The sequence below is a fragment of the Cryptomeria japonica genome, chromosome 11 (assembly GCF_030272615.1).
Source record: "Cryptomeria japonica chromosome 11, Sugi_1.0, whole genome shotgun sequence".
Lineage (NCBI taxonomy): Eukaryota > Viridiplantae > Streptophyta > Pinopsida > Cupressales > Cupressaceae > Cryptomeria > Cryptomeria japonica.
This window is the reverse complement of record NC_081415.1, coordinates 733,840,132-733,984,310: the sequence shown is the minus strand read 5'-3', so window position 1 is coordinate 733,984,310 and position 144,179 is coordinate 733,840,132. Positions and strand designations below refer to the sequence as shown.

The 144,179-nt window shown below is 36.5% G+C and overlaps 1 protein-coding gene across 3 annotated transcripts; it reads right to left on the bottom strand.

Moving 5' to 3' along the window:
* Window positions 1-48,440: 48,440 nt before the first annotated feature.
* Window positions 48,441-116,767, bottom strand: LOC131053266 (1-aminocyclopropane-1-carboxylate synthase 6). Of its 3 annotated transcripts, XM_057987876.2 has the most exons (5): window positions 116,127-116,767; window positions 113,186-113,323; window positions 50,096-50,250; window positions 49,049-49,900; window positions 48,441-48,789 (listed from the first exon to the last, which is right to left on the bottom strand). In XM_057987876.2, the coding sequence occupies exons 1-4, from the start codon at window positions 116,562-116,564 to the stop codon at window positions 49,051-49,053; spliced, it is 1,581 nt and encodes a 526-aa protein (XP_057843859.2). In that variant the 5' UTR covers window positions 116,565-116,767; the 3' UTR covers window positions 48,441-48,789; window positions 49,049-49,050. The 3 variants fall into 3 exon arrangements, with proteins under 3 accessions (XP_057843859.2, XP_057843858.2, XP_057843860.2); XM_057987875.2 differs by lacking the exon at window positions 48,441-48,789 and having other exon boundaries at window positions 48,971-49,900; XM_057987877.2 differs by lacking the exons at window positions 48,441-48,789; window positions 113,186-113,323 and having other exon boundaries at window positions 48,971-49,900.
* Between the last annotated feature and the right edge of the window lie 27,412 nt (window positions 116,768-144,179).

Sequence of the window (144,179 nt, the reverse complement as noted above, 5' to 3'; positions counted from 1 at the left end):
GACAAATAATTTGATCAAAGTCATTCTATTCTTTTTTACTATTTATTCAAAATTATCCAAACAAACTGCATTTGAATACTATTTATAGTTCTATGTATCTATTTATTAATATAAATTCAAATTTTGTTTGAAAATCTTCTATTTTTTGTAATGTCTAAATGATCTATTCAATCATTTCACTTCAAACTTACTAATAAAAACTATTATTATTTAAAAATATTTTTTTTATTTTTTTTCAATAAAAGTGGATTATTCCACTAAACTTTTTTATTAATATTTTTATTTTTTACACAGGATCCAAAGAGCATACCAGAGGAAAGAACCCTGGGAAGAAAACCTTTGGTCACAGCTTATAAAATAAACCTATAGTATCTAACAAATCAATTTATACACCCCACCCAAAACCACATACAAAATGCGGTCACAACACATATAATATCAGTTTTGCATAGAGCCCATATGACAATTTGCCAAAAAAATCCATCGGATGATTTTCAAATGTAGACTCCATAGCTGCTATCAATGGAAGAAGACAAAATTTTCCAAAGCCCTGTGCCAAATCCCATGAGCCAAAAACCTTCTTGCCAAAAAAGAAAGTATCAAAAAACCTTTGGAAAAACACTATTATATCAAATACCATGAGCTTGAACTCTTCTCTAGACAACAAACATGAATACTTGAAATGAAAGGGGAAAGCGTGAATAATTATCATCATAAAATTTTACATCGACGTTACTCAAGAAAATCATATGACTATTGATGCACACCTTTCCATACCCTGGAAGGAATTTCCTCAATACCCACCTCTCGCTAATTAGCATTGCTATCAATGGCTAAATTTTCCAAATAATTTGCAATCTTATTAACTTCTCTGTAACAATCGGATACCAAGAAAGATTCAAACAATTCTAATTTTTGTAAAATGGGATCAAGCATATACTGCAAATTCCAACAATTCAATTTCTTTTTCATAACACATTGAATAACCACCATAGAATCACCTTCAATTATTAAGTCCTTAATTCCCAAAGAGATTGCCATATCCAATCCAAAAGACAAAGCATGAAATTCCGCATAATTGTTAGTTTAAAAACCAATAGCATGACACTTAGCTCAAATAAAATTTGCATTGTGATCATAAATTACCATGCCTACCCCAGCCAGCCCAGGGTTACCATGAGAGGCCCCATCAAAATCTAGGTTAAAGTGCCTCTGCAGAGGAGGTTTCCATCTAGCAGAGCATCTCTTACCTATTGCATCATTCTTTTTTAAAATTGAACCATGAGAGGGCAAAACTGACAGCAGCTTTCAAACTCTAGTAACTCTACTATCCCAGTGTGAAAAAGAAGTAAGATTTTCCAAATTCTTATAAATAAATGACAAAGCAACCTCAGGGATTGAAGACTCAATTTTTAATAGAACCTCAGACACAGGAGACCTTGTTTTTTTAAATATCTTGTTGTTTCTCTCTAGCCAAACATTCCAAATCACAATAGATGGAGATATGATCCAAAGGCATGCATAAAAAGATGAGGCAAACATAAAGGGCCAAGATCTAAAATGGGAAATGATATCCTTACCAATAACAAAGGATATATTTAACTTCTCAAACAACCACTGCCAACATTCATAAGCATAATCACAATGTAGGAACGGTTGTGAAGAAGATTCCAAATTTTTGTTACAAAGGACACAAGGGAAAACAATAGTAATACCAAGCCTATCTAGTCTCATACCTGTAAGGACTCTGTCCTGAACTGCCAACGAAGCAAAGGCTCCAACTTTGGGAAGACAAGCCGAATACCAAAACAACTTATAAGGCCAAGAAGATAAATCTTTAGCAACCATAAGAGAGTTGTAACCATCTTTAACAATGTACTTACCAGAAATATTCTTTGTCCAAATAAGTTCATCCTCAGAATCAGAAAGAAATACAATTCTATCCCCCAAAATCTTTTCAAAATCTAATTTAATGCTTTGATCAACATCTAAGAAATCAATCGACTTCCATCTAGCTAGCTTAAGGGGTCCACTAGTCACAATTTCAAAATAATCTGCTACAAAAACACCCCAAAGGGAGGAAAGAACAGTGATCAGAGGAGACCAATCCCTAATATTCACCAAAGGTGTGTGTCCATTCCATACTTCATCCCAAAATCTGACCTTTCTACCATTATGAACAATCCACGAGAGATGAGGCAAAATAATTGATCTACATTTATAAAGGAAATTCCAAATAGCAGAACCCGAAGGCAAATTTGAAACTTTAAAAATGTACTCTCTCGGTCCATTATTTAAATATTTGGCAAACATAATCTATGCCCATAAGGAGCTAGGCTTGTCATATAATTTCCAAACCAACTTAGCACCTAAGGCTAAATTCTGATTCTCTAGACTCTGAATTCCTATTCCCCCAAGTTCCTTAGGCAAACATACCTTATCCCATGCAACTAAAGGGAGTTTCTTCTTGCCATCTTTATTATTGTTCCAAATAAAATATCTAAGAGTATCATGTAAACTAACAATGGCTTCTTTTGGAGACTTCAAAACAAACATGAGATATATGGGAACAGCATTCAAAACAGACTTGATGAGAACAATTTTACCCGCCAAAGTTAGCCATCTATGGTTCCATGAGATAATTCTTTTAGAAATGACCAAAATAATCTCATCCCAAAAACCAATCTTATCCTGTTTAACAAAGAAAGGAATCCCAAGGTAAGTACATGGAATATTTCCAGTCTCAAATCCCAAAAAAAATTGCAACCTATGCTGAACCATTTGTGATGTATTAAGGAAAAAAATCTTTGATTTATCACCATTCACTTTCTGACCAGAAAATGATGCATAATTTTGTATTATTCCTTTAATCACTTTTGCCTCAACTAATGAAGCATGTCCAAATAATAGAGTATCATCTGCAAAGAGACAATGAGAAATACTTTGGGGAATATTCTGAATCCTTATACCTTTCCAAAGCCCCCCCACTTTAGCAACCCTAATAGCCCAACTAAAGGTTTCAGCTAGGAGAATAAACAAAAAGGGAGAAAGGGGATCTCCCTGTCTCAAATCCCTAGAGGAAGTGAAAAACCCACAAGGAGAACCATGAATTAAAACCAAGAATCTTGGAGAAGAAATACATGCATGAATCCATTTGACCCAGGCCTTGGAAAAATCTAACTTCTCAAGAACAACACATAAAGCCCCCCACTCTACTCTATCATAAGCCTTCATAATGTCTAGTTTAAGTATCATGGTCGGGGTTCTTTGGGTGGAAATAGAATGCAGCACCTCATGTGCTACAATTGCACCCTATGTCGTCTCCCTTCCGGGAACAAAACCACCTTGCTCCAATGAAATGATCCTAGGTAAAAATTTTGCCAACCTAAGGGAAATTACCTTTGTAAATATCTTATACAAAGTGTTACATAAAGCAATGGGGCAGAAGTTAGCAAAAGTCTTAGTATCCTCTTTTTTAAGGAATAATTGCAATCATTGTAGTATTAAGTTATTTTAAAATGGACCTATTTCTCCTAGATTCCTCAAGAGCCAATAAAACATCATTTCCCACAAAATCCCAACATTTCTTAAAAAAAAAAGGAGTAAAACCATCTGGTCTCAAGGGCTTTATCTAGATTCATGGCAAAGACAGCACTCTTAACTTCTTCTAAGGAAAAGGGAGACATCAACATCTTATTGTCTTCCAAAGATACTAAAGGAGGAATATTAGATATAATATCATTGCTGAGATTTCCATTTTCCGAAGATAATAATGACTTAAAAAACCTAACTGCCTCTAAAGCAATGTCCTCTGGCTCTGTCAATAAATTCCCATTCTGACACTGAATACAAGATATCCTATTCTTACATCTTTTAATCTTAGTTGAAGAATGAAAAAATTTTGTGTTCCTGTCACCATCTGAAAGCCATAACTCTCTAGATTTTTGTCTCTAATAGATTTCCTCTCTAGCTAACACCTCCTCAAGCTATAATTTTAATGACTTCAATTCATCAAAAACTTGTGGCACCATACCATGTTGAAGCACATGAGTATTAAAACACTCAATTGTATCTTGAATCCTTTGTTTCTCCTGAAAAATGTTCTTAAAATGCGAGATATTCCATTCCCTAATATTCAATTTCAAATAACTTAACTTCTTAGCAATCTGAAACATACGGGACCCAGAACAAAAAGGAGCAGGATTCCACCACTTCATAAGCAGAGGCAAAAAGGAAGAATCCCTAAACCACATGGGCTCAAATTTAAATGGAGACTTAAAAGAAGCCCTATCCTCAATAACTGAAAGGGAAATTGGAAAATGATCAGAACCCGAGACCGGTAGAATAGAGGAAAAGAATTCAAAATCTAAATCAATCCAATTCTCAGATAACAAAAACCGATCTAATCTCTCAGCAATCTAAGAAAAATCCCTTCTCATGTTTGTCCATGTGAAAACCCCATTCTGAGACTTACAATCAAAAAGGCTCATATCAGAAATGAAATCCCCAAAGTCATCCATAATCCTTTTATTAGGGAAAACACCTCCTCTTTTCTCATCTAAATCAGTGATAGCATTAAAATCACCCCCGAAGATAATAAAGGAACCATGTTTTAAGGGAGAAGAAATCCTCTTTAATTCACCCCATAACTTACTCTTCCCTTGAATTCTTGACGGGGCATAAATGTTAAAAAGCCAGAATTTAACCTTCGAAATCTTGCTTATAACTAAAGCCAACATCCAATTTGTAGCAGATGCCACTAACTGTACCTCAATATTATAATTATTCCAAAGCAGTGCCAAACCTCCTGAAGCACCACAAGCCGGAGAAGAAAGAAAATTCCACCTTCTCCAAGATGAAAAAACCAAATCAGTAGACTCCTTTAACAACTTTGTTTCTTGCAACATAAAAATATCACACTTAATTTGATATCTCTCGGCATATGTTACTTAAAAAAAAAAATTAATATAGGTATGCTAGTTTAGATATATTTATATTTTATTTTATTTAAATAATGTGAATCAAATCCTTATACTTATATTTTCAAACATTTTGTTAATATATATACAAAAAAATCACTTTATTTACAAGATTATTAAAAAAATGAAAAAAGCTATTTAAAATAGACATTTATTTTTTTAATATTATTTTATTTTTTTTAAACCTATAAAATTTATATAACATCAAAAAAAAATTCAATAGATAAATAATTTATAATTTAAAAATATAAATCTGAATTTTATAAAAATCAAATTTTATCTTAAGTAATAATCACTTTTGATTGGTGAAAATAGTGAATACAATAGTATTGCCTACAATAAGTAAACACTATTTTGAAAAAATTGTTTAAATATATATATTAAATTATAAAAGCAAGAACCTTCACTGTAAAATTTGTCAATTACCCCGTTTGGTACACAAAACCAAGAGCCAAGTGTGAACATATACTCTAAAATGAACACGTGGCAAAAAAATTCTCGATCCAAAGATATTATGCATCTAATTAAATTCAAAGAGAAGTCTTGTGATTTTTCATGTAAAAGTAATTGAGAATCCATCAATAAATTTATACATTCAAATCTTAACTCTTAAGTTACCATCATCATCCAAATGCATGTGCATGTGCATGTGGGGACTTTATAATTTACAAAATAATATAATAGAATAGAATATCAATGTTATGAAGAAGCTCATCGAATAAATTTGAGTTTGAGATGATAAAAAAATTTGTATGCCCCATTTTAAAGGCCGACACTTTTTTTTTTCTTTCATTTTCACATAAAAACTACATTTTTGTGTATGTAAAAGTAGACTCTTGTTGTTCATTGCCAAAGGGAATATATCCTCTAATATCTTTTCTTCACTTCATTGTATTTGATTTTCACTTTTTCCTATATTAATTAAGTAAATTTCTGTATAGAAATTAATAATCAATTATTGAAAAGTTATAGTTTGATTAATAAGAATGATGATGATTGATTTTTCTATTGCGTTATTTATCGAAATTTAAAATTTTAATCAGATTTCATGTTTAATTTAAACATATACATACCCATCATACTTATAAACAAATAAAATATTAATTATATAATTTACTTTTTATTTAAAAAGTAATTCAATAAATGAATCATATGAAGAATATATTTTAAGTTCCAAAGTTCTAGAAGAAAATAGTTATTCTAGGAATATAGTGGTATATATTGTCTTCCTTACTTATGAAGAAAGTAGACATTTATTAATTTCTCAATAATTCAAAGGAAGGCGATGAGAATAAGCATTTTATTGCATGGATCTTTTTTAGGCTTTCTTTATTTTATTCTCTTAATCTTGAAAAAATAAGAGAAAAATTGATATTCTCTCTTCTAATGACTTGGTATAGACATTTATTGTCCATCATATGCTTTCTAAATGATCATCACGTGAATGAGGATAACACTACATTAGCATGTAGTTTTTAGTATTCAAAAAGAAAATAAGGTTTCTTTCTTTAATATAAGTCAATTATAATAAAGTAAGTAGTTATAAAAGTTTGGAGAATCAAAATTTTGAAATATGATTATATACATGTATCTATATAAAAAATAAGAATATAAGGGAGACAATTATTAGATATCATATTTTTATAACAATTATATAGATTATATCAAGATATTGTATAATTTGTTAATTTATTTGAAGCTAATTGATGTATAATTTGAATATTTTGATTAGTAGGCAATATTTTTGTTTGTCTTTCATATTACATATAGTTGAGAAATTAGTGACACAGTTTAAAGTACATTAAAAAGGAGACGTCTATTCTCTATACAAAACAACATCTAATCAGAACCACAAAATCTACAAATCACAATGGATTTTTAGGCAATTTCTACTCGTTCGATCCTCTTAATCTACCTTCTCAATACTGTAAAAATCAAAAAAATTGCTGAAAAATAATTGTATTATGCAAATTTGTGGTTCTGATCAAATGTTGTTTTATATGAAAAATGGACCATACTTTAAAATAAAATTTTCAAATTATAATTTCCAAAAACCTTTGTTGTAAAATCTGTCAAACTTAAAAACTTACCCAAAACCAAGAGCCAACTGCGGACACATGCTCTGAAATGAACACGTGGCCAAACAAGATATGATGGATCTAATTGAATTCAAAGGGAAGTCTTGTGATTTTTCATATAAAACTAAAATTAATTGAGAATCTATCCATAAATTTATACATTCGAATCTTAACTCTTAAGTTACCATGATCTGAATGCATGTGCATGTGGGGGCTTTATAATTTACATACTAATATAATAATAGAATGTCAATGTTACGAAAAAGCTCCTCGAATAAAAATGAGTTTGAGATGATAAAAAAATCTATATGCCCCATTTTAAAGGTACAACACTTTTCTTTCATTTTGGCATAAAAACTACATTTTTCAATATGTAAAAGTAGACTCTTGTTCTTCACTCCCAAAGGGAATATATCCTCTACTATCTTGTCTTCACTTCATTTTATTTGATTTCCTCAATGTCAAAACACAAAGATTATAAAAAGTAGTAGTTAAGTAAATTCGTGTATAGAAGAAAGATTATAGCTTGATTGATAACAATGATGATATATTTTTCGATTTATCTTACTTAAAAATTCAAATTTTTAAATCAGATTTTATGTTTAATTTAAATATATATGTATTCATTATATTTAAAAAATGGTTAAAATACAATTTATATAACCTAATTATTTTAATTTAAAAAGTAATTAAAGGAATGAATCATAGGAGGAGTATAGTATAAGTTTCAAAGTTACAGAAAAAAAAAATGGTTATTCTTGGAAGATGCATCCACTTTGAATAATGAGAGATTCGGATGTATATTGTCTTCCTTACTTATGAAGAAAGTAGACATTTATCACTTTCTCAATAATTCAAAGCTTTTGTGGAAGGTGATGAGAATAAGCATTTCATTTCATGGATCTTTTGGAGGCTTTCTTTCTTTATTTGATTCTCAATCTTTGAAAAAGAGAAGAGAAGAATTGGTATTCTCTCTTCTAATGACTTGGTATAGGCATTTATTGTCCATCATATGTTTTCTAAAAGACCATCACGTCAATGGAAAAACTATATATAAATTCCCCCAATCTCCATGTCAAAGGAGAGCATATACTTACTAGTTACTATGTGGTGGAATTAAACATAAGCTTGCCCTATAGATTTTACTATTCAAAAAGAAATCAACAAGGTCTCTTTCTTTAAGTTAATTGAATTATAATAAAGTAGTTATAAAAGTTGTGAAGAATCAAAGTTTTAAATATGATTATATACATGTATCTATATACAAAATAATAATATAAGTGAGACAATGATTAGACATCATATTTTTTATAAAAATTATATAGATTATGTCAAGATATTGTATAATTTTTGTATTTATGTTGTGTTGATTTATTTGAAGTTGATTGATTTATATTTGAATATTTTGATTAGTAGGCAATATTTTTGTTTGTCTTTCATATTACATTCAGTTGAGAAGTTGGTGACACAATTTGGAAGAGTATGTTAGAGTAAAGCCTTGAAATTATAGCTTCCAAATAAATATAACTTAGGCAAGTCTAATAAGGGATTTGTGAGGAAGGAACAACATTAGACTAAGTTCCTGAATTTTGAAAATGCCTCTCGTCGTTGTCCCGCCAGTTGATCCTGCTCGATCCTCTGCTACCATTCTCCCTGTCGGATTTGCTACCCAATCTATTGCAGTGGCTGTTAGTCCCTCCTGGGCGACGGTGGTAGCAGATACCCCTCGCATTGGCATTGCTCGGGAGCCATCAACAAATTTTTGCAGAGGGGGGGAAGGGGGTTTATCCACATCTCCTGTGCGGCCTCTATTAATGTGAACAAGGATTCAGATAGGGAAATAGAGAATAATGTGAAGGTTTTTATGGAGCATGGTGTTATCTACAGATTCAAGGGTTTTTGGCCCAACCTCCCGAAGTTGCATGAATGGATCCCCCTTCACTGGGAACCACTCATTTCTGGTATTGTTCATATATACCCTATGGCTAAAGGTTTCTTTGTAGATAAATTTGAAGATGCTAAGGATAGAAGAAAAATTATGTGTGAAATTTTTTTCTATGAGAAAGATTGCTTTTGGCCAAACCCTGGCACTCTGATTTTAACCCCCTTTCTGAGCAATTCAACAAATCTTGGTTTGGGTTCGACTTCCTTATCTTCCTATCCATTTGTGGGCTGATTCTCTCTTTGAGGAAATTGGAGTTGCTATTGGGAGTTTCATCTTGGTGGATAACAAATCCTTTGAGCTTTACCACACTACTTTCACTCGCATTCTGGTGGAGCTAGATGTGTCTAAGGGACTTCCAGCTGAGATTGTCATCAACTCCTCTTTTGGCAGTTGGGTCCAAACTTTGGATTACGAAGGTATTTCATTCAAGTGTCGTAAATGCTTCACAACTAGCCATGCGGCTAGGAATTGTGGGCTCGAGAAGAAAAATCTTGTGGCTTCATGGTGGTTTGGGGCCTCTTACCTACATTATTTTGTTATGAAATCTTTGGACTCTTCTAATGAATCGTTGGATGTTGGGATTTCAAAGGTTAGTTCAGATTCTTTAATGGAGAAGAATGTTTCTTTGGATGCCACTAAGGATGGCTCGGTGATTAAAATTGTTGGAATTCAGGATGTTGTTGTCTCTTCTACTGAAAATGGTTTTGATTAGTAGGCAATATTTTTGTTTGTCTTTCATATAACATTCGATTGAGAAGTTGGTGACACAATTTGGAAGAGTATGTTAGAGTAAAGCCTTGAAATTATAGCTTCCAAATAAATATAACTTAGACAAGTCTAATAAGGGATTTGTGAGGAAGGAACAACATTAGACCAAGTTCCTGAATTTTGAAAATGCCTCTCACCGATGTCCTGCCTGTTGATCCTGCCCGATCCCCTACTACCGTTCTCCCTGTTGGATCCGCGACCCAGTCTGTTGCAGTGGCTATTGGTCCCTCCTGGGCGATGATGGTAATAGATACCCCTTGCATCGGCATTGCTCGGGAGTCATCAACAAATTTCGCAGAGGGGGGGGGGGGAGGGGGTTTATCCACGTCTCTTGTGTGGCCTCTATTAATGTGAACAAGAATTCAGATAGGGAAATAGAGAATAATGTGAAGGTTTTTACGAAGCATGGTGTTATCTACAGATTCCAGGATTTTTGGCCCAGCTTCCTGAAGCTGCATAAATGGATCTCTCTTCATTGGGAACCACTCATTTCAGGTACTGTTCATATATACCCTGTGGCTAAAGGTTTCTTTGTAGCTAAATTTGAAGATGCTAAGGATAGAAGAAAATTCAGTGTGAAAGTTTTTTCTATGAGAAAGATAAAATGTTTCTTTTGGCCAAACCCTAGCACTCTGATTTTAACCCTCTTTCTGAGTAGTTCAACAAAATCCCAGTTTGGGTTCGACTTCCTTATCTTCCTATCCATTTGTGGATTGATTCTCTCTTTGAGGAAATTGGGGTTCCTATTGGGAGTTTCATCTTGGTGGATAACGAACCCTTTGAGCTTTACCACACTACTTTCGCTCGCATTTTGGTGGAGCTAGATGTGTCTAAGGGACTTCCAACTGAGATTGTCATCAACTCCTCTTTTGGTAGCTGGGTCCAAGCTTTGGATTATGAAGGTATTTCGTTCAGGTGTCGTAAATGCTTCAAAACCGGCCATGCGGCTGGGAATTGTGGGCTCGACAAGAAAAATCTTACGGCTTCATGGTGGTCAGGGGCCTCTTACCTGCATTATTCTGTTATGAAATCTTTGGACTCTTCCAATGAATCGTTGGATGCTGGGATTTTGAAGGTTGGTTCGGATTCTTTAATGGAGAATAATGTTTCTTCGGATGCCACTAAGGATGGCTCAGTGATTAAAAGTATTGGAATTCAGGATGTTGTTGTCTCTTCTGCTGAAAAATGGTTTGTTGTCTCTTACCCCGCCAACTGCTTCACCGTGTGATGTTACCTCTTATGCCCTTTCTGTTGAAGTTGGTTTTGTGCCTACGATGGTTGTAGCTCCCTCTACTATAGCTCCTTCTCCCAATCCAGATAGATTGGGGCTGGGCTCTTTGGATTGGTCTGTTGCGGCAGCTAAAGTTGAAGAGGGTTGGATTAATGTTAAAGGGAAGCATTCAAAGACGTCCAAGCCTTCTTTTGATATGACTCTTCGTTCCCACAAGGCCAGTTGTAAATCTTGAGGGCCCTCATCGTGGGTTGCTCTGCCTTTTGGTTGTGACTCTCTCCTCTTTGTTGAGCAATCAAGTTCTTTCCCTGGTTTGATTTGTAAAGGGTTTCAGGTCCCTTCAAAACCTGTTTTCCCTTAATCAAAAACTTAGGCAAGTCTAATAAAATGCATGTGAATACGTCTAAACCAACCTATATTCAATCAAGTGATATTGATGGCTAGATAATTGGATACTCTAAAGATTCTATAAAATTGAATGTGAAGTAGGGTGGTCTCTAGCTCGATAACTAAAGAAATAATATCAAATGAATGTGATTCTAGAATCTATCTAATTTAAAATTTGAAAATAGTGCCTCTTTTCCAATGAATTACTCAAAATTATACATTGCATCTTGCTCTATCAAAGGATAGGTTCATGGTTCTAGGACAAATTTGTTGTCATAATAATGTACTTGAACTCTAGACTCATCTTGACAATCAATGGAGTTCTTCTTTGTAATTTTACCTAATGTTTGACTTTATATGGTCTACTCTTCTTGAATATCTAGGGACTTAGTCCTATTTAAAAATAAGTTACTTTGGTTTTGAATTAATCATAGGAAGGAAAGTTCCATAGATCAACACCCAAAAATTTTAAACAATTTACCAAAATAATAGACAAGTATATAAGTATGCAAATCTTTTAATCCTTTTACTACATCAAATGAAAATGTGTCATTATTAATTTATCTCTTGAATGTTTGATTTGGATATGAACACTTGATCATACTTTATTATTAGAATGAATTAATTAAATACCCTTAAATACTTACCATCAAATTACACCAAACATGTATTTAGTTGACTCAAGGTGGAAGAGTGAATGGGGATATTTGACTCAAATTCAATGAGACATTAGTGAAATTATGCTAAGCAGAGATTTTTTTTTCTAAATGACTACTTGTTAAATATAAGCAAATGAGTTTGACTCAAAAAGTATTTAGTTGAATCTTAAATAAAAAATCATAATTTGACACTCTACAAATCTCTCTCTCTCTCTCTCTCTCTCTCTCTCTCTCTCTCTCTCTCTCTCTCTCTCTCTCTCTCTCTCTCTCTCTCTCTCTCTAGAGGTGAGAGAGTTAAAACCTAGGGAGAGAGGGGTGAGAAACCTGTTGGCAACAATAATGAATGAAAATTGAGAGGGGGGGATAAGTTTTCACCAGATTAACAAACTTAACCACACATGCCAATATGATAAACTGCAGCAACAAAAAAGATAAGCAAATAGATAGCACAAAACACAACACCAATATTTTGACGTGGAAAAACTGATTAAGGGAAAAACCATAGTGGGAACCTACCCACAATAAGATGATACTGTACAATAGTATGTGTAAATATTACAATGGATAATGCACCTACATTCAGGCTCACTACTCAAAATATAATGACCCGGAAAGCTACAATCCTCAAGGAAGCCTCACTGACTTACAACAAGATTCGGACTGTAATCCGAAAGGAATGAACTGCAATGATAGCATCTGCTAATGCCTGATGACAATTTTGGTTAAGCACATATGCCTGCTCTGCACCACTCCAAAACTCTGCTCAATCACATTGAAGGATGAATTCCCTGTTCGCACCTTTTCCACTCTCAGATAATGCAAACATCACACCCATACATAAATCACATGAATATGGCACCTATTTATACAATTCATCAACCTTGACAACAAGGTCGGCTAAACCCTCAACTCACAATTACAACATTATATTACACGATACAAAGATCGACCATTGAACCAATATATTGACATAACATGGACCTAAATCAAATCTCCAAATATGCAACACCACTAGAAATCGCATCAAGATCAACTACAACATGCTACACCACCAAGAATACCGCATAACACGAAGAACATCACAGGACCAGCAAAATCACCAATACCGTGCATAATTATTAATTCGGACTACCAAAAGAAATAGGACATAATTAGGAAACACCAGCAAGCATGTTAGAATCATCAGTAACAGTTCTACCAACACCAATTATCAAATCTTCATCGATCAACATCTGAACCTCAAGAATACTCAAATAGCAGCAACTGTCACACAGAAAGATAACTAGCGAAGCAACAAATCCTGAACCATCTGAAAATTAAGATATACAAGAACATCCCAAGCAATCTCCCAAAGTCTCATCTCAAGATCTGATCAAACTGGAATATACCGGAGGAAATACCGAACTCTGCAAAGAACTGATCAGAAAACACAATCATATGATATGATCAATTAAGCTTCTCAGATCATTGAAACCAATACAACAAGATGCATTGATACTAGAAATACTCCAAAAACCAAACTAAGATCCCAATAAACCAATCTACAATCACCGGAGCAATGAATCATAGGAATATGTTGACATTAATGACAACAACATATCCTAGCAGCAACAATGACCAACAAAACTTGGGGACAGAGACAGAGGGGGAGAAAGGTGCTTAATGAGACAATGAGGAAGAGGTAGAGAGGTATAGACATAGGGAGTGAAATACATAGGTATGTGGAGAGAGAGGGGGGGATGTAATGGAGAGGTAGCATTCGAGATAATGTAGAGTGAGTGGAGATAAACAATAAGAGAGGGAGAGGGAAGAGGGAAGGGGCAAGGATAAACATGGGGGTAAGGAGGGAAGGCAAGCTAGAGAAGGAGACAGGGTGGGAGAGACCTAAAGAGTGGAGAGTTAGAGAGGTGTGTGTGTGTGTGTGAGAGAGAGAGAGAGAGAGAGGATCACAAATAGAGAAAGAGGGGTAAGTATATAGGGAGAGATGTGGAGAGAGGGGTAAAGAACTAGAGAGGGGGGAGATATAGATGTGAGAGACCTAGATCCTAGGGAGAGAGGGGTGAGAGACATAGGGGGGAAGATAGAGATGAGAGAGATAGAGAGGGAAATAGAGGTGGGTAATGAGATAGGGAGTGAGAGGTAGAGAGGTAAAGATAGAGGGGAGGAGATACCTACGGATGGGGAGAGACAAAGGGTGGGAGGGAGAGGTAGTGATCGAGAGAATGAAGAGAGGGGAGATAGAAACAATAAGAGAGGGAGAGAGAATAAGAGAGGGAGTGACGGAGGAATAGAGATGGGGGTAATGATAGAAGGTGAAGTAAAAAGGGAGATAAGGTGGGACAGATCTAGACAAAAAGAGGTAGTGAGGGATTGAAGGGGAGGTATGTAAAGGGAGAGAGGAAACATATAGTAAATAGTGAAGGGTAAGAGAGAGAAGTATAGAGGTAGTGCTAGATCTTGGGGGGGGAGGAGAGAGAGAGAGATAAAGAAAGGTAGAAAGAGGGAAAAGGAAGAGTGGTAGAAAGATATCTACAGGTCTAGAGTTTGGGGGAGATAAAGATAGTGAGATAGAGAGAGTTAGAAAATGTTGATTATTAAAATTTGACTATCTAAAATTTTTAAATAATCTTCTAAAACCTAGAATCTACATTATACCTCCTAGAGATTTAAAACCACTCTCAAACATCTTTCCAATATATACATGAAATATAACTAAAATTTTAAGAAATGAAAAAGACATTGAAATATGACGTATGTACTTAAATGTTATAGTTCATGTATCTATTCTTGTTGGGAGAGAGAGAGAGAGAGAATAAAAGAGAAAGACAATTTGTCAATGCAAACCATTCAACAAGCAAGAAAGAGAGACATAATATAATAAGGCTAGCACCAAATTTGGTGCTCACCAAAAGGAAATGTACTTTCAAAAGTGCATTTCCATTTGGCAAGCACCAAATGTGGTGCTTGCCAAATATGGCACTTGTCTTATTTGGCACTTGCCAAATATGGCACTCCCCAAATAGGTTTGGTGTGACCAAACCTTAGGCTTAACACGCCAAACCTATTTGGTGCACACCAAATATGGCAAGTACTCCATTTGGCACATGCCAATTGGCCTCATTTGGGGAAAAAAAAATTGGCATCTTTTTGTTCCCCCATCTTAGTGCGCATGGCTCCATAGGAGTAGCCATTTCAACTTCTAACCTTAGGGTTTGCAAAAAATACTATAAAATACCTAGAAATTCAATGGCTAGGGTTTGCACAATAGCACTCTCTGGAACTCTCCTTCGCTTCTTAACTCTTCAATACTTTGAATGCGTAAAGTGAGATAAAAATGATCAAGTATTGCATAAATACCTCTCCTATATGTTGCATTAAATCTTCATTAGGTTTTAGCATTTTTTTACTCTTCTACTATAATAGGTATCTATCAAACACTTCACAATCCTCTGTAAGAAAATATTGTGCTCCAAAAATCTAACCAAATGACTCAGTATCACTATATCAACATGTTTGTATTATCTTTAACCAATATGCTAAAGATTTTAGCATTTGTGCACTACAAGGGGTTTTGAAGAGTCTACAAATATAACTCCCCCTAAACTAATACCTTTTCCATTTAGTTTCCAAAGGTACACATCATCATTGTCTTTCTTTTTTCTAACTTCTTGAGCACCACCTTGAGGTACAAATCAATCCTTCACATCATTGTCTTTCTTTTTTTCTAACTTCTTGACCCATATGTTTTCCATCTCCTTCTTCATTTGAATCAGATCAACCTTCTTTTGACCTATAGAAGATTTGACATTCTTCACCTTGCAAAACCTAGTAATATGTCCTTACTTGTTGCAGTTATAATATGTCACATAATTCTACAGATTATTTTCACTCCTCACATTGAATCTATAGTCAACAACCTTATGGCCAAATGATGCAGGAGCATCCTCGGTTCACAACAATTTTGCATCAACCAAAAACATTGTCCTTTATGTTTTGCTTTTTGTTTGCAGTTTCAGTTTTCCTTTCTGTGTGTCCCAATTTTGGCTCACCGGATCCTAAGGATTTGGATTTTACTTGAAGACTTGAACATCTTTCTTGTTTCCAAACCACATCGCATTTGGATCACTTTCCAGCAAGATATTGCTACCGGTTTCCATGACAATTTCCTATTACCGGTTGACAGTCCTTTGTTACCGGTTGCCTGGACCTATTTTGGTGATCTACTGGAACCCCTTCTGAAGCTTGTGGAGCCTTGGGCATTGATTCTAATGTTCCTTGGCATGTGGCCGACCTTTTCCCGCAATATATGTTTCATCCTTTGGATTTTTTGAAGGAATCTCTTGGCGGAGGCCGACCTTGTTTATTTTGCACGTTAGGTCTTGTTCTTCGGGTTTTGATCCCTTTTGGGCCGACTGGATTCTTTGGATCGATATATATAATTGTAATTACACATTAGAATGTAATAAGTTAGAGAATCAAGTAGCTAGAATGTGCGTAGAAGATAGATCTCATGATTCAAGGTCTCAGTTGTGACCTATTCTGTATGTTCTACTAGGCCTGTGAGTTAGTATATTGTAACCTGGTTGTTACCGATTGGATGTAATCAGTTTTCATGCAATAAAACAATATGTTCTGTATTGCCTCCATTATATCTTTGTGTTTTCGTTGTGTTTACTCTTGTTGACCGGTCTGATTGATCTCTTTGAGGTCCCTCCTCATCGGTGAATGCTTCACCAAACTTGTTGCATGTGTAGCAATAACCATTCAAAGGTTGAGTGTTTCTAGCATTGTTCATATTCATGAGACCATTCCTCGTCATTCTACTTCTTCATTCATCAACTTTATGACCAAATATGTTGCAAGCATAGTACTGATAGCTAAATATTTGAGGCTTTGTGGGTCTATATGAATTCATGTTCATTCTACTCCTATATTCAGTAGCCTTATGTCCAATCTTATTGTAGGAAAAATAATTACCATTAAAAGATCAAGAGTGCCTAGTTTGAGGGGTTTGATTTTGAGTTGACCTTTTTTAATTCTTTATGTCTTTCCTTGATGTTGTGGAAACTCGTATGCTCAATGTCCTTCTCCACATTGGAAATAGGTTTCATGAAAGCCTCCTCATCTAGATCATCCTCTTCCTCTTTGGTCACCATTATTTTGGTCACAAGGGAAGTATGTGTTATCTCCTTTCTAGTTCTAACTGCTAATAACTTATCCATTCTTTGTTTGGTCTTCATTTCATCCTCCATATGATCGTTCACTAGTCCTTCCACCATGACCTTTTCTCCTCTACTTGCTTTCAAAAATTCTATTTAGCTTATAATAAAGACGAAAATCTCAAACAAACAAGTTTCTTAAATGTATATATTGATGTTTAAGCATTATTTTCTATGCTCGGAATTGAAACATTTCTATAATGAATGGTTCTTGTAGTTCCTTGATACTCTAGGATGATATTTTATTCTAAGATAATTATAAAATGTGTTTAAAAGTACAAAATGAAGTCTTTAAATTTCATAACATTACAAATAGTTGAATTAACATATGTCAAGTTGGCTCCCAATGGTTAGTAGAAAAAAGTGAGAGTTGATAGATTGATTTTTAAGTTTTTCACTTTTGGATCAACCTATAAGACTTAAGGTTGAACTCATGGTATGGGATAGGTCTAGGATATGGAAATAGAGAACTATAAACAAGAAATATATGGAAGCAATTGTGAAAATAGATGCAATAAATAGTTAGCAATAGTGAATGTTTAGGAATAAATCTAAATAAAGATATGATAAAGACACTTGAATATATAAAATATGTGTGAATGAGATGGATGTCTAAATCTAGAATTGATATGTGGGCAATCTCCAACTCTGTAATATATTGCTTATTACTATATAATTTTTTGAAACATTTTTACAAAAATTAGCAAAAATAAATGGGTTCTGGAATACTAATTTCATCATCACAACTATCCATCGACTAAAATCTTTAATAAAAATTAAGGTTGCATGTATGGTGAGTTGGTGAGTTGAATGGAAGAATGACTTTCCTAGAGCCATACATTCTCCATACAAAACAGCATCTTATCAAAAATACAAAATCTGTAAATCACAATGAATTTTTATACAAATTCTACTGGTTTGATCCTCTTAGTTTGTCTTTCCAATGCTGTAAAAATGTTAAAAATCCTCTGAAAAATAATTGTATTATGAAAAATTCCTCAACAAAAATTGCAACAAGCAAAACAAAGAAAGAAAGAAACAAAATAAGACAGTGGACTGAAAGAGAAAAATAGTTCGGTACTGTTGGATTGAAGATAAACTTACACAAGCACCGTTAGAGATGGTGGAACGTGGACAAGGAGGCGCCGCCCATTGAATTTTTCTACGTCCTGCATACTGTGATCATCTTTAAGTGACGTGAGAGTGAAGTGTGATTGACACAAGTAGAATATGAAGGTTTTTCTTTCACAAAGCATTACTCTCTCCCTCCCACGACACCTACTCTCAAAAAAGTCTATGGCTTCATTTCAATCAATCCATCTATGTACTTTTTTCAAAACCTCTTTTCTCAGATTGATTGATAAACTTGGCCTTCTGTCTATGCAACTTTTCTCTATTTTCATACGTACAGTTTAATGAATAATCTGCTCAAATCATGCTTATGAACAATAAGACAGTAAGGTGGTGTAAGATATTCAATTATATGAGATGTTATAATCATGACTACATTCAAGTTAAGATATCATTTTCTAAATTTTGATTTGTTTACGTGATTTATTTGAAATTATATTAGTATTTGTATTCAAATGAGTTGCAATGGTTACGTCGATAGCAAGATCTTCAAGTTTAAATATCATACTCTAAATTTTGATTTGTTTATGGAATTCATTTGAAATTACACTAACACTTGTATTCAAACGAGGTGCAATGGTTACGCCGATAGCAAGATCTTCAAGTTTAAATATCACACTCTAAACTTTGATTTGTTTATGTGATTCATTTGAAATTACACTAGCACTTGTATTCAAATGAGGTGCAATGGTTACGCCAATAGCAAGATCTTGAAATGTGAAAAAAATTGAATATGACCTTCGATGCAACTTATTTTAATCTGACAAATTGTACAAAATATTTTTACAATATATGAAAACGATTAACTTAATAATACAGCTTAATTTAATCCATCAAATTGTGCAAAATGTTTTTACAATATGTGAAGACAATTAACTTAAGAAATTGATTACATTGAGTACTTTTTGTGGAAAATGTAGGGACTTTTAGAGTAGTTTTTGAATAAATATTCATATTAAATATTATAATAACATCAAAGAGTAAAATATTTGGAAATAGCTAAGTTTGGGAAAAAAAAAATGCAAATAACTTTAGAGTAGATTTTAGCTATTACGAGTTTTTCTAATTCAGAGTTGAATGAATACAGCAAAAATGGTTGCAGATCCTTAGTTAGAGAGCTAACCAGTAATTTATGTAAAATAGAAAAAATGAAAAGAAATGTGCTAACTATAATTGAGCATGGCACTCTCGTGACAGCTTTGATAACATGATGACCAAAGAAAAACTATAATTATATTGTAAAAAACTAAACCCTTGCCCTCTATGCTTTCCTCCCTTACCTCTTCTACACAACACCTCCTTATTTCTAGAAAGATTGAACCCGCATCTGGAATCCTTCTCTTTTGTAAGGAGTCTCGCCTTATCAAAGAGTCGGAGCAATCTGAAGGAAACAAAATGAACAAAACAAATTGCTCTCAAAAAGTATAGAAGTATCTTAATAACTCACCTACAAAAGAGTCTCTAACATGACCTTCTTAACATGACATTAAACATTTCAAAATGGCCTCCTACTCTCCTGCCCCCAACGGCTCTCTCGCCCCCTCTGGTTTGAATTCTTCCCTTCCCTCCTCGTTTGGTCCACACCCTCCTACTTCGGTGGCTATGGTGGGTGCTTCCCTCCTCTCAGGGGATCCCACTCTAGTCGCCTCTCTTGGCGCTATTGCGACTCTCGTGAACCCCATGGGCTCAATGGCCTTTGCTCTGGCCCATGGTGTTGCGACTATGTCTAGTAAACACACATCAGATGTTGCTCCTTTTCCCCCGCCTATGGGGAAACATAGCTTCACTCACGTTGCTCGATCTACGGCTCCCCCCTCCAATGGTGTTGGTCCTCTCCCCTGTGCCAAGACATCCCAGGTTGTGATTGTCTGTGGGCATGATGTGGTGGATAATATTGGATTTTATCAACACTATGCCTTGGTGTGCAGATTCTCTGGGCTTTGGCCATCCCTATCGGATCTTCACCGCTGGGTAAGTGACTCTTAGAAACCCTTGGTTGCTTACAACATTGAACTGTTTCCTTGTGCTAAAGGATTTTTCATTGCTTCCTTTACCTCCTCAAAGGATAGGGATTTTATTCTGGATAAGGTGTGGACCTAGGATTCCCACCCTCTTTCAATTAAACCTTGGACTATTCCTTTCAACTCTCTCACTGAACCACTCAATGTGTCTCCAGTATGGATCTACCTTCTGAAACTCCCCCTTCAATTTTTGGGAGCAATCTTGCTACAAGGCCACTGGCAACTCTATTGGTCGCTTCTTGATGGTGGACGATGACACCTCCTCTATGGGCCATTCCACATTCGCTCGTATCTTGGTTGACATTGATATTGATATTGCTTCACCACTCCCTGGTGATGTGGTCATCATGATTGAGGATTGGCCATGGATGCAACCGCTCAATTTTGAGGGCATCTCCTTCCATTACTAAAAATGCTTCGACACTGGCCACCTGGCCTCGGACTACTCATTTTCTCATCGACGAGGGGTCTCCACCTAGTGGAAGGATGCTACTCTGGACAATTTAACAGTTTATGCTTTGGAGGGGCCCTCTGACAGTTCGAGTGAGAGGTCACCACTTGATCCTTGTGCCCCACCAAAGATTCATGTGGCTCTCTTGCATCCTGTGCAATCTTCGAATGCTACTAGAGTCCCACCTGATGTAGCTCCTATTCAATCTATTGTGGCCTCCTTGCAACCCACGGATACTCTTATAAGTCTGCCTTATGTCGATCCCCTTCCAAAAGATCTCCAACTTGAGGACCCTAATGTTTCTATTTCTTGGATAGTGGTTCGTAGACGACAAAAGGGGAGGTCCTCCCTCCCTCCTAGTCTCTCCCCCAAACTTAGCCTGAATGTCTCTATCCCCCCTTAATTTGGGTTGGGTTTGTGTTGTTTCTACAAGTATTCTTCGCCTGCCTAGTTAGTTTTATATTTTGTTTTGTGGATTGTCCTGGACTATGTAAAGGGTCGGCAACCCTTTGATGTCAATCATGTTATATTTTGTTTCAGAGGAGATGGTTATTGTAGATAGGATGCACTATGTTGTCATTCATGTCAACCCTTTGATGTCAATCATGTTATACTAACACATTAATATATCTAATGTGGAAGATTGTTATAGTATGTTTTCATTGTTGTCAACTTATAGTATGACTGAGAGATGGATTGGTGCATATGTAAATATAGTGAGATGAGTTGGTATAGATGGTTTGATTGAGTCAAGATGTTTGGTGATAACAATAAGGCAATCTGGAAGAAGTGGATAGTCAATTTTTGGGTGTCTAAAGTATGATGCAGAGATGGGAACACATGATTGGGTATGATTTCAAGTTGCCCACAATAATATATTGTCAGTCTTATCTACCGCATTTTATGATATGATCTAAGAATTTGTTCAAGGCATGCAATAAGTATATTCTAAGGCAGGGACACAATCTTTGGGTCTACATTCCTCCTCATTGCAAGATATCACCTTGTGATTTTGAAGATGATTTGGTTGAATTGGAAACCAAATATATTAAATTCTTATGTGGTAACTCTCTCCACATATAAAGTCACAATGCAAACTAGTTAATAGGGCAAGGTGAAATGCTCTGCATCTCATCATATAAAAAGACTTTCTCATGTAGTTTTGAGGATATGTTCTCTAATGTCCAAATGATGTTATTCTAGAGTTCAATTATTTTGAATTTTGTAGGTAATGTTTCCAAGGTGCTAAGTTGATGCAATGAACTGGCATGCTTATTTCTAGTGACTTGGTGTTGCTGGAAGCTTAAAATAGTGTGGAATGGTAAAAGAAAAAACTAGAGATGTTTAGAAAGTCCTATATCACTCATGTCACAATCTAAATGGTGTTATTTATTTCCCCCTAGTACTAAAATCAATTGTTTGTAGTTGTATGTTCTTAAAGGGACGACTTGGCTTGATTGTTGGGTTTGTGGGTGATGAATGGAACTTGCACTAAGAAGTATGATATGTGCTGACACGATAAGATGGTTTTGGGATAAATTAAGCCCTTTGCATGGTCTGTTGTGACCAATTTGCCTTGTTCTTATGTTTTGGAGCCGACTTGTGTGGTATCACATGTTTCATCCAAAGGATACCTTCTAGCTAACCTAGTTGATGATTTCATGTGTTGTGGAGGATATATATAGAAGATCAAATCATTTTGGAAGTGTGTGGATGTAAGAGAGGATGTGTAGATGTTGAGGACAGCAAGTCAAAAGCAGTTAATGTTGCAGAAAATGAATTATTATTGAATGATTAGTGGGTTAAGCCATCAATTGTAATCTTCAAGGATTTTTTACTTCCTTGGGTTGTAGCCTTAAATCAATTTTGTAAACTTGTTTCTAGTTGTGAGGCTGGATTTAGCCAATAAATTCAAGCAACTTTTCTCACTATGGTTTTTCTCTTGTGGGGTATTCCATTTAAATCTTGTGTTATGGTTATGTGCTTTAGCTTCTCTCTTTCCTTACTATTTAATTATAGATGTTGAATTAATAATGAAATAGAAGTGAAATAATTTTGTTAAGATTGATTCACCTAACCCCCGACCCCCCGCCCCTACCTCTTAGTGTTTAGGTGTGTTCAATTTAATGGTTAACAAATTGTAATTAAAGAGAAGGATACAATCACATCCATGTCGGATTGCATGGTTGCAAAAGGACCATAAAGATTTTGTTAAAGATAAATATTTAGTGAAACTCAAGATTGGTAACTACCATGATGAGGTATTATGTGACTTCATCTCTATAGCTGCTAGTTATGTATTATTGGGGAAGTCGTGGCATTTTGATTGATGTGTAGTACATGATGGACATTCCAACACTTATTCCCTAACAAAGGATTGAATTATTCCCAGTTTGAAGCCCCTAAAGGAAGTGGAAGAAAAGGTATGTAGTAATGCAAGAACTTTAGAATACATTTTTTATTGTCGAGGATGGATGATCTTATGGATTGTTTTAGTGGAGCCAAGTACTTTATAAATATTGACATAAATTGTGGGTATTATCAGATCCATGAAAGATAAGGAGATGAGCGGAAGACAACTAGGTGATCCCACAATAAAAGCTTACACTTTTTGGTCAAACTTGACATTGAAATCAACATTTCGCACCAGATCTTCACTTTCTAACACTTATAGCAACTAAACCATCAAGAATTAGAAGATGAAGCAAACTAATGATTTGTGAGATTTTTTGTGTAGATTCTAAATATTTTTTTCTAATTAAAAATAAATTGTTCATATTTTAATGTAACTTTTAATAACTTGTTTTTTTATAGTAATCCACATTTTTCAAAAGTGACGTTTATGTCATCATGCATAACATTTTTTCTAGAAAGAATAAAATTCTAATTTTTTAAAATATAGAGTTGTCATGCCAATAAAATTCTAATTTTTAAAATATAGATTTTTATTGGTTGGGAGATATTAATGTTTCAAGGTTCAAAAATCCTATAAAAAATATTCAACTTGAGTTTTGGACCTTTAAATGATTGAATGGGACCTTAATAGATGTTTGATCAATTGATGATCTAGGGAAAGCATGGTGTTGTTTGCTCTAAGATCTTCAACTTAAAAAAAAATGGGCTCAATCAGGGTCCTAGATCAAAATATATGCCCTCCAAAAGTTGTGCTACTTTAGGAGGAAAAATTAAAACAAAATACTCCAATGGGCACCAAAACCCATTTTGGGCATATTCTCGGCATATTCTAATGTTGGGAAAAAGAAGGGAAAAGTGATTGACCTTAAAAAAGGGGGGGTTACACTTTCAAGAACATTCTAGGGTGGTTATACTTCCCAAGATAAAGAAGGCAAATATGGGTTACAAATGACACAATTTTGATGGTACAAATTGTGGCTCTAGCTTTTATATTATTGTGATGAGAAATCCCATGTGGCTATAGCATGTTATTTTCTAAATGTTGTTGTTTCATTTCATTAGGATAATTAAAAAAAACAAGTGTTTCTTTATTGCATTTTTTTTGTTTATTTCTCAATTGTTGTTGTGTGTTTGGGTTTGTAAGGGGAGTACCCTTCATCAGGTATTATTGTCTATCATTTTATTTTATGCACAAATCTTAGACTTTATTGAGTAAGGGAGTGAGTTTGGATCTTCAATTGCATTATTACATTTCATTTTTAGTCACATTTTCAACCTTCACGATACTTAATCAACTAAGTCCTACAATGTTAGAATCTCATGGTGGCAAATTACAATCCATTCATAATTAGAATCAATAAAAATCATATTATTATTTTTCTATTTCAATTGAGTAGGTCATTGTATATGTTGTTTCACTTTTCTACATGGTTGGATAATCTTTAACTGGATCCTTTGCCCATGATTGAATCACTAATCAATTCATAGAAAGAGATCTCAAACTTCCAAAGAATTAAAGTGAGATGGTAATTTATATCCATTACCTTTTTCTCCACATGCCTTTCATTGGCCATGCACATGTATATGTTCTACACACTCAAGATGAAACATCAAATCCAAAAATGAAAATTATAGCCAAAGCACAATAAGGCCAATGTGTCAATATGTTCATCAACATGAGTGTAAGATATAGTTAACATCCCAAAACATGATAATCGCAAATCATCTCTAATCTATAGAATCTCAATTATTGAATAGCACAAACTCTAGACACAACTAACTACTCAAGTGATATACAAGTGATAGTATAATTGAACTCATACAACTCCTAAAAAATTCATCTTCTAATAATCCCTAAAGACATGGTCCAAAACATAAGAATTAATAAGAAATTCATTACATGGTAGGAATCACACAAGGGTGGGCCTTACAATATGCCCTCAGTAATTCATTTGTCGCCTTTTTATAATGAATCTTGATGTTGTAAGGTAACACTAAGTGGTAAAGTGTACCATGCACAAAGGATAAGGATCATGGGTCTAATTTATTATATGATTTTACTTTGTAGTTGCATGAAATGCTATGAAATACGTAAGTGACCCCTTTTCTTAAGTGCGGCAAGATGTAAAACTATATATTTAATGTGGATCAAAGGTACATAACCCATAAGGTTTTCATTAAGTTTGGCAAAATATAATGCATAATAATGCATGAAATATAAACTTAAGTATGTGGAAATTTTAGGACACCTTATGGTGCTATGGTTATACCACCAAGATGTTATGATGAACTAGTGATAACACACAACTATATAATAGTCTAATAGATTTTTCCACTATGTGATGATTGCAATAAGAAAATATAATTATGACAAGAATGAGATGATTACAATAAACAACAAAACCTAGAAAACACAAAACAATTTTTTTTTGTTGATTAAGATTGCTTATGATGTTATGATACTCCTACATATTAATGAAGTTGTTGATTCAAATAATATTATATTAAACGAATGGTAAACAGGAATATGTAGATATGGAATGTGTTATATTATTGAACATTATTTGATAATTGTTTTCATAATTATTTGACCATGAGTACTAATGACTTGGGATTTCTTACATACACACGATTATAGATGCTCGACTCAATTTTTTTGGGCACCCAAGATAACAAGAAATTATGAATTTTGAAAGAGTTGGTTTAGATAGTGAGAAAATTGGGTTTCAAAAAGGACTAAACCATAGCACATACAAATAAGGGGGACAAGTCACATGTGTGGTTTAATCCAATGTAAATGAAATAACATAGGGAGGGTTAGTCAAAACTATTAGAGACAAGGTCAAGCTCAAGAGGTAATCTAGAGTTAAAGAGAGGTTGTGGTGAGGGTTATTGGATCCGATTATTGAGGAGAGGGGCACACCCACTATTTAATCCACTATTAAAGATAGGTTATAGTGAGGGTTGGTACAAAGCATTAAGAATAAACAAAAGTGGATTGATTAATAAATTCAAAGATGAGATCATTTTGTATTCAAAACAATTAAATTTGAATACTATAACATTATATCTACAATAAGATTTTAAACATAATAAAGTGCCTTGAATTTCTAGAATTGATGTGCCCCTCCATACCTACTTTATAATTTGTCGTTGATTTGATAAACAAAATTACCTTTTGTAAGGAAAAAACTATTCTTGATTATAGGAAAAATTTTGACCAACCTATTTGTAGAAGAAAGAAAAGTAATGAAGAGTAAGTGGAATCTTGTCCGTGCTTAATGGTGTTTAGACAGAATCAGATTCGTTAGAGCACTAGAATGAAGATCAAACTAGTAGGGGACCATTTTTCATGAGAGTGAGATACAGATAAAGTTTGAACCCCTCTTTTAACCACACGCATAAACATCTTCAAAAGTAAAATCCATTTACTTGTATTTCTTATTCGCAATGTGTTAGTAATAGTGTGCCACGTAGTGAATTTGCAGACAAAAGGGGAAGCATGTTGCTTTCTCTTGTGAAGAAAAGCCAAAGACCATGCTATGTTTTGTGAGTGAAATCATATGATTGATTGAGGATGATGGATGAAATGATTTCAACCCATTGCTTTGGGAGGAAAGTAAACCCTAGATAGATTCATTCATAGTTGCATAAGGATTATGGTTACATGTCCTTTTGTATAAGATGGTTCTATTTAGAGCATCACAAGGAGCTTATAAAGTGGGGAGACAACCACCTAAGTGGCCTTCAAAGTATAGTACCTTTGATGCAATTTGGATTGAAAGTGTAGTACTTTTGATGCAATTTGGATAGAGAGTGAAAGATTAGGGGTTTGATTTTTTCACAAGTTTTTTAATATAATTATTATTTATATGTATATAGATTAATTGAATTTGTTGTGAGGGTTCTATTCTGTCTTCTTAACATTGTAAACATTGTCAGATTTTTTTCTAAAGGCAATTGTATATGTTTTTAGAACCGACAGTTGTCTCTAAAAGCATACATAGTTGTTTCCAAAAACAAATCTTACAATACTACATGGATTGTAGAAAACTCATGCCTGCTATTGTAAAAACTTTTATTTGATTGGGTGATGGTGGCATGAGGAGCATTAGCTCAATCTTCTATATTTTTCTTCCCTGTTAAGAGTTTATTAGGTGTATGTGTTTGTTCTTGCACTTGTTGGATGTGTTGATTTTTTTTTCATATGTTGTTCCAATATTAAACCTACTTAACTTAACTTATAGGCATTTTAAGCAAGTATTTTAGTTTACCATGAATGCTCATGCATTTAACATTGTGAGAGTTGTGAAATATGATGCATCTAAAGTCAATTAGTTGTTAGAAAGTGTTTTGTGGAGTTCACAAGTAATATTTGTTATTAGTGATTGTTAGGATAGTGTCTCCAATATTTCTTAATAAAGTGCTATCATATTAGGGTTTCAATAGCCTTGCAAAAGTGTGATTAATATAACAATACTTTGTATTAGATACACCATCTACAAGGTCATGTGGAAGTGAGCATTTGGCTCTTTTTGAGTGTGAGATTACCAAAAGGAAGTGGAATAGACCAATTTGGAAATAGTGGGAAACAAAATGGACAACGAAAAAGACCATGAAAATGATGCATAATTTAGAAGGGTAGAAAATAATTTTCTTATATTTCTCACTCAATTTAGACATTGCTATGTATTATGCCTCCTTTCTATGCTTAGTTCTACTAGCTTTGGGGATAATAACAATTCATTCCCTACCTCATTACTATGATCCTTGTACACGCATATTGACTCTATGCCTATCGATCCCTTTGTGTGCTTCATGTGATGTTGCTTTGTTCCATGTGACATTTAGGTATTCAATGTGATGTCATTCCATGAGCACAATGTCAAATTTTTCATGCTTGCAACATCCTCTTTGATGTAATCATAGTTTAGCCAAATAATAATTTCTAAAGGTAATTAACTCTTAATTCCTTTGAAGAACTTCAATCTCATACTTATATATTATTTTATTATTTATTCTTTTTTTTATGATTATTTCAAGAGGTGTTTATCCCTCACAACAATGGAGTTTTATAATTTGTGTTCACAAAATAAAAATAAAAAAGTGTTAAAATTGTCTTGCTTTTATAATAATATGATAATAATATAAGATAAGCTAATAAGATAACAATATAATAACAATATTCCAGGTCCCTTCAAAACCTGTTTTTCTCTTAATAAAAAACAATATGATAATAATATAATAATAAAATCAAAAATTGATGATAATATAATATCATATAAAAATAAAATAATATTAATATAATAATAAAATATAATTATCAATATAATTTTATAATATAGTATAATAATTATATACCAAATATTTATGCGGGCTTTGTCAATTGAGACTTCTCGTATGTTTACCCAGGTCTTCTTTGTATAGGGATATATTCGGGTTTGAAGGGCTCTAAATGGGTTTCCTTTTTTCTCCATGGGGATTTTGCTTCAATTCAACCCCCTATTCGAGATGTAAACTATTATTTCTATAAAATAAAATTTAGTAGCTCTGCGACTTTTTTTATTTAAATAATACTCTTAAGTATACACCTCAAAAATAATCTCTTAGCATCTTCTTCACAAATTTCTCTAGATATAGAGGTATTGCAAGTTTAAAAAATAGATCAAGTTTTTAGTAGATTGTTATTATTTTTGGATTCAATTGTATGATAGTTTTTGCATCAACATTTTAGATCACACTCCATGATCCATCATCAACATTATGATTCATCATTGGGATGAAAGAGTGCATAAGGAGAATACAAATGGTTAGTTGTAGGCCTAAACTAACTAGATTGCATAATTTATTAATTTATAAATGCATTATCTCTATTTTGTATCGAACATGGCTAATCTATTTGTACATTTAAAAAATAATGTATTTGATTTTAGATGACCCTCAAACCATATTGCATTATATATCAAACAATTATATTATGTATCACAAAGATTAATTCTAGCATTATAAATAGATTAGAGGGTCTTAATCCATTTTTAATGAGATTTTAAAAATAGTTCTAACTTAGATGAGATGTAATGTTTCTTTTAAATCTCTATCATCTATTGTCCAAAAATTGTGCCAAGTTATCAAACAATAATGCTTCCTCTACTATATAGGAAATTCTAATGTGAAGGGATATCAAGTCACCAAGTGCATGTGCCTGTATATGGCACCATGGATATATACTAGATATATAGCTTAGCATGGTCATTATTTGAATAGAGGTTGAATTCTATTATATTTTGTACACCATTTGTATGCTAAGATTCACCTAGGACTCAACATCAACTATTTAGATTTATCAAATTATGTGAGATAGGGGAATGACAAATTATATGATAGAGACATATATCACCATCCAAATCAATAGGATCCTTATCTTAGATACTTGATTGGTCAAATAATACCCATCTTTACTCTAAGCTTCAACTTTATCGGTGTAACTATGGTTAACAATTCTCAAATGGAATCAATTGATGGACTTGCTAAGGTTGTTATCCATGCCAAAACCCTCTCTTTAGATTGGGTGGGTTAGTACTGTAAAGCAGATCCATATTGGTTGTCTATGTTTCTTGGACCATCATAATTGTAGTGTGATCCATACCATTTTTCTATCTTCCCATTTCTAAAGGATCTTTGATCATATCACTAATGATATTCAAGCACGTCATTAAAAGAACATAATGAATGCATATAAGGTGATAACTTCATAATTGGACACTTCTCTCTCATATTTTAGTGCATATGTGGATTTCATCATCACCAAATTAGACAATCTAGTGTGTTCACATCCTATAGATGTAGACCAATGTATATCCTCTTATGTGAACAACAATCATGATGTTCAATACTAGCTATATTTATGACTATTCAATGTCTTTTGTGTGTCATAGTGTAATGATTTGGTGAAGAAATGTTTTTCACATAGATGATGTCTTCAAGTTTCATACATTTACTTCCTCCTAGAATTCATCATTCATTTTCTATTATAAAATAATAGCCTTCAATAGTTCACATTCCAAAGTCCTTTTTCATAGAGGACTAAATTGTGTGGCATTACCTTGTCCACAAAATTCAAATTTATCATTTCACACTACAAATCATTACCTCTTCATAAAATTAGTTGCTACCTAATTAACCCACATGCTAGATAGTTCAAATTAATTACTAGACATGCATTTGAGGACATCAACTCGATTATTCAAAATAATAATTGAGCATAAAGGAATAAACCAATGTTTTTTTATTATCAAAGATCATTCAAATCTATCATTTTATATTTATCCTTTGCACTAGTTTACTAGAGTACTTTAGATTTTGTATTTTCATAGTGTGCCTAGCAAGTATGTGAATCATTTTTCTTTTCTAGAGGTTTGAATTCCATTTTTACAAGAAAATGACCTTCCTTTCATGTTAAATCAATTTCCACTATGCTCTTAAGAATTAGCATACTTTAAAAATAAAAAAAGGGACAAAAGAACAAAAGTGATGGTGGAAAACTTCAAAGAATCGTGCTAGAAGATTTGCGCCACTTGAAACAAACTACACAAGGTGGCCTAGTCAAGGACCAAATTATATAGTGCAAGCTAGTCTACTACATAATGAATTTTAACACAATCTATAATATATTGATCATATATATGCATATAGATTCTACTTTCAATCATATGTCAAATCATTCTAGCAAGTAAATATCAAGTCCAATCCTCTAGCAAGACAAATCAAATAAGCACCTACGTTTTCTCTAATTACTTTGATTAAGAGAATCATTTTCTAGAAAAAAATTATTTTTTATTAGCTTTAATTATTATATTATATCTTTGATTGATGTAGGAAATATTAAATACACTTATTCACCTTACAAGTACCTTAAGTTTTCCAAAACTCATCCATAATAATGTTACTCTTCTTAATGTGTTTAGTTATGTATAGCACGCCATACTATATTAGAGTATTCCACACTCAAAATTAGATGTAATAATCTAGTCAATTCAACATCAATTTTTGTATATTTATTTTCAATATTTGATCATAGCTTTTTACTATAAAAAATAAATACATTTATCAATTGATGATATCTACTTTAACACAAAATATGTATATTAGATTGAGAAGACTTGAAAATTGATCTAAAATGTTATTATCATATTTTATTAAATATTAAATTTCAATATACTCTATTTTTAATTCCATTTTCTTATCACCTCAAACAAACTAAATACTACATCTAATAAAATCAATCTAACCATTTTAACAATTAATTTAAATTTGATTTAATGGGTGTGGGTCTTCTAAGACTCTTGAACATTTACATTTCAAATGTTATATACACATTTTGTATACCTAAGGTCTATGAAAACCAACACCTATACTTATATACTAAAAGTTACAAGTCTTATACAATCTCTAATTAACTATTAAAAAGCAATCAATTTACATTTAAACCACTTAATATAAAAAGATGAATATGGTTGTGCAATATCTTAGATTCTTACAATTACAATTGTCCACGTGTGTTGAATAGATGATATGAGATGCTTACATTAGAACAAAATAAATTCCCCACAAAACTACAAGGGAGGCTTTTTCCCATTGATTGGGGCAATGTAAATGTAAGATGTTTCTTAGCAGCCAAGTCTAGGTTTGGGCACTTTATTGACTTTGATATGTGATAAATGTTCGCTAGAGCACTAAGTGCGCTGGCTAAGAAGTAGCACACGTTGAAAAGAGTAAAGGGAGGACCACCCCAATTGAATTGATTAAGATTAGATACCCTGTCCCTCCTTTTCCTCGCATAGATTCCCAATCGTGCACGTAAAAGGCATCTCAACTTGAGCTTTCATCTTAACAACCATTCAAGGAAACACACATCATTTCTATTGCAAGATTTGACTTATGTCTTCATGATAAGAATATATATTCATATGTATGGTGGAGTTAAAAGTGTGCTTTGAATGGTCATGGCATTAAAAACAATAACAACCTACACATGAATTAAATATATGAGAATGAAATTGGGTGAGGGCTCTAGTTTGATTGGCTAAAGCATCATATTGTTTGGCAAGAGTTCTTTAGGTCTAGTCTCTCTCCCTATCTCAGTGGTACTAGAGGATGTGTCGTGCTAGTGGAGCTAGGGTTTTATTTCATGATATATTCAATTTTCTATATATAAATAAAAATATTTTCCATCATTTATAACAATATAGTATATCATACACTAAATACATGATCCTTGAAAATTACATTATTTTATATTATACTATTTTTTATAAGTCATCCACGAGATTGGAACCTAGATTTCTCTTTAGAGAGAAGCCCATCTTAATCAATCATATTAGTGGGCTATAATAAAAAAATGTGCAATAAAAACAATTACAACCTACACATGAATTGAATATTTGGTAATGAAATAGGTTGGGGGCACTAGCTTTATTGGCTAAAGCATCATGTTGTTAGCGAGAGTTCATGAGGTCTAATCTCTCCCCCATCTTCATGATACTGGAGGGTGTGTTGTGCTAGTGGGGCTACTCAATTCTTGGAGTCTATACAATATGTATGGTAATGAAATATTTGTAGAAGATATGCATAAGTCAATTGTCGTCTTCTTCAACATATTATAGCAATTTAATTTTCTTAAGCTTTGTATTTATCTACACAATAGCCACTATAGGGAAAAAGGGATGCAATATGGCACAAAAGGGTTTGAACGATATTCATCTTCACTCTATTGCTCGATCTAACATTTGGTGAAGGAATATTTTTTATGTTGTTGATGAAATAATTAAAGGGATGCAATAGCACACAAAAGGATTTGAACAATATTCCTATTCACTCTGTAGTAAAGGAATATTTTTTATGTTGTTGTCATTGAAATAATTTTAACTTGTAGTGTCTAAATTGATGAATAGCTAGAGATAGTGGTTTATTATTGGAAGCAATAGTATTTGAGAGATAGATCAATTGTGTTCCTAATATCTTGTTTGTCTCTTTACTTTTCTTGAAGAAATTAAGAATACATTTGTTATATTCAACTAGTGTAGAAAAGTACCATTCAATTTCTTCATGGATTCTAGATTAAAAACACTTGTGTAGAACTATTATTCCTTAATTGTCTTTTGAAAATTCCTTTTAATTTTAGAAACATCTAAAGTCTAGATGCTAACTCAAATAAATAGTCTAGATGCTAAGTCAAATCTCAAATTTAATCTTATCAAAAATATTAGTAAGATTTTCGCATCCCTTACAGCCTCCTTAAGCATAGTCATTTCCATTTGGCACTTCTGGATTTGACATATGAAAAATTCATTTAATATTTGGCAAAAAAAAATGTTCAAACACAAGCAAATATTCAAATATGAACATCATTTCTCAAAGGTGCCTTATTACATTTTACCATAATTTCTATTATCTCTTTATTTCTTATATTTCACCATCAATCTTCTTCTTATTAGGTTTTATCATTACATAATCTCTTCTAGCTTCCTCAATCAACTTAAGATGATCAAGAGTGACCTACTCACCCATGTTTTAGTAACATTGCCATAAATTTAATATTTGCTAATCTTAGCAATAGTATTCATATCATCATTAAAAGTAGTTGGCTTGATTAAAGAAATGGGAGTTATATTTAAAGGTTATTTATTTACATCAATAATTGATCTAATGTAAGCAATCAACATGTCGAATTGTTGCTCAAGTTGTTCCTTTGTTTGTTGTTCTTCAATTCTCTATAATAATTTTAGACACCCGAAATTTATGGAGTTCATGAATCACTTTCATGTATTAATGGGCCAATATCAACTCAAATAACATCATAGTTAGCTATTGTCATATATTCTTCATTCGTGGTTTTCATAGCAATTTCTACATAAATGTGCCCATAGAGGATTCTATCGGCATCCTTGAAGTAATTTTGGCATTTTTAGGGGCAAGGGTTGATCATAGTAAGCTACCAACAATATACAAACTAAGAGCTACTACCTCAGTATTTTTTCTCCTCCACAACCACCATCTATAAGACCAAACATGTAAGACTTGGACTACTTAAGGAAAAAATCATTTGTGTACTCAATGAAATAGGAGAAAGTAATTTTTATGTGAAAATAGTAGAAAACCCATTTATAGCTATTGGCTTTGGGTGAAGAGGTAAGAGGTGATAGAACCAACACATATTGTGGAGATGGTAATTTTGGAGGATACAATATAAGAGATGGTATAAAGGTAGGAACTAATGACTCTTGTTGTGAAAGAGAGATTTTTCAAATAATGAGTTACTAGTATTGGATATATTTAGAGAGAACCAACACTTGAGACAATAAAATACTAGGATATTATAAAAAAGATTAAATCTCATTAACTTCTAATGACATACAATATTCATAGTTATCTATATTATCAAATTTTGAGGTATGTGTCTGTAAAGTAAAAAATATCACTCTCACCACCTTTAGTGGCAATTGCGACATGTGGAGCCTCCCCCACGCTTCTTGGAGGACGGGTCCGCCAACTTTTCCTTTTGTCCATCGATGAAGTCCATGTTAGCTTCTCTGGAGGTGTTACCAATCCTACCAATCTAACAGGTTCACAGATGACAACGCGACACGAAGACGTCCGCGTGGCGCACTACCCTCCTGCCAACCTATTGGCCAGTAGATGGTCATTGGGACGTTACAACCTAAGCCAGGAAGGAATCATAACACCTCCTTGCCTGACCATTCACATCCAAATCCCTCCCTTATCCTATATCTTTGATCTCAGGACATTTCCAAGGGATCTTTTGGCAAATTCAAGACTTACTCTTGGAGATTGAAGCTCTTGGAGACACTACAACCATTGTTGCAGCACCATCTACCAATTTTTCCAAGCATGCAAACACTTGCCAAGCACTAGGGGAGTAATTTAACTCTATCTCATATTTCCAATATCTTGCTTATTTTCCAACTACCAAATAGCATGCAATTTATCTTTGTAATTGCTTTTAAATTCTTCTTTATCATCTTCATTTCCCATGGCTTTTTTTTGGGTTGTTCGTGGAGGTGGAAACACCAAAATGGGGGTCTGACTTAGGTAGACTCCAAAACACAACCCCCAACATTTTCTCTCTTGCATGTGTGTAGGCACACCTTCGCGAAGAGAAGACTATCTTGCAGGAGGCTTCATAGCGTGGACTGGTTGTGAGATTTTCCTCACCTTTTAGTATACTTTCTTTGTTCTACTTTGTAATCTGTGATTTTTGTGTATTTCAATATTGTTTAGGTAATCTGCAAGTTCTGTCAACTCATCCTAGGCTTTCTGTTCGGACTTTGTACTCCATTTGTACAAGATGACAGCGCGTCGCACTGGCATCCTGCTCCGTGTGCTCGTCCTAAGGATAGAGGCTATGCAGAGCCGTCCAGAGATGTCTCTCGGTCATTTGACATTCCTTGCATGATTATGTTATCTTCTGGTTCAGCGTTGCGCCTATTCGAAGAGGTAATCGGAAGGATAATTTTTCCTCGAGGATTCATCATCCTTGAGGTGACAAATTCCCTCCAATACATTTTGGTGAACCTGACGTGAAGGGGGATTCGTGTGTGTTTGTTTTTTCTAGTATAGCTTAGTTGCTTTATTTCTTTTCCTTTTCCAAACTTAGCATATTTGTTTTACTTTTCATCGCACACATCTTTTTCCCTTTCACGTTTTTATCTTAAACACATCAAAACAAAATAGTCCTACATCTTTCTTCCAAAGACTTGCATAGGTGTCCTTGTTCTGTGATTTGGTTGTCGATCAGTTGATGAGATTTACGACCCAAACTATGATAGGAGTCGTATTAAAGAGGTCATCCAGGAGGAGGTTCCCTCATGATCGCTACAGTCCTCCTCTACCCAATGCCATGTAGGGTGAGCAGTCATCCGATGCCAATGAGTTCTTGACCTCTCACAGTTTGAAATCTATTCTGACAACCTAACTCTCCTAGGAGTTCTACCCCGTCTTCCCCTCCTTCTATCAATCATAATTTTTTTGTCTCTATCAATTTTGAGTAGATCAATTCTCTAGAGCTGAATCTGAGAGATTTTGAGGGATTCTTGAACTGAGAGAACGTCATCCCCCAAGCCGAGAATGTCATCAGCACATTGAGAGACATGTTGATATCTGACAGGAGAGGCCTGGAGATGCTGAGGGCCCTAGCCATGATTGTTAAAAACCATGTGCCCATAGCTAGGGTACCCCTTGTGGACACCCAGTTTGATCCATCTGGGTCCTAGGTTGGTGTTAACATCTCGGGGTTGGGAGCCTGCATGGTGGATTCCACTATCCCGAGTATTAGTGCCTCCTTTGTTCCTTTAGGTTACATGGGTATGGCTAGTGATTCAACTATTGCAGTTGTCTCTACTAGTACCACATTAGTCAATATGTCATCTAGCGAGGGAGGTGGTGGTGCTCCACCTCCTCCTCTAACCTGGTTCTAAACCTGGTTCTAACCACTATATTGCAGAACATGGTCCAACTTCAGTTGTAGCTCACTTCTCTGGCTTCTGCTTCTGGTCAATCATCTGCACCTGTGTACTATAGGAAGAGCCCCTTAGACATCACTATCCTGAATACCATCCTTCCAATGGTCGTCAAGTCATTGAAGTTTGATAGGTTCGATGGCGATGGTGACCCAAACACTCATATTGATTCATTTATGACCATGTGTAGTGACTACCACAATCTCGACTTTGTTCTCCTTAAGTTGTTTGCTCGTTCACTCAAAGGGACTATGTTGGAGTGGTACAATTCTTTGTCTCACCACTCAATCCACACCTTTGGCCAGCTGATGGATCTCTTTCTCAAGAGGTTTCAGGCTAACATAGGCAGCAAGGTCACTATATCTGACCTTGTTCATTGTAAGTAGAAACCAAATGAGAAGGTGATGGATTTTATCTCATGATATCAGGCGATCTCAACTAAGATCCCCTTTGCCCTGCTGGATAATGACTTGCAGTCGGCATTGAGGGAGAAGTTGTCCCTGAATCATTATCAAAACTTTTCCAACATGTTCTCTCCCTTGACCGATTATCGAACCTTTGTGGTGGGTCCTTTCCTGGCACATCCTCAGATGGGTCTCAGAGGAATAAAGTTGTGGCTAATGTAGCGGCTACTCCTCTGATAGTTGCCTCCCAATCTTCGCAAAACCAAGTCTTCACAAAATTGAATGACTCTTACTTGAATATCATGTAGCAATTGTTGCAAGACAACCTGGTCACCCTACCTGAGCCTAAACCTCTGTCAAATAGCTGACCCTACCCCCGCTGGTTCGATGGGTCAAAATATTGTCATTACCATCGTGTGCCCGGTCACGACACTGAGACATGTTATCATCTTAGACACATTGTCCAAGACCACATCGACAATGGAGCTATCAAAGTTGATGCAAGGAAACACAAGTCAAACAAGTCTGTGGATAAAGCTAACACTGACTTCCAGATCTATACCAACTCGTTTCCTCTGCACTCGACAAATGTGATTTCTACATCTGATTTGGCCTTGGATGGTGATCCATATGTCAATATGGTGACCATCACCCCTATCGTCTCCCCCTACCCAAAAGGGGAAGGTGTCTAATGTTATTATCTCATTAACACCGCTCGATGCCCCATATTGCGGAGAGCCTGCTCCTCTCTATATCCCTATTCGATTGAACGGTCAAACTGTCAAAGGTCTGATGGTTGACCCCTACAACAAAGTCGATGTCATCACAGAGGAGACACTCTTCGTGAATGGATGGCATAGGCTGGTTTATGACAAGTGTCGCACTACCTTGTAGACCAACCATGGATTCACTATCAACCCATTAGGCAGCATTACTCTGACGGTCATGGTAGGCCCCAAGGCAGTGTCCTCAATTTTTACCATCATGCTTGAGTCTGATCTCTTATGTGTCAGACTCGAGATCCCGTGGTTGATCGCCATGGAGGCGGTTCCTTTCGTAGTTCATAAGTGCTTAAAGTTTCCTCATAAGGGCGCAGTGCATGTCGTCCAGGACACTGGCTATCGATCGGTGATTGTCCGTGGGGACTTCTCTTTGGATCACTTTTGGCATGCCCCGATTGGGCCCATGCTTCCCCATGGTGACCTTTTATACCGTGCGTATTATAAATACAAGACGAGGCAGTCGGCTTCTGCGTCAGTGCAGCCTGTCGTACCTTTGTCGCCTCCTGCATCAACTTCTGCACCCTAGATACCGATCTTGGAACAGGTTTGCCATGTGTCCCTCCATCGTAGGGGACTGGGGCTAAACCCGCTCCCGCACCAAGACCTCCTCATCCTCCTAGGACCACGCAGACCCCAATGGTGTCCTTTGTTCTTGTGATTGCACCTAGTGCAGCCAATAGAAAGGCACCCTCATTGCCGAAGTCCATGGCCCACCCACCCTTCAAGCTTCCCATCATGGTCGATATCCCTAGGCCATCTCACTATGTGAAGGGGAAGCGCTCGTCTAGAGTTCCTTCATCTCCACTTGCATCTACATCACAAACCATGTCAGCGCCTCCTATCCCTCCACCCGCTCCTCGAGCGAAGCGAGGTCGAGCACCTGTCGATGTGAATGTGGTACTCGTTCAGGATGTCCCTCTTGTTTCATCAGTTAGGCCTTCTCCTATCCTTGAGCCAATCTCGGAGGCCTCTCCTATGGAGCAGATTCTCCTGATTCATCTCAGACTGCAGTTGGTGGTCCCCACCTCCGTAAGAACCAGCGCAAATGCTTCCGATGGGCCCAGGATCGAGCGTGTGACGTTGCCTTACAGTCCGCTGGTGCATCCTCCAGCGTTGTTATTTTGGAGCTTGTTCCTTCGATGGCTCCCGCTTCTTCATCAGTTTTGATTTCTCTTCCCGCTGCTCCAGGGACCTTTGATGACCCCCCCCTAAGCAAGTGCAGGTCTTCATCTCTCCCTCCTCGTAGCCTTCGCTTATCACTTCTCTATCGGACACTCTTCCCTTGTCTGTACCTTTGGATATGTCGCACACACAGGTGGTCTCTCATGCAGCTTTCGCTGCACCACCTATTATGTCACCCCTTCAATATCGCAACTTTCTTGGGGTCCCTCAACCTACTACGGTTGATAGGAGGCCTGACACTCCTATCCCGTGTAAACGCAATTTTGAGCAGGGCCCTGTCCCGAAATTTTGATGATGCAAATCTTTGCAGGTGTGTTCCTCCACCCTTCCTCTGCCTGCCTCAGTCCTTGGTGGTTTTCTTGTTTGTGTTTGTATGATCAAGAAGGCTTCGCCTTCTCCTGAGTTTGTTTATGCCCCTCTTCCAGAGGTCGGCAATGTTGTTCTTGTTTCATATTCTCTGAGTGCATCATCTGCTTCCTCCTCTGAGGGATCCATGTTCAATTCGTTGGAGGATATCCTAGCACTATCTATGATCTTCACAAGGTCATTGACCCTCTCCTCCTTCGAGCTTGCGGACATTGATCTTGATGCAGCTTCGCCCCTCGCTCTCGCCGCAAGTGAGTTGTCAGGCACCGTTCTGGCTGTCGTTCCTCTCCGAGCTCGTCTCCCTTCTTCTCCTTATGACCTAGATTGGGAGGACGAGGCTCTCATTAAGGACGATGATCTTTTGCAGTACGATCATTGGCACTTTTCTTTTTCCTCTACATCTGCTTGCATGTGTGTGAGTGTGCTCTCTTGTGCTTGCTTTATTTGTTTGTTCCCTCCCGGAGGAACCAAGTCACTCTGTAGGTACTTGGATACGAGAGGTTGACTATTTTAATCCATTGTGCTCTCCTGCAGGAACCAAGATACTCTATAGGTGCTCGAATATAGGAGATTTTATGTTGTACACATTCCTCGATTTGTCTACCTCCTTCTATTTGGCGTATCTTGCTTTTCGATATTCGGGGACAATGCAAAGCGTTGGGGGCATTCTTTGCTTTCTTCCATGTTAACCCGAATTTCTATTTTATCTTTGTCTTCCTGTGCTCTTCTTCAAATTTGATAAATTTGGCACTATGACAATACACCCATCTCACAGTGATACTCTATGTCTTTTTGACACTGCTATGGGTTATGATGCCAAACTATCAGATCCCCCTATCCTCTTGCATTGCATCTTTTGATGTTGTGGACATTTATGTGTCACTATCTCTTGGTGGCATTCCACGGAAACATCTCGTTATGTTGATGTGCCACAACTCTTCTCCTTAGAATGACATGCCTTCCATGCATATCATTCTAAGGGGGGGCATCATATCATCATTTATGCATTTGTGCCTTTATTTTATGCTTTTTGATGCATTTTCTTTATCATGTGCGCCCAGGTGGGGGCAAAAGCACTTGATCTGTTCCAAAGATTGCCTACATAGGGGCTAAACCATCTTTCCAATCTACATCATATTTCTTGCCTTGGTAGAGGCCAATCTACTATGTTCCAATTCCAATTGCCCTATTGCATGGCAATCTAGCATGTCACTACCCATACCGACTAACTTATCTACCCTATCACATGGTGATCCAGCACCTTGCTACCATGTCGGCATATCAATCTGCCCTATCATATGGTTATCCATATCGGTGCTTCAATTTTCCCTATCATATGGTTATCCATATTGGCATTCCAATTTTCCCTATCATATGGTCATCCATACCGGCTTATCACACCCTATCATATGGCTCTTGACACAGAGCATCATGCTAACCATGTCGGCATATCTTGTACCAATGGTGGTAGCCCTATCTTGTAACTTTTCGTCATCAGGGGCTTTCCTCCATGGCAAGGCTTGTTCTTGTTGCACTTTGTTCCAACTTCTTTATCACATCTTATCATCCATCAGGCTAGACTAAAACTAGCATGTTGTCGATGTTCCAAGTACCGATTTCCATTCCAAAATTCTAGCATCATATCGTCGAGGGCAACTTCGTTTGATCAATAAACATTTGCTTCCCTATCGCGATATTTTCTCCTCTTCACCTTTTCTATCTTTCCTACTTTAGCTTCGCAATTCTTAATGGAGACATGCTTGCTAAAGTGGGGGCAAAATGTAGAGTCAAAAATATCACTCTCACCACCTTTAGTGGCAATTGCAACATGTGGCACCTCCCCCACGTTGCTTGTCGGACAGGTCTGCCAACTTGTCCTTTTGTCCATCGAAGAAGTCCATGTCAGCTTCTCTGGAAGCATTACCAATCCTACCAATCTAACAGGTTCGCGGACGCAAAAGTGGCGTGGAGACGTTTGTGTTGCGCGCTACCATCCCGCCAACCTGCCAGCCAACAAGTGATCGTTGGGACATTACGACCCGCACTAGGATGGAATCATAATGCCTCCATGTGTGGCCACCGACATCCAGATTCATCCCTTAGCCTATATCTTTGATCTCGGAACATTTCCAGGGGATCTTTTGGCAGATTGAAGACTTACTCTTGGAGATTGAAGCTCTTGGAGACACTACCACCATTGTTGCAACACCATTGAGCTACCAAGTTTGCCATGCATGCCAACACTTTCCAAGCACTAGGGGAGTAATCTAACTCTATCTCATATTTCCAATATCTTGCTTATTTTCCAACTACCAAATAGCATGGCATTATCTTTGTAATTGCTTTTACATTCTTCTTTATCATCTTCCTTTCCTGTGGTTTTTTTTTGGGTTGTCCGTGGAGGTAGAAACACCAAAACGAAGGCCTGACTTAGGCAGACTCCAAAACACAACCCCCAACATTTTCTCTCTTGCGTGTGTGTACGCACAGCTTCGCGAAGAGAAGACTATCTTGCAGGAGGCTTCATAGTGTGGACCGGTTGTGAGATTTTCCTCACCTTTTAGTATACTTTCTTTGTTCTGCTTCATAATCTGTGATTTTTGTGTATTTCAATATTGTTTAGCTAATCTGCAAGTTCTGTCAACACGTGATGAGCTTTCTGCTCGGTACTTCGTTCGTACAGGACGACAACGCATCGCGCTGGCGTCCTTGCTCCGCGCGCTTGTCCTACAGACAAAGGCTCTACAGAGCCGTCCAGAGATGTCTCTCGGGCATCTGACATTCCTTGCATGATTCTTTTATCCCCTGGATCAGTGTTTCGCCTATTCAAAGAGGTAATCAGAAGGATAATTTGTCCTTGAGGGTTCATCATCCTTGAGGTGACAAGTTCCCTCCATTATAGTGTCTTCAACTCCAATTAGGAGATGGACCCATAAGAATTACTAACCAATTTTCCATCTTTTGTTGCATCCTATAACTCATTTGTATAATTATAGATTTGTTACTTGTATGTGCAAGAAACCCCTATAGAGAAATATTTCCAAGGTTAGTTTCAAGGATCTCTTTATGAGTAAGTTTAACTTTTTTTCATCTACATGTCTTACATTTTAGAGATCTTTTGGAAAACTCTATGAACTTGGCAAGGCTCATAGTGTATAAGAGGTTTATATAGCTCTTACTTGTGGACCTTTTCTAACTCCTAAAGTCCGCATAGGTTCCTTCCTTTGTCTATACTATTTTGGTCATTTTTATGGGATATTATGTGAAGTTCTTTAGAACTAGGGTTACTATAGTAAATAACACCAATATCTTTTAGTGACTCTATATGGGAAACCTAGTGCCTTGGCCTTTGGTTTTATCCTGAAATATTTGTATTTAGCGTTCTTTTGTCATTCTAGTTTGTCCCTTTAAAATGGAGAAAATTATATTATTGTATGATTCAAATAGTTTTTTTTTAAATTAACATCAATAGAAGGGAAGGTAATTCTTGATTTAGTACTTTGAATCTTGGTTTGCTGGAGAAATTTATCTCTTCCCAATGAAGAATGGTGACTTTATTTTAGTCAAACCAATAAACTAGCAATCAAATAGTATACTTTGAAATGGAGAGAATAAGGTAACTAGAATACAAACAAGAACATGAAGCTACAACTTACACAACATAAAAAATAGCACAAAAATTTTCAAATAGTTTTAAGTTGCATAGATCCACCTATCAAGAATCAGAAGTAGGGATTTTAGATAAAGATAATTCATGAATTAATTATAGAAAGCAATAGCTATTTTATTTATTTTATTTTTGTTAAAACTAGCACAATGAAAAAATATATAAAAATACAATGGTCTTATTATGAAAGAAAAGATATGTTTATTAGGAGGAGAGGGGCATGTAAAATGATTGTTGAGTATTTACAAATACATGGAATGCAATATCAAGATCTACTAACATGTTTTATGGTCAGCATCCCACTCCTTCCTATATAATTATGAATCTGACTATAGGTACCTATCGTGTTTCCTAAGTTTATTGAATCCCAAAGGGTTGTCTACAAAGTTATGATGTGGTTATTCATTGGAGAAATATAGGTAAAATATTTGAGGTTTGTATGTAACATTTTCAAATTGAATATTAGAATTTTTTTACAAACGTCATTGTTCTCTTAACATATCATGTGAAGATGAGATTGAAGAATATTGAGCATACTTTGAGTTGTGGAAAATTTAAAGAGAAACATTTGACCATGTATGTAGTTTTCTATTATAATATCTCTATTGTGGTGATTATGAAGAATATAATTATATTAAATTTAATTAGATAGAAAATGATGATATAATTGAAAGAGATGAGGATAGATCCTAAAATGTATAATTTTTTAGCATGAGACATCAACATATGGAAATACGTAATACTAGTCAATATCCCCTTCTTCACGACGTGTCATATAAAGAATTTGAATTTGAAGAGTTGTCATATCACCTTGAGTAAGAAAACCAATAACTTATTACAAAGATAGAGTTTAGAGAGTCCAAATTTTCAATAAATAATCTCAATAGTCTCTCAATGAGTAGAGAAGATGATCTTCCATATGAGGATGTTTTTTTTTCTAAGTACTAGTCAAGTGAGGATGATTAATATGATGCAATAGGATGTGAATCTATGAAAAGAGAAGATTAATATAGTGATTGTGGTGGAGCTAATACAAAGTTCTAAGATGAGATTAATGTTTACGTAAAATAATATTTGTTACCCACTCACACATATGATATCCAAGGGAACTCGTATAACCAACACATAAGTCCAAGCCACTATGTGAAGACATGATAGCCCAAGTATATGCAATGATAGTGTAGGGCTAAACTGGATACTATATAGAAAAAGAATGTGTCTTCATTAAGTAATGATAATGTTTCTAGATCAAAATTAATTTATATGTATAATTGTTGGTGTAATTAATTTATTTTATTTATCTCTAGGATATAATTACACTTCACTTAAGCTTGCTTAGGGAACTGCATAGGATTAGTTGGAGCATTTCCACTTTAGGTGGACTTGTCCTTTCTTAGGATGCATTGTTACTTGTGTCGGGTGGTTGAGCTCTAATTAACTCTTACCTACCCTTGCATCTCATTGGGTCACATGTCATTGTGTGCTCTCATTCCCTTTTGCCTTGCCTATATAAGCAGGCTTATGTACATTGTATGTTGATCCAGCTATTTGCATCTTGATGAGAATACAGTTTGTTCTTGTCACATATTATTTCTCTCTTGTTCTTGTGCTTTCCATTGCTTCTAGATCTTGGGTGGCTACCTTCATAGCCAATTCTTACAATAATAGTAAGAAATTACAATGAAAAGAGGATAAGATAATGGATAAAAATATAACAAAGAAGGTGATACAAAAAAGAAATGATCTCGTGCAATAGTGGGTAGTGAAGAAGAAAAAGGTGCTAGAAATTCATAAATATGATGTTCCAAAAGGAGTGGTTATGAAGGATGATTAATAGCAAGAAAAGTGGAATCACAAGTTTGAGTTCTGAGACCTAGTATATTGAGTATTTGATGCAAAGGGTTGAAAGCTCTCTCAAACCACACATGAAAATCATCTAAATATTTGACTTAAAATTTGATATGGGTATTATCCTAAACCAAAACACATACAAAATGCAAAAAACAAGCAAACCACTTCTCATTAATCTTTATCCAAATGTTTAGGAAATGAACAAATTACATTGTAAATCTGCAAATATATTGCATGACAGCCTCATAGGCTTCAAATAACACTCCAAAATCAAATACAAAATTGATAAAATTGGTCACAATAATTGTCATAAATTACAAAACAAAAGACTTCTTCCCCCCATGCATCCTACCATAAATCTAGCTTCTTGACCTTCAACTTGCAACAAGATTCATCATCGCTTCATATCTTAAGTCATAAATCTACCCATAATCGTATTTCTCCGTCTTCAAATCTGCCATCTCTTTAAAGACAAATTTCTCTTTTCCCTCAAACTTCCCAAAAATCTAAAAAAGGAATCCTAAAATGAATGTTGAAACTTGTTTTTTAACCACTATACTTACCAAACCCAAGGTTCGGTAAACCTCAAAATGTCGTGCAAGCAAGGGAAAGGCATATTTCCAATTTAGAAATTGTCTTCAAAGCTTTTGGATGCTTTGTCACCTCCACCTCCAAACCTGCCAAGAATATCAATCCACTATACCTCCAACTCCACTCAATAGGACCCCAAAATTGAAATTGCTCAATAACTCATTCTTGGGCACCCATTTTTGAATATTTAGTACTAAGGAAAGTATCTTTGAGCCAAGAAAATTTGTAACTCATTTCCCATGCCCAAAAAGAAATATTCCAGATTTGAGGTTGTATGTGCCAATTTCAAATTTGAATTCCCTATCCACCTTAGATGCTCCTACATCAATGTATTGTTTATACCCCAAAGAAAGTAAGAGAATGATTAGATCGTATACGATATAAAATACTGAAGTGTGGTATATTAATAGCAATCAAGAATGTATTATACAAAAATTAAACACATATACACATTATAACCATCAATTTTCATAAAATACAAATACTCTTCTCTTAGTACATTTTTCCTAATCTATCTTATCTTTCTTCTTATTGTTTGTATCTAACATATATACCTATAATTAGGGATGTATCTTACAAAATATGACTATTCCTACTAAGCCTAGTCAAGCTCGTCCTCTACATTTCTTTTGGGCCAAGAGTGATGAGTTCTAAATAGTATTGTATATTTATCCTATCCTCTACCAACATCATCCCCCTATTAAAACTATTTCTTTTCCCCTAGACATAAATTGGTTAATCTCTAGGCAAGATGTTCTTGTATATTTATTTCAACTAGAGGAATGGGTATATCTCGTTGATTCTTTTCTTTTCCTTGAGACATAAATTAGTTAATCTCTAGGCAAGATGTTCTTGTATATTTATTTTAACTAGAGGAATGGGGTGTCTTGTTGATTCTTTTCTTTTCCTCGAGACATAAATTGGTTAATCTCTAGGCAAGATGTTCCTAAATATTTATTTCAACAAGAGGAACGGGGTCTCTCATTAAAATTTTTTCTTGCTATAGTACCTATACTTGCGTATTCACCTAGGTAAGGATCCTCTCTACCTCTAGTATTGTGGTAACGATTTGTATTTATTGGAAAACATTATTTTGCATCTCAAGAACTAGTGACATGAGTAAGTATAAGGCTGAATACTTTGACAACCATTTGATTTGTTCTTTTATTGTTTTTCTATAGTCAAGTAGTCATTGTAATTGATTGTGTAATACTTCCAACTATTTTCTAGTTGTCCCATCCATATCTTGTATTAAATCATATTTGGTGACAACTTTAATATTTGTACCTCTATCTGATCCATCTAGCCTTTGAGGGTTTTAGTAGGAGCGCGAGCTATTATAGTAAAAATTGATACAAAGTATTGATATCACTAGTTGTGCTTTATAGGGTATTAAAGTGGGACTCCAACTATATACGAGCGGCCACACATTTTTTCCTTTTCCTTTGCAATTCTTCTAAAATTGTGTTGTGGATTGATGAAACTTGATTATCTATTTCTATCATGACTCCATCTACTATTTGTTTGAACGGTCTCCCTTGTGACTATGTTTTTGATAAAAATAAGTAGCAAAACAAAGGTGTTGGCCCTATGTACAAACCGCCCATAGGCGGCGAAAAAGAAAGGCACCAAAACAAGGGTGTCGAACCTTAACAAACTCAGGTAGGACAGGCCATTGTTATAGGTGTGCCAAACCAGCAACAACCCAAAAAGACCCAACTCAAGGGTGGGGAGAAACACCCCAAATGGAGAGGGGAGGGGGGGAAAACTTACCAATCTGCCTACGACAAACAACAATCCAAGAAACACTATTATTAGGAACATCATAAAAAGGATCAAAAGGGTAGACACAGTTTTTGTCTGCAACTGGAGCAAAACAACATCAAAAGCAAACTCAGGAGGAGCAAATCATTGCTGCAGAACAAGAGCAACAGATGTAGAAGCCACGAGGCCCGAGCAAGCCAAACCAGTAGCAACCAAAAGGCTAGCAAGGGCCTCAACAGTAAGAGACACAACCTCATCTCAGGAGGAATCATCATTTGTCTGTGCGGAGTCATCAGAATCATCAGAATCAAAAGCCTTGACAGTCAAATGATCAACAATAGTGTCTTTCCACCAGGTTGCAACACCTTTATGGCATTAGAAAACAATCCGAAGCTAAGTGACCTGTTGACCTTGTGACTATGTTGTTTTTGTTTACAACTAAGACATTTTGTCTGAATAACACTTTATAACATTTTCCAATTGTTATGTATTTTTCATATGTTATTTTAGAATATCTTCCCTTTTTGTATGATGGAAGATTTCCCCAACTTAAAACTTTTGGAGTGGTCAGATCCTTGATTAAGTCTACACTTTTGGAGTTGTGAGATCCTTGATTAAGTCTATCTGAATTCAACCGGTAACTATGAAGTTGCAATTGGTTGTATTTGATGTTTTTTGTGCTAGTAAATATTTGATGTATCGTATGAGGGAGATGGAGATAGAGGATACGGAAGCCCTGTATGATAAAGGTGATTGTAATGGTACTTCTTATTGTACTAGAAGAAAAATTTACCATTCAAAAACTCACTTAATTATAGCGTTATATATGGCCACATGGACTTTGCAACATGAAATTAGCCAGCATGCTTTAACATGTTGCTCCTCTAGAGTCAATTCAAATTGAAAGCGGGTCTAGGTGTTTTACAATGATTTATTTTTAGTAATTTCCAGTTTGCAAATTAGCAATGCTAAAAGGAAGATATTCAATATATAATTTCATTAGTCAAAGATTCATTCTCCCAGAAATAATTGGGTCCATTTTATTGTGAGTTAGAGATGACAGCAAATTGAAACTGCCCTGACATCCAATGGGGTACTGCTTCCCGCTAAAAAAATTAAAAACAGTTTTGTCAAAAGAGGTATATTTACTTGACCAAATCATTGGACGGAAACATCATCCCCTCTCAAGCTGTTCCCATTCATCACCAACCATTTGTTGCCATACAAAACTTTGACAATAAATTTTGCAGACAGAATCCCACAAACAATGCAATTCCAAATATGAATCAAGATCAAAAACCAAGATCTGTAATTATCCCTAGTTGGGATCTGGTCAGCAATTGATCGTCACTGCTCACGACATCTGACATGCACAAATCAGAAAGAATCAACTGAAAGTGAGAGAATGTGCCAACATTGTGTGCTATGGCAAAAGACAGGAATCCATACAATAGAAGGGAATCAATAAGTCCATCTGCCAAGCAATACGTCCTAATGAAATGAATCCCTAACAAAATCAAATGTGCAAGTAACAACTTTAAGCATAGCCAAAAACTTGAGTAGGATATTATAAAGAATGATCATAGAGCCAAAATGTTTTGGTTAAAAAAAGGTATCCCTACAGTTAAGTTTTACAACGTTTAGAGAATTCTTGAATCCGTTGTAAAGCCACTGATGCATCATGGTCACTCAGAGTAGCAAAACACACACGGAACCATCCAGGTTGAATGCAATGACAAGCAGATCCTGGAGTAATATTTATTTTTGCTTCTGACAATAATCTTTCCCACAAGGCATGCTCTCCCTTTTGATTGAAAGATGGCATCAAATCTGCCATTTCAACCCACAAATAAAGACCCCCATTACTCTTAAAACATCTAATGCCTGCTTTCGTCAATCCTTCACTGAATGCAGCAGACCTCTCTCTTAACCTCCTTTGATTCTCTCTCAAATATTTTTTGATAAATTGACTATCTGAAAGTATGGAAATGAGTAAACACTGCGTATGAGAGGAAACAGAGCAAAATCTGGCGAATTTCTGAGCAGCATTTACAACTGTGTCATTGTAAGAATAAAGAGCTCCAACTCTAAAACCAGCGAGTCCCAAGTCTTTGGATGTACCATAGATAATATGGACTCGTCTCTTGTCAAACTCTCCTGATTCTAGAAACTTTGCTATACTAATAAATTCAGGACTATCATACACTGATCCTGCATAAATTTCATCGCATATAAGATGAATGTTCTTTTCCCTTGCAAACTCCAAGAGCATGGTCAACATCTCAGAATCCAATGTTTTACCAACTGGGTTAGAAGGATTTGATATAAGAAGAGCACGAACAGCTACCCCCCTCTTTTTAGTTTGATTGAATGCCCTCTCAAGCGCATTAATTGTTGCATCAAAGTTATCAGTGCTACGACAAGGAACAGGTACTAATTCAACACCAGTACGCAAATTGAAATCCCTGTCAAAACTGGCAGTCGGTTGAACAACAAACTGATTTATTAGGTAAACATGTTAGCAAATTTTGAGAAAGTCAAAAATAGAAAACCATTTTATAGAATAAAATGCACCCAATTATCATAATTCTCATTCTAGATAAAATGCATCTGTAGTTTATGAACATAGCATTTCATAGTGAAAGGCTTACAAAATGTTCAATACCTACCCTGGATAATATGGTGATGGAACCAAAAATGCATTCCCTGGTTCTGCGAGACAAAAACCAAGGATTTCAAGAGCTGCAGAAGCCCCAGCAGTCAATACTATTTGAGATGGATTGAAGGCTGCCTTCAAGACATCCCCCATTAAGCCAGCCATAGCCTGTTCATAAGAAAACAGTAAATTAAGTCCAAAAATAATATATTTGCCCACAACCGTCTCTGCACAAGCATACTGGTACCACAGCCTCAGTCTCCTAGAGAACTCGATTCATATTTAGAACTTGTGCATTCTTCTTGAGAGTCGTGCACATTTTTTCAAAATGTTACAAAAAACCAGAGCTTCAGATTTTTTCTTTCTAATTTTGAAAATAAGGTAGAAAGTAGAAACAGACAAAACTCATGTCTTACAAATCTGAGTTCAAAGAAAGCATCACAAGAGCAGCAAGATTGAGACCTAGGAAGTTGCCGAGAGAATTCTACATGAAGGCACTTAATGCCTTAAAGAAACGACCATTGATGTTATTGATTCTTTGTAGAATTGAGAACGAACAAAGATTTTCGTCTACCATTTCCACTTCATATATATTAACATTGGAAAAAGAAGCAATGGTTCAACAACCAACCTAGTTTAGTCTTTAACTGAACTATAATTGCCTGACCTAAGACACCTTATAATTTACTCATAACCCCCTGTCCCTGTCCCACCATTGTCTTATTACTTAACATGTCTAATAGGACCCCCCATAATATTTTTTTAACTCATCAATACTATGGTGTATTATAATTTCCTAGCATTTCTCACAAACTGGCTATGACAGCATATTAGCATTAGAAGCACAAGATGATTCAAATCCAATATCCATGTAACAGAATACAGAAAATCACAAATAAGAAAATGAACTTACTTTCAAGTTTCAACAACCCACAGAGATTAATTTTCAATTAAAGAACTATTAATTGACAACTTGACCTAACATCCCCCCAAAAAAAACCATGTCCCCTGTACATTTCCAAGACTTGGGGACCTGGGGGAAACGTCCCCCCACAGCACCACCACTTCCACCACCTCTGGCGGGGACGCCGTTGGGTCGCTTGCTATTTGTCACATGCCATTACATACTAATTTCAACCTTGTAACTTTGTGAAAACTAATTGGTCTTTCATGGGGCACTCACATAGATGTTATATTGCAGATTTTGCCTTTACGATTTCAATTCACCTTTATTTTTTATATCAGCACCGCCCCCCCACCACTGCTCTTCCGCCGTCCCACCACTGTCCCCTCGCCGTCCCCAAATTTGGGCCCTTGGTCCCCCCATCCTCGAAACCCATCCCGGCATCCACCCGTCCCCCAGTCAGGAAACTCCGTGGAACACTGTTGTTTTTGGTACAACTTACAACATTTGAAAAAAAAAATGATCCACCAACGTATGAGAGGAATACAAATATTAAATGATGTTACAAGTTGCAACAGAAAAAATTAATACCAGAAGTAGAATGCAATGCCTGCAAACAATTGCTTCTTAAAAGCAGAAAAAATGAAAATGAAACAAATTGGATTGTACATATTGAAAGAATTTTGTATTGAGAACAACTTCAGAGAATTCAACCATAATCTGATACAACAGAAACCACAATGGAAAACAGCAGAACTCATTTGGAAGAGATTACAGGACAGTGAGCATCCTAAGCATTGGCCCAGAAGATGAGAGATAAGGAGAAACGGATTAAACAACGTGTAAGTCACACACATGGTGATTTACACTAGTTGTGGAATTTTTTGAACAGATGAAAGTAAGGAGTGATTGAATAAATGAATCGTCAAAGAAAAATCACAGTACATGAATTTCTGATTGAAAAATGTTGGATACATATTTTATAAGAACCAAAATCTTGCTTGTGACTCCATTTTATGAGAGCCAGGCTAGTTAGAGAAAAAATGATGACCCTCAGGGGTTATACTCCATTTTATGAGAGCACGAAATGAAAACACATGGTGAAAGAAATTCAACTGAATAGCAAGTTTACCTGTCTTCTGTTGGATGCAATAAAATGTAGAGTCATAGACAACCAGAACAAAAAAACTTTGAAACAATGTAGCACCAACGCAATTAGACTGACTTTTGCAGTTAACCACAAGCCATCAACAGTCATTGCACAAGCATCCGTGTTGAGAATGATATTAAGTGGCATGACCCAAATAATACAATCAATACAGGAAATTCAATTTCTATTTATTGTTTTTGTTTTATCTATAATGATAATTGCTACATCTACAGAGTCATGGACACAAGCCAACAGATGATGCACCCTGTAGAGGGAGGCAAAAAATATATAGATTTTCATTTAATGGATAGTAGAAAGAAGTATCTTCCATTGTCTTTTGACCTGAGAAATAGATGAGGCTGATAAGAAGACGAATTAAGATGATATGTTTAATTAAGCCTAGCATTGAGCTTTTAGGCAACATGGGCATAAGATTTATTATTCATCCTATACCACATAATAGATGTCATCTTCTATAAAAACAGCATGCCATGTGCTCCTGAGATGCTACTTCATCTGTTTTGTGTGCATGATTGATGAATCAGCTGTTCTTCTTGCAAGCTCCTTAAAAAAGATACACAGCCTATGGCCTGTATTGATGTTTCTTATAGCACAAAAAGCATTGCCATTCAGATCCTCCATTTCTTGAGCCCCTGTTAAGTTTATGACTCAAGTATCACATTTCCTAAAATAGCTAAAAGCAGCAACATCTGAGGAGATCACATCAGCTGTTCTAGGACATGTCAGAACCCATCAACTCTTTAAGCCTAAGATCTTTAAGCTAGGTAGGAGAAGTGAGATGAGGCAGGGTGTGCAGCCCAATGTGCAAGATTGAGGCAGGTGTCAACAATTTGCATAATCGCATCAATGGAAGCTTGAATCTTGAAGCAAGACAATTTTGCTGCAAGTGAGCAAGATCTTTCCACATGTCAAACAAGAAAAGGACTTTCACAGTTGGAACAAGTGGATCCTACTATCCCAAGCCTGTTTGATTGGGCGTTCATGGTTAGCAATTGATGCTACTAAGGCAAATGAGCACCAGCCATTGGAGGGGCACAATTGAGTCAATGTTGTTGAGGTGAGCCTGGGCAGAATGTTATGTAATGTCCCCTTTTTAGCGCAACATGATATGGGGTGTCGTTAGCCTATTCTGACATGGTCCCGAAGGCTAACAAGGACATTGATGGGATCCTGAGGTGTTTTGGCCTAGGTGTTTTCGATTTCAAGCCAATCGGTGCTGCTTTGACAGGGTTTCTAGACACTTACTATTTATAGTAAGTTAGTCTCCAAGCAGTGACTTGAAATTTTTAGTGTTTCCCTGGTTGGCATAACTATCAGTAAAAATATTTGAAGGCGACAATGATTTAAAGGGATTATCAACAATGTTTTAATATTTAACGATAAAGTGTAAAGTTAAATTAAATATTTAACTTTATTGTTATTTTATAAGGTTGGGAATATAAAGTAATGTTTAAAATATTAAAAGTTCCCTTTAATGGTACATTGTGGGAAATAATATTTTATTCTAATTGTATTATCCCACATTTAGGAAATGAAGTGTTTGCATCCAGGGAGAAGATATAAATGGAGGTTGAGAGCTCTCTTTTGGGATATGCTGGGATGAATTAATGTTATGCTGTTGGATTTCGTAGAAATCTGATTATTGGGCTTGGAGGACGGAATCCCTCTTTGCTAGCATTCTCTTCGCTGTTGAAAGACACAGTCAGGAGGATTAATGGTGTTTTCATTCAGGAAACACATTGGGCTTCATTTGGTGCTCTCGCATGATGTTTTACAGGAGTTTGAAAGTGCAGATTTGAAAATAGTGTTTTGCTACAGTACCGCGTGAATAGTGATTTGCTACAGTACCGCGTGAACAGTGATTTGCTACAGTACCGCGTGAACAGTGATTTGCTACAGTACCGCGTGAACAGTGTTTTTGCTACAGTACCGCGTGAATAGTGCTTTGCTACAGTGCTGCGTGAATAGTAAAAATGCTACAGTGCCGTGAATAGTGCAGCTACAGTGCATGAACAGTGTTTTCAACAGGTTCTATACTTGTGGAGTCCAGGTTTGAATTTGTTAATTATCATATGGTCTGTAATATTCTTCAAATCTGATTTGTATGCTTGGAGTTGGAATTAAATAAATACCATCAGCATTAATCCTCTTGTTTTTGGTATTTGATATGTCTGGTTATTTTTATATTGAATAAACTTTGAAAGCTTTACAATAAATATCAGTTTACCAAATTTATCCTATAGCAAATCAAGAACCAAAAAATCCAGTAGTCAGCTTGCACGCCAACTGTTTGACAAAATTACACTGAGTAAAAAGGACATAAATTTAGTACCGAACAGGGGGTGTCCATTACAGTGGTATCAAAGCAGAAGATTCTGCCATCTTGTGGGAAACTTTCACCAAAACATATTGCAGAAATAAAACAGGTCCAGAATGTATGATTGAGCATGCAACAGGGGCATTATAATTTTCGCAATACCAGGGCCAGACAAAATAGAAATCCGGATAGTCAGAGTGAGCAGTCTAGTTCATCTGTGCAGGTGGACATAGAATCCAGTCATACAGACATAGAGGAAATATTCTTCGAGCAGGACAGCAGTATGGGTGACCGAGATGAGAGGAATATCGTTCCAGATCAGGGGGAGGTAATGTTCAGACAGTTGCTGGGTACGTTAGAGCTAGGGCAGCGTATGCAGCAGGAGCAGAATAGGCGAATGGACATGATGTTGCAGCTTATGGCTAGACAGATGGGCGTTAATATTAATCCAGGTGATGCCAACAATGGAAACAATAACAATAGGGGAAACGATAACAATAGGGGCAATGATAATAATGGAGGCCGAGGCAACAACAATGGCCCTGAGAATAATATTAATGGTAATAATGGACATGGCAACAATGGGAATGAGGCGGATAACTTTAGACACATTGCACGCCCAGCTCGAACAGCGAGCTCGAGACCTCTTCTACCCACCTTTCCACCTAGGGATCCGGTTCAACCAGTGAACGAACCGCAGATTACTGAGTTACAGGGTCAGTTCAGGAGGGACTGGGAGGCCAGTGGACTCGAGTTTCAGGCAGATATTTCCCTCAGAGATTATATGGACTTGAGGATGAGACATATGCCTAGAGCAGGAGGGAGGAATCAGAATTTTGAGCTAAGGAAGAAAGTTGGAAAACTTTCCTTGCCTTATTATGATGCTTCAGGGAAGATGACTGCACGAGCTTGGGTGCAGAAGATAGATACATACTTGCAGCTAAATCCTATGCCTGAGGATGAGGCTATCAAGTATGCGGCTATGCATTTGGACGGCGTTGCGCATGAATGGTGGCATCATGGCATGGTGACTCTGGGGCATAATCAGATTACATCCTATGAGGAATTCACAGAAAGATTGATTGAGAGATTTGACACTAGGGATCCCGAGTTACATTTCAAGGAGCTAGCACAGTTAAAACAGTCAGGTTCAGTGGATGCTTACATCGCCGAGTTTCAGCGTTTGTCTGTACTTGTTACTGATATCTCTCCTAGGAGATTGGTGGTGTTATTTTGTGATGGGCTTGCTGATCCATTACGTGGTTGGGTGAAGGGACATGATCCACTCACCTTAGCAGAAGCAACTAAAAAGGCACGAGATTTAGCCCCTTCGGTATACAAAGGAAAATACCATTCAACAGATTCTTCCTACCGCAAGGACAAAGACAAAAAACCATTTCAGAAAGAGTATAACAAACCCAAAGAAGGATCCAAAGGACTAAACAGTGAAACCTTGAATGAACTTCGAAAGAAGAAATTGTGCTTCCAGTGTAGAGAGCCTTGGGACTTATCTCATAAATGCCCTCTCAAGGCTAAGGCAAATCAAATGGAGTATTTTTCAGCAGAGGAGTCAGAGTCAGAGGGGGAGGATCAGCACTCCGATTCAGATGAGGGTAACACGATAGAGGAGAGCAGCATTCCTAAGGATGATAGATCGTTGGCACGCTTGACAGGGGCCCAAAAGGCAATCACATTTAAGGTCAGGGGCACTATCCAGGGGCAGAAAGTGATATCTCTCATTGACACTGGGGCTACACATAACTTTATAGATACACAGTTGGTAGCCAGGAGAAGTTTACAGACAGAGGAGCATGATGGTTTTAGAGTCATGGTGGCTAATGGCCAAAAGCTGTTATGTACTCAGAAGGTTTCAAATCTTCACATTAGATTTGGAGATGGTTATGAGTTGAAAGATGATTTCTATGTTGTGGACATGGGAGATTACGACGTCATCCTCGGTCTGACATGGATGGCATCGCTGGTTGAGTTCACTTTCAACCTAGCGAAGTTGGAAATGAGGTTTCAGCATGAGGGTAGGACTGTTGTACTCAGGGGACTTTCAGATGGGAGTTGCAGGGTAGTCTCTTTGAGGAGAATGGAGAAACTTTTTCGACATAATGACATAGAGTGGGCGACAGAGTGCTTAGTTATGCCAACTTCACCGGAGCCTCGGGTGAAGAGTTATCCACCAGATATACAGGAGATTCTTGACAGGCATGCCAAGGTATTCAGTGATATTCCTCACGGGGTTCCTCCTAACAGGGGTGCGGAGCATGTTATTGAGCTCGAGGAGGGAGCCAAACCAGTGATGATCACTCCTTATCGTCATCCTAAGAAACATAAAGATGAGATAGAGAAGGCAATTAAGGAGTTGTTGGAAATGGGGCACATCAGGCCTAGCAAAAGCCCCTTTGCTTCAGCTGTAGTTTTGGTAAAGAAGAAGGATGGGACGATGCGCATGTGCATCGATTACAGGGCATTGAATAAGAAAACAATTAAAAACAGGTATCCCATTCCTAGGATTGATGAGCTGATTGATGAGTTGCATGGGGCATGCTTCTTCACTAAAATTGATTTGCGATCTGGATACCATCAGATCAAGATGAGAGCAGAGGACATTGAGAAAACAGCCTTCCGATGTCACTATGGCCACTTTGAGTTTATGGTTATGCCATTTGGACTAACCAATGCACCCGCTACATTCCAGAGTTGTATGAACCAGGTATTCAGGGAGCAGTTGAGGAGATTTGTCTTGATCTTCTTTGATGACATCTTGGTCTTCAGTAAGACCTGGGAGGAACATTCACAGCATTTGGAGGAGGTATTATCTATCCTAGAGAGAGAGTCTTTGTATGCCAAGGAGTCTAAGTGTGAGTTTGGTATGACAGAATTACTATACCTTGGGCATATTATTAGTGCGGATGGTGTTCGGGTTGATCCCGAAAAGATTAGAGCTATAGTAGATTGGCCTACTCCCACAAACCTCACACAGCTTAAGGGGTTCTTTGGTTTATGCGGGTTTTACAGGAGGTTTGTTAAGGGGTTTTCACAGACTGCAGCACCTTTGACAGACCTCACTAAAAAGGGAGCCTTTGTATGGACAGAAGCAGCGCAACGATGTTTTGACCACTTCAAACAAGTGATGTCATCTTGTCCGGTTTTAGCTCTACCAGATTTCACGAAGCCTTTTGAACTTCAGTGTGATGCTTCAGGTGATGGGATAGGGGCAGTATTGATGCAGGAGAAACATCCCATTGCATTCGAGAGTAGGAAGCTTCGAGGTGTTGAGAGGAGCTATTCTATCTATGACAGGGAGATGTTGGCCATAATGCATGCATTGGCCAAATTCCGATCATACTTAGTAGGTGGACGGTTTGTGATCAAAACTGATCACAATAGCATAAAATATTTCATGAGCCAGCGTGATCTTAATGACCGGCAACAGAAATGGGTTACTAAATTGCAGGCTTATGACTTTGACATAGAGTTTGTCAAAGGTAAGAAAAACGTGGTGGCTGATGCCTTATCTCGGAGACCTCACTTATGTGCTCTGGCAGAGATTTCAGGAGATTGGAGAGATCAGATTATAGCAGAGTATGTCGGAGATGCTTGGGCTTCTGGATTGATTTCAGGTACTATACAGGATGATCGCTATGAGGTGATAGATGGATTGATCAGAGTTCAAGACAGGGTTTATTTGATTCCGTCATCACATTTGAGAGAGGTGATACTTAAGGCATTTCATGATGCACCCACAGTTGGGCATCCGGGGATCTTCAAGACCTACAGGCAGATCCGAGAGCGGTTCACATGGAGAGGGCTCAAGGATGATGTTCAGAGGTATGTCAGGGAGTGTGCGGTTTGTCAACAGAATAAGGGAGAGCACACATTTCCTGCAGGTTTATTACAGCCCTTGCCCATTCCAGATAAGAAATGGGAAAGTATTTCGATGGACTTCATCACTGGTTTACCACGAGTGCAGGGAAGGGATTGCATCTATGTGGTGGTGGACCGCTTGACGAAGTTCGCTCACTTCTTTGCTATTCCGTCCATTTACACAGCAGCACAGGTGGCAGATCTTTTCTTTAGAGAGATATTCAGGTTACATGGGTTGCCCAGATTCATTGTCAGTGATCGGGATAGTAAGTTTATGAGTGTTTTTTGGCAGGAGTTGTTTAGGTTGTGTGGTACAGATCTTACACCTAGCACTAGTTATCATCCGCAGACAGATGGGCAAACAGAGATTGTGAATAAATAGGTGGAGGGATATTTGAGGAACTATGTAACTGCACAACAAAAAGCTTGGGTCAGATGGTTGCATATGGGAGAGTATTGTTATAACACCACTTATCATATGTCCATCAGGATGACTCCTTTCATGGCACTCTATGGTTATGATGCACCTAGCTTCATGGATTCAGTTTTGGGGGACAGCAGAGTGCCCAAAGCCAAAAACTTATTGCAGGATAGTCAGGACATCCTGAAAGTGCTCAAGGAGAATCTACAGCAGGCCCAGAATCAACAGAAATTGTACGCTGATCAGCACCGAATAGAGCGCAGTTTCGAGGTAGGGGATATGGTCTACTTGAGGCTACAACCATATAGACAGTCATCACTCAAGAAGAGCGGAGCTGAAAAGTTGAAGCCTAGATTTTATGGTCCCTACAGGGCGATTCGCAGAGTGGGCGAAGTCGCCTATGAGCTTGAGCTTCCAGAGGGCAGTCGGGTGCACAATGTGTTTCATGTGTTTAGGCTTAAGAAAGCCATTGGTCAGAGTGTAGTGCCTTCTGCAAATTTACCCCCTTTGGATGAGGAGGGGAAGCTTGTGTTAGTACCCGAAGCTATTCTGGATATCAGGGAAAGGACACTCAGGAACAGAATCGTTAAGGAATACTTGGTGAAATGGAGAGACCTGCCAGATGAGGATGCTACATGGGAGAATGAGCAGGTATTGCAACATTCAGGACCGAATTTGCTTGAGGACAAGCAATTTCAACGGGGGCGGACTGTAATGTCCCCTTTTTAGCGCAACATGATATGGGGTGTCGTTAGCCTATTCTGACATGGTCTTGAAGGCTAACAAGGACATTGATGGGATCCTGAGGTGTTTTGGCCTAGGTGTTTTCGATTTCAAGCCAATCGGTGCTGCTTTGACAGGGTTTCTAGACACTTACTATTTATAGTAAGTTAGTCTCCAAGCAGTGACTTGAAATTTTTAGTGTTTCCCTGGTTGGCATAACTATCAGTAAAAATATTTGAAGGCGACAATGATTTAAAGGGATTATCAACAATGTTTTAATATTTAACGATAAAGTGTAAAGTTAAATTAAATATTTAACTTTATTGTTATTTTATAAGGTTGGGAATATAAAGTAATGTTTAAAATATTAAAAGTTCCCTTTAATGGTACATTGTGGGAAATAATATTTTATTCTAATTGTATTATCCCACATTTAGGAAATGAAGTGTTTGCATCCAGGGAGAAGATATAAATGGAGGTTGAGAGCTCTCTTTTGGGATATGCTGGGATGAATTAATGTTATGCTGTTGGATTTCGTAGAAATCTGATTATTGGGCTTGGAGGACGGAATCCCTCTTTGCTAGCATTCTCTTCGCTGTTGAAAGACACAGTCAGGAGGATTAATGGTGTTTTCATTCAGGAAACACATTGGGCTTCATTTGGTGCTCTCGCATGATGTTTTACAGGAGTTTGAAAGTGCAGATTTGAAAATAGTGTTTTGCTACAGTACCGCGTGAATAGTGATTTGCTACAGTACCGCGTGAACAGTGTTTTTGCTACAGTACCGCGTGAACAGTGTTTTTGCTACAGTACCGCGTGAACAGTGTTTTTGCTACAGTACCGCGTGAATAGTGCTTTGCTACAGTGCTGCGTGAATAGTAAAAATGCTACAGTGCCGTGAATAGTGCAGCTACAGTGCATGAACAGTGTTTTCAGCAGGTTCTATATTTGTGGAGTCCAGGTTTGAATTTGTTAATTATCATATGGTCTGTAATATTCTTCAAATCTGATTTGTATGCTTGGAGTTGGAATTAAATAAATACCATCAGCATTAATCCTCTTGTTTTTGGTATTTGATATGTCTCGTTATTTTTATATTGAATAAACTTTGAAAGCTTTACAATAAATATCAGTTTACCAAATTTATCCTATAGCAAATCAAGAACCAAAAAATCCAGTAGTCAGCTTGCACGCCAACTGTTTGACAAAATTACACTGAGTAAAAAGGACATAAATTTAGTACCGAACAGGGGGTGTCCATTACATGTTAAGTGCTTGTTTTGGAATTTGGGGATTCAGCCTTTGGGCTAGGCAAAAGAGTACCAACCATTGATCCTTGGTGGAGTAAGCAGGCACAATTGAGCCAATGTCATTAAGGTGGACCTAGGGTAGGATGTTAAGGATGAATCCATGAACACTCATCTGCCATAGAATTAAAATTGACCTAAATGAGATCCTCTCATGTATCTCACTTTTGGGTTATGATCAGATGATTGCATTTAGCCAAAAGGAATGTTGGAGTTATCTCCAGTTGAGTGCGGGGCATCAATTCATAGCTAACAAATAGTTGAGATGATCCATGAATAAACCTGAAGTTTCACATTATATTGTTTGATAGTAAGGTAGCCAGAAGGACACTATAGATGTTGCAATCATTCAAATTGAATACTTATCATTTGTGGCATGTCAGTAAAGCTTTTGAGTCTTGTGCCTTAAGGTTTGAATTTGTGAAATATCAATCTATGAAGATATTTCAAAAACAAATTAGTATGGTACTACTGTAGCACTTGTGTATAAGCATACAAGTATATCATCTCTTGCAGAGGACGCCCAACCCCATTTACCATTACATTGCCATTTCAGTCTAATTTATGGTTTCCTCTTATGGACAATTCAGGCTAGTCCATTATATTGTTTGTCTTGAAAGATTGTCATTGATGTCAGTCAAGGTTGAACATCTACATCTACATCTACAGGTTATCATTGATCTCAGTGCAAGACTCAGGCAGAGATCAATATAATGATCGATGCATATAGAGTGATCGACACATATAGAATATTAATCCTACAAACAAAATTTGTATGCTGGCTGACATGTCATAAAAGAACAGAGATCCTTTACTTAGCAGATGTTACTACACTGCGATTCTCAGTATTAAAATGTTTATATCTATGTTACCCCAAGTTTCCTGGACGGGGACGGCAGGGGACGGGGGTACGCGTTTCCGGGACGGTGAATTTTTTTGCCAATTTTGGGGACGGCTAGGGGACGGCTATATAAAAGTAGGGAAAATTAAAATAAGTAGGGAAAATTAAAATAAATATGGAAATTTAAAATATTCATATGAAAACATGAATAAAACATGCACATATCCATTATAGAACCTTAACATGTAAGAACTAGTAGAGTTCTTATGGCAAATTTGTGTTAAATTGAGAGTCAAAGTCAAATTGTTTATAGAATTCATTGTCAAAATTCATTGTCTATATGCAGAATTTATGGGGACATCCCCTAGGAGTCCCATGTCCCCGGGATGGGGACGGCTGAAAAAAATACCGGGGACCCCGGGTAACATAGGTTTATATTGAACGTCTATTATATCAGTAGTGATAATGTTTTATCTCAGTGTTTTGATCGCTGATAATAATATTTATGATATCACCGATTCATAATACTTGTGCAGCAATAATATTTATCTCAGCATTTAAATATATGTGTTGATCGCTTATCAGCTATCCATAATATTTATGGTATCAGCAACTCATAATACTGGTGCAGCGATTAGTACAAACTAATAAAGTTTGTTTGCAACGATTAATAATCTCTTTATCAAAATGAGAATCGGACTGAAGGAATATTAAAAACGGTTATTCAAAAGCATCGATTCATTATGTTTGAAAAGAAATGATCGTCCAAAGGGTGCGATTAATTAATAAGTGTTAAGTATTAACAAAGGGCTGTGAATGTAGAAGTTGTCTCTCTTAACTCTTAAAGGGTATAATCTTTAGAAGAAAAAGATATTTAAAGATGTTAGAAAGAAGATTGTGAGTGAGAGGATAATGGCAGATAGTATACATTAAAATTGAAGCAATTCATTTTGTATTTGTGTAAACCACGATCAGACCTATTGGTCTGAGTTACATCAAAGTCAAGATAGAGATAAAAGGCTGAAAGTAAAGAGAATTAAGGAATGAGTGGTGATTTTTTATCAGATCTGTAGCATATATAAAGGCAGATTATTATCAGACCTGTAGCATACTGGAAGGCAGATTGGAGTGTGAATAAATCAGATTGATAAAGAAGTAAATAAGAGGTTGGTGCCTCTATACTGAATGAGAGGTCGGTGCCTCTAAATTGGATGAGAAGTCGGTGCCTCTAGTGAGTTGGTGCTCACAAAGTGAATGAGGGGTTGGTGCCTCTATCAATTGTAAACATCCTATATATACTTTATATATATATATATATATATATAGAGAGAGAGAGAGAGAGAGAGAGCTTTTGTATCAGCTGTGTTTATTTGTGTTATTTGGTTTTATATTGTTGAAATTGAATTCAGAAGTGCTATACTGATTCACCCCCCCTCCCCCCCCCCCTTCCTCTCAATATAACTGTGGGATCAACAGTTTGATTGTAAGGTAGCCAGAGGGACACTATAGATGTTGTTATCATTCAAATTGAATACTTATCATTTGTGGCATGTAAGTAAAGCTTTTGAGTCCTGTACCTTAAGTTCTGAATTTGTGAATATGAATCTATGAAGATATTTCAAAAACAAATTAGTAATATGTTACCACTGTAGCACTCATGTATAGCATACAAATATCATCTCTTGCCCCAACCCCATTTAGAATTACATTGCCATTTCAGTCTAATTTATGGTTTCCTGTTATGGACTATTCAGGCTAGTCCATTACAAAGTGACCACTTGACACTTGTTTTCTATTACCCCAAGTGTCATATACCCCAATAAATGTGAAATGGGAATACGAAAGTCAAACTCTTCCCTTACTGTTGTGAACCATTTAGGAAAGGTAAGGTTAGAGACTCAAACAGCCATTTTCCGAATCCTATTTTCTTGTTCCCATCTTCTGCCTAGTTTTTTTAAAGCACAGGTAAAGCTATGTATGACCCCATGGTGCTCCATGATAACTTGCATTGGGCAATGGATGAGAAGTCAATAGAAATTTTTAACGATTGAGACAAGAATGTCAGAGGGCAGGAAGATCTCAGAAAATGGAGAGAATCTACAGTCATATTCTAGATGCTGAACAATCAAAGGACACATGTTCCAATTCTTTTGTCTCATAAGGCATATACACAAGATTCCAACCCACAGTAAGTAATTTCTCATGCATGGGTAGAATAGAAGGTGAATACAACAGTCCTTATAAACTTTACAATAGAATAAGAACGATTTTGAGGATCTACACTGTGTAGTGTGTAGTGAAAATGTTGAAAGAGTGAAGGTAAGTGTTAAGTCTAGTCATGAACATAGCAAAGAAGAGAAGTACCAATTGATGTGAACAAGTGGAAGCTTAATTCATGGGTTATTTGAATTTCTAATATATTATATAATCATCCTCCAAAAGAGGATTCCAAAAAAAATATTTGTTTATTAAATTCATCATTTGATTGCTAAGCTGTTGACTTGACAACTTTAGGGTATTGGAAATTCTATTGAGGATTGAGAAAAATCTGTTGTATATTTCCCAAATTTGTCTTCACGTTGTTTATCCGATCTCAATAGCTTTCCAAAAGTGTTTGCTAAAGATAATTTGATTCTGGATGAAATAGTTACGAGGAAAACAAGGTTTCTCCATCCTCTCATTACCACGGCCCAAACTCAATTTTTTCTGTACTTTATGAATGCAAAACAACTTAGTAAGTGTATCTGAATATGTAATACCTTCTCAAAGTGTTCTGCAACTGTCAAGATTTGGGTTTTTTTTGGTTTTTCCAATAGCTCAGGAAAAAAATTGCAGGAATAAAGGAAAATTGAATTTTGTATTTAATTTTCTTGTAGTTACACTGGTGTGTTTGCTAAAGATAATTTGATTCTGGATGACATAGTTACGAGGAAAACAAGATTTCTCCATCTTCTCATTACTAGAGCCCAAACTCAGTATTTTCTGTTTTTTTCTGTACTATATGAATGAATAAGTGTATCTGAATATGTAATCCCTTCTCAAAGTGTCTTGCAACTGCCAGGATTTCGGTCTTTTGGTTTGTCCAAAAGCTCAGAAAAAAATTAACAGGAATAAAGGAAAACTGAATTTGTATTTTCTTGTGGTTACCCTGGTGTGTTTGCTAAATATAATTTGATTCTGGATAAAATAATTATGAGGAAAACAAGGTTTCTCCATCCGCTCATTACCACAGCCCAAATGCAAAATTACTTTAATAAGTGTATCTGAATGTGTAATCCCTTCTCAAAGTGTCCTGCAACTGCCAAGATTTGGGTTTTATTGGTTTTTCCAAAAGCTCAGCAAAAAATTTGCAGGAATAAAGCAAAACTGAATTTTGTATTTCATTTCTTGTGGTTACACTGGTATGTTTGGGGTTACATTTTCAGCCCTGGGTCATGGTGTTTTCCAACTAGATTATTTTGGAAATATTTTGCCAACAAAGACTAGTATACCTAAAACTTACAAATCCTTAATCGATCCCTTGTGAAGACAATTATTGGATTAGAGACTGCTGAAGATTAAAAAAATCGAGACTTGTTACCAAGGAAAATGTTGAATTGAAGACTGCTGAAGATAAAAATAATTCCAGATATGTTACCAATCTGTGAAAAATATGAAAAACCATGTTAATAAATGGAACCTTAACATTTGCAGTTCATTAAAACCCACTGACTTTGATCTAGATTGCAGTTAATGGCAACTTTAAGAAACAAAATAACTAATAAACAAGTAGCCCACCTGCTAGGGGCTCCGTTTCATCACTGTTGCTAATAATTTTAAGCTGCAGTATGCATCAGAAAGCCTACAATCTGTTCTAGGTTTCTTGTGACAACTTGTCTTAGGCATTTTACAAGAAAAAACGAGCCCCAAAAAATGTTCGAAGGTACTCGTAACTGTGAGATATAAAATTAACACAATAGGTACCTTCAGATGCAATTGTTACATGGATATTCAGATCCTCTTGAATTGTTTCATTTCCTAATTTTATACTTTTTATTTCTTGCCAGATATAACTATAAAGAATTGTCCAAATGTAAAACTCAGCATTGTGGTTTCATATCTCTTGTCAGAGTATCCTTCTTATAGATAACTCTCATTTTCTTATGCGTTCATCCTTCCTATACTTTAGTTCATTGCTTTCATAGCACATTAAGCTTCTGCAATTTAGTGTTGTCAAATGGATTTCCAATTATATCCAGATTAAATTTGTTCTACAGAAGCTTTAGAATGAAAATGCATAATAAAAGCTTGAGCAATTACAGTTAGCAAAATAATGGAAATATCTACTTCTATATCAAAGGATGACTTCATTATTTCTAGCCCTTTACATAAAAAATTTGCAGGAAGATCTAGTTCCTCCAATAATAATATTTCTTCTGCTTCTTTATAAGCAGCTCTCTAAGATAATTATTTGGTTGTCACAAGAAAGAAGACCTTTTTTGGGTGATTTTAAGAAGCAAATGAAAGGCATTGGATCCAAATTGTTTCACCAAATGAGTTATGCAAGAGGTGGAACTTGATAAAATTAAATATGGCTAGGGTACTATCACTACTATAGAGCCCAAGCTAAGACCATGTTCTGAATTACATCAATAGATGTGGGTCATTGAGATCGTTCTACCATTGATAAAACTGGAATAGATCATGTACCATCAGCTGATTCTTCTAATCAAAGGAACGAGATCTTGAACAACTGATTGATTCTTCATCTTATTGTCAGAAATGAAAATATGTATCATCCAAAACTCGGCCATATTGGTGCCATCATTTTAGAAAGAGGTGCACTCTCGCTCTTTTTTCAAGTATCATCATTCCATCCATTAGATTTATCATTTGGGTATGAAGAAGCACAGATGCCAGATTCATGTACAGGCACCAACTGTCAGGACAAATTGTGGATGGACTGATGATTGGTCAGAGCAATAATTGAGTTCTTGTTTAAGGACATCATACTGTTGAGTCTTCTCAATTTTACAACTATGTTGGTCTGTCTTGACTGCATTAATGGCATCTTTGGTTGCTGATTCATTTTTTTCTTTAAAGCATGAACGGAAAAGAGGACGCATGCATTGAAGGGGAAGACTATTTTGTCACAACTTGTTAAACCATCATCATTCTTGGGAACTCTTATATTCGACCATGATTACTGGTTCAAATTCATCATTAGTAGATGTTTCTGGTGGCAACATTGTTTGCAAATGTGATTACAGAAGAAGACACCAGTGGTGGTGGGAAGACCATCCTTGAATCAGGCCTTTATTATGAAGGGTGTGCATCTTGCTTCGATGGTGTTAGCATCATACCAATCAATCTAGCCAACAATTTACAACTATTAATGTTGGCATTAAATGCTATATCAGTCTAGGCAAAAGAATTAGATGAGTTTACACCCAGAAAAAGTCAGGTTATACATGATAAATAGGACAATGATATTTCTAATGTCAATAAACAAACCCCAGCCTAAGTTTCATCCTTCATTGCTTCTCCTAACCCATTATTTCTTCTAGTAGTTGAAATACAAAGTTGATCATCTCCTTTCAAAGTGAACTACTTGGTTTATAACAGGGGTAGCATGTTAGTGCAAATATATTGAGCATTATCAATGATATGACCCACCTACTATTAGTGAACATATAAATATAGGAATTTCACTCAAATCTGTCATCATCATCATAAGTCAAAGCATGTGCTAGTGAAACTCCAGTGAGAGTATATACATGGGGATTTGGCTGTCGGAAATTTTGCTTCCATTCTATTCTTTAGAGCTTCATCTGATCCATGTGGCAGATCGACTGGGAGATTGTATGCAATGCCATAATCTAGGATTCACACATTCCAGAAGAAGCAATTAACATTTCCCTTGCTCCCTCACAGTGAAGATCCTTACAGATTGCAATGCAGTGCTTATTGTGGCCCCTACAACACTGCAGCGCAGGGTTGAGAAGCAATGTCCTTATTGAAATTTTCTTGATGGTTGTATATTCAAATATTCCAGCAATATCACATAAGGCTATCATAGCATTATCTTTTCAAAAATTATCAAAAAATGAACCAACTCATCCTTGACATTTGTTTATCTTCCATTTGCATCCCAGCACTTAATGAAAATATTGTTCTCTCCATGTAAATGAATTAATGTTTTGCATACGTTTTAAATGGTTGTACATTTGTTTCAAATACACTATGCTTAATTATGTACTTTTAATGTGTTGACAGCCAAATTGCTCCTGGGAACATCCATAGTTATATTATTCAAAAAAATTTAAAAAATTAATACAAAGCCTCAATCTACAACATGCTTCTTCTTCAATCACTCTTATATTTCACACTAGACAACGCTCAACCCAACACTATTCTTTTAGCTTGTTAAACTATCTAGCATTCTAACCTTGGCACCTTTATGCAACCGCTACTACACACTATGAATCAATAGCTTATCATTAACATTGTCAGTAATAGGTATACATGCATGTTTCCAGTATAGCCGCCACTACCAACTTCTTACTTGCAATTACACAAAAGAAACATAACTTCACTTTTAGCTGCTTGTTATACCTTGTGCCATCTTCCAAAATATAATCCTACTCTCAGATTGTGCCAAGCAATCTGTTCATGTTTCTAGAAAACACAATTTTCATATGCAGTTACGAGTTCTTCCAGCTAACTTGCAATTACTAACACACACCACATGTAAACAAACCATGTATGTTGCATTGCAACTTACTACCACAACATCACCACATGTTAAGTATATTGTACCACAAAACTTGAAACTCACCACATTACACTGCAACGTATTCTGCAGACAAACTCTTCCTACAAGGACTCTCTGCAGGTGATATTTGCCCAATTCCCAACAAATTATTGATCAAGTTGATAAATAGATTGACAATGTCACGTGTGTTGTTTCTAAATGAAGGACTCAAAAAAATACCACAAGAGGACCCAATAGTTGAGTACCATGTGTTGGCAAGTCCACCATGCTCATGTGGAACCATGCCAACTAGCCAAATATTATCATAGGACTAGAAACATTTGCCAAAGCTACAATTTTAATTTCAGGTGTTTATAATATGTGGAAGGCCATCTTTTAAAGCATTTATGGGCAAAGATTTTAATCACAAAAGAAAGAGAATTGTTGCATAACTTGTACATTTTAAGTCATGTTTTTTTGGTGTGCTCATGTGCTATCGCATGATTTTTTATATTTTTTATGTGACTTATTTGAAGGATTACTTTTTAAAAACCTGTGTTACATAGGGACACATCCCCGCCCCTCAACCCATCATCACCATCCCTTGAAGCATTTCGAGGACAGGGGACTTCAGGGGACATCACCTAGATCTTCCCCGAGGAGGCCTAAATCAGCATGTCAAAAGCTTTACTAATAACAGATACGATCTATTCAATAGCACTTGCCTCACTACCTCTTATAATGATATCATCCACATATATAATGAGGAGAAAGAGATCATTACCCACACTGTAAGTACAAATTTGCATCCAAAGGGCTCCACTAAAATCCTTGTTCAACCAAATACTTATCAATTTTAATGTACCATGCCTTGAGTGCCTACTTCAAGCCATGTAGAGCTTTCTACAATCTACATACAAGATGCTCCTTCTCTACAACCATGTGGTTGAGACATGTATACTTCTTCCTCCAAATCTCCATTGAGAAATGCACTTTCTATGTCCATTTGATGGATTGTCCAGCCAAACTGAGTTGCCATGGCTAGAACCAATTGAATGATGCTCATGTTTGTTGTAGGAGCAAAGGTCTCCTCATAGTCAATGCTCACTCTCTATGAGAACCCTCTAGCAACCAACCTACATTTGTACTTGTCAATGTACCATTTTCTTTGTACTTGACCTTATACACCCATTTGCAACCAATGGGTTTCTTCCCTAGTGAAAGATCTGAAAGATAAGTCTCATTTTTCATAAGATTCATGTTTGGTTTTCGTGGCTTTTTCCCATTTAGGTTTCTCTTTCACCTTAGCAACCCTTAATATTGGCTATGAGAGCAAAGTTGACTATGTTTGTCTTGCTCTTGCCTCTCAATGATCTACCCTTGATCACTTTGCTTACTCGAACATCTGTAATGGTGCTTGTCCAACACTTTGGTCTCCTCTTAAAAGACTCTACATCCGAATCAGCATTGTCATCATGACTTGGGCTTCTTGTATCTATGCCATCTAGATGCTAATCCAGGTTATCATCGATGAAAACTAGGTCAATTTCCCTGTGCTCTAAATCCCCCCTTCAAGTGGAGCTTTCTAAAGCTGATACCTGATCCTTAGCCATAATACGCTCTTTGGTCATCCGGTCCTTTAGAGATTTCTAGAATGGCCATGCTTCCTCATCGAACATAATAACTTTGCTGAAAACCAAGCAATCAACGTCAACATCATTCAACCTATAGGCCTTATGATTGTCACTATACCCTATAAGCATCAATTTCTTACTCTTAGGATCTAATTTGGCTCGCTTTTAATTTGGGATCCAGGCATATGGAACCAAAGACCTTAAGATGACAAAATGTCGGTTTCCTACTAGACCATGCTTCCTCTAGAATCTAATGTTTCACCACCTATGTGGGAGACCTATTGAGCAAATTAACTACAATATATACTACCTCAACCCAAAACCTCTTGGAAATTCTCCATCATAGATCAGGCCATCTCCATTATAATATGGTTTTTGTCTCTCAACTACTCCAATTTGTCATGGAGTGTAGGGTGTGGTAAACTATCTTTTGATGTTGTGTTTAGCACAAAGTTAATGAATTAGTTGGAACAAAATTCACCTCCATTATCATACCTAAGAGTGGTTATGGTACAACCTAACTAATTTTTGTACTAATGCCTTAACTTTTAAAATTCATTAAACACCTCAAATTTTAACTTCAGAAAATATACCCACATTTTCCTACTAAAATCGTCCATAAACAAATGAAAATACCTACACCCAATGATTGATGTCGTCTTCAATGGTCCACAAAGATTTGCAAGAACCAATTGTAGGACTCTTTTGGCTCTTCGAGCTTGTTTGTCATCAAATGGTTGACTATGTTGCTTCCTGTTGTGACGTATTCACACATCGCCCCATTGCAAATGGGGACCCCTACTCTTTTTGCTTTCTAGGGTTTGTTTTTCTAGGGTTTTTAGAGTTTTGTTTGTTAGCCTTTGTTTTTCAAGTGTCGCCGGGGGGATCACTAGGATAGCAAGCTCTACTTGAGCTAGGTTGAGTCTTTGGGGCCCCAAAATTAGGGTTTCTTTGAAAGTCTTCCTTAGGGCCTGGTTTTGATCTTGTTGCTAATTGTGTCTTGCTTGGTGAGTGAGTATCATTCTTGAAGCTCCGAGCTAGGTCAAGTTGGTGAGTGATGAAGTCTGGAATGTCATCCTGATCTTCAAATGCCCTGAAATTTGGCTAAGTCTAGAATGTCCTAATCCTGAAATTTGACTAAGTCTGGAAAACTGAAGAATCCTCCAAAAACTAGATTTTGCAATATAACTCTTGGAGGTTCGAAACCACTCCCAAACATCCTGACAGTATATATGGAATATAACTTAAAGTATAAGAAAATGTCACTTATACTTAAATGTTATATTCCATAAAATGATCCTGACAGAGAGTCCAAAATGTCAAATTTCACTCCTGACCCTTCCAAAGGGTCCAGAGCGAAATTCTCCATAAGACATTCTACTTTGACCAAAACCTAGAACTAACGCATTCCCATGCTTGAATGAAGGTAAAAATGCTTGTTTGAATGAAGAAATGTGAAAATGAAGTCAGGATCTTGGCCAAGAATTGGGATTTCGCTCCTGACCCTTCCAAAGAGTCCAGAGCGAAAATCCTTGAAGACCTCAAATTCTCACTTAGCAAGGCCAAATTTCTAGTTCCTAAGGCATGTTTGAAGGTATTTTTGAATGTTCTAGCCTTGTCAAGATTGAAAGATGAAGAATTTTAGTCAAGAAGATGAATTTTGCTCCTGACCCTTCCAAAGGGTCCAGAGCGAAAATCTTTGTAGCTCTCATTTCCTTTCAAATTTTGACTAAGTGTTGGTTTCTAGGGCATGTTGGGGAATGAATTGGTATGTTCTTGCCTTGAGTGGAGTTGGATGATTTTGAAAAGCAAGATTTTAGCCTAAAAGAGAATTTCGCTCCTGACCCTTCCAAAAGGTCCAGAGCGAAATTCATCATAAACTTCATCTGCTACCTCGTTTGAGCTTGAAACCTTGTCCCTTAGGTGGAAAATGATCTAAGTTTGCTTCTTGAGATGGTTTGATGTTGGAAAAGTGAGTGATCAAGTCTAGAATGAGATTTTCGCTCCTGACCCTTCCAAAGGGTCCAAAGCGAAAATCTTCCTAAAGCTCATTTCCTCCCTAGTTTGACCAAATTTTGATTTGCAGAGCATCTTGAAAGGAAGGATGGACGTGTTTGGACTTTGGAAATGTGTGAGAGCTTTGAAGAAATGGAGAATCAAGCCAAGAATGAGATTTTCGCTCCTAACCCTTCCAAAGGGTCCAAAGCGAAAATCCTCCTAGACCTCATTTCTTTCCTTATTTGGCCAAATTTTGATGTCCAAGGCATGTTGAAAGAGAGAATGGGCATATTGAAATCCTTAAGGACAGTTGAAAAGGTTGAGGAATGAGTGTTTTAGCCAAGGAAGGAAATTTCGCTCCTGACCCTTCCAAAGGGTCCAGGGCGAAATTCCTTACAAGCCTATATTTTTTACCTTGCTTGAGCTTAAAAGCTTGTTCCTAAGGCGAAGAGAGATGAGATTTTACCTTGCAATGAAGTTTCAAGTTGAAAGAATGATGATTTTTGGTCAAGAATGAGATTTTCGCTCCTAACCCTTCCAAAGGGTCCAAGGCGAAATTGTGCAAAACCTATCTTTTCCCTCAAATTTATGCCAAGTCTAGTGTGGGTCAAGATTAGAGGTGTCCTTAGGCATGTCCTTGAATTGTCAAAAGTCATCAAATATGAAGAAATGAGTTCAAAATGAGAATTTCGCTCCTGACCCTTCCAAAGGGTCCAAAGCGAATTTTCTCAAAACCACCTTTTTTCCCAATTTTGTGCCAAGCCTAGTGCTGACTAAGGTGAGTTTTGATAGGAGAGGTCCTTAGAAATAACTTTGACTTATCAATGATTATCAAATGTGAAGGAATTGAGCCTAAAAGGTGATTTCCGCTCATGACCCTTCCAAAGGGTCTAGAGCGAAAATCTTAAAAACCATCTTTTCTTCCAAAATTTGAGCAAAGTCAAACCTGGACAAAGGTGAGAGAAGTCATTTGGATTGCCTTAGAGTGGATTTTAGTCACCAAGAATGCAAATTTTGAAGCCAAAATGAGAATTTCACTCCTGACCCTTCCAAAGGGTCCAGAGCGAAATTCCTAGGATCACCCTTTTTTCCTTGCAATTCAAGTCAAGTTTTTGGTTTTTATGGCCTAGATAGGAGTGAGGCGATGTGTCCTTGATCTTGGAGGTGGATTGGAGTTGAAAAGATGAGGAAATAAGCCTAAAATTAGATTTTCGCTCCTAACCCTTCCAAAAGGTCCAGAGCGAAAATCCTATAAACCATCTTATCCTCCAAATTTTGTGCTAAGTCAAGCCTAGACTAGGGTGAGAAAAGCTATTTGGAATGCCTTGGAAAGATGTTTGACCTTCAAAAGTGTGAATTTTGAGCTAAAAGGTGAATTTCGCTCCTGACCCTTCCAAAGGGTCTAGAGCGAAATTCTTCATCTACCTATTTCCTCCTTGTGTCAAGTCAAGACTAGGAGTCCTAAGGCGTAGTTGAGGTTGAAATGATGTTACTTTGCCCTGCAAGATGAATTGAAGTGAAGAAAATGAAGAGTTGTGACCTAAAAGGTGAATTTCGCTCCTGACCCTTCTAGAGGGTCCAGAGCGAAATTCCCAATTTCACTCAAATTGCTCATGATAGAGGTCAAGGCATGGATCCCTGGGCTCTAGAGGAAGGAAATCTAGTATGTGCTCGCCTTGGAAGGTATTTTGGAGAGGAAACGTGATGGATTTTGTCCTAAAAAGTGAATTTCGCTCCTGACCCTTCCAAAGGGTCCAGAGCGAAATTCTTAAAAACCTCTTTTGCCCCAAATTTGCATCAAGATTGGTGTTGGTTGAGAATGAGGGCATCCTTGGGCATGTATCTAAGCAAGTACGGTTGCACAGTGAGAACAATTTGAGCCAGGAATGCAAATTTCGCTCCTGACCCTTCCAGAGGGTCCAAGGCGAAATCCTTATAGGGCCTGTCCCTAGAATTAATATTGAGCAAGCTTCATTTTAACATCTTCTTGTTGATGATTTAAGGTAGAAAGTGCCATGTTGAAATGAATTTATTATGTGTCCTTAATCATCTTTTGGTTTGTCTTGCAGTTAAAAGAAGATCAAGCCAAGACAAAGACGACCTTCTCCAGTCCAGCATCAACAAGGACAGCCTTCTCCAGTCTAGCATCGTCAAGGACGACATCCTCCAGTCCAGCATTCCAAGGAAAAGTACACCATCCATCCTGCACATCAAAGACAAAGGAGGTCAGAGCAAGGGTCCGTTGGAGAAGCAGACAGTTTCAAAAGAGTTAACTAAAGTTAGCTTCTCAGCATCATCAAATTGAATATCTACCAAGTTGCAAGTGTCCAACAAGGTGGCATCCCAGTCATCACTCCTCCAGTCGGATTGGTCCTCAACGTGTCCAGATTCAATGTACCTGACTCCCCAAAAATGGCACAAACTTCGATGTACCTACCCCGGTTATCCATTGATCGAATATTCCAGAGAAGACGTTTCCAAATAATGCAATTATTTCATTGGCCAGAATTGAGTTTGTTGTAACAAACCCTAATTAGGGTTTTCATTGTAAAATCTCGGCCATTAATCTCAAATTGATCTGAGCCATTGAATTGTATTGAGAGCACTATATAAGCCCTGGCTCCTCATTTGTAAAGGCTAATAGTTAGTCAAGGGTTAGCTAATAAAGAATAGTTAGTCAATAGTTGATAGTGGGTGAATAGTTAGAAATAGTGAATAGTCAGCTGATAGAATAGCAATTAGAGTAAATTAGGAGGACAAGGCAAGAAATTGTTGCCAGTGATTGTAAACAAACTCCATTTTCATTGAAGTTATGGTGAAGTGTGTTGTTTCATTGCAATATGCATGGTCTCTTGTTGAATCTTCATTTTAGATGATAGATAATTAAATTGAATGAAATAAGTTGTTGAATGCACCTGTGTGGAATCCGTCTAGTCCATACCACTAGCCTCTTACTGATTGTAAGTGCGCCCTGCGTGGTCAACTGGCATAAAATGAGCTTAATCTTAAGTCGTACACATTTGTTGTTCACGCATTATCTTGAATGGTGATCAGTATCTGATGGTGTACAATTTGGACATATTTGGAAGCATCCCTTAGAAGATCGCACTGAGTTGGTGTCGAATTGTTCAAGCCTGAGGGTGAGACCCAACCCAGTAGGATTCCACCCAGTCGGTCATCCATCTTCTCGCATTCTAGGTCTTAGAGTAGGCTTTCTGAACCTTTCATCTTTTGATATTTCTTTATATCTCAACCAGTAGATAGGACTTGTGATTCCAGCAAATCAGACGTTCAGGTCATCGAGTGTAAGTCCCCTTGTGATTCCAGCAAAATCACATCATACCACAAAGAGCTTATCCACGAGTAGAGATCCTACATAACAAAACCTTGGAGTTACTCTGACTGGTCCTTCGGCGAGATCTTCAGCAGTCGGGAAACTTTACTCAAGAGAGGATAAGATACCTCTGGGTATTTTATTTTGTGTTCGCATGTGCATAAAAAACACATCAACACTTCCCAACTTGGCAAGCCCTACACACACCTTGTATCTTGCTAAATGTTAGGAATTTCGTCTACCAAGTTCTCTCAGGTCAATTGAGAGAGGTAGGGCAGATTGAGGTGTCCATAATGTTGATGCCAAAGTATAGTAATGGCTGATACACTATTGGCTGCCAATGCATGTTCCCTAACCTGTTTAGTTTCAACCAATCTAAATAGTCCATTATCTTTGATACCAAAAGCAATAGTTTTCTTGATCTCCTTGTCAATGATATTGCATTTGTGTTTGCTGAAAATAACATCTAGATTAGGACTGTCACATAATTTGACTTCAAAAAATAGATTGAGATCCATTCTTTGTACATAGCACACATCGAGAAAGAGTAAATTTTTCCCTCTAGAGATTATTTGCACAATCCCTCTACCTTCAAACATGTACCTCTCACCACCATCAAAGATCACTAAATCAAAGCAAGCAGTGTACTCTGTGAACCAATCTCACCTATTGGTGAAGTCACATGATTCTCTTGTATTGATGTACCATGTAGATGATTCTAACTAATTTACTGATCTTTGAGCCATGAAGGCAAAGAAAGTTGATGCCTTCTCTTTTGAATGCTCTACAATATGAGCCTTTCCCGATTCTGTTGAGGCCCTCCTTGGTTGCATTTTTGTTCAACCAACCTTTTTATGCAATGCTTCTTCATATGACCGAACTTACCACAATAATGACGTGAAGTTTTTCAAGTTATTTGTCACATCTTCATAGTGGCCTTGTCCTTTCTTGTGTGACCATTTGCTCATGCCTTAGTCTTTTATTGCAAATGTCTATTCCACACTCATTGTCTCACTGTCGTTACCAAATTGTTTCTTCCATCTGTCCTATTGTAAGCGCTTATTACATAGCTCTTCAAACTTCAAGTCAACATCGATAGTGATGATATTGAGTGTCTCAATTAAATGCTAATAACCACATGAGTAAGCTTTTCAACATTATTACTACCATGTCCTCTTCCTCCATCTTTTTACCAATGGTTGACAATTGATCCTTAATCTCATCCATATTGGTCGGAAAAAACATATTCATCACAAAGGCCCTACATTTATTTGAAGTAACATGAAGGTCTTGCAAATGCTTCCAAATGGCAACTAAAGTCCTCCCTATTTGGACTTCAAGAAGCATGACATCTATCGCTGATAATTTGAACATGAATGATTCTTTGTTACATTCATCAAACTTATCTTGCTCTTTACCTACAACTGTTGGTCAGGTAGCTGATCTTGTCAAGGCATCCATACTCAAAGATTGTTACCATTCATTGCTTCCAAGTGTTGTAATTCTTGCTAGTAAAACATCGACAACCTTGCAACATGATGTTGGGTAAAGAGGCCATTCGTGTTGTTCTTCCCTCTCATAAGTTGCAGTCACAAAGTAAGACCAAAAATAAACCCTCTAATCATGCTGCTACAAGAACCCTAAAAATATTGTTATACCTACGAATTCTATGGAGCAAAACGTTCCAATTTTCCTATTAAAAAAACCCCACAATTTTTATAAGAAAAAATCTGCAATCTCTACCGAAATGATGATTCGTACAAGCAGCCCTTTGGCACTTTGTGCTTTGAGCATTCCTCGAATGGTCACTGCACGTAGCAGTCCATAGGTTTTCACCTGTTCTCAAATCCCAAAGCTTGATTTGGGCTCTAATCCCATATTACAAAAAACCTAAACACAAAGCTAACCAAGATTGCTTAAAATTCGGTTATGAAATAGGGAGCAAAAGCATCCTTATATAAGATTACAAACAACTCATCCACAAAGGATAAAATTTACAGCTCATAAAACAAAAATGTAATAACCAATGTTCCACAAAGTTTCCTAACGAGGGGGCACAGGGATCAAGGGCCTATGTTTGGGGACAGCAAGGAGACGACAGCGGGTGGGTAACACAAATGTAAAGTTTCCACTAATAAACACTAAAACATGAAAATGGTTGCATTAAAAATGAGAAATTTGAACATTAACAATGGTGGGCAGAGTTTTGGAACTTTGGGAGCAAAGTGCGAACCAAGAATAAGTATAAGAATTGCAAATGAAACTTTGGCATACTAAATGAAACTTAAGGTTTGAACTTTTAGACTAATAAACATAAAAAACATTGAAATGATTGCATAAACAATAAGAATGTTGGGTGGAGGTTTGGGGTCAAGGGCTAGTGCCCTTTGCAGGGGTTTTGATTGTAGCTTTGACTATGAACTAGCAGAGATTTGCAATAAGGGATATGTATCATGTAGATTTTTATGATCATAATTTATCATTGGCCTATTACTTGCTTAGAATTATAGTTTGATGGGGGTTTGGGGGGGCAATGTTAATATTATTGTAGCTATGGTCGGACTCCTTCAGGCTGACATAGATAATATAAATGTCTAAGTGGCCTATCGGCCTTATACATTTAAATGAGCCGATTCATATATATTAAATCTGAAATGTAATAAGGGTTTGTAAGGCCGACTAAGCTAAGTCCGCCACCTCATTGAATAAGTCATGTTCTTTCATAGAGGGGCAACCCCTTGTGAAAGGGTACCTCTCACATATATATATGAAGTGCAATCTCATTCATTTTATACAAACTAATCGAATTCAAGAGCAGTACAAATAATAGAAGAGCAGATCAATATATAAGAGTAGACCGAATATATTAGAAGAATAGATCGAATCATCATAAGAGAAGATTATCATACATAATCAGGGCAGATCGTCTTGGTGAAGGAGGCCAACCAATTAAGGGCAGATCTATCTTGTATAGAAGGCAAACACTATCTATCATTGTCTTATTGTGCTTCAAGGAATGAAGCGATCTGTATAGGCCCTTATTATTGGCCATTGTAAAAGCTTTGTGCTGTTCTTATTTAATATATATACAAAGATAATTGTTGCTGGGTTTTTCTCCCTCGAGTAGGAGGGTTTTCCCAGGGTATATTGTTATGTTCATTGTTCATTGTGTTGCCTTTTCTAATTGCTCTTAATCTGATCATAAAAACAACAAGCAACACTAAAACGAGGTTTAGGGTAGCACCCCTTACAGGGTCTGGGGATGAGAGAGAGAGATATAGAGAAACAGGTCTAGATATTGGGGGAGAGGGAAGAGAGTGAGATAAAGAGAGGTAGAGAGAGGGGATAGATAAAGAGTGATAGGGAGAAAGATAGGTCTAGAGTTCGGGGGAGATAGAGTGAGATAAAGCAAGAGAAAGCTAATAGGAGCTCACTGATTACTGAAATTTGACTATCCGAAAATTTATAAATTTTCTAAACCTAGAATCTGCATTATAACTCACAGAGATCTAAAACCATTCTCAAACATCCTGCCAATATATACATGAAATATTACTTAAAGTGACTTATACTTAAATGTTATATTTCATGTATATATTCTAATGAAGAAAATGAAACTGACTTGAAGACAGAAATGTTATTTTCACCATTTCTTGCTTAAGGACCGAGTTTCTAAGTGGGGGCTATGGGAGACTACTAGGTGTCCCAAGGACGGCCAAGGGACTCTTGGGAGTCCCCGAGACGTCCCGCCATCTCAATGGCATCCAAGCGACAGTGGTGGTTCAATAGAGGGACACCCTTGCCCCGTCCCCACATCCTGAGGACGTCCCCATCCAAGAAACCAAGGGAAAAGGGGGGGGACATGTCCTCATAGTACACTGTTGATGTATTTGATATGGGGTCCACTAAGTCAAAACTAACACAAAGTTGAAGTTAAGATAGAGGAAGTATTTTTAAACTATTTTGTGGTGACCCAACATACATGACAATAATCTAACAATATCCCTTTACTAGTAGCCACTAAATTAAGTTTGGAACAATTTCTCAAGTATGCAAAGACTTTGGAGGACATGAACAATGTTCCCTATGCAAGTGCAATAGTAAACCTTCAGTATGCAATGGTTTGTACAAGGTTGGACATGTTGTGACTTTTTCACACATCGCCCCATTGCAAATGGGGACCCCCACTTTTCGCTTTCTAGCTTAGTTCTTTTGCTTGGATTGCATAGCTTGGCAACATTTTTTGGGTTCTTAGTCTCTTAGCTCTTAGAGATAGGTGATGTCTTGTCAATTAGAATGAGAATGCGTTGTTCAATCCATGGAGTTACTATAAGAGTCTGTCCTTGGAAGGGTATGTTCAAGACTAGATCGCACAGTTTGGCAACATTTTTTGGGTTCTTAGTCTCTTAGCTCTTAGAGATAGGTGATGTCTTGTCAATTAGAATGAGAATGCATTGTTCAATCCATGGAGTAACTATAAGAGTCCGTCCATGGAAAGGTATGTTAAAGTCTAGAATGAGTGAGTCAAGTCAAGAATTCCTAGATTGAGATGTGGAGTGAGGAAATTTTCCAAGGATTGATTCTCAAAGAAAATCCATGTTTGAAGTGGATTTCCACCTCTAGGTCAAGGTTCCCTTTCAATCCCTACATATGTTGAGTTTCCCCTTCAAAAATCCAAAATTGAGATGGCAATTATTTGGAAATTCATGTTTGAAGTATGGAAATCGAGAATTGGAATACAAAATGATTCTAAGGAGAAATGGAGTTAGATCATCGAAATTTGCTTGGTAAACATGGAATTCCAAGATTGAGATAAGGACAAAAGGATGAGAAAATTTGCTTGACAAACATGAATTTTGAAAAGAAGTGAAAGATGTCAATGTAATGTCCCCTTAGTTATTTCCTATAAGATAGGGAAAATTAACTTGCTAAGATTAAGTGTGAAAGACTTCTTTCCTCAATTAACCAATAATACTTATAATGTATGATGAACAATGTAAGAATACAATGGTTCACACTTGTAATTTGGTTAATAATAATAAGTTAAGAATAATGACTATTATCCATGCCACTGCTTTCCTAATTAGGTATATACTTAAGTGAATTGATCTTATAGATATATTACGCTTAGTGCAGACAATCTGATCTTTACTGTTATGCCTGATATGGCAACATAAATCTGCAAGGCGATCTTAATAGCTTTCTCAAATGTAACAATGAAATGCCAAAGGCAATGCTCAGATAAGAGCAGATCCGTAAGTATATAAAGAAGAATTAAAATACCAAAAATCCGATGATTGCTGAAGTGAGATTGAACTTGCTCTTATGTACCCAAAATCAAAAGGGTAGCAGCCTTTGGAGTTGATAAGTCACCTCACTTCCAGATCGAATCCCTTCATAACAATCATTTATTGTTGATTAGACCTCATTGCTTAATCGCTGCCCTCATAATCCTTTTTAATAAACGATGGCTGATTATTATAGTCATTGTCCATTAAAATTATGCCTTCCCACAACTCAATTATGATCGTTGTCTATAATATATCAATTATCTCCTGATATGCTTGATAATAATTAAGGAATGTTTAATTATTAGTTGATGTTAACTATCTTAATGATTCTTATTGATTCAACCATCATCTGCTAAATCGGTAATATACAAGTTGCCGACCTTCCTCGACATCTCCAAATTAATCATTGTCACTTTCTTCATGCCATTAATTGATATCCTTGAGTCTGCATATGTGATTGATTGATCAGCGATAATATGATTGACTAAGTCTCCCATCCTACTTGTATCGTCTCCTATCATAATTAATATAATAGATGAATAATACGTCTTTAAGTAAGATTGTTATCGGATGCATGAGGCTGCTCTACGTATTCCAGAATGGCATATGATTATCTTTATGAGATCATTAATTGCTACTTGCAATCATCTTTTGTCTTGCACGGGTGATCGATCTTATTGATATGGATGTGCCCTCCGTCTCTCTTAATTTGTTAATGATGACTTTCATGCATGATTTGATCTTCTCCTTTTACAATCGATGCAGTGAATCTTACTTACAAATTCATCTCCATGGGAGACTTCACGAATTTGATTGATCTTAGTGCATAATGCTCATGGGAACTAATCTGGGTCCGGGAATGGGACATTACAGTCAACGAAAATCATCAAGGAATGAAAGAGAAATCCTAAGTTGAAATATAGAATTTCTAAGGTGAAGTATGGAATTCCAAACTTGAGATGAAGATAAAAAGAAAGAAACTTCCATGAAAAAATAATATGTATGGAGAGGAAATTCCTAATCCATGCCTGAGTCAAGGAAAATGAGGGAAAAAGAAAAGGAGCAAAGTAAGTGTTGATTTTTTTCATATACAGTCGATGAAGAACAAATTTTTCCATGGAACTCCAAAATCCACAACTTTTTTAGAGAAGTGGAATTTATCCATTAAGAGCAAAAATCCACAAGTTTTTTGGAGAAGTGGAATTTATCCATGAATAGCAAAAATCCACAACTTTTTTGGAGAGGTGGAATTTATCCATGAAGAGCAAAAATCCGCGACTTTTTTGGAGAAGTGGAATTCATCCATGAAGAGCAAAAATCCAGGACTTTTTTGGAGAAGTGGAATTTATTCATGAAAAAATCCACAACTTTTTTAAGGGCTTGGAAAAAATCCATACAAGGCAAAAATCCCCGAAAAAAAAGGCATGAAAATTTTCCATGAGTCTTAAAAATCCACGAAATTTTCATATGTGAATCAGACAAAACAAGGTTTAGGTCGGCTGGGAGGGCTCATGTAAGAGGTCGGCTTGGTTAAAAGCTTATAAAATCCTTTCAAACATGTAGAAGAAAAGTAAAACATGTGGCAAGATGCAACTTAAGGCCAACTTAGATCCTTAAAGCCATCAAAACGTGTTGAGGGAAATGGAAATAAGGCTTGGCCGACTTGAATTGGGAATTAATTACCATGGGATGAATATAAGAGAAGAAATAAACAATTATTTTCACAATTCGATCCATTCAGAGCAGAATAAAAGAAGCAGAGCAGAAACAAATTCGCAGCAGAGAAGACAAGCAGACGTACAGAAAATTTCAAGCAGAGTAAGGCAAGATCCAACATCCATTGGGGTGCGGATTTCAAGTCTGATTGGAGCAAACCTATAAGCAGACCTAAAAAAGGGTGAATTTACAGTTACACCCAATTTCAACAGCGAACTATACCAGATTGAAGCAACTTTCATCACAAAAAATCAGACCCTAAGGAAAGCAGGATGGAGACTGACATTGAAGACTGAAGGTTTACAAGTATACCTGAGTGGATTTCCTCACCAAACTTAGCATTTTACAGAATTGGAACAATCATTTCCAGAATTTCAAAAGAATATTTCCAGATTATTAAAAAGATGAAATCAGAATTTGTTAGCATTCATTTTTCTGGAAATAAGGGTTTGTAAGCATTCATTTATGTGTTTAGAATCAGCCCACAATCATGATCAAAAAGTGTCTTCTTTGTCTTTTCAGGTATGGGAATAAAGAAGAAGTTCACAAGGAGAAAGACTTCACCGGATGGAAGAATTTAACATACAGCAAGAAGATGATCAAACATCCAAGATGCAACAAAGAGGATCGGCTCAAGGAGTTCAAATTCAAAGCAAGCGGATAAGGCATGGAAACAGATTACTCTATGACATGAAGACTCAACATCAAGGAGAAATGAAGGTCCGAGTGATTGCATAGTGAGATGAAGGACTCAACAATGCAAAGCAAGGACAGATCAACAACATCAAGAGGAATTCAGGGATTGCTCTACAAGGATGGCAAGAAATGAAGATGCAAGTGCAAAAGACAATACTAGCTCAAAGAATTGCAACATCAAGATTCACACTTCATCAAGACGATCCAGGCATGCAAAAAGGTGTCTCAAGACATAATTTTATCGTGAGGATTAAAAATAAGCTGATTGCATTGACCTTGGATTTCTTCCTTTGGAAATCCAAGATCATCATGAAGGACTCTACAGCAATGACAAGGATGAGAGACTCAAGGTCAAGAACATTGAAGATATTTCAAAGGAAAGACAATATAACATGAAGTCAAGAATTACATTGGGTAACTCAAGGACAAGAAAGTCAAGGAGAAAGATGATCACAAGGTGGATTCCCAAACATAAGAATACAATGCAAAACACCACAAGACAAAGGATTCCCAAACGTGAAGATGAAATGCACAAGGATGATCAAGGAAAGTTGATAGTTTCAGAAGAGTTAATCAAAGATGATGCAATTTGGGGATATGAACCATAACAATCAGTCACAACCTTGGAAATGTTGAGTATCAAGAGATATCTATGATGAGGTGGCACCTGTTCATCATCAACTGATTAGGAGATGCCACATTGACATGTCCAAGTTCAATGAACCTTACTCATCAACAAGTATACATGTGGAGGGCACTAAATTCAATGTACCTAACCTCATTTCTCATTGGTCTGAATTAAAGGGAAGGACATGTGTCCAAAATGTAATGATCTCTTTGGTCAAGGAGGTGTTAGTTGTAACTAACCCTAATTAGGGTTTGCTTTGAATAATTTTGGCCATAGATTTCAAATCAATCCTAGCCCTTCATTTGTAATTGTGATGTCAATAAAAGGCTTGGCCTTTTCATTTGTAAAAGGAGAATAATCAGAAGATAGTCATAATAGTAGATAGTTAGCAGTTAGCAATCAAGTAGGAGGAGGAAGCTAGAGATTGTTGCCAAGATTATGCTGAAATCAACACATAACTTTCATTGAAGCTATGGTGGATCTTTGTGTTGTGCTTCTACATTTTGCATTGTTTCTTGTTACTTCTCAAAGTTAATTGAAGTACATTGATCATGGTGGATACATGTGAAGATATTTGATGAATTCCTCGGTTCATACCATTAGTAATTTGTTCATTGCAAGTTGTTGTGCATGATTAGCCTGAACCTTATTTTTGGCAATAGTTCAATTGTGAATGTTTCGTTAGGATTGCACGAGTATTGGGTGTTTGAATGGACTGTTTGCAATATGAAAATCTTTCACTACCTTAGGAGATTGCACTCTTTCTATGGCATTGTGAGCTATATCTAGTCAAGTAGAAAGTAGTTCCATGAGGAGTTCGTCTATCCAAGCATCTTCCATTATTATCATTGTTCTTAGGTCTTAGATTAGTTTCTCTAAACCCTTTCCCTTTTGATATTTCTTTAATTGAGTAAGTTAGTTTTGAAGAGTTCCAACTACGATTCATAAGCATAAGTCCCTTTGTGACACTAACATATCACATCATTTCAACTAAGACTATCTGATTGCATTGTCAAGACCTGACTAAAGAAACCTTAGGGTAGCCTTACTAGAACACAATATTTAGCATATAAGGTTTCCTTGTTCAAGATTGTATAGAATACTTAATATTTTATTCTGTGTCCGAGGTGTCATAAAAAACACATAAACAAGACATTGCAAAAGCAATGGGAGTTCTATGTAGGCTCCTATCAAATCCTGGCAAAGAACATTGAACACAAGTTAAAAGAGTTTTTAGATGCTTGAGAGGAACTCTGGAGTATTATTTGTGTTACCATGGTACTAATGATTTTGGCGAGGTGTTAAAAAATACAAGTGTTTGTGGATTCTAATTCGGTTGGCAAAGAACATTGAAAACAGGTTAAAATAGTGTTTAGATACTTGAAAGGAACTCTAGAGTATAATTTGTGTTACCATGGTACTAATGATTTTGGTGAGGTGTTAAAAAATACAAGTGTTTGTTGATTCTAATTGGGTTGGAGACTTGGGTAATCAAAGATCAATGAGTGGATATGTTTTTACTCTATAGGAGCAAACAATAAGTTGAATGAGTAACCAACAATGAACAATTGCATTGTCCACAACTAAAACAAAGTATATAGCAACAAGACATGCTTGCAAAGAAGTAGTGTGGTTACAAAGATCAAATAGCAATATTGGCCTAAAAATCATACAACATTGAATTGTGGTTCACAAAGTATAATTCGTCTAGGTAAGAATCCTATTTATCATGCTCAGGCTAAACATGTGGATGTTCAGTATCATTTTGTTAGAGAGATGGTTGAGACAAGTAAAATTCAAAAGGAGAAAATTGACACTCGGTTAAATATTGTTGATTCTTTGACAAAATTTCTAAGTACTAATAAGTTTTTGTGGCGAAAGGATAAGATCAATTTATCCCAGTCTCACCCATGAAGGTACCATAAGTTTTCCTGCAATGAATATCAAGTGGGAGAATATTGGAACTTTGTTTGCTATTCACTTGCTAAGATTCCTCAATTAAAAATTGCTTGTCGTGGATTGTCGTATAAATAATATGCTAATCACAGATATAAGGGAAATGGGATAGGCTGCGATTACAGAAGACTAGGGCAGTGATTACAGAAGACTAGGGCAGTGATTACAGAAGACCAATGCAGTGATTACAAAAGACTAGTGCAGCAACCCCATTATTTATAAAACAGCAACCTCGTTCTTAATGAAGCAATGACCTCAATAATGTTTAAGGCAGCAATTTTGATGTGTTAACAGCAGTGATTAGATTAGGTAAGGAAAAAATGGAATTTGGAAGAGACACCCCCCCCCTCCCCCTTAAGGGAGGGTGACTGCAAGAAGGGGCACAACCTTCCAATTTCAAGTGAAGGCTATTTAAGGGGAAGCTTTATTTGGAGGAAGGAGGGAAAAATATCTGATGCCCATATACATCTGAGTATAAATAGCAGATCAAATTTAATATAAGGCACACAGCAGACTTGTACATGAATAAGTATTTGGTACACAATAGGGATAATGTTATTATGCATCTAAATTCTTTAATATACCTTCTACAACAATATTAGTAAACTTGTAAATTTATTATGTTCTTTATTCCCAAAAGCAATCATATCGGTATAGAAGGAAATATGTTAAGGAGAGGCGATACACCGATTCCCTTGAATTAAGTAGGCCACCCCAAGGGATGGAATTATCAAAGAAGGATGTTCCTGCAGCTTGTGGGCCAAGGGGCAAGTTGTCTTAGTTGGATGCTCCGTACTCTTGAGCTTAATTGGGCTGAACAGTCTCCCTCAATAACCCAGGTTCCCTTGAATTAAGTAGGCCACCCCAAGGAATGAAATTATCGAAGAAGGATATTCCTACCGCTTGTGGGCCAAGGACCTATTATGACATTTTCACACATCTCCCCATTGCAAGCGGGGACCCCTGTTTTTTGCTCATAGGCTAGGCCTTTTTGCTTTAGGTTTCATAGCTTGGCAGTCAGTTTCAGTTTCCCAATTCATAAGGTAAGTGATGTCTTGTGCATCAGGGTCATTGCTTGAGTAGGGTTTGCATGAAATGAATGGCAAAGTGTCAAGATGCATAGGGTTTGTCCTTGGGAATGGATATAAGAGCAAGAAGTAGCAAGTTTGCTTGTAATTCCGTCAGGAATTGCAAGCACAATACCTTAAGATCATTAACTTCAAGTCTATATTGGTGCAAGATCTAGGTGGAGGAAAGTATGAAAATCTGACTAAGTCGGGAGTCAACCCCCTTGCACCATGTGCATGCACCCAAATGCATGAATTCATGCACAACATTGTGTAAATGCACCCCTCAAACCCGCTATCTTTGTGCATGCACTACCCAAAATTCACTTAAGGAAGATCTTTGAGCAATGAAACCCTCAAAGTGCATCCAAAGTTGGTGAGGAGATAAGATTTGTCTAGGATGGGAATGAACCCCCTTTAGCATGTATAAACCAACCTATCATTTAGTGCACAAGGATCCCTAATTACTGCCAATGTAGTGCAAGACTAGGGTAGAAATGCACCCTCATACATTTGTGCATAAATACATTTGGAACATGCTCAAGTTGTGCACAAAGTAGTGCAATTGCCAATAACACCTCAAGTCGGCTCCAAGCAATATTTGTGCAAAAGTGCCCCAAAAACCAACCTCATAAGGCATATTGTAATTATCTAAGTGACACCTTTGGGTGATCTGCACTTGCATTAGTGCAATTCTAAGTCTTCAATGCGCTCATGCACTTGCTAAACTTGTGCAAACCTTCACTCAAGATCCGACCTCATACATGGTGCAAATCAACATTCAAAAATGGGCTAAGTGTTGCCTTAGGGTGGTCTCAATGTGCATTGTGTGGACTCATATCTCAAACAAAGTACATACAAGCTAGTAAATGTGCCTAAGTTGTGTATACTTAGGGTTATAATGTGCTCATGTTTGTGCATTTATACACCAAAATCCCACCCAAATTCTTCACAAGGTCAGCTTTAGCACAAAGTTGTGCAAGCATACATAGCAAATCCGCCCCACATTGTGCAAACAAACTCAAGCACAAATTTTGTGCATGCGACTACCTCATTTGAGCTCATCATATTTGTGCATATAGGACTGCAAATATGCCCTCATGTTTGTACATGCATCCATCTCAAATCCGCCCTACATTGTGCAAGTTAATATCTAAAATGTGCTTTGTTTGTGCAATAAGGAGTTTCAAATCCACTTGCTCAACTTGTGCAGATGCACCCTTAAAACCTGCCAATGCAAGCAAGGGTCTTGTTGATGTGTGTTTTGTGAGACTATGCAACATAGAATAGAATACTAAGTATTCTATCCTCTTTTGAACAAAGACCTCTTGGATGCTAGACTATGTGATCAAACGAGATGACTCCAAGGTTCCTATAGTCAGGTCTTGACATTATATGTGGATAGATTCAATGGTTGATGTGATTGTTGGTAATCCACGGGGACTTCAGTTCATGAATTACAATTAGAACATGAACATTGGATGTATCAAACATTTGATGCTTCTTCTTCTAAACTAATTCAAACTCTAATGAAAAAAGGACAAAAGGAGAAAGGGTTTAGAGAATCTCTGCTAGCTCTTAATTCCTAAGGACAATGACAATAATGTGCTTTGATAGACAAATCCTTCATAAAACTACTTTCTACTTAACCAAAGATAGTTCACAACACCATAGAAAGAGTGTGATCTCCTAAGGTAGTGAAAGATACAATTCGTTCAAATACCCAATATTGATGCAATCCAAATGAAGTCTTCACAATCGAACTTAACCACAATAATAATTAGGTTCAGACTAACCATGCACTACAACTTGCAATCAACAAGGGGTGAATGGTATGTATCAAAGGATTCATCAAATATCATCACAATCAATGAACTTTATCTAAAATTGGATATAACAAGAAACCATGCAATATGTAGAAGAAACACCACTACTCACCATAAATTCAACGAAAAGTATGTTTATTTACATGTTGTGGCAACAATTTTTGCCTTCTCCTCCTACTCTACTCTACTTGCTATCTTACTACTGTTGATTGCTTCCGCTACTAACTATTCTCTATTGTCCATTCCTTTACAAATGAGAGCATTAAGCCTTTTATAGAGAGCTCTTCCAATTCAAAGGCTCAGATTGATTCCCAAATCAACTGCCGAGATTACATGATAAAACCCTAATTAGGGTTTGTTATAACAAACTCCTCGACCAATGATAAAATTACATTGAGTTGGACACATGTCCATTCTTTGAATTCTAACAAATAAATGATGAGGTTAGGTATGTTGGGCAAACTTCAATGCACTGCCATGTGTCACTTGATCCTTCTTTGAATGAGTAAGGTTCAATGCATCTGGATGTGCTGACTTGGAAGAGCTTGAATGGATTGATGATTGCTACATTCCACCTCATCACTTCCCATGTAGATCATCACAATGTGTATGTGATTGAGGCATATCTCTTGATACTCATCATTACTTAGCCCTTTTGACTGATTGTGATGGTGATTGGGATAGATCATATTCCCAAATTGTATCATCTTAACATGATCAAGTTTTGTAACTTTGATCAACTCTTCTGAAACTATCAGCTTCCTCGATCTCATTCACTCTTCCATCTTCTTGTTTGGGGACTTTCCTTTATGATGTTTGATGTAGACTTTGTGATGCCCCTACTTGATCTTGATCTCCCTTTCGCCTATGCTTGATTATCATGTGCAAGTTCATCCTCTCGCTTAGGAATCTTGCTTGAGACGCACTTATCCTTGATGATCTTCACTGAGATTACTTCCTTGTTGTACTAGCAATGATTCTTGGATTTCTGGAGGAAAATCAAGATTGTTGTTTGCTATTCTTTTTTTTTTTAATTCTCATCTTGAACTTGCTTGAATTTATCACCCTTTGTATTGCAATATTGAAAGTGCAAGGTGTAAGTGTGACCTCTCTTTTACTCCTTGAAGTCTTTGACATCCTCATGTCATTGTGATGCAATGAAAGCTTGGAATGCAATGTGCCCCTTACGTTATAATGCTAGCCTTAAATGTTTGTATTCACCACCTTGTGTTGATTATGAGACTTGAATCCTCCTCACGAACACTTGAACACCCCTTGCTTTCTTCATTTGTAATATGATGCCTATCTTCCATGCCTTAAAGTCTTGATCCTTGATGTGATAATGCTCTCTTGCTTGCAATGTTGATAAATGTTAAAGTGCTCTTTTCCACGCCAAACAACCTTCTTGAATCACTTGACCCTTCACTCAATGTTGTGAAGTGTTTCCTTGCTATCCACTTGCAAACCTTGTGAGGTCCTCTCAAGTTTGTCACCCTTTCTTCATGCCTCACCTATGCATCAAACCTGAAAAGCAAACACATTTTGCATCATACACCAGGGGTTATATGAAAATAATACAAACACTTTACAAATCTTAAAACCCTTTCAACAAAAAATATGGAAATGCACTATTGTTGTGTGGAAATGTATAATTCTGCATCTGATTGCCCTCTAGATATAGATTAATTTTCTTTTCCCTTGCAAGAAGCGATTTGGGCTTTGATCTTCAATCAGCCCTCTCCCTCTTTCTTTCAATAATTTGATTTCAACTTCGCCTTTCAATGCTGGAAAATTTGGTTAAATTTTGGATTTCCTTATTGCCGGCTGCAATTTTGAGAAGAACTTCTCTCTTGACGTGAATTTGCTTGGAGAATTTTGAAATTGATTTGTATGAATAGCGCTTTCTCCTCCTTTGTTTTATATGCCTTGCTACACAAATCACACCCTTTCATCTTCTTGCAAAGCCGACTTTGTCTCAAAAATGTTTTTTTTGTTTTTGCTTTGCATTAAAAATTTGCATTCTTTGTTTAATTGATGATCAAGTCGGCACCTTTCACCCTTCACGTGATTTTTCCATCAAATAATAATACATTAATGTGTAACAAAGTTTTTTAATTGCAATTTCAAGGGTGGACATTCGATGTTTGGAAGGGGTGGAAAATTGTACCCTACAAGGAAGGCTTGCTTTCTTCACATTCAATTGTTTTTTAATCACCTTCAATCGCCAAAAATGAGGAGTGGAAAATCGATGCCTATAAGGAAGAAGAGGAAATTTACCACGCGTAAGGTTCGGAATTCTACTAGGAAGGAGGAAGGTTTGATTTCCTTCTCAAAATTTCGCCATATTAAAATAATGTAATGTTTCTTTAATGGTCATCTTAGTTAGTTTAGTTTCTAATTCTGGTTTTTGTTTACATTTGTTTCATTTAGAAACATCATAATGTAATTGCCTATATATTGTAAACTCCATTTTCATTATTAAATAAACAATGGTATCATCTTAATTAGTTTAGTTAGTTTTTAATTCTAGCTTCTATTTATGTTTGTTTCATTAAGAAAGATTGTAATGTAATTGCCTATATATTGTAAACTCTATTTTAATTATTAAATATAGAATTACCATTACATGGTATTAGAGCTTAGGTTCTTTTTTGGAATAAAAAATTTGTGGGATTTCTGGTTGTCTTTTTTTGTTTTTTGCATGATTTTTTCACACAAAAATCGTGGGGTCTTCCTCTGCGAGAGGTTTTTCTGATTTTTTCCACAAAAAATCATGACTGATGTTTCAATGTCTGGTTTTTTTAATTTTCTCCTCAAAAATCGTTTCTGGGTTTTTTCAATTTTCTCCTTAAAATTCGTTTCTAAGTTTTGATCGATTTTTCTCCTCAAAAATTGTGTCTGGTTTTTTCGATTTTCTCCTCAAAAATTGTGTCTGGTTTTTTCGATTTTCTCCTCAAAAATCATTTCTAGGTTTTTTCAATTTTCTCCTTGCAAATTGTTTTTGGGTTTTCAATTTTTTTCCTCAAAAAATTACTGTTGGGTTTTATAATTTTTTTCCTCAAAAAAACACTGTTAGGCTTTATAATTTTTCCCTCAAAAAATTATTGTTGAGTTTTCTGATTTTTATCCTAAAAAATTAAACAGTTTTTTGTGGGTGATCTCAACATCACATCAAGGGTTTGGCGATTTTTTCCACAAAAATCGTGGTTTCTTGCAGTCAGTTTTAGGGTCATAGTACTCATTTGCAAAAGTTTTTGACGATTTTTGAACAAAATTGTGGCTGTTTTTCTGAAGCAGTTTGGGTTTGGCGATTTTCTCCTCAATGTTGTGGTTTCAATTTGAGAAACTATTCTCCGTATCTTTGGCTATAGGAAGGGAGATTTTGTTTCCCAACATCAGGTTGGAAGGATTTTGGTTATCTTAGTCATTTCCAGAAGTTTTGCAATATCAAGGAGGGTCTCATGTCGCAAAGCATTTTGAAGAGAAGGGGGCAACCTTCTATGCATTTGTGACCAAAAGACCTGTAGATTGTCTTCTATAGGGTAGTTAGAACGATGACCATTAAGGGAGGGTATTAAAATAATGTAATGTTTCTTTAATGATCATCTTGGTTAGTTTAGTTAGTTTCTAATTCTGGCTTCTGTTTATGTTTGTTTCGTTTAGAAACATCGTAATGTAATTGCCTATATATTGCAAACTTCGTTTTCATTATTAAATAAAATAAATTAACATTACACGCCCAAGGTTGGATTTAAATAGAAGAGTGGAAATTTGCACTCTACTGGGAAGGTTTGACTTGAATGCCTTAGAATTATACCTTCTTCCATTCATCGTTCAATTCAGCAAGGGTAGAAATTTGCCATGTAGGAGGAAGGAGTGGAAAATCGACCCCTAGGAGGAAGATATTGCTTCCTTATTTTTTGACCTTCCTTGTTCCATGGAGGGTAGACTTGCATTGCTCATCTTTGCTTGAAGAGTGGATATTCGACCTCTAGGAGAGAGTGGAAAAACACGAGGAAGATTTTGATTTCCATGTTTTTTGACCTCCCTCATTCCACTTATCAGCAAATTTTCACCTAAAGTGGAAAATCGACCTCTAGGAGGAAGTTTTCACCCCCAATCAATCCCTTCTTTAAAATTTATCAATTACATAAGGGTGGAAAATCGACTATCACAGAGGGTGGAAATTTATAGCCCACTAGGAAGTTTTCACCCCCAATCAATCCCTTCTTTAAAATTTATCAATTACATAAGGGTGGAAAATCGACTATCACAGAGGGTGGAAATTTATAGCCCACTAGGAAGTTTTGCATTTTTCAAATTTTGCCTTGTGGATTTCCTCTTGGAGTGGAAAATCGATCTCCACTAGGAAGATTTCATTTCCTTCAACAATTTTTTCACTCAGTTTCCAAGAGTGGAAATTTGACATGTACAAGGAAATTTTCAATTTTATTGCCAAATAAATTCCATCGCTCAATACTAGGCTTCATCAACTCTCCAAAGGGTGGAAAAAGGACCCCTAGAAGGAAATTTCTAATTTTTGCTCACCTTGACTTCCCCTGACAATCTTGCAGCATGACAACTTGACAACTTTACCTCAACCTACATGCCTCTTACTCACTAGCAAAGGTTAACGACTAGGAACAAGCTAAAAGACAACTAACCCTAAAGCAAAGTAAAAAGTGGGGGTCTCCATTTCCAATTATGCAATGTGTGAAAACGTCACAACAGGTCTCATATGCACCCAAGAGAAAAATGAAATGAGGAAAATTCAATAAACACAAGTTGGCCTATTCAGGGAAGGTTCCACATTTAATGCAGGCATACACTTCAAATGTGCCCTACTTGTGCATGAACAAGCATGATTTGTGCCTAAGAGTCTTGTGCACTAGAGTGTCTTGAATGTGCCCTCACCTGCAATGAGTGAAATTTGTGCACAAGTTTGTGCATACATCCACATGAAATGCACTTATAAGAAACATCTAACAAGTTCAATGGGCATGAAGTTATAAGGATGATTCAATGTTATAAAAGTTCTAATTCATGGCTTCTTTTTTTTGCAGGATGGGAGCAAGGAAGGGAGGCTTAAAGGATGACAAGAGAAGTAAGATGAAGCATATTCAAAGATGCAAAGGGGTGATGAAAAGGACTCAACCATATGAAGGTGCAAATGCAAGGATCAACATGACTAGGCAATTGAAGAATGAAGAGGCATAAGAGAGGATGATCAAGACAAAGTTACGTAATGGAAATGATCTTGGATTTCCTAGACTTGGATTTCCAAGATCCAAATGGATTAGTACCTCAACGATGACCCGTCAATGCAAGGAAAGATCAATAGGAATTGCTTTACAATGAAGGGCTCTACATCAAGATAGGCCATGTGAAAGGAACAATTGCAACAAGGAGGGACCCCTACATCAAGGCAAGGAACTCAAGTCTAAAGCAAGGATCGAGGTGAAATGAAACACAAAGACAAAGTTCCCCAAGTTAGGAGATGAAATTGTGCAAGAAGATCAAGCGAGATAATTTTAGAAGAGTTAATCAAAGCTAGAGACTTGATCACAAAGATGATACAATTTGGGAATATGATTCATCACATCATGCAATTACACAATGTTGAGTATCAAGAGATATGCATGCTGACATGGAGATAATCATTCTCAACCAACCAAATAATTCAAAGTAAAGGCATCCAAGTTCAATGTACTTGACTCATCCTACTATACACATACCTAAACTCTTTTCTTATTGGTCCATATTCAAAGAGGACATGTATCCAAAACATTGTAATTTTGTCATTGGTCGAAGGGAGTTAGTTATAACTAACCCTAATTAGGGTTTCATCATGTAATCTCGGCCATTGATCTTAAATCAATCTATACCATTGAATTGTAATTGGGATGTCTATATAAGGCATTACCTTCTCATTTGTAAAAGTTAGTAGTAGATCACTAGAGTTAGCACTAGAGTAGGAGGAGAAGAGATTGTTGCAAGACTATGGTTAAATAAATACTTGATTTCATTGAAGATATGCTGGATCATTTTATGAATTTCAACATGTTGCATGGTTTGTCCTTCTCAAGTTAGATTTATTTTCATGGAGTTAAATTAGTTGAATGGAAGATTTTATTGTTGATGAATGGTGAAGCCTAATGTTCATACCATTTGGAATTTGTTGATTGCAAATTTCAGTGCATGGTTAGACTGAACTTACAATTGCTTTATGTTCATTGTTCATGGTGTTGATGCGCATAAGTACTATGAAAATCATTTGCTCATCCTTTGGAGATTGCACCAACTTTGTGTAGTTGTTTCCTCACAGCGAAGGAAAGCTTAGTTTGGTGTCATCGAATCAACAATCATTTCTTACATCCATAGGTGTTAGCTTAGATTTCTTAACCCTTCATCCTTTTTGTCTTTTATTTTCCAAAGTGCGTTTAAGCATTTCACATTCCAATTGTTTTGCAAAACGTAAGTCCTTTTGTGATTACCAGCATTATCACATCATATACACTAAATCTATCCACAATTAAAGTTGATTGTTCGCATTGTAAACCTTGGAGTCACCTTATTTGATCATATTGTTTAGCATGTGAGGTCTCTTTGTTCAAGAGAGGATAGAATACTTAGTATTTTATTTTGGGTTTGAAGTGTCCTAAAAAAACACATCAACAGGGCCGAGTTGTCATAGTTGAATGTTGCATGCTCTTGGGCTTAATTGGGTTGAACAGTTGCTGGGCGCCCTTTGTGGCTTTTCTTTCCAAACGCTACTATGGTTGATTATGGGAAATGGAACTATTGATGCTTGATTTCTAATGTTCAACAAGCTATTGCATGGTTTATCTAAATAGGTTAAGATGATTATTGTTATATATGCATTGATATTTGTTCTTAGATCCCTAACCCTAATAGAAATGAATAGTCTTATGAATTATATTTCAAATATTATCTAACATGGTTGTGGAACTTAAACCAAGATTTATTTTGATAATGAAATTCTATTGATAAAAATATAATTCTAATTATATTGCATTCCTTATTTTAATTGAATTTGTGATTTTAGGGCTCGATACAGGATCATCCCAAAAAGGGGGCAATACATATGTCCACAAGATCATCAAAATAGTTTAACATTGAACTTTATTTTTAAAAACATAAAAATTAAAAGTACATTATTTTTTTATTTTTAAAAAAATAAATTAAAAATACATTATTTTTTTTATTTTAACTTTAAAATACAAAATAAAAATACTAAATTTTATAGTAGCTGTGATCTCAGAGATGGTGTTGCCTCGCTTCCCTGCAGCTAGAGTTTCGACCGAAGACTTTCCCGTGCTTGGGTGACGTGGTGTGGATGCGATCGGCTTTCCTAGCGTTGTGGAAGACAAAGATGGGCTTTCTCTGTATCCCAAGGGGTTTGTGTGCCCTGCGAACTGTCACAGTAGATATGCGACGGGTTTTCTCAAGGCTAAGAGAAATGGAGCTCGCAGGAGTTTCACTCAAGCAGTGGAGGATAAGGAGTATACTACTGCATTGGGTGGGTCAGCTAGTAGAGGAGTTTCGAGAGGAGGCGGAGAAACTGTACATCCAAGGATTTTTTTTCAAGGTTCCTCAATTGCTGCGAGACGGAGTGTGATGTTAGGGGCAGATTTAGTGGAGGAAGTTAAAGAAAATGAAAGACATTTTTTTGAGTTGGGTTTGATTGGGAGATTCAGGGGTTTCTGGCCAAGCCTGTGCGAACTTCACAAGTGGATCTCCACATTTTGGAAACCCATCCTTGATGGGAATATCCAGATTTTCCAGGGGGCGTGAGGCCATTTCGTGGTTGTCTTTGACAATGATCATGATAGGAAGAGGGTCCTCTGTGAGCACCAATGGAGCTGGGAAGACAAGCATATGTTGATTCTAAAACCATGGTATCCGGTATTCAATCTGGCCACAAAATCTTTTGATAAAGTTCCAATGTGGGTAAGACTTTCGTACCTTACTTTGCATGTTCGAGTCTTGCTTTGAAACTATTGGGGATTCATTAGGTAGATTTTTGGGAGTGGATGAGTGCTCCCTAGGGTTTCAGCATACAACTTTTGCCCATGTTTTGGTTGAAATGGATGTTTGTTTACCGCTGCAACTAGTAAATTAAATATAGAAAATAACAATGTACATGACAATGCATACCAAACACCGCAGTAAACTATATCTTTATTCGCACATGCAATCGTTACTGAGAAGAAGACTAGAGATGGCCGGCCAAGGATTACACAGATCCGACAATACTGTCCCCCTTCCTTGGTAGTACACGACATATTTAAAGAACCCAATAGTTGCCGAGAGGTACACAACTGTCAACCAACCGACACATAACTACTCGAGACTAACAACCCACTCAATACAATTAATTAATACCTTGTCGGATAACAAATGTTATCAAACATAACAATAGGCAATTTAGGTCGACAACATCATCCCCCCAAAAAGAAAAAGTCGTCTTCTAGACGACAAGCAAACATCAAGTAATCTTCGAGAAGACTAACGACAGACAATGACTTTGATTAGACAACCCCAACTTGTAGTGTACCTGCCAAATCAAATGGGGGTCTGGGGGCAACGCCCCTCGTAGGATCTCGGGGCAGCCACCAAATTGCAACCTTCAAAACCACACGGAACTCCATGGCACACATGATTTTCATGATTTTTTAAGACACCAAAAACAATGTTGATGAAGCCAAAAAAGAGCTTTAACCAACATCTGCAACATGTCGTGAAGAAACCACCTTGCTATACGGAATGATGGCATTGGGAGGATTGTACCATATATGACATGATGAGAACTCCACACGCAGGCTGAGATTTGAGGTTGATGATGTACAGCTGATTGGTGTTCCCGTACAGGATGCAACCACTGTCGTACGATGTGAAAGAAATGCTATGGTCGTACGGTGTTGACAATAGGCTTTGTCCATACGAGATGGAGTATCCTCCGTACGGTATGGGCAATATGATATGTCCGTACGTGACGGAATTGGCATACGGCAATAACTCCTTGGAACTTCAAAATGTGCATTGGCAATAGGGAACGATGCACTAGGTGTCGTATGGAGGGAATGCACCTGTGATACCGTACGAGATGAATGAACTTGCCATGCCGTACGGAATGAGTTGAAAGTCGTACAATACAAAGCAATGACCGTCGTCAAGTCCGTACGATTATTCCACAATTATGTCGTACAGTTGGACATACGGTTCTGAGGTGATGTACGTGGCAAGGAGAAGGTGGTCGTACAGTGGTGATTCCCTCATGGCGGTTTGATGTTCGTACGGTGGTGATTTCCTCCTGGCAATTTGATGTGATGTCGTCTTGGTCTTTACTTGCCTTCGTGTCTCCTTTCATACGGACTCCTTCATACAGGTTGAGCCTTATTCCCTTCGTCCAACCCCGGACCGTGCCAATGTACGGTTTGTCTGTGTGGCTTTTCTGAATTTCACCTCTATACGGATTTGTGGTACGGAACTCTTCTAACCCCAAGTCTTTACTCCTTGTTTAGGTAGTATTCCGCAAGGCGTACGAATCCTTTTGAGGTAAATGGTGTGTTTCCAAATTCCGTACGGATTTGTTGTACGAATGATGTGCTTTCAACTTGTACAGCCTTCTCTCATACAACCTCCCTATAGCATACAGATGACGTGCTTCATTATTCCTGCAAAAATTTTTTCCCTTCTCATACGGCCTAATCCCATACAATTCCTTCGAGCCTATTGGACTTTGCACTTCCTCAATTTCACCAATCTGTAGCATGTTATAGTCGGGGTGGAAGACTTCATAATCCTCCATCTGCCAATGAAATAATCCATTAAGAGAACTCGTCTCATCCTCAAAGCAATCTTCCAGTTTGAGCATCGCTTCATCGTTGATTTTCATGCCTTTCCTCCCTCTGTCCATACCTAACTCTCCACCCTCAGACTCAGAGTCTAAGGGTGCCAGTTCTTCACTCACCACCTGGTTCCTCAAGTCAATGACGTGCTTCCTCCCTTCACTCTCGATCGAGAGTGTGTTTCGCTTCCAGTTATGATTCGCCTTGGCAGTAATCAACCATCCCCTCCCGAGGAGTGCATTGTATGCCTTCTTCTGTAACCGGATGACTACAAAGTCCAAGAAAAATTGTTGTCCCAATCATTACTTTTTGTGCCATCAATGTTCCCAACGACTGGATGTCGTGCTGGTCAGCACCTACCAAGTGGAAGGTTGGCAGCCAAAGCTTCGACTTCCCCAAACAATTCCATGTGTCTTCTGGTAGTACATTTACTCCTGAGCCTCCATCAACAATGGTGTTTGTCAACTTCTTCCCCATTATTTCCATCTCGACAACTGTCGGCTTCCTCCCGATGCTCACCGTCAACAACATTGGATCACTGGACTCATTCCCTTCGTATGATGGTTTTCCTGTCAGTTCCTCCTCATGTGGCTTACATTGTTTCTGGATGACTGTGTTGTCACTGACTGTGTTGGCAATTGTCATTCTCAGTTGCGGCATAGTTTGAAGAAGGTTTGCCACCTTGATGGGTACGGTTGTTTGTAGCATCTGTCGGACTATGTTCTTCTTTGACTCTCGCAATGACATACTTGCAATTCCATTGGAAGTTACTCGTTCCTTTGCCAACACTTGTTCTACTTCGGCTTGTTCCTTTTCCGTACCAGAGTTTGACTACATCGCCTTCTTTGTCTGTGCTCTTGTGATTGCCAAAACTGCGTCCTCTTGTTCCTCCACGTCCAGCATATTAATACCCTTCTGATTCGGGAAGTTGGTGTCTTCATGGTCACCTGGTCCACACCATTTGCACAATAATTGTATGTTGTCTTTCTTGTTATGGCAATCTCTTGCAAAGTGTCCCCATTCACTACATTGTCGGCACTGTATGATAGGACATCCTCTGGAGTCGTACTGTATTTGGTTTCGCCCTTGTTGATTTCCATAGCCACTTGGCGATACATTCTATGATTTCGATGGGCTAGACTCTCCCTATGTGAAAAGTACTTGTGTACTTCTCATCTTCAAATTGTACGGGCACTCCTTGATTGAATGCCCCAGCACTTGACAAATTTCACAAAACATATTTCTAGGACAATTAGCTTTCGTGTGCCCCTCCCTTTTGCACTCAATACACCATAGTTCATTACCTTCTTTGCTAGTTCCTTTCTCAACCTTCAATTCTTTCATCATTCTCAACATATCCCGGCGAAGGGCTCGTACAGTTTTGGATTCTTCGTCACTGCTACCTTCGGTGCTCTCATCATCATCGGTCTTCCTCTTCTCTTGGGAGGAGGTTTTATTTTCACTCTTGATGTCCATCGCTCAATTGTACGCATCGGCGTATGAGGACGGAGGCACTACTTTCATCTTCTTGCACAGTGAGGGTATCAATCCCTCCGTGAACCACCTCTTCTTCAACCTGTCGGCTGGCTGGTTTCCATCTTGTTCAATAGTTCTTTGAGCCTATGGTTGTAAGCGTGTACACTCTCATTTTTCCCTTGCTTAGTATTATAGATTTCGGCCACGATCTCATTACCATCCCTCAAGAGTTTGAATTCCTCCTGGAACGCCCTCTTCAAATCACTCCATCTTGTCTTGTGTTGGGCGTCGAGGTCTGTGTACCAGTCAATGGCGATCCACCGAAGGGTGGCGAGAAATGCCTTCAGCCAGTAGTCCCTGTCATCTTGGCCATTTGCCTCCCAAATGGTTATGCATGTTTTGCAATGTCGTACCGAGTCCTCTGACCCGTCTCCCGTGAACTTCGGCATTTTTTGCTTCTCTTGGGTGGTCAACATTGTTTTCACTCGAAAGGTACATGTGTATTCGCCTTGTGTGTCGGACCTGGGTGGACTGTTTCGACCACTACGTTCCAGTGCTTTCCCTACACCCTCGGCCACGCAGGCGTCCTCTACACATCCACCTTCAACGTCCCCAACACTTCGAGTACTTCCAGGTGTGTCGGACTTGAGTGAACTGTTCTGACTGCTACGTTCTGGTGCTTTCCTTGCACTCTCAGACACGCGTGCGTCCTCTACACGTCCACCTCCAGCGTCCCAACACTCCGAGTACTTCCAGGCTTTGACTCGTCTTTGTGCTCCCTCCGGCCGAGGGTCAACGGATCACCTAATCGCTTGGTCTTGACCACCCTATGGCCTCTTCTCACCTTTGATGGGATCTACGGACATGAATCACTCAAGGCTGACCCAATTTCCTTTAAGGCAACAATGCCAAAATGTTTACCACTGCAACTAGTAAATTAAATATAGAAAATAACAATGTACATGACAATGCATACCAGACACAGCAGTAAAATATATCTTTATTCGCACATGCCATCATTACAAAGAAGAAGACCAGAGATGGTCGGCCAAGGATTACACAAATCCAACAATACCGTCCCCCTTTCCTTGACAGTACACAACATATTTAAAGGACCCAACGGTTGCTGCGAGGTACACAACCATCAACCAACCAACACATAACTACCCGAGACTAACAACCCACTCAATACAATTAATTAATACCTTGTCAGATAACAAATATTATCAAACATAACAATAGGCAATTTATGCCGACAACAATGTTAAAAAAGACTTCCCTGCTGAAATATGTTTGAAGTTTGGAGAGGGAGAGTGGCTACAATCAGTTGATTATGAGGGCATCCCTTTTCAATGCCACCAATGTTTTCAAATGGGACATACTGCTGCCAGTTGTGATCAGAAATTTTCATCTAAGCAGGGTTCGTGGTGGAAAAACGCTTTTGCATCCCACTACCTAGTGGAAAATGGTGACTTAGATGTCCATTATGTTTCTTCTCGAGAAATGGATGCCACCCACAAAACCATGGACGCTCGGTGCACTCCCGCTGGGTCTGTTGGTGGCTTGGGTGCTCAAGTTGTTTCCAGTGTTGAAATTGGTAGAATTATTGGCAGCACCAACAAGGATAACATTCAAGGAGTGAGGACGAAGGTTTGCCCAAAGGTAGGTTCTTGTGATGCACAAACGGAAGACGTAGGGATTGGGAACTCAAATTTAAGGCAGGCTCCTAAGGTGAAAACCACAATGGAACCGCAGGAATTTGGAAGCTAGGAGGAAGGTTAGATAGAGGTGAAGAGGAAGTGTGAAAAGAGAGCTAAGGAGGATGCTTCTTTCAATATGCTCCTTCGTTCTCATGATAGGGGAGGATCCAAGACGGGTTGTGATGATGGGATGGAGAAAAATAAAGACCAGGATTGTACAAGAAGCTTGGTGGGTGGAACGGTTCCTGTTGACGGATCTGAGAAAGAGGTGCAGAAAGCTAAGGGTCAGGAGGAATGTTGGACAGACGTGAGAAGGAAAAGAGAGTTGAGAGCTAAAGAGGAAGCGTCGTCTATTATGCTCCTTCGTTCTCAGGATAGAAGAAGAGCTAAATTTTGTATGAATGACCGACCTGTTAATGGGTCTTGCACATTGGTGCATGGTTGACCTGGGGAGTGCCAAAAAACACAATGTGCCTCGACCACACCTTCATAAAGGATTACATAAAAAGGGCAAAAAATAGATAGGTATCTATTATACGAAACCAAACATACCAAAAATAAAACAGGATTATTAGACCCTATTTAGAACAATACTTCTTTCATTCAATTTTCATTAATTTAAGAATCTCTATTTGTACCCCCCAATTAGATCTTATCTATCTGTATTGTTCCATTAATTAGCATTTTATCCTATAGAAATTGCTAACAATCCCAAATCTATTTCTTATTGAAAATTAGAAACATAAATTAGAATTCAATTGATTACAATACTTATTATAATAAAATCAAGTTCCAAGTGAATTCAATTATTGGTTTACGATTCGTATTATGACCTAAATTTGGAATTAGTGAGCAGTCTCCTCCCTTTTGAATGATACATTTCTTTGTAAAAGACCTTCAATTCATTTGAAATTCATAAGGGATTTACTTGTCTGTATCTGGTTATAATCGATCCTGTAGATTTCTGTTTTACTTCGATTGTTTGGGCCAGGCTTAAATCCCAATATTTTAATATAAAGAAGCAACAATTATTGATCAAAAAAAAAATACTAAATTTTTTTTAAAATATATATATAACTATTTATTTTTTACTTTAAAAATAAAATTTAGAAAACATAGATTTTATTTAAACACACATTTTTATTTTTTAACTTAAAAAAAATTATTACCAAAAAAGCTAAATAAAAATTACTAAATTAAATAGTATTTAAAAAACATATTACTTAAATAAAGTAACAAAACTAACTTTAAATATATATAATATTAATTTTTTATTTTTTATAAAAAATTAATATAAATAAAATAATATTTAACTTTTTATTAATATCAATATTAAGATAAAATCCATGTTTAAAGTTTTATAAAATATAGAAAAACATAAAAAAATCCTAAACAAAAAATGAAATCGTAGCCTACCTAGGACCTGCATAGAAATGGAAGTAGAGAGCCATTGTGGGTTGCGACTTTTGTGCAACCTGCAAGCAGATGCCACTACCAAGATCAATGAAATCTGTCGCAACAATTTGTCCTAGCTTTGTTTTTCTGCTATCATGCCTTGCTCCTTGTGCCTTAAGACCTCTATCATGCAGCTACACCTGAACAAATTCACCTATAGAAGAAATACACTATTGCCTAGCCACTAACATGAGAAAATTGGTCCCCAACTACAAGAAAAAATCTACACCTTTTTTGACATGAATTTATTCACAAATTTCAAAGAATCTTGTGCCTTTATTAAATATTTGCCGCATCCAAACTTCAAGCAAAAAATTTGATGAACCCTATGACCTAATCTATAACTATAATTGGATGACTGGACATAGCATGAACAAACTATAACTTGTTTCTCTCTATTTTGTCTACCAATCATGTTCAACTCCAAGGTACTTCTGAACTATCTAAAACCTTTGTAAACCAGCTTACAGATTTTATACGTAATTCTTGATAAAAATTCTCTATTTCAAGAGTGTTAGCTGATTCTATTGATTTTCAGAATCCAATTCAGATCAAGTGGCCAAAGACAGAAAGCACTAAAACTCCATAAGCAATCTATATCGATGTAGCAAACATTAGTGAGGAAATTCTTTGCCTCCTAGTTGGTCAAAGTTAAAATCTTTGACTCCTAATTGAGTGAAAATTAATTCAAATCCCTAACTTTCTTTGTTTCCTCTTTGATAATTCATGCTATTAATGGTATTAGTAGGATAACGCTATGAGCTTTAAATAGATCAATTTTAGCATTGTATTAAGGAAGAAAGAACACATATGAGCAGAGAAATAAGGATTTCTAGATTCTGGAAAACTCCGATCATATATACTTGTCAAAATATTTACAATTTGAAACTTTTCCTTTTCCCTGACCAAGGAAAAACCTGTTACCAAACGTATCTAGGAAAAAACCTTGACAAATCCATCTGGATGATTTGTGTTGTTGCTTGTTGTCCAGTGTGCAGACAGAATTGGCAAGCATGTCCAATGTTCATCATCCACAAACCAAATTTATAACCACTTGGCAAGGGAATAGGTCAGTATCCCAGTGGTATGCATCAAAGATTAATTAAAATATTGTTCCATAATAGTCTCCTCTTTGACCATTGTACTGCAGCATATTCTCAAAAAAATCCCTTACAAAGACTGACTTCATGGAAGCTCAAAATTGTGTGAGATTCTTGTGATATCAACTGCACAGTTAGTTGCTAGTTACAGTGTCTTGCAGTGGTGTTTACAATATGTTCCTTGATAAATTAGTGGCAACTCCTCCACTAAATGGGTCAGCACAATGGGCTGTGTCTCACTTTTTTTGGCTGGCAAGGCATTACTGTTTTGCATTTTTTCAGTTGCTCTGTTAATCTGGGCTGCCTGATCTACGCTCTCAGTAGGTTTTGATATTTCTATGGTTAGCTGAGTATCTATATGCTAGTAGGTAATTTCTCTGGGTATAGGTTATGTTGTTTTCTAACTGTTTTGTGTTATATGTTTGCATCTATGGATGGGCCCTTTAATCAAACCCCATAAATAATCTTAAAGAAATTCATGCATAGTCCAACATTTCCAGTCATCCTACAGGACTCATCGTCAGGGAATAGTTTGAAGTCAATAACTATGCAATTGATTCTACAAGAATCATCAGGAATAGGTCAGTATCTACAGTGTGAACAATCACTCAAAAACAAGATATAAATTCTTCTACTAAACATAAGCCATGAAGCAACAAATTCTCATGCAATCATTCGACTTAATTAAAAACATCAGATGATCACAAATTTCAACTGAACAGATTGGAAAATTTCACAACCTAATAAAATAAGTTGATGTGAAAAAGGTATATTACCAAACTAGTTTCTTATTAGGTCCTATTCAAACTAGCATGCTAAAGATTACTTAGGTCATGTGCATTTTTGTCTCATGTTATGGGATTAAAACACATCATGATCTTATTCTATCATGGGTTTTCATCCAGGGCTTCATCCTTATCTCTACAAAAAGGATTTCTCATTGTATATTGTATCATTATTCATTTGAATCTAATAAAATTTCAGGATTCATAGCAAATCCATTGCTTCTCTCTTTAGTGAAACAATATTTTGATTCTAGATAATCTTTAAGCAGCTATGGGTTTGAATCAACAACTCTTACATGGTATCAAAGCTCCAGATTCGTAATTCCCTTTCCTTTTTCTGGAGATTTTTGGCCAAGAGATTTCAAACAATGCCTCTTGGTGCAAAATAGACCTCATGGTTGCACTTGGATGGCCCAAGATCCCCTAAATACATAAAAAAACCTAGAAAATTTCCATAAATGCCAAAACAACCATCTTGATTTTTGTGCCATTGTTTTTTGGACTTATATCAATTTTTGAATTATCTCGATTTATGTGCTCCCTTGATTTTCATACCATTTCAATTTCCATGTCAACAAGTACAACTAATATTTTATTAACTTTTTTAATCTTTAAAAGAAAGGATTTTTTTAATTTTAGTGCTTACTTTAGCCTCTAGTCATGTGGGTGACCAGCACTCATCTACCAAGCACTAGCCTCCACGACATGAGCCCCTAATCATGCACGTATCCAAGCATCCTACTTCCAGCTTTCAACCCCCAAAGACTCAGCTCCTAGTCATTCGGCCGACTAGTACCTTCTACAATTCTTATAAAACATGCCAGTTTATCTGATTTTGCAATTCTTGCAGCGTTGGAAAGGTATTGATGAGCTCTTCTCAGCCATCCATGTAATTTTACCAAATTCAATTCTAGGTATCTTTTATTCAATTTATCAATTTTACACATTCCAATTGATAATTTGGACATCTAGATTCTAAACACCTAGAGAAATTATATTTTCTAGGGTGGGCTTTCATTTAGACTCTTTTATTCAAAGTCAATGGAGAATTACATGTGATTATTGTGAGAAGAAAAGGTATACAATAGATGAAAACATGCTAAAGAAACTTGATAATTTGAAACTCGGTTATAAACTTCATCAATTTAGACAATTTTGCATTGCAAATGGCATCAGTTATAAACTTCATCAACGTTTGCAGATACATTTAATGTTCACACTCAGACATCTCATCTGGACACAACTTCAATTTAACAATGAGGGATGTAGTTAGATGACATGCATTGAGATCTCTACCCCATCATCAACTATTGTTACTTCATAGTTCAGTGTTGCTTCTATGGGAGCTTCCATCGATTCACTGCAACAGGATCATTTCAATCTTCCCAATCCACCTCATTGGGACTCTTTTATATCAGACATCATCTTTGTTTATGGGATCTCGCATTGCAAATCTTAAGGATTCATTAGAGAATTCGCATTACCTCTTTGATGGCAGAGATGTCATCATATCTTGTATGTTTCCAAATGCAATTCAGATTTTCCCTCTTCTAGTTCCACTTTCCTAATTGGCATCATTTCCTATTTTAAAGGAGGCATTCTTTTTCCAGCTCAGGGACGCTAGAGTTGCATTTAAAGACACGCATTTGAATTTGGGTTCCCTATTAATTCAAATTATAGTAATAAATTCTACAATCACCAATGGATCTAATTCTTATTAAGGAGAAAAATTGTTTGCAAGCAATAGATTATTTTCCATCTTTGGGCTCTCGGCATTGATAAAAGAGCTTCTTCTTTGTGGGGGGATACATAGTCTCTCTTTTTCTCCCCTATGGAGGGGTATCTATTGTACATTAATGACAGAAGTAGTCCTTGGAGGCTCATGTTGAGTCCTCCTTTCTTCAATCACATCTATTTGTTTGATTTTTTCTCTTTCAAAGAGGATTTTTTTCCCATAAGGTTTTCTCCTTTTCTCTAGTTGTTAGAAATTTATTTATTTGTACATGGGTACCTAACATGGCCTTGTAGTCAAAGCACATCTATACATGCATTTTATCATACAAAAGTTGCACTTAAAGGGGGTATTGATGTGTGTTGGTTAATAAATTTGTCGCTTTTGTTTTCTACTCTTTTGCCCATGTCAATGACAATCTGACCAACAGTTGAGTCGCTTACAATGGTATTTACAAGTGCTCTCTACTTATTTTACAAGGCGCAGCTATCTTCAAATGATATGCAATGAATGAAAACACAGGGTATGCTTTTCACCGGAAAGCAGAAAAGGCAAACTAACACCTACCCATAACCATGAAAGTAGATGCAAAAAACTGATTTTTAGAATAAAGTGAATGTATATAAACAACACAAAGTTTATTTATCCCACACTCATGAATGATATCCAGGGAAAGAAAGAACAAAAGACCCCTTTTAACAGATGATTTAATCTAAACTCAAAGCTTCAGAATTAAATACATACACAATCCAATGTGACAGAATGACACTTGAAGTAATTACAAAGAAGCACAGTTCATTGCAATTAAAAGAAAACATTAATAAATTCACAAACTTAGAAACATCCTCTTTATTCCTTCAATGTCAAAATGTGAGTTCACAGACTCAACCCCCTGTACAATAAAACTGTGCAGAAAAAAGAAAACAAATATGCTGCCTTCCTCCCCCCCCCCGCTTTTTTAATATCTATTAATTACATATTTAAAGACTCTTCGATCAGCCTTTTCAATTTTTGTAACCACTTCTTTTTAAAGAATGAAATAACCCTTCCGTTTTCACCTAAAATTGCTGCTCTCAAAATGATTTAAAACATAAAATGTTTAAAATTATTGTACACAAACAATAGAGAAATTGAAAAAAAAATTAATTTCTCCTTCAACTACTTTTGAGTAAATTCACTGCGGGTTAACCGAGCATCCTGGAGCCATAAAAATTTGCGAGCAATTAAGATAATTAAAATAAAACATGGGTTTTTAACCATTTTTGAACAACTCACAAAATTGAGGTACTTCCTTTATAAACTGGACCTGCCAACCATATCACTCCATAGAAAAAATATTAAAATAACATATCATATGAGCTTGTATGGCCATAAAATTAAAACTGGGGGCATTTGAGACCAAAATATTAGGTGGGTTGTTTTTAGATTTAAGAAATTTGCAGCTTTTTTTGGATGCATTTTTAAACTTGTGAATCAGTGATGTCAGGGAGTCGGGAAATTTTGGAAGTCTGAAAGTCGGGAAATTTTGAAAGTCTAAAAGTCGGGAAATTTTGGAAGTCTTGAAGTCGGAAAATTTTGGAAGTCTTGAAGTCGGGAAGTTGGCCATTTTTATAAGTTTGGAACTTAAAAACTTGAAAAAGGTCGACTATGAAATAGGACTTTAAAGTTTAAATTTGGCCAAGTTCAAAAATGGACCAACAAGAGGCTCTGATTGGGGATGAGAACTACGAAGGACGAAGCAAGGGACCTAGAATCTCAAGCAAGACCAGTGCTTTATCCATTGGGCAACAGAATCAAAGGAGCAAAGGACAGGGAGTTGCTTTGCAAATGGGCGGAGGGAAACTAGGCACACCAAAACCAAGAAGCCAAAACTGAAAATGGAACTCAAACCAAAAACCACCTAAATATGTACATGGTCATAAGACCCTACCTCAGATCATGCCCAGAGCTGATTAAGTAAAGCCATTGATGGGTTGGGAAAAATATCTGTTGGTGCAGAAAAGTGGCTGGTAAGCAAAAAGCATCATTTTAATCTACCAGCTTGTGACTACTATGAAGAAGGACCTGGTGACAATGCTCTGCAAAAAGTTTTCAAGTAAAACCTTGAATCCAAAGAGCCACTCTGCATTATGAACCTCCAATTGCAAACCTTTGGCGTTGCTTTGCGTAGGCTGGTCCAAATCTATATTGAGAATACCAGTGTCTTTAATGCGACTCTTTGAACAATAAATCAAATCCCTAATGGGGTAGCCTTCATAAAGAACGTGAGGATGATGTGCAGGGACATTTTTATCCAAGTTCAAACTTGGATCCTCTGAATGTTTTCTCTCAAAGAATGCATCATCAAATTCATTTTCAAAACAAAAAGATACCAGTATGGGATGGCTGCTAAATTCTTTTAGGCATGGCTTGTCTTTGCAAATTTCATCACCAAATTTGAATGCCTCAAAATATGGTTGCATGTGGAATATTTCATCATTGGTGAATAATTCATTGCCCCTAACTTGTTTTCCAGCATTTTCATTATTCCCCAAGCAATCGGCCTGTAGGAATTCTTTATTATGGCTACAAGCGAATCAGAATGATTCATAATCCATTTGCATATCAGCACAAGAGACATCTCCTGGTTGTTCTTGATTACACATTTCTTCTTCATATTGATTTCTCATGCTTACCTGATTAAAATCATTTGCTGGGATGGCATCAAAAATATCAAATGTGAAAGATTCAAAATCTGAAGAAAAAGAATTTTCTAACGAATTTTTGTTCAATTCTTGATCATGCATTTTGTCAAAATTTTGTTCTACAGCAATTGAAGTTGGGCAAGTCACTAATTCCTCTGGTTGTGTAACACAATCACCTACACCTCTAGAGGAATCACTTTCATCAATGTAAAAATAATAAACTCTTGCAGCATCAAAAGTGCCAGCTTCAGTTACAAGAGACACTTGAAAATCTTTTTCATTAAACACCGTTAGATCTTGACAACAGGATATAGGTAACACTGTCTCTGCACTTTTGGCAACAAGGCTCCTTTGCAAAGATTTTTTTTTGAATAAAAGTTTCGACTTTGAAAGAGTACTTCATACTCTGGAATTTTAACAGCACTTTTACTTACGTATTTCATTCCAGTTATGATCATATCATCCTCTATTTTGATAGCTTCTTTTTGTGTATCTCTTAGATTTTGAACCTCCATACGTTTCAACAAGAATTTAATCTTAGGATGTAATGCAGCAACAAATACACATAATTGCTTATTTTCAGTCAGTTGATACTCTTGAGGGATCTTTTCAAAACACCGATTGAATCTCTCAACAAAATTCCTAATAGGTTCATCCTCTTTCTTTTGTATTTGAAAGAATTTAAGTAATAGTTCATATGCATCAACCACAGGTTTAAATCTTTCAAGAAACTTTACCTTCAAATCATCCCAGCTGGTAATACATCCATATTCCAAATTCTGAAACTATACCGCAGCATCTCCAATGAGGCTTTCAACAAACAACCACACAAACACATCTTCTTGCACTCCAAGAATCCCACAAGGAACTGTGAATGCTTTAATATGATCTTCCGGATCTTGTGTTTTGTCTCCAACAAATCTTGGAAAATATTTTCTTGATCTTTCAAGCAAAGTTGAGTATTGAGGCAAAGCCAAGGGTCCAATCTGAGCTCCCCATGGTTGGGTTGCAACCAAAGCCATAACATACACTGGAATTCTTCTACCAAGAGATCTTCAAATAAAACACAGAGTCGCTAACCTCCATCCTCGGGGACGCACCCTCAAATTTCTGAGAGAACAAAACACCAACCTTTCGTTCCCCAGCAGAGTCGCCAAAAAATTGTTGGTTAAAAAATTTGCCACTTTTGTTTTATACTATTTTGCACATGTTAATGACAATCTGACCAACAGTTGAGTCGCTTACAATGGTATTTGCAAGTGCTCTCTACTTATTTTACAAGGCATGGCTATCTTCAAATGATATGCAATGAATGAAAACACGGGGTATGCTTTTCACCAGAAAGCAAAAAAGGCAAACTAACACCTACCCATAACCATGAAAGTAGATGCAAAAAATTGGTTTTAAAGATAAAGTGAATGTAGACAAACAACACAAAGTTTACTTATCCCACAGTCACAAATGATATCCAAGGAAAGAAAGAACAGAAGACACTTTTTAACAGATGATTTAATCTAAATTCAAAGCTTAAGAATTAAATACATACACAGTCCAATGTGACAGAATGACACTTGAAGTAATTACAAAGAAGCACAATTCATTGCAATTAAAAGAAAACATTAATAAATTCAAAGACTCAGAAACATCCTCTTTATTCCTTCAATGTCAAAATGTGAGTTCACAGACTCAACCCCCTGTACAATAAAACTGTGCAGAAAAAGGAAAAAAAAAATATGTTGCCTTCACCCCCCCCCACTTTTTCATAATATATTAATTACTTAGTTAAAGACTCTTCAATCAGCCTTTTCAGTTTTTGTAACCGCTTCTTTTTAAAGAATGAAATAACCTTTCCATATTCACCTAAAATTGTTGCTCTCAAAATGATTTAAAACATCTTAAAATGTTTTAAATTATTGTACACAAACAATAAAGAAATTGAGAAATTTTTTAATTTCTCCTGCAGCTACTTTTGAGTAAATTCACTGCGGGTTAACTAAGCATCCTGGGGCCATAAAAGTTTGCGAGCAGTTATGATAATTAAAATAAAACATGAATTTTTAACCATTTTTGAACAGCTCACAAAATTGAGGTACTTCCTTTATAAACTGGACCTGCCAACCATATCGATTAGAGAGAAAATATTAAAATAAAATATCATATGAGCTTGTATGGCCATAAAATTAAAACTGGGGGCATTTGAGACCAAAATATTAGGTGGGTTGTCTTTGGATTTAAGAAATTTGCAACTTTTTCAGATGCATTTTTAAACTTGTGAATTAATGATATCGAGCAGTCGAGAAATTTTGGAAGTCTAAAAGTTGAGAAAGTCTGAAAGTCGGGAAGTTGGCCATTTTAAAAAGTTTGGAACTTAAAAACTTGAAAAAGGTCGACTATGAACTAGGACTTTAAAGTTTAAATTTGGCCAAGTTCAAAAATGGACCAACAATGTGAAAAAGGTAAATCATCTAACTAGCTTGTTATTATGTTTTATTCACACTAGCATACTTAAGCTTACTTAGGACATGTGATTTTTATGTTTCATGTCATAAGATTAAAACATGTCATAATCTTAGTCTATTATAGGCTTCATCTAGGGTTTCACTCGTCTCTATAACAAGGATCTCCCATTGTATACTGTATCATTATTCATTTACATCTAATGAAATCTCAAGCTTCATACCAAATCAATTACTTCTCTCTTGTATATAACAGTTTTTTAATTGTAGGTGATCTTTGGGCAGTTGTTTATTATACTGGCAGAAGAATGTCAAGTTTCAGAATGTCAAAGGTAAGGAGATCATGCTCTGTTAGTAAAAGGAGACAGAAATCAAAATTCAGAAATTGCAGAAACTTCTTAACAGAACTTTGAAATAAAATTAAAAATTTTAACACAGCAGAAGAATATCAGTTTAAAAATTGTTAAAGATAAGAAGATCATGCTATTGCGGATGTTGATTACCTCTTCATTAAACTAACTCTTATCACTATTTTCTTTTGCAATAAAGCTGCCACTTATCAAGAAAATTTCATATGCACTCCTAATTCTATCCAAGGCAATAATGATGATCTGGATTTTGATTAAATTAAAATTTTGAAATTTGAAGCAAGATTAGGATATAATCAGTTGTGACACAGATTAATATAACTGATTGAGCTTGAAACTTAAAAGAGTAAAGGGTTTGGCAATTTTTTCCACATTTATGCATTACTCTCTTAAATTGCTTTCAAGCTTGTATATCTCATTTCCTTGTCATCATGTATGATGTAGCTCTTGTCAAGATGTAAAACACTTCCCATCAGTTCATGTTTTACTGTCCTATGACATGTCGCATGCAAGACCTTCTCAAAGCCAAGGTTGTTTGCAAACAACAAGAAATGGGAAATCAACAACTCTACTGCTGTCTCGATATCAGAACTCTACTCACAAGTATTAACTATTGTATATTAAGTTAATCATGATTAATAATAAGTTAAGACCTAGATAGCAGTAGTCTTGTGTTGCTTAAAACTCTACTGCTATCTAGGTCTTAACTTATCATTAATCATGATTATTCACCTCTATCATCCCTTTTCAACTGACAAAATTTAACTATTTAAGCTATGTAAACCACTTTAATGGTGTGCATCGAGACCTTGCTGTTTTCTCTATGCTCTACTTTTTGACCTGGCTTGTCTGGTCTGCAGCTTGTTCGGTAATGTCAATTTGGTACTATCAACATATTTCAATAGATCGAAAAAAAAAGGCTTATCCACTGTCTGAGTGATTTGTCCCTAACAAAAGAAAAAGAATTGCAGTCCAATGAAACTAACATCAAGGAATCACTTGATTGTAAGAGAAAATAATAAAGGACGATACATACAGTTCTCAAGGCTGCCATTCCATAAAAATCTTGATACCCTGCAATTTCTCCTAATCTCATTGGCATGTCATTAGACCGTCCAAATGATGATGCATGAGGATGAGACTCAAGCCAATCTTCAATCAGATCTAAGGATAGCTGTTTTAGAAATGCACAGAAGACAAGAGCAAAACAATCTGTTTAAGCCTCCTGAGATTTTGAGCCCATATTTCAAGATACAAATAGAGACAAACCAATAATCTTCTACCACATGTGCAAATGAATACAATAAAACCTGGTTGGTTTAATGAGATTTCTATGTAAAACAATGCCTACCTATCTCATTTGTAAAGAACTAATATTGAAACAATCAAAAAAGCTTAATCTTTAACCTGAACAATGGACGCCAATCTCATTTTCAAAGACTGATAACAAACGATAAAACACATCTGATTCTTCAAGGATTTTTATCCAAGCAAGGAAATGCCACCCAATTTACGATGGACGAACAAAAGCACAAAATTCTAATTCATTTTAAGTAAACATTCTCTATTAGATCCCTAAGCTTGCACTTGGAATTTTACCATCCAAAACAAGGAGTTGGAACATCAAATTCTAATTCATTTTAAGTAAACATTCTCTATTTCTCCTTTCTCAGATACTGCTTTCTAAGCAACAAAGGCCCAAATAATTTTTCATTAATTGCTATCCATATGGTGAAAAATCAGCTGACTTTATTGATTACACATACAAAACACGCATGCACACAAAACACATGCATGCAAACACAAAACACACTTGAATGCACACGCACAAAAAATACAAGCACCCAAAAACACACCTAGACCCACATACTCACATCCATGCACTCACGCACATGTGAGGACACTTGTACATATGCAGTCTCTACAAGTGACTCTCTATCATCCAAAAGTTAAAACATAAACATCCATCTGATTCCCAATTTGGTAGTGCATAAAATTTTCTTCTGATTTTTCTAAAATTAATATTCAAACACCAAAAAAAACAACAAATTCTCCAAAACAATGACTATATATCTAAACTGTCAAAAATTAATTTCAAAAAAAAATCAAAAACTTACCTTACTTTCTATTGTTTGCTATCCAAAATTCAAATGGTGATATTCTAGACTCTTTTAGTCTATAATCTCAAAGAAAACACACACATTACAAGTGATTCCTATCATCCAAAATATAACCATCTAACTGATTCCAAATGTAGTACTCTACATAACTCTCGTCTGGTTTTTCAAAAACTACTATTCCAACAACAAAGACGAATCAATCCACCAAAACAATGCCTACATATCTACTCTGTCAAAAAGATAAAATTTGAAATAATTATCAAAAAAGTGAAAATTTAGCTGATTTAAGTGGTTTATCTCAAGCAACCATTACATATGGCTCCTACCATCCAAAACATAAAAGACCCATCTGATCACAAAGAATCACATTACAGCACTGTCATCTGATTTTTCAAAAGCAACCATTCAAATGACAAAAACTAGTCCAATATATTGTAGTTAATTGTCAAATGCAATGACTAGAAGTGAACTACCATTGCTAAAACACATTACAAGTAACTCCTATCGTCCAAAACATATAACAACCATCTGATTCCCGATGAATTACTTAACAAACTTCACATCTAGTTTTTTAAAACTTACCGTTGAAAGAGAAATTAGACTCCCAAACAAAATTTTCTCAATAGAATTCATAAAAGAGGTTGCACGTAACTCCAATCATCCAAGAAACCCCCTCTGATACTGAATTAATTTCTCAACAAAATTCTCATCTTGTTTTATTAAAATCAACATTTAAAAAACAAAAGCCACTTGGATTCCCACAAGACTATTCATAAAATCAACGAGAAGAAGTGACCTAGCATCCACAACAATCATTACAAGTGACTCATATCGTCCAAAACATAAAAACAGGCATCTGATTCTCAATGAATTATTCTGCAACCTCTCATTTGCTTATTCAAAAATTACCATACAGAAAACAAAACAGGTGAGCTACCATACAGAACACTACATCGTTATCTAAAGCACATAACTCGAATCTCATTTTCCACAATTACCGTACAAGAGAAAACCAATCGGATTCCCAACAGAATATCCTCAAAAGCAATGACTAAAAGTGAGATTCTCACAATTTCTCGCACTGCACAATTATCTACATAATAAAATACACGGAATATTACAGTGACTCCTGCCATCCAAAAATAAAACACCAATCTTCTTCCCAAACAATAACTCTGCAAAATCCTTATCTGATTTCACGAATAATACCAAAAAAAAATACTAAAACCCAATACACTGTTCTCAGAAGAGACAAGTAGAAGTAAATTTATACCATCAATAACAATGCATCATTACCAAAAACATAAAACACAAATCTAGTTTCTTCACAGTTACAGTCCAACCCAACGAAACCCACCTTATTTTCTACTAGAATCCAAAAGCAAACCATTCCCCCAGCTTCCGTGCGCGTAAACACATTACAAGTGACTCCTATCATCTAAAAAATAGTACATGTATCTGGTTTCCTTTAAATTGCTATACAAAACAGCATCACAATGACTCTTATCATTCAAAACATAGAACATTCATCTGATTCCTACTAACTTGCTATACACAACAACATCATCTCAAGAACTATCTCCAAAACATAAAACGGTCCTAATGAGCTACTCTCCAGAGTTGCATCTGAATTTTCAAACAAACAAAACCAATACACAAATTTACTCTCAAGACTAAATGCGATCTTCTGTCATTCACATCAATGAGTTTACACTGCAATTTTATCTAGAACTCAAAAAGGGCAATCTAATTTTGCACAATTACAGTCCAAACCAAAAATATACCCCTGATTGCGTACAATTGCATTCCAACCCAACAATGTATACCTTATTTTCTGCAAAAACAAGCCATACCCACCTGATTGTCAGCCAAGCCCATCTGAATGATACCACTAGGATTGCTGTGGGCATCAAAGGGATTCTCCTTGCAAGCCTTCAAGCCTAGGTAATGGAGAGAAACCTCCCTGTCGGTGGCATGGTTAGCCCTGGAAGAGACAAAGGGAGGCCTAGTGGGACTCCTCATCGATCTCCTAGGTGTAAGAGAATGTGATGACTGAGACTGTGATTGAGATTCAGGAGGAGCAGCAGTGGGAGGAGGCGAGCGGTTTTTCCTGAGATAGAGCTGTAGGAAGTAAAACAGTGCACAAGGAATAACTGAGCCCAAAACAAGCCCTCCGCGCCCCTGCACAACCCCTTGAAGAGGCACAATAATCCTCATGGCTCCAGGGCCTCTTTCTTTTCTCCGTTCTTCAATTCCCCTGCTGCTGCTGCTACTGTTATTGTTGTTTGGAGTCATTGGTTACCTTGTTTACAGACTTCCATGCAATTGTGTTTTTAGGCTCACTTTCTCTTCCTCCGGAATCTAAATCAACCAAGCAAGGAATAATAATGTAATGGGCTTGAAAGTCTACACCAATCTGTTCTATATACAAAACAACAAAAACCCATGGTATAAATAACATCGTCGGCCATTGGCAAGCTTTGCTAGGTATGTATTTGTTTTTTGGATTTTCCCTTAACCATTTAGTCGTGCCTTAAGCCAAATTCACTATTCATCGGGGTTGTTAAAATCTTACTCCTCTCTAAGGTTGTGATGAAATAAATATCTACATTGCTGATTAATTAAATGTATTTAATTTAACCATCAGTTTAGATGTATGAGTTGAGTTTTGAAATAGTGTAGAAAAATATTAATAAGCAAATGTTGGCATTAATAAGAATTATGTAGTGATTAGTTCATATTATTATTTTTATTATATAATTAAGCTTAGTTGATAATATTTAGTTAGAGGATCAATAAATATGGATTGGGTTACCAATCTATTTGTTCTAAATTTTATAATATTTATTAAAAGAAATTATTAATTAATGTAGAATGTGAAATAAAATATAAGTGAATAGGTCATTATGAATAAGTTTGATGAGAATTTTGAATATCTAATTCATTATTTTACAAAATGATTCTAAGTAGTCATGTTTTTCTACCATGATTATTTGTATATTTAATGTCTACAATGTTCCAATATAAATCTTAAAATTGCATAGAAGATCAACTTCACTTAAGCAATTTGATATATCTAGATATAAATCTACAAATGAATAACTACTTCTTGATATATATTATCATTTTTTATTGATAGGAATATGAATGTATATTTTGGACAATGTTGATGGGTGACAATACATTTTCTAATTCTCACAAAATCAGTAGGTCAATCATGATCATTTAATAATCATTTTCAATATCTCATCATATTTCAAAAGATCAACATGCAACACAGCATTGGATGGATAAGTCATCATCTCTCTTATCTCAGCAGTTTGTTTACAAAACTTGAAGACATAGACATTGATGGGAGCTACCCAAGTAAGGAGGGAATGCTTCACATTTCTAAATTCGTAAGATATTTAAAGTCTACCTATTAATAAAAGAATCAAATTAATCTTGTAGCTACACATAAAAGCAATTTGTCATTGTTTATCTTTATTGATTGACCAATGTCTAATTTTATTCTCAAAGATAACTTATGGGTTAATCTAGGTGATGGAAAATTTGTTAATGATAATTATATTTAGCATTAGTATTCTTATGTTTATGTCTCTCTCATTATTGTTTAATATATTGGTAAATAAGATTAATATAATTTAATGGTTGTCTTTAAATTGATATCTCTCAATATATTTTACATAGATTTTTTAAAATATAAGTATGATAGTTTATTGAAACAATTTAAATTTAGAATGTGAAACAAAATGTAGGTGAATATATAGTTATGGATAAGTTTGATGAGAATTCTAAGTATCTAATTCATGATTTGACAAAGTGACTCTAAATAGCCATATTTTCACATCTTAATTATTTGCATTTTTAATGTCTACAATGTGTTGATATAAATCTTAAAATTACATAAAAAGTCAACGTCACTTAAATAATTTGATTTATTTAGATATAAATCCACAAATGAATGACTACTTCTTGAAAGAAAGAATTTGGTGATTCTCATAATAAATTTGATCAATTTAAAAGCTTCCAATTTACTAGTTCATGTCTTCGTAAAGTTATTGATCTAAATATGTGTTGTCGATTGGTTATCAGTCACTTCATCAAAAGACTAAATAAGAGAAATTAATGTGAAAATAGGTTTAAAAAAAGTATGTATTACTTTAATATAAATAGTACTACGTGCTTGGAAGCTAAATCTTGCATCTCACAATGACATCTTTGCTTTAAGATTATATTTATTTAACTTAATATCATTTTATCTTTTTCTTGTTGTAGATACATGCCACTTAATTACATGTTATATTTTCTTAAACCTTTGTTCTTAGTAAATTTAGATGCATGGGATCTATTAAAAAAAATTAGATGCATGAGACTAGTCTAGCATGACATGTTTATTATATTACTAATATAAAAGTTGGTCAAGTGGCCCCTTTATATAGAAGGTTAAAAATAAATTTTGATGGAGCCTCTCAAGGTAATTCTAGGGCCTCTGGAATAGATTGCATTATCACAAATTAGGTGGGAGCTCTCCTTTGGGCCTTCTTAATAAAACTTCCAGAGGGCACCTATAATGATGCATAATTTGTTGCATTATATGGAGTCTTGAAGCTCTATGTGCAAAAGTATTTGATACTGATTGATATTTAGGGAAACTCTCAAGTCTATATTAACATGATCTTCACTCATTTGGCTTACAATTGGAAGCTTTCAAAATGGATTGATATGATATGTCGAATCTTGGACATGCTTGGAGACTTCTCTTTAAGACATGTCTATCATGAATTATATTAGATGACAAAAACTTTGTGCAGTTGAGGAATTGATCAACCAAAATCAATAGTTCTATCAAATGGTATGTAAACATATAGGATTGAAGAAGATAACCAATGATGAATTGTCAAACACATCCTATGTGTAAATTCTAGTTGAGTGATCCAAGATATTTGCTAAATACTAAGGATGGGTCTCATCCTCTCTTTGTTGCCTATATTAAAGAATCCAAATATAGATCTAGCTTTGATGGCTATCAAGATCAAGAATGGAGGCCAATGTGGTGATTAGGGGGTGTGGCAGGGTTACACCATGTAGATGATGGAATCAAAAATCAATCATTTGTTCATCATAATCACACCCTCAACTATTAGGGTTATTATTTCTAATGTGAGAAACTGGAGAGAAGACACATTTATGACTGGAAAAACACAAAAATCTTTGTGATGGAATTCATTGAAAAAAATGACATAAAATATGTATGGAAAGTTGGTAGCAGACAAATAAATACAATCTTATCTAGTTGTTCCCCTTTTGGCATGTTACGTATAGAATCTTCTTCACCCCCCTACCCCTATCGCCCTATACCCCACCCCCTACCCAGCAATCAATACCCGATGATCTGGATATAGTTGTGGGCATGTTACGTATAGAATCTAGTCGGTCAACATAGGGTTTTCCGATGGTTGGTTCTCCAGTCATGTTCGCAATCCCCTTCCGGATTTGAGTCAATCAATGAATTGATGGTCAACCTCCTAAACAAAGCTTCCTCTCCCCCCCCCCACCCTGCAGGGGCCCGTTCGGGTTCAATAATAGGCACAGTCTGTGAGCCATACCCAACTATAGTTATGTTGATCAAGGGAGAGATCCCGAGATCCATGGAACTATCTCCTCCCACCCACAACTAATCGAGCCCCACCCACCCCCTACCATAGAATTGTAGGGGCCCTCCCCCTATGAGAAATAAAGGATGGTCTCTTGTATATGTCACACAATGTAAAATAATATGTGAAAATATTTCTATATTGACAAAATGACATATAACTTTTACTTTGATTGAATGGAGGGAAGCTACCCCTATGGTAGCAACTTACTCCAAAAAGATATTGTCAAGCAATAAAGAAGGCAAGTGACAACTAAAGTTTGGGCACTTGTCATAAGACTACTTGTAAAATTGTCATTATTAAATTATCTTTTATTTCTCCATATCATCTCCAAAGGTGTGAGACATTTGTATCATAGTTTCTACATATTTTTGTGCATAGTGATGTTTATAGTTTTTTAAACCTCTTTGATTTGTGATCCACAAATGAGAAGCATAATATGTATAGTTGATAAGACAATATCCTTATACACAATATGATAAACATGTGCACTGTTGTTAGGTAGCATTTTATGTGCTAATATAGAACTCAATCATCAAATTAGCTAGGATGGAATGTGACATACACTATAATTATATTTATTAAAAAGCAATCAACTCTTCAAAAACTGTAAATAATGAGCATCATTATCCTAAAAAATTTGTATCTCAATAAATAAAATCCCCTAACATTTGACAATGCCAATAAAAATACCTATGATAGAAAATTGAAGTTTAAAAACATTTGAATTAGCTACGAAATTTGCTTCACACAAGTTATTTATAGTCCAAACATTATATATCCATGTCTATTATATTAACAAGCTCTTACTTTATAAGTATAGTATAGATTGTTCTAAATTCTATAAAGCCCAAAATTAATTGACGCTCTTTGACAATCCATAAGTTAATACCAAATAAAACTTTGGCACCTAGTTGCAACTAAATAGAGGTAAAGAGTCATCTCAACTTGGGGGAGAGAAGCTAGTGTGATATGGCTATTTAGAACTACCCTCTTGATTTTTATTTGTATAATTTAGATATTAATTGGTCTATTATTACATGTCATTTGATAATGACTAAGTTTTCTAAAGTGGATAATCATTATTGCAATGTTGCCTTGGGTTTCTTCACTCAAGTATATTGGACTTGCCCATGAGATTTTTTTTTAATTGGATTGGTCGTGTGAAGATAAGCTATTGTAAATGCTTATGTAGGGATTCTTTTTTGGAGGAATGGGTACATCTACAACATTTTTTTTCCCTCGAGTTCATACACCAACCTAACAACCTATATTATGGTTAGTGCTATTATCTTTTCACTACAAGTAACACAACAAAATGAGTTAGATCTTTTTGGTCTTTTAGTTTTCTTGGCTTGATAATTGCTATCAAAAAGAAGCCCAAGTTTTATGTGGCATTCATCCATTCAAGATTTGTTACTTCTTACTAACTTCACTATTTTCATATTTTGTAGTATTTATGCAAGTCAAGTTTTTGCTAATCTTTGTAGAAAGTATATAGGAAACCTCAAATTACTATTAAAATAATTAGAAATGCTAATACTTCTTATATTAGTAGGAAGAAGTAGTCCTCTAATGCTTAATTCTTGATATAATTTTGTTTGCTCTTATATAAAACTATCAATTTTAAATATTTTCAATAAAAAAGAAGTGGGGGAAATACCATATGAAAGATAACACAATCCACTAACTATACTCTAGTCCTATTATGTAGCATTCAAGAATGTTTTTATTGATCATTGAACGTTTGTAATATGTGTGTGTGTGTGTGTGTGTGTGTGTGTGTGTGTGTGTGTGTATATGTATATATATGTATGTATATATATACATGTATGTATGTATATATATACATACACGTATGTATATATATACATACATGTATATATGCATGTATATATGTATATATGTGTACATGCACATATATACATATAGATCTATGTACATATGTGTGTGTGTGTGTGTGTACATGCATGTATATATATGCATGTATATATGTATATGTGTACACACATATATACATATATACATATACATATATCTACATATATGTACATGTATATACATATATATATGTATGCATATACATGCATGCATACATATATGTATGTGTGTATGTATGTATGTATGTATGTGTATGTATATGTATATATGTATATACATGTATGTACATACATACATACATATATGTATGTATGTATGTATATGTATATATGTATATGTATGTATGTATATATATGTGTCTATGTGTGTGTGTATGTATATATATGTATATGTATGTGTATGTATATATATGTATATACACACACACACATACATAGATACATATATATACATATACATACATACATACATACATACATACATACATGTATGTATGTATGTATGTATGTATGTATATATATATATGTGTGTGTGTGTGTGTGTATGTATGTATATGTATATATGTATATATATGTGTGTGTGTGTATATATATATGTATATATGTATGTATATATATGTATGTGTGTGTGTGTGTGTGTGTGTGTGTGTGTGTGTGTGTATACGTGTACATACATACATACATATATGTACACACAAACACACACACATATACATACATACATACATATATACATACATACATACATTCATACATATATATATATGTATGTATGTATGTATGTATGTATGTATGTACACATACGTGAATAAAGATAATTATATTGAGTAATCTATTTTTAAAAAGGTTTGTTAAATAAGGCTAGGAATCACTTTTAAAACTTATATATTTAGTATAATTCCTACTTTATGGACTTGGACCTTAATCAATATGGTCATGCAAAGTAGGCCTTCATTGGTTGAATGCGATTGATTCAACTTAGTTTGAATATTAGAAATTATCTTGCTAATAAATAGTGTCACCGAATTCTCATATATAGGCCCAAGAAAATTATGTATTTTATGGTGTCAAGAAAGTCTAGAAATGAAGTAGACTCAATGGTCATTGTGAATACTACTCATAATAAGGGATGGCCAACCTAGAAGATAAATAGCATCTTGGTGTAAATTTTATCATTCCTCGATTCATTATTCAAGCTCATTATAACTCATATTTATAGGGAAATTAACTAGTCCATAGACTTCCTTCCTAAGTATTCTATCAACAAGCAAGAGGATCATATCATTAGTAATTTAGTTGATTATTGGGATTTCCTTGAGTCCTTTGTAAACCCATAGTCCTAATTTTTGGCACATTAGAGAATTTACCACTCCACATATTAAGATGGAAACCTCACATCAACATTTAGCTTGATATAAATCGTCAAGGGGGCTCAGACAAGCAGATCCCATATCTCTATTCTTTTCACTATCCTGGCGGAGAGCATGAGTAGACTGATCCAAAAATTGAAAGTGAATAAAATTATCAAAGGCCTTCAACCTTCCTCTGCTAATGTTTTTTGTTCTCACCAACAGTTTGTTGATGATACTATCCTAATGGGATATTCTTTTGTTGGGGAGGTTGTTGCCTTTAAAGGTGCTCTTAATTCTTATTCATTGGCTACTGGCTAGCAAGTCAATTGGGACAAATCGACTATATACTTCATGAACACTCTGATCATAAGACAACAAAGAATTGCTAAAATTATTGGTTGCAAGGTGGAAATGCTCCCCTCCACTTACCTGGGTCTCCCCTTGGGATTAGCTCCCCCAAACTCATTTTGGAATATGCTAATTGACAAATTCAACAAAAAACTTGTTGGCTGGAAAGGATCCATTTTATCTCAGGCTGGAAAGTTGCAGGTTCTTCAAGCTACTCTCCAGAATCTCCTTGTTTATGCTCTCAGTCTATTTGGTATCTCGGCTAAATTTGCTGAAGCTTTAGAAAGAATCCAAAAGAGATTTCTCTGGTCAGGGGTTGAAGAAAAAAAGAGAATATCCTTGGTAGCTTGGGACAAAGTGTGTAAGCCAAAGAGAAAAGGAGGGCTTGGCATTAAAGCTCTAAAAAAATTAATAAAGCTCTACCTGCTAAACAAATATGGAGAGCTTATGACATCAAGAAAGATTGGAACCAGATCTGGTTTGACAAATATATTCAGAATCAGCCTCTCCAAGATTTTCTCAACTCTGAAGACATCCATGTTGGGTCCTTCATTTGGAATAGTATTATCAAATCCATAAGAGTGGCCAAAGTTGGAGCTGGATGGGTCCTTGGAAAAGGTGACAAAATAAGGTTCTGGGAGGATCCTTGGATGAACAATGAACCTCTCTTTGATCAAGGCAGCAATCAATTTATTGAGGAATGTAAAAGGAGGTTTGGGCCTATGGTGTGTGACTACTGGAAGGAGAACAAATGGGTTAGGCGTGATGTTATATATGCTGGATTTTCCCAACTCCAGCAGGAGATGATGTCTTTTTCTATTAACAAAGATTATGATGATGTTTTTCTCTAGAAGAGTAATCCAAGAGGTGACTTTACAATTGCTTCTGCCTACAAAAACACTTTTACTCAGACCAGTAACCCTATATGGGGCAAAGTTTGGAACAAAATTCTTATCCCTAAAGTCAATATGTTCCTTTGGCTTGCTACTCACAATAGGATCCTTACTATTAACAACTTGGTCCGAAGAGGTTTTATGTTCCCTAATAGGTGTGAGCTATGCCAGAAAGAGGAAGAATGAGTTGATCATCTATTTTTCCATTGCTCCTTCACTTGGGAAATCTCGAGTAATTTTTGGGTGAATTGGAAAGTTGATTGGGTCATGCACAAGAGTCTCAAGGAAATTATATGGCAATGGACCTTCCCCACCAAATTTCCTCTTATCAAGAACCTATGGTCCCTTATCCTCCCCATGACTTGCTAGGGAATCTGGAAAGAGAGAAATAACAGAATATTTAGGGAAACTAAGTGCACCTCTCAGGTGGTCTTTGAAAAAGTTTGCAAGGCTATAAAAGAAAACATAAATATTCCCCACAGGAACAATAAACAATGGCTTTTTACTGATATGAATGAAATTGAAAAAGGCATCCTTACTGAATGGAATTTAATCCATAAGGTTTGCAGATCAGACAATAAGAATAGGAGAGATAATATTGTTTGGCGTTTTCCTGATCATGAATGGATAAAGGTGAATTTTGATGGGGCGGCTAAAGGCAACCCTGGGAAGTCCGGTGGTGGAGGAGTCATCAGAAATGCTCAAGGTGTCTGTATTGCGGCTATTGCTTCTCCTTTTGGGGTCCAAAATAATCATGTGGCTAAAGCTCAGGCTATGCTAAAAAGTCTCCAGCTTGCTCAAGGATTCAAATTTAAAAAAATCTGGCTGGAAGGGGACTCCCTCAATATCATCCAGGCCCTTAAAGGTACTAGTTATGTATCTTGGAATATTACTAATTTAGTTGAAAGTGCTAAAAAGTTATTAAATGACTATGTTAGTATTCTCATAACTCACACTCTAAGGGAAGGCAATAAGGTTGCGGACCTTTTAGCTAATGAAGGGGTCAATTTAGAGGTGGAGGTTAAATATATCGAAGAGACCCATTTTAAAAGGGATGTTAGAGAGCAATTATTATTTGATCGCATCAATGGGTCAATTTAAAATCATGATTATCTTTTGGGGTTCGGATATCAAAGACAAAGTTTGGGGGCAAATGAACTGTCAGTTAATGATTGCTTTTAGGCATCAATTTCACGATCAAATGTGTGATGGGGATTACAATAATAAGTGTCGATTTTGTGTGGCCATTATCATTATTTTTAAAACCACGGAAGGGACTCTGTTCTGTTATTCCAGAATTTTGCACAAGACCTTGTGGTTAAACCTGCAGATTGTGAGATACACATTTGGGTACTTTGACTTGCTATTAAATATGGGAGGTAATTTAAATAGGAGCGAGCCCTCTTGCTAACTGGAAGATGAACGAAAAGTATGGAGGAGGCTTCATAGATATGGTTTCACCGACTATATGGAAAAGCTGCATGGAAGCAGAAATTCGGTATCTCATGGCTTTGCTAGGGGCTGGAACAGCAATAGAGTCACCTTGTTTGGGGAGACATGGAAAATTGATGAGGATTTGGTTGCGGAGGTCACGAGTCTTTAGAAGGAGGGCACAAAATTCTATAGAGACCGGAAGTATGCTGCTGAAGTGTTTAAAAACTTCCCAAAATCGGAGGATGAGAAGGCTAGGCTGGCCAAGAAAGACAACATCTCCTACTACCTTCCCCAACAGGTAAAATCTTTTTGGCAGAAAGTTTTAGGGGTCTTGATGGAGTTTCTTACTGTTGATGGTAGATTTATCAAAATCTATAACTATCATTTTGCAATTCTTAATCATTTATGCCATGGGGTTAAGATTTCCTTGCCATTTTACTTAGCTTCTTCTCTGAATGAGAGTTTGGCTGATCATGCCAAAAAGCCTAATTCTTACCCCATAGCCCATTAGGGGCTTATCTTGCTCATTTATGAATACCTGAAGGAGAAAGCTAGGGCTACCAAGGATGATGGCTTGGTAACCAATGCACATGTTTCTGAGAGTTGTAAAGATTCTGAATCTGATAATGACCAGTCTAATGCCCCTACCCATAAAAAACGGAGAGCTGATATAGATAATGTGGAAACGGAGGTGCATTATGATTTGGAGGAGGAAAAGGGGAAGGATATTGAGACAAAAATGGAGATTGAGAAGGAAGAGAATGTTGGAGAAGAGGAAGAAGGGGGAAAAGATGTTAATTCTGAAAACCCTAATTCTAACCCTATGGGCTCGAATAGCAGGAATGTCGCCCCGAACTCTATGAAGGAAGACAACCCAAATTCTATGGGCACTAAGCAAGGTAGGAGGTCGGCGAATACTATTTTGAATACTACCCAAAATTGCACTCTGGAATCCTTCAATTTCCAGAAGTGGGTTATTGACAACATAACTAGCATTCAGAGCAAACAGAGGGACCTGGAAAATAAGATACACAATTTGATTAAGGAAACAAATTTGGGGAAAAAGAGCGAGGAGAGGGAAACCAGTGAAGCTGAGGAGGAAATTGAAATGCAGGACTCGTCGGAAAAAGACCTGATAAAAGGGGATTTGAAACATCTGGAGGATGTTATCAAAATTGTAAAAGAAAAGGCTGAGGCAGATAAAGATAACTTCATCACTCAGGTTGCTCAAACCGAGAAGGCGTTGAAAAGTTTCATGAACCACAGCCTTGAGGTCTTAAGAGTTTCATCGCATAATATGAATGCCTTGGTGGATCACTTAGAGAGGAAAAATCAGGATAAGAACTTGGTAATCATTGAAGATGTACCGACCTCTAGCTCCACCCATCAAATCTCCAGGCGAAGGACCAGGCAAACTACCACTGATATGGAGACCAAAATGAAAGACATCCAGCTAAAACAAGAGAGCAATGATCTAAGAGAAGCCGCTAAGGCCATGATGCTTTTGGTTCAGAACGTTGAGGATTCTATAAAAGTTTTCAATTGAAATGTAATGCTAGGTTTTGGATGCCAATTTCTTGTTGGCTCCTTGTTGTCCTTTTGTCCTAGCTGCTGATTTTTGTGTTGGTCTTTTGCAGCTGTTTTGTCTTGGTCTTATCTTCTCCTATTTCTTTCTTGCTCATCTTTCATATTGTAAGCGGGTTTCAGGTCCCTTAAAACCTGATTTTCCTTAATCCAAAACATTTATCTTGATATCAACTTTGCATTAATGATGGTATTGTTTGGAGGAATTTCTAGCATGTGAAGATTTTACTTTCTTCCCCTTTCCCATATTAGGGAAGTTCTCAATAATTATGGGATGGTGTGACTTCTAGGATGTTTTGCAGGCTATACATTTTATCTAATTTTTATATTGCACTAGCAACCTTTATAGAATTTTTTTTTGTAATGGATATCAATGTAGGGCTCCTAATAAAGAAAATGCAAATCACCTTCACTAAGGAAATTTTAAACTAAGACTCAAAATAATTTTAAAACAAATTAATGATTATCATCATGTCATTAAAATTAATCTAGGGGATCGATTCATGGTCATCGAACATCATACCCTAGTAAATATAAACATTTCCTCAATTCTTGCAATAGCCTTCTATAATATTAATGAAATAAAGCAAGTTATTTGAGTAGTGATTGTTTCTCTTATTAGGCCATAATGGATGCAAGGTTGAAGTTCATCCTAGACACATTAATTATTGGTATGAGATTTCCCTCATGTGTTTGTTTTTGGTTTGTGCATGGTAATGTGATGGTTGACCCATGGTTACCCTTCATTATCCCTAATATTGATTACAATGCAAACTTGTTAGTGGACTCAAGTAGGGTTTGGAATTTTATTTTCTAAAGTGTGTCGCTAAAGCCACCATTGATGAGAATCGATTAGTCGTTACCCTTTTAACTAAGGATTTTGAAGATAGATTTAAGGTGCTTGTGTAAGGCTTTCTTGGCCTTTTTCCTTTTTATTATGTGTTTTATATTTCCATCTCTAATATTGTCTCAATATCCTTACTAGTTTTGTTTCATAAATACATTCCTAGGGTCGATTGTTGATGATACATAATAGGAATGCTATTAATAATAGGTTGTAATATGTACACGAAATTTATCAATGTAATAGGATGCAATCTTGACCTTATTCTTTGGTGCAACCCCTCTATAATATTTTCTAGATTTTTCAACATAATGGGTTTGACCTTGTAAGCCATTTTGATTAATAAAATAAGTAAAAGTTGACTACTCATAAAATATTATTTATTATGATATTATCAAAGATATAATATTTGTATATTCTACTACAATTAATTAAAAAGCCTTGACAGACGCCCATTAGTGAGCCTTCATGGGTTAGTCCATCCTCTTGTAAGGATAGGAATGTTGATTGGATAAAACCATAGGTAGGATGGTCAAAATTGATTTTGATGGGGCATTGAAAGGTAATCTTGGGCCTTCAAGATAAAATTGGAAGGGAACTCACAAATAATTGTCAATGCAAAATTATAAATGGAGAGTTACAAATGTGAAAAATAAATAAATAAATAAAATTAATTAAAGCCAACTTAACCACCATTAGTAATTTCAAAATTTCTCACACTTATAGGAGTGGAAATGGGGTGGTGTACATTCTATCGAAATGGGTAGGTGCATTTAATACTAGTAATGAGTGTGACGTATTAAAGGATTTTCAAAGGGTCATAATTGATGATGAGATAGTACAATTTGTAGGTGTAATGGATGAAAATGGAACCGAGTAGGACTAAGACCAAGATCCACTTTTGTATAAAACATTGGAATATGAATCACAAGGAGTGATTGTATTTGACTAACTCTTGTAGAAGAGAGTAAAATGGCATCTCTAGTGTTTCTATTCCTTAAGTTGCTTTGGAAAGCGAATGAACTATAGAAATAGGTTGAAGCAATGTAAGACTATGAAGTCAATAAACACTAATGTTGTTTTAATAAACTGATAAACATATAAAAATATTGTAAAAGACACAAAAATGGATAGGAAATCTAAGAGTGCTATGGTCTTCTGATTTCTGGATAAGATTTGAGAATTTGCTTCTTGAGGCTGAGACTGGGCTTTCTGTCAAATTTGGAGGGAAAACTTGAAGACAGGGGTGCCCCAAAGCACCCTAAACTTGAAAAAACAAGTCCAATTTTTGAGATGGGTCTGTATCAGTCTGTTGAAGGTCTCTTGATCTCTATGTCTTTGACAACAACCTATACCTACACACAAGAGGATAGAAAGGGTGTTGTGGATAGGGATTTGTCTAGATCAAATCCTAGGTTTGTAATTAACCCTAATTGAAATAGAAATAGAACTTGAATTGAATTAGAAAGCTTGTGTTTGAGAGCAAGGCTAGATCTAAAATTGAAATTCTTGAATGTAGATGATTATACCTTCAATAGGTGATGCAATGCTCTTAGGATAATTCCTCCATGTGTTGATGCAATAACATGATAAATCACATAAAATCCATCATAAAATCATAATTGAAACGTAATATGAAGATGTCTTGATGTAGTTTGTTAATCCTTGAATCAAATATGCTCTTGGGGAAGAAGAATTGCTCTTGAATTGGATGATAATGCCAACATGAGATGGGATGTTCTAGACGTTGAAATGAATTAAGGAGGATGCCTTATATAGGGATTTAATAATTGAAATCACCTTTAGGCCAACTTAGATTTGGTATATTTTTGCACAGAGCTAGATTTGGATGGAGTAGGATTGCCTTATTATCCTTTTGAAATTTGAGAAAAAAAAGTGTGGAACTAGGAGGTGAGGGTCGACTTGGTCCCAACAACTTTTGCTTAATTTTCTAGGGATGCAAGATAACATAATTCTAATGCAAATTCCAACTCAGAGGCTCAAAACATGATGTATTGATATGAAAAATATGTTTTGGAAGTTGAAATTGGGGAAGGATTAAGGATAAAAAAGGATAATAAAAGGTAAAGGGAACACCTAGATTTAAGGGCCCAAATAATAGTGTGATGATATAATAAAGTGGAATAAAACTCTTAATATTAAATTACATATTAATTAATTACAATAAAGGTCCCATGATTTATAAAGGAATGGGAAATACTAAAATGAGAGCTAGGAGAGTGAGGAATTGGACACACTAATAAAGGTATACAATTTGTGAAGCTACAGTAGGTGAGAAATAGATTGATCTGAGTGAATCGATGCAATGAGAGTTTTAAGACACTTGGAGTGTGAGAAGGGTACTATTTGGAGAACACAACATTGGTGGTTATTAATATATGATTCACCTCAAGAAGCAAGTCATGACCAAGTGAAAGATAGAGAAATAATGGAGGTGAATTTCAATTTGTGGATGAAGAAGCAACAAATCACCTTCTTGGGGAAGATTACAAATGAGAGGTTGGGGAACATTTTTTCCATAAATGACCTGATATTTCTAGAGATGGTAAAAGTTTTGTTAGGAGCTAAGCTCATGGACTTCAAATATAAATATAAAATAAATGAAAACATAACATACATGGTCCTAGCTTGGTGCCTAGAATTGGGAAGCAAAGAAGATGCTTGATAGATAATGAGTGTTGTGTGAGAGGACAATGTTACTATGGTTGGAAGCTTTCATCATAATTACAATTCTAGTAGAGGGTTTTAAAGCTCAAGGGGGAGAGTTGCTTTATGTCACAAAATTCACCCCACCACTAAGGCCATTTTTGTTGTGAAGTGCGATGAGTGATGAGGAAAGTAGGAGAGCTCAAGTACAGGAGAGGTGGAGCCACCTTAAGGAATATCTGCAAGAGCAGGAGGCAAAAATGCAAACAAAGGCAAAACTTGTGTGAGAACAAAGCATGAAGAGGTGGAAATTCAACAAGAATGACTACTAGAATAGCTAGTATGGGATCAAAGCATAAGTGTTTTGATAAATTATTGATTACATTTACTTTTTTAGATATTTTGTTATATATATTGTACATTTTATTTTTAGTTGACAATGTGCCATTTTTGAAAGAATGTAGGGATTATATATTTTGAATATCAGTGGATTGTTAAGGGATACTATTACTAGTTGGAGATACACATTTTTTATAAAAATGGGGAATTTAGGAGCGTTGTAAATAAATATGTGCAAATCAATGGTAAAAGGCCACAACATTGATTTTCTATATAAAATTTTGAGAATTAATATAAGACTATGCAAGTCTATCTTGTCTTTATTGATAAAAAAAAGCTTTGATAGAAAATTATGTGTAAGCTTTTGAATCAATGTTTTGGATCACACTACATGATTCATTATAGAGTGAGGTAAGAAATGCAAATTGGAATATTATTTGAAAAAGTTACACACAATTAAGCTAATATGGTGAAGGAGCGCCTATATTTTTATTTCAAGGGTTCAGTACAGAGCATTAATTCATAAAAACATGAAAGGTATTCCTTTAACATAAATGTTCAAAAACAAAAGGAGGTGGTGTATATTTTTGGGTTTCAAAATTGGTCAAATTTGTAACAAATACTTGGTCTAATTCCTTTATTTGGTAGGGCCAAAAAATGGCCCTCTTGGACCTTCTCTTTTTTAAGTTGTAGTAGTAAAATTATCTCTTAGAAAGCTAAATGGATTTATTTAATAGCAAGAATCCTTATGCTCAAAATTGCTATTTCAACAATCCTTATTTTCCTTTTTTAAAATGGTTTTGACTAGTGCTATGAAATAATGAGGCCATAGATGGGGGACCTCATCCACTACATGAACACTCAATATTAACATAACAATAGAGGTTCAAACCTTGTTGGCAAGAATATAACATTATGATTTAACCATCACACATTAATGGTAAGCCCTATTTTCCTTTTGTCTTGCTTGAAAATGGCAAATAAATTATGAATATGCTTGATCACAAAATATGTGATTTATTTTGAAAAGGGTCTTTAAAAAATAAAAAGAAACCATTGGTTGCTTGTAATTAAATATTCAAATCAAAATATGTTAGAGGAATGGGTCTTATAAGCTAGAAAGTTCTTAATAGGGTGTTGAGTACAAAAATAAATATGGAGAATGCTTATAAAACCTAATTCCAAGTAGGCCAAAACTTTGCGGTACAATTTTTTAGATTTGTAAGACCCCAAAATTACCTTGTTCAATATTGTTAGAGGTTTAATAATTTGGAATTTTATTATCATGTGTCAAGTTTGTGCAAGAAATTGTGTCAATAACAAGCTAAATTGATCAAACACAAAATCAAATAAACACTCATATTAGGCTAAGAAAATCAAAATAAACATAAAGTTTAATGAAATTCTATTGTAGTCTCCCTATTGTTTTAAATTGTTCCAATTGATCAATTTGATGTGTACTCAAAATTTTGGTAACATAACTACACAACTAAGATTGACATGAGGCCATTGTGTTTCTTCTGCCACTACTAGGGTTTTGGCTCGGTGGGGACCCTCTACAAACACATTTCTACCCAGGGGGTGTGCTTCTTGGGCTTCGATGGCTCAGAATGGCTACTTCCAAGTGGTGCATGATGTGGTTTCACATCAAGGCAGAAAGGATAGTTATTCTTTTTCTTGTGATAGTTGTTTTGATGGTGCAAACAAGGGTTTTAACTATGCGAGGCCCAGTCAGAAGATTCGACCCCCTCGAGGGTATGGTGTGGGGAATGATGGGAAAGAGTGCGTTGAGCTTGAAAATGTGGTTGTAAGGACGTCTATTTTGTCTAGGCCTCAAACCATAGCACAGACTTCCCAGCTCAAGCAACTAGTAGAGCCTATTTAAGTCGGTGACTGTTATACCTATCATTGTTAATCTAACAAAGGGGGTGGGGAATGAGGTGGATCACAATGAAAGGTTTTTTTTTGGGCTAGGGTTTATTGGGTGCTTCAATGGTTTATGGTTGAATCTGTGTGATTTACATAATTGGATCTCTATGTATTGGGAGCCTATTTTAGAAAGGTGTGTTTAAATTTACCCGCATGCTCGAGGTTTTTTTGCTGTTGTTTTGAGAATGAGTTGGACAGGAACAAGATTCTGTGTCACAGTTAATGGTGTTGGGAGGACAGTTGCCCATTGATGTTGAAACCTTAGCACCCGACTGTTAATCCTTTGTTAGAATCTTTCGATCGTATGCCCCTTAGGGTGAGGCTTCCTAATATTCCCATGTAGTTTTGGTTTAACTCATGTTTTGAGGTTGTTGATAATTCTTTAGGTAGATTCTTAATGGGTGATGATGGTTCTCTGAATCTGTTGTATGCTACCTTTGCTTGGATTTTGGTGGAAATTGATGTGTCTAAGGCACTTCCATCGGAGATTTCTATCAAAATTTTGAAAGGAAGTTGGGTTCACCTTTGTATGGATTTTGAAGGGGTTCCCTTTCGATGCAAAAGGTTCTTTAAGACTGGCCATAATGCTACCTTATGTGACAAGCGTAGAGAAGAGAAAAAAGCTACTTGGTGGAATGAGGCAATTTCTCAACATTATACTATGGAAATTAACAACACTACTAAAAGTTTGATTGGAGGGAGAATGGATGACAATGAAAGGGTTTTGTGATTAAGGATAGTGATGGTCCAACTAGGGGTAGGGATGTATCTCAAGGATTGGCAAAAGATTTTGGGGATGGGGTGAAAGATGATGGCAACATCAATTGTTGTGTTGATCAAGCAAGGAAGGTTAAATTTCATGTGTTGACGTCAAATGTCGACTAAAAGATGGGGTGTGTCTCAGGGTAGATTTATGACAACCAAATATGTCCAAAGTAAGGAGGAAAGAACGAATTAGGTGTTTCCAAGATGAAAATGTTGGAAAATGCAAGACAAGATAGATGGATAGAGGTGAAGAGGAAGAAAGATAAGAGAGTGAATAAAGAGAGCATCAGTGAGATCATTCATTCTCATGAGATGGGGGGAATTGAATCAACTTTGTAGTCTATAGTCCATTATGGAATCAAATATAGTGGGGGAGGTGGCTCCCTGATTTTAGCCTTACTTGGTTCGAGCCAGGCCAAAACCTGATTTTCAATCAAATCAATAACTATTACCGATCAAAAATAAATAAATTTGTCAACATAATGTCTTTTTTGTGGAATTAAGAGATGAAAAATAGCTAAATGGGTAAGTGTTGAAGGTTTTATATATTTTATAGGAGAACGAATGGAGAGCTGGGATGAGGGTTAGGATGGCTTGAGATATCATGAGTAGGAGGATTGTGCCAAGTGGAACAAGGAGATGGAGTGAGGATATGGGCTACTATGAGAGATCTTGTGCAAGGTGCCTTGTAAAAGGTTCTTCTTATCTTCTCTACTTGAAGAGAACAAGAAATAGATTGAAAATTCCCTTTTTGGACACTTGGGGAAAGCAAGACCCATGCCTCTAAGGAGTGTTGGCATATGATGAAGTGGTGATAATGTATGTTGTCATTGATGTCAATAAGTTGTCAATAAGTGCTCAAGCAGGTGAACCAGTATGAACTGGTATGAAGATCAGAAGCGGTTGTGGTCAACCGGGATGGAGTGGACCAGTGTCAGGGTTCACTAAGTGTGACTACCGGTTGGTAGTCTCAATTCAGCTCTAGGGTTACTGGTTGGCTTGTGTGGTGCAACCGATGATGTTTTGTGACCAGTTAGTTAAGGAATAAGGATAAGGATCAAGATTCCACGTCAATTGTGTGCACATGAAGGATTTATTTGTGATTCTTGTGCATGAAGATTGAATGCATTGAATGCCTACCTCGAGAATGAGCATTTTTCTTAGTGGTGTGTGAAGAGCGCGTGATGGGTTATTGATTTCCAGATGCGGTGAAGATTGGATGATGCAGAATGTCTTGAGATCTGTTTTAGATCATTTCATTCTATGAAATGTGTTTAGACAGTCAGAATTGGATCGCTTATAATTGCAAACCTTAAATATTTAGGGTTTAGGGTTTATGCTACCGATTTGTTGTTGTCTATAAGGTCGATGAGTTTTGTTATTGCATTGGTTGGCAAAAGTTGTATTTATGTCTGTGTGTTGGAGATTTGATACTTGTTGAACCAGAGTGAGGAATCTATAGAGTGTGATTGCAGAAGAGATGAACTAAAAAGGATCTACCTTAGCAAGAAGCGTTGTTATCAGATCGGTGTTTTACCTATTGTCTTCTAACCATTTCAATAGAAGGTAAATCCCTTGACCAGGTAGCTTTAACAAGCTTTGTTGTAAATCCTCTAACCAGGTGGCTCAAGTTCATTGAGTTATTTAAATCCTCTAGCGAGGTAACTCTTAACAGGTTATATAGCCATCCCTTAACTGGGAGATCCCTAATAGGATCGGTTCCTAACATGACCTTTATCGTAAAGTATTTAACCGGAGTAAGCTCCTAACAGAGCAAACTTCAAAAGAGTTCACAAACAACTTGTGGGTATTCATTCCCACCGTGGTTTTTCCCGTTTGGGTTTCCATGTGAAAAATCTGTGTGTTATGAGTTGTGAGATTTTCATGTGATGAATGTGTGGTTTTGATTAAGTTAGATATGCATGCATGGTTAAATGGTTGTGGTATTATTGGTACAACTCATGCATGATTAGATCAGTAAAGTAGTTATCGAGGTTTGAGATTTGTTGAATGTTGTCTGAAGTATTTTTGTTTAACTGGTATAGCTTTGGTTAAGTTTAGTGTAGAAGGTAACCGGTCATCTGTGTTTTGATATGACAAAGTGTTGAAGCAGTTTTTGTGTGTATTGATTCACCCCGCCCCCCTCTCAGTACCGGTTAGGACCTTAGTAGTTCATCATTATTCATCAATTGGTATCAGAGCTCATCCAGGTCCTCGGTGATATAAGCTTAATCGCTTGAGGAAAAAGATCTTGTTTCAATGATGAAGAGGGAAGGTCCTAAGTTCAACTGGGACAACTTTAAATTATGGAAGGACGGGATGAAGATATATATCAAGAGTTTGGGTGCACAACATTGGAACTATGTTGAGAATGCCTATGTAATCCCCTTTGGCACTCTAACCGATGATCAGAAAAGAGAGATACAAGAAAATGGGCAAGTCATGGAAGCCCTTATTAGCAGCTTGTCCGATGTACAGTTCATTGATGTACAAGATAAGGACAATCCGAAAGAAGTGTGGGACAAACTGGAATCCATTTATGGCGGTGATGAACATGTCAAGCAGGCTAAGGAAGAAAGCCTTAGAGGAAAATTTGAAGATATGGTTGAAGGAGAGACCATTCAACAGTATGACATAAGAATCAAGACAGTGGTTGGAGAGATCAAGAGTACTGGTGGAACAATTGATGATGCCACTATTATTAGTAAAGTTTTGAGATCACTTTTACGAGTCTATGCAATCAGGGTTGTCGCTATTCAAGAGCTAAGGTCTATCGACAAAACCAAGGTATCTTTAGACTCTATTATTGCAAAGTTGACTACATATGAATTGAATGGCTACGATGGTAGTGTTCGGAAGACTGAGTCAACCTTTAGAGCGTTTTCTTCCTCCACACCGACCAAGAAAGGAAAAGAGGTTAGTACCAGTTATGAATCCAGGCCAAGTAGAGATATGGACGATGAGGAGATTCAGATGGAGTTTGAAGCTCTTCTTGCCAAGAGACTTCCAAAAGGCACCAGAAAATACAAAGGTAAGCTTCCTCTGAAGTGTTTTTCCTACAATAAGATAGGACATATAGATGTTAACTGTCCTAACAATGATAATAAGGATAAACCAGAGAGGTTTAGGAAGTATAAAGGAGTAGGTAGGAGAAATTGTCTTGTTGCAGTGGATGGAGGTGTTACCGATGAGGAACCTGAGGATGAAGTGAATGAGGACATAGTGTTTGTGGCTATCAAGGAAGAGTTATCTGACCAGAAAGCCCTTGTCTCACATATTGACAACTCTAACGAGTGGATCATTGATAGCAGGTGTTCTCACCACACGACTGGTGATCGAAGAAAGTTTCTGTCTCTTGAAGAATATGATGGTGGTGTTGTCTGGTTTGGCAACGATGCACCTTGCATGGTGAAAGGAAAAGGATCCATCTCAGTAAGTGGAAAGAGCAGTGCAGATGATGTCTACTAGGTGGAAGGCCTTAAGCATAATCTTTTGAGTGTTGCTCAACTGAACGACAAAGGAATCATACTGGAATTCAAAGGAGGAGTCTGTAGAATAATTGGAAAGAGTGGTGAACTTATTGCCACTAGTAAGAAGACCAGAGGAAATTTGTTTCAGCTGAATGCCAAGATTAGTCAGTGCCTGATGGCAAAATTTGATGAGAACTGGATATGGAATAGGAGACTTTTGTTAGAGTATTTGGGTATTTACTTGATTAATTAAACATTATTTGTTTAATTATTTAAGTTCCCTTTATCCCTTTTACACTTAAGCTAACTTTAGGTGCATTATTTTAATTAATTATTATGTACAAACCTAGGTTTTCCCTTTTAGGGTTTCTTGACCTATTAAAGGTTGAGTTCTTTCTTTTCATTGTATGAAGAAGGACTATTATTGACAATACATTTTGGAGATTATTGAGCTCTCATTTTTTGGAGCATATTTTTCTTGTGTTTTTGTTCCTTCTGTGATTTGCTTCCTTGCTTCTCCTTGTAATAGGTTTTTTAGCTTGTAGAGATCATTTGGGCTCCTGTGGTGTTGTATTTTCTCAACTCCTATATGGTATCAGAGCTTCAGATCTGCAGCTACTTGTTCTTGTTTTGAGAGTTTTTTGCTTTGGAAGCAGATCTGGGGTTTCAAGAATTTTTTTTGTACCTAGGATTTGACCTTTTTTCTGAACACTTTGGGCCTAAACGGACCTCACCATCATGCTCAGAAGGCCCGAAAACCCCTATGGTCATATAAAATTCGACCTATTTTGGTTCCTGAGCCTCTTAGAGTATTTTTTTCTTAGATATAGGCTGTACGACCCTGACACGTAGTTCGAGAAAAAAAATTCAAAAAAAAAAAGAAGATATTTTGCCTATTTACGACATGTAGGCCAGATTTTGATTATTTAAAAAAAAAAAATCATCAAAAAAAGAAAAAAAGCAAGGGTTTTGACAAAAAAAATTTTTTTGGACAATTGTTTATCGGGGGGGGGGGGGTTCCCCATGGTACGCAGGGTGCCATGGGGCTCCTGCCCCTATTGCTGCCGCAGACCTGCAGGCCTTGGGCCACATGCCTCCGGTCTCCGGCCCCTTGTCGGCCTCCTTGCACCCACCGGCCGCCACCTGCGACCCCCGCCGTCGTCGGCCTCCTTGCAGCGCAGCTTTGGTGGCTCCCCGCAACACCCTCTACTCCCTACATCGCCAACATCCTTGCAGCGCAGCTTTAGCGGCTCCCTGCAACACCCTCCACTCCCCACGTCGCGGGCCTCCTTGCGGCCCAGCTGCGCCACCGCCACTGGCGGCCCGCTGCAGTGCTCCGCTCCCCAGCCGCCACCTGCAACCCGCCACCGGAGAACCACCCGGCCGCCACCAGAGCGCCACCCACTGGCCACCAGAGCTCCACCCAGCCACCAATCTCTCTTTTTTGCCTCTTTCGGGGGGGGTTTGGTTTTTTGGCCATATCTTAAGTATACAGAGTCATTTTTTCGAAAACGAATAGGCGTCGGAAAGCTGGTTCTGAGCCCAACCTCATGGTGTTGGTAATTTTATCAAATTTTTCTTTTTGAATGTGTTTTTTTCCAGTCAAAATGAGGTCTTGTTTTTGCACTCTGGGAGTCATAAAATGAGCATCCGAACTCCGTTTTTCAAAAAAATTATATTTTTGGAAAGCGTGTGTTGTGTACTTTCCAACCATCTAAATTTTATTTCCATATTCTTCTCCATGCATATTTTCTTCAGTTTTTTGTTTTTCAGCACTCTGGTGGATATCTTGGTTGTTTCAAGTCCTGGGATCTCTTCTCTGGGTAGGATGTCTCTATTTTGATTCTCGTTGAGAATTTCCAGTCTTCTTATCATTGTAGCTTTTATTTATGCAAACACACTGAGATAAAAGTGCCATCATGCATTGTTTACTTGGAATCTTGCACATCTTGTGCCTTGTTGTACATGCACTATCGATAAAGTGCCATGAGGGGGTTGATGTTTGCGTTGTTTGCCATATTCCTTTGTCCAGTGAGTGTTCCTTCCATGACATTCACCTCATGATGTGTGTCAAGTGAGTGTTCCTTCCATGACACTGTGTACTTTTCTCAGCACCTATGATGTTCCTGGTTCTTCATCGTGCAGTTCTTGTTGGTCGTTCTTTTCAGTGTACCTGTCCCTCTTCAGCATTATGGGGAGGTTTGTCCTGTTGGTTCTAATGCTTCCATGTTTCGATTGATCAACTCTTCAGGCTTTGGTTTCCCATGCCATTTGTATCTTCGAGTTCAATGTTTGCCTTGTTTTCCATCTGATTCGAGTAGTGTCATTTGAGGGAACTCATGCAGATTACAGTCTTCTCTACCTGGTCATGTTCTATTTCAGTGGAGGTTCTTCAGATCAGTAGCTATTCTTCAACGGAGTTTGTAGGTTCTTCATGCTTCAGTGGTGTTCTTTTCCATCTCTTTTTGGAGTAGAGTTTTGTTCCCACGTGGTTTTCTCTATTTCTCCAGTTCATAGAGATTTCATTGTATTTGGGTACCTGATTAGGCCTTGTTGTCGGGACCCATCTTTATTGCTTTCATTAGCTATTCTAGGTTTTAGCTTCTCCCTAAGTCTAGCTTAAGGGGGGGTTGTTAGAGTATTTGGGTATTTACTTGATTAATTAAACATTATTTGTTTAATTATCTAAGTTCCCTTTATCTCTTTTACACTTAAGCTAACTTTAGGTGCATATAATTAATTATTATGTGCAAACCTAGGTTTTCCCTTTTAGGGTTTCTTGACCTATTAAAGGTTGAGTTCTTTCTTTTCATTGTATGAAGAAGGATTATTATTGACAATACATTTTGGAGATTATTGAGCTCTCATTTTTTGGATCATATTTTTCCTGTTTTTTTGTTCCTTCAGTGATTTGCTTCCTTGCTTCTCCTTGTAACAGGTTTTTCAGCTTGCAGAGATCATTTGGGCTCCTGTGGTGTTGTATTTTCTCAACTCTTATAACTTTGTCATATAAATTTTGACAATATTGTAAAGGATAGTAAGATCAAGGCAATAAGAGGATTGCCTTTGCTGAACAAACCAGAGAATGCCTTGTGCAAAGAATGCCAACTTGGAAAGGTGTCTTCCTCAACATTCAAAGGTAAGTCTTTTTCTGCGGAGAACTTACTTGATCTAGTGCATATTGATCTATGTGGTCCGATGAAAAATAGAAGCATTCAGGGAGATCGGTACTTCATGATTCTTACTAATGATTGCTCAAGAATGATGTGGGTCACATTCTTGAAAGACAAATTTGAGGCATTTGGAAAGTTCAAAGCCTTTAGGGAATTGGTGAAGAAGGAGAACAGTAGAAGGATAAAATGCCTAAGGATTGACCAGGGAGGTGAATTCACTTCTGATGAATTCAATAAGTACTGCAAGGAGAACGAGATTAAGAGGCAATTGTCTGCCCCGAGGACACCACAACAGAACGACATAGCATAAAGAAACAACAAGACTATGGTTGAAGCGGCCAAAACTATGTTGATTCAAGGAAATGTCGCTCACACATTTTGGAGAGAAGCGGTGAGCACTTTAGTCTATACCATGAACCGGGTATTCATTAAGAAAGGTAAAGACAAAACCCCCTATGAGTACTAGAACGAGAGAACTCCCAATGTGATTTATTTCAAAGTGTTTGGGAGTAAATGCTATATCAAGAGAGGTGAGCACCTGAGTAAGTTTGATGCTAAGTGTGATGAAGGAATATTTCTGGGATATTCCACTAAAAGCAAAGACTTAGAAGATTGTTGAGAGTATTAATGTCAGGGTTGATGAATCCCCTGAGAAGCCTGAGAAAATTGGCAGTGAGCAAACGGAAGATGAATCGGGTTTAGCCTTCTGGGAACTGGTTAAGAAAGAAACAAGTGACAAACACTGCAAAGACCTCAGTGTTTTTGTACTGGTAGAAGCTTCAATGGGTGAAGAAGAAGATGAAGCAAAAAAAGAAGAGGAAAATCAAGTTGAACCAGCTACGGTCATTCCTAGGTATGTAAGACTGCATCATGATCTGAAGCAGATCATAGGAGATAAAGATGCAGGAATACTAACAAGGAGAAAGGTGAAAGAAAATTGTTGCATGATTTCAGAATTTGAGCCTAAGACCGCTAGAGAGGCGCTTACCGATGAAGACTAGATAAAAACAATGGAAGAGGAGTTGGACCAAATAGAGAAGAATGCAACATGGTCCTTGGTACCCAGACCGGAACACATGAATGTCATAGGTACCAAGTGGGTCTTGAGGAATAAGTTGAATGAAGAAGGCATTGTGCTATGGAATAAGACAAGACTTGTATGCAACGGATATGCTCAGAAAGAAGGAGAAGACTATGGAGAAACCTTTGCCCCAGTCGCTAGATTGGAAGGTGTTCGAATGCTACTTGCATTTGCAGCATTTAAGGGATTTAAGGTATACCAGATGGATATGAAGTCTACCTTCTTGAATGGAATCCTGGAGGAATAAGTGTATATTGAGCAACCAGATGGGTTTGCTTTGTCAGAAGATAGTGACATGGTGTGCAGATTACTCAAGGCCCCGTATGGATTGAAACAGGCACCAAGGGCATGGTACGAATGGTTACACTCTCATCTTGTGAAGATGTGATTTCAGAGAACAAGTGAGGACATCAACATCTACCTGAAATCTGAAGGTGGTCAAATTCTGATATGTGAAGTATTTGTAGATGACATAATCTTCGGTGGAGATGATGATATGAGTCATGCATTTGCAGATGAGATGAAAAAGGAGTTTGAGATGTCTCTGATTAGAAAGATAAAGTTTTTCATTGGTCTACAAATCTAGCAAATGAAAGAGGGTATCTTCATTACCCAGTCCAAGTATATCAAAGAGGTATTGAAGACCTTTGGCATGGAGGAGAGCAAACTGGTTGGAACGTCAATGGTGACCGGCTGCAAACTAACAAAGGAGGATGATACATCGTTGGTGGATGAGAAGGAGTACCGATAAATGATTAGTAAGTTGCACTATGTGGTGCACAACAAACTGGATATTGCTCATGCAGTGGGCATAGTGGCTCGTTTTCCCACTTGGTTGCAATAAAGAGGATTCTTAGATACCTAAAAGGGACAGTTGATTATGGATTGTGGTATCCATACAATGACGACTTTGATCTCAAAGTGTTTACCGATGCAGATTGGGCAGGTAATGTGGACAACCGGAAGAGCACAATCGGTGGAGCATTCTTCCTTGATGGAAGACTAGTCTCATAGACGAGCAAGAAGAAGAGATGTATTTTCCAGTCTACAGTTGAAGCAGAGTATGTGGCAACATTTATGAATTGCACTCAGGCAATCTGGATGAAGCATGTACTGAATGGATTCAAAGTGATTATATCTAAACTAGTGAGTATATTTTGTGATAATACCAGTGCAATAAATATTTCCAAAAATCTGGTATTGCATGCTAGGACCAAGCATATTGAGCTCAAGTATCATTTCTTGAGAGAAAAGGTTCAAAATAAAGAGGTTGTATTAGAACATGTTTCCAATAAGGAGCAACTAGCAAACATATTCACTAAGCCCTTAGCGAAGACTACATTTACCTATTCGAGAGGTGAATTAGGGGTTTTGCCCCTTCATGAAGTAAATTAAAGTTGTGTGCTCCACATCAGTCAGGTACTACCATGTCAAATCTTACAGGATTGATGTGTTGAAGGATGCTACTCCATAGGGGGAGCAACATAGCGGAGACCGGAAGCTTGTGCCTCCACTTTGGCATTGTTGTCAAAGAGAGAGAAGATATCTGATGATGAAGATATATGGGGGGGAAGACATATGTTTGAAGGACAATATGCAAGTGTGAGAAGTGATTGTGCAAAGCGCACACTGACCAGTCCAGGTGGTGGTGGTGATCCTTTTAAGTTGAATCGGTATATGTCAAGTGATATATGTTGTTGAGCATGGTGTAGATACTGAGCAATGATATACTGAGTATTGTCATCAATGCCAAAGGGGGAGATTATTGGCATATGATGAAGCGATGATAATGTATGTTGTCATTAATGTCAATAAGTGCTCAAGCAAGTGAACCAATATGAACCGGTATGAAGATCAGAAGCGGTTATGGTCAACCGGGATGGAGTGGACCGGTGTCAGGGTTCATTCACTAAGTGTGGCTACCGGTTGGTAGTCTTAGTTCAGCTCTAGGGTTACCAGTTTGGCTTGTGTGGTGCAACCGATGATGTTTTGTGATCAGTTAGTTAAGGAATAAGGATAAGGATCGAGATTCCATGTCAACTATGTGCACGTGAAAGATTTCTTTGTGATTCTTGCACGTGAAGATTGAATGCATTGAATGCCTCACTTGGGAATGAGCATTTTTCTTAGTGGTGTGTGAAGAGCGCATGATGGGTGATGGGTTATTGATTTCCAGATGTGGTGAAGATTGGATGATGCAAAATGTCTTGAGATCTGTTTTAGATCGTTTCATGCTATGAAATGTGTTTAGACAGTTAGAATTGGACCGCTTGTAGTTGTAAACCTAAATATTTAGGGTTTAGGGTTTATGCTACCGACCTGTTGTTGTCTATAAGGTCGATGAGTTTTTTTATTACGTTGGTTGGTAAAAGTTGTATTTGTGTCCGTGTGTTGGAGATTTGATACTTGTCGAACCAGAGTGAGGAATCTGCAGAGTGTGATTAGAGAAGAGAGGAACTAAAAAGGATCTGCCTTAGCAAGAAGTGTTGTTATC

Coding starts and splice junctions, on each gene's coding strand:
- LOC131053266 (XM_057987876.2), bottom strand. CDS start 116,564: ATGACTCCAAACAACAATAACAGTAGCAGCAGCAGCAGGGGAATTGAA. Junction 50,251..113,185: donor GAATGGCAGCCTTGAGAACT/GTATGTATCGTC, acceptor TCTTATGAACAG/GCTATGGCTGGCTTAATGGG. Junction 49,901..50,095: donor CCATCACCATATTATCCAGG/GTAGGTATTGAA, acceptor ACCGACTGCCAG/TTTTGACAGGGATTTCAATT.